At 36.7% G+C, this 126,727-nt stretch overlaps 7 protein-coding genes and 1 long non-coding RNA gene across 8 annotated transcripts; 7 read left to right on the plus strand and 1 right to left on the minus strand.

Moving 5' to 3' along the window:
* Positions 1–3,389: 3,389 nt before the first annotated feature.
* On the minus strand, positions 3,390–47,120 carry polrmt (polymerase (RNA) mitochondrial (DNA directed)). Its single transcript, XM_039685295.2, has 21 exons — positions 46,913–47,120; positions 46,413–46,511; positions 45,029–45,861; positions 44,354–44,487; positions 37,927–38,113; positions 33,081–33,230; positions 30,440–30,607; positions 30,111–30,281; positions 29,791–30,030; positions 27,138–27,929; positions 25,785–25,907; positions 25,510–25,632; positions 23,634–23,813; positions 22,859–22,945; positions 20,981–21,094; positions 13,139–13,191; positions 8,698–8,796; positions 7,679–7,751; positions 6,959–7,050; positions 5,717–5,790; positions 3,390–4,190 (listed from the first exon to the last, which is right to left on the minus strand). Exons 1-21 carry the CDS (start codon positions 47,049–47,051, stop codon positions 4,141–4,143), a joined length of 3,981 nt encoding a protein of 1,326 aa, XP_039541229.2. The 5' UTR covers positions 47,052–47,120; the 3' UTR covers positions 3,390–4,140.
* An 8,581-nt stretch (positions 47,121–55,701) lies between these two features.
* On the plus strand, positions 55,702–83,426 carry fgf22 (fibroblast growth factor 22). The gene is made up of 3 exons (XM_039685294.2): positions 55,702–56,574; positions 79,341–79,444; positions 81,227–83,426. Exons 1-3 carry the CDS (start codon positions 56,238–56,240, stop codon positions 81,419–81,421), a joined length of 636 nt encoding a protein of 211 aa, XP_039541228.1. The 5' UTR covers positions 55,702–56,237; the 3' UTR covers positions 81,422–83,426.
* A 7,837-nt stretch (positions 83,427–91,263) lies between these two features.
* On the plus strand, positions 91,264–94,522 carry LOC120488672 (granzyme B(G,H)-like). The gene is made up of 5 exons (XM_039685293.2): positions 91,264–91,340; positions 91,436–91,586; positions 93,350–93,491; positions 93,574–93,825; positions 93,939–94,522. The coding sequence occupies exons 1-5, from the start codon at positions 91,280–91,282 to the stop codon at positions 94,092–94,094; spliced, it is 762 nt and encodes a 253-aa protein (XP_039541227.2). The 5' UTR covers positions 91,264–91,279; the 3' UTR covers positions 94,095–94,522.
* A 3,168-nt stretch (positions 94,523–97,690) lies between these two features.
* LOC120488671 (mast cell protease 4) lies at positions 97,691–104,645 on the plus strand. Its single transcript, XM_039685291.2, has 5 exons — positions 97,691–97,778; positions 97,851–98,001; positions 98,088–98,229; positions 104,075–104,329; positions 104,420–104,645. Exons 1-5 carry the CDS (start codon positions 97,712–97,714, stop codon positions 104,567–104,569), a joined length of 765 nt encoding a protein of 254 aa, XP_039541225.2. The 5' UTR covers positions 97,691–97,711; the 3' UTR covers positions 104,570–104,645.
* LOC120460049 (uncharacterized) lies at positions 100,368–102,006 on the plus strand. Its single transcript, XR_016169818.1, has 3 exons — positions 100,368–100,530; positions 101,599–101,711; positions 101,876–102,006. It is a non-coding gene; the product is annotated as an uncharacterized LOC120460049 (long non-coding RNA).
* Positions 104,646–110,021: 5,376 nt separating the features above from the next.
* LOC120488669 (mast cell protease 1A-like) lies at positions 110,022–112,221 on the plus strand. Its single transcript, XM_089135247.1, has 5 exons — positions 110,022–110,131; positions 110,232–110,382; positions 110,823–110,961; positions 111,651–111,902; positions 112,007–112,221. The coding sequence occupies exons 1-5, from the start codon at positions 110,065–110,067 to the stop codon at positions 112,172–112,174; spliced, it is 777 nt and encodes a 258-aa protein (XP_088991373.1). The 5' UTR covers positions 110,022–110,064; the 3' UTR covers positions 112,175–112,221.
* Positions 112,222–115,125: 2,904 nt separating this feature from the next.
* Positions 115,126–116,589, plus strand: LOC120495191 (mast cell protease 1A). The gene is made up of 5 exons (XM_039694623.2): positions 115,126–115,223; positions 115,313–115,463; positions 115,575–115,713; positions 116,061–116,315; positions 116,400–116,589. Exons 1-5 carry the CDS (start codon positions 115,157–115,159, stop codon positions 116,550–116,552), a joined length of 765 nt encoding a protein of 254 aa, XP_039550557.2. The 5' UTR covers positions 115,126–115,156; the 3' UTR covers positions 116,553–116,589.
* Positions 116,590–119,753: 3,164 nt separating this feature from the next.
* LOC148995802 (chymase-like) lies at positions 119,754–120,712 on the plus strand (the record flags this gene model as incomplete). The annotated part of the gene is made up of 3 exons (XM_089119133.1): positions 119,754–119,871; positions 120,041–120,191; positions 120,541–120,712. Coding segments are annotated over 3 exons (441 nt in total), but the record flags the coding sequence as incomplete, so codon positions are not given.
* Between the last annotated feature and the right edge of the window lie 6,015 nt (positions 120,713–126,727).

Genomic DNA, 126,727 nt, shown 5'->3' on the forward strand with positions numbered 1-126,727 from the left:
CGTTTTTTTTTTTGGGGCGAAAAATTAAGTTTCTCCAATCTTCCCAAAACTCTGGATTCTGATAGAGGGCCATGAGACTTAGACCTGAGTGCAAAAATGGAGGCTCTAGCCCCTTCCAGAGCTGAGATATCGAAACTCAAAAATTCGTCCCGAAAAAAAAAGACAGTGGTACCCCTTACGTTTTTTTTTTTTGGGCGAAAAATTAAGTTTCTCCAATCTTCCCAAAACTCTGGATTCTGATAGAGGGCCATGAGACTTAGACCTGAGTGCAAAAATGGAGGCTCTAGCCCCTTCCAGAGCTGAGATATCGAAACTCAAAAATTCGGCCCGAAAAAAAAACGACAGTGGTACCCCTTACGTTTTTTTTTTTGGGCGAAAAATTAAGTTTCTCCAATCTTCCCAAAACTCTGGATTCTGATAGAGGGCCATGAGACTTAGACCTGAGTGCAAAAATGGAGGCTCTAGCCCCTTCCAGAGCTGAGATATCGAAACTCAAAAATTCGGCCCGAAAAAAAAACGACAGTGGTACCCCTTACGTTTTTTTTTTTTTGGGCGAAAAATTAAGTTTCTCCAATCTTCCCAAAACTCTGGATTCTGATAGAGGGCCATGAGACTTAGACCTGAGTGCAAAAATGGATGCTCTAGCCCCTTCCAGAGCTGAGATATCGAAACTCAAAAATTCGGCCCGAAAAAAAAACGACAGTGGTACCCCTTACGTTTTTTTTTTTGGGGCGAAAAATTAAGTTTCTCCAATCTTCCCAAAACTCTGGATTCTGATAGAGGGCCATGAGACTTAGACCTGAGTGCAAAAATGGAGGCTCTAGCCCCTTCCAGAGCTGAGATATCGAAACTCAAAAATTCGGCCCGAAAAAAAAAAGACAGTGGTACCCCTTACGTTTTTTTTTTTTGGGCGAAAAATTAAGTTTCTCCAATCTTCCCAAAACTCTGGATTCTGATAGACGGCCATGAGACTTAGACCTGAGTGCAAAAATGGAGGCTCTAGCCCCTTCCAGAGCTGAGATATCGAAACTCAAAAATTCGGCAAGAAAAAAAAAACGACAGTGGTACCCCTTACGTTTTTTTTTTTTTGGGCGAAAAATTAAGTTTCTCCAATTTTCCCAAAACTCTGGATTCTGATAGAGGGCCACAAGACTTAAACCTGAGTCCCATGGCCCTCTATCAGAATCCAGAGTTTCAAGAAGATTGGAGAAACTTATTTTTTCGCATCAAAAAACCCCCCAAAAAACGAAAGGGGTAACAATGTCGTTTTTTTTTTTTCGGGTCAAAATTTTGAGTTGCTCTGATCTTCTTGAAACTCTGGATTCTTATAGAGGGCCATGGGACTTTGACCTGAGTGCAAAAATGGAGGCTCTAGCCCCTTCCAGAGCTGAGATATTGAGATCCCACGTAGCATTTATGCCATTATAAATATCTCAATATCTCAGCTCTGCAACAATTTCGGGGGGCCGGCACGCTCGTCCGCCAACCCACGTCCGTTTGCCTACGGCCCAAGGGCGGAATGGACCTTTTTTTTTGGCTTCGGACTAGCTAGAGTTACTCGAAATCGAAATACAGTGACTTACTGGCAACCGTCCTGCCAGTACTGTAAAAATACAAGAAAACACAGGATGCACACAGGAAATGACTCTAATGTGAATGCACTGATTGATTCCTAGGTTTATTTTATTATGAAAAAACAAATATGCAATATAAAGGAAAGACCTTACGATTAAAGTTGTAATGTTATAATGTTCAAGTTTTTGTTCTAAAAAAAGAAAGATGCACACAGAAAATGACTCTAACATGACCAGAGTGATTGATTCAAATATATTTAGTTTGTTACAAACAATATGCGATCTGTAAAACAAACACCTCAAAATTATAGTTGAAATGGTATACTTCTGGAATTTTGAGATATATGCTTGTCTCATATGATTGTCTCATTGTCTCATGAGCGTTTTACAATGGAAAGTTGTCTATTTCAACCTCATTACTGCTGCCTAATAAAGAGTTTATTTTGTAAGGTTTTTGGGCATAACAGCAAGCAGAAATAGACGTTTAGATCATGTTCACGTTCAGTTTGTGATTCTTCCTATCAAAGTGTAAATATCTGTTTCATAAAAATGTGTTATGCATTCATTCATCAATTTATAGGCAGTGGTTCCTAATGACGGTATAGCAAAATAATTTACATGATTGTAAAAGTGCTGCATCTTTAAAGAAATTGCTGTTGCTCATTGCTTTAAGTGACTCCGTCTGTCGCTAAAGAGTTTGAGCTATGTTATGAATGATAAGTGGAGGGTTTCATCCAATCACTTGATTTGAGAGCAATTTTTATTCTTTCACATTGAAATTTGGATGATGACGAGAACCTTTGGCTGAACCATCTTGCAAATGTACTATATCTCCAATTAAACATCATGAACAGCTGATTATTCAGATTCTGATTTACATCGTAACCTCAACTGTTTACGTTAAGTATACAAAACATTTCTTATAGGGCTGACAAGCGATTAATCGCATCCAAAATAAAAGTTTGTGTTTACATACAGTAATATATTGCACTGTGCATAATTATATATATATATATATATATAAATATAAATACACACACATGATTGTATATATTAAAGAAATTTTCATGTATATATAATTTATATTATATATACATATTTTATATACAAATAATATTTTTTTCTTAAATATACATGCATGTGTGTGTGTGTGTGTGTATATATATATAAAATAATTATACACAGTGCACCCACATATATTTCTGTATGTAAACACAAACTTTTATTTTGGATGCGATTAATCGCGATTGATCGTTTGACAGCCCTCAGTGATTTCAAACAGATTTTGTGAATCATTTAGTTTGTGAATCAAAGAGTCACTTTGTTGTGAATCACATTTTTAAAGATGCGTTCATTCACTTAGAGTAAACGAGAATCAAAAATTGACTTGTGGTTCAGTGAACCAGCACATCAGATAATTCAGTAATGCACTCAGTGATTAATTCAGCTAAGGTTTTGTTTAAACGATTTATATAAAGTTTGTGAATCTTACGAGGGATTCATTAATAGAGTCGTTGTTTATGAATTGCATTACACTGGTGGTCTGATCACATTGCAAACTCAGCTCAGGTAAAAATGAATTTGTTTCGCTTGTAGCTTCAGGAAACACTGGAGTGTCTTAAAACCAATATGTGGCGGCAAATTGCTCTAAGCCTATTAGCTATTGCAAGGGCAACTTCGTACATGGAGGTTGTTCGAGATGTCAGGAAACGAGACATTAATTCTTGTGTAAGCCTTGCCTTGCATTGGATTGGTTTTGTTTCGCTTTACCCTTCGTAACAAAACGCTGCCAAAATCCAGAAAACAGAACAGAGCTGCTGAAGCAAGCTTTTGAAATTTTAATAACAATTAACCTTTTGCAGACCCAGAGTGCAAAAATATTGACTTTATTTCTCGCTGAATGCCAAGTGTAAATTCTTAAAGCGTCCAACGGATCAAAACGTCTTTGTTCGTAAAACACAGTAATTTAAGTGCTGTCAAGGCTTTAAAAAAAAGGGCACTACGAGGTCAAACGCCATCCAAAGCAGTCCTAAAGGTGCTCTGATCCATTCTCATAAACATCCACTTGTTTTTTCACTGGCTTTGAATACGAGAGCCGCCAGCTGTGGGGAGATGCTGGGAGTAAATCATGTCCAAGTGGAAATGTCAGAGAGGGCCTTTCAGACGGGGTTGCCTTGAAATCGATGAGAGGCAGAATCATGTGGTTAATCAGCCCAGTGTTAGCACTCAGAAGTGAAGGAGTGGATCAGAGCCCCGCCGAGAGAGCGTTCTCACTCCATACCAAGACGAGATAGCGTATACGCTTCCACGCTCTCGTACTCGCACACAAGGGTGACTCCCGCGGTTTACCTCCGCCAGAACTCTGCTTCAGTGCTTAAGTGATGTCTTTATGATAATATGACAAGACAGATGCACTCACTCACTCACTCACTCACTCATCTACCAGATCAAGCAATCCGTCCGCATCACGCACTCGTTCGACGTAAAAAGCAGTCTGTTTTGATGAGGTCTGTGGAGGGCTCTCAGCCTCCTGATGAAAGCGGTCCGTCAGCTCACGATACGCTCCTCAGCTGAAGAAATACACTGATTCTTTCACCTTTTCCAGGTTGAAATCACCTACAAGAGAGAAATGACATGATTACGAGGATTTAGCATGAAATATGGAACAACGAAGACAGAAGAGATGAGTTTAGCACTCATTATGAAGGCATTGAAATAGGCATGGAGGATTACACAAAGGACTTTTTTTTAATTTTGTATTCAATAATGTTTGCTTTTCGGTGTCTTAATTAGTGTGCGTTTTTTATAGATTTGATATGACATACTTTCCTCTTTGTCTCTTTACACTTCCATTCAAAAGTTTGGTGACAGACAGTAATATAATATTTGAATGTCTTTGAAAGAAGCCTCTTATGGCCACCAAGGCTGTATTGATTTGATCAAATATACAATAAAAACAGTAATATTGTGAAATATTATTACATTTTAAAATAACTGTTTTCTATTTTAATATATTTTATAATGTAATTTATTCCAGTGATTAAAGCTTTATTTTCAGCATCATTACTCCAGTCTTCAGTGTCACATGATCCTTCAGAAATCATTCTAATATGCTGGTTTGCTGCTTTAAGAAACATTATTATTATTACAGATTTTTTTTTTTTTAGGAGTCTTTGGTGAATAAAAACTTAATTTAAATGTAAATTTTCAACAACAACAACAAAAAAGGTTTTTAAAAACATAAAAAAAAATTTACTGTAGGGCATCCAAAATAAATAATTATGTACAAATATATCTATAAAGTATATACAAGCACATATTTATTAAATATATACACATGCATGTGTATGTATTTATATATTTATATACAAAATAATTATACACACTACACACACATATATTATGTAAACACAAACTTTTATTTTGGAGGCGATTAATCGTTGCCCAGCCCTACTTTACTGTCACCTTTAATACATTTTATGAATCATTACTGTACAAAATGTCAGTAGTGTATATGATGATTCAGTGCTCAAGAAATATTTCTTATTATCATCAATGTTGAAAACTGACAAATGACACTTATTTTCATACGTATTTTCATTCAAGTGGTAGAACATGAAATCAATCATTACTGAAAAACTGAGGCATATTAAACAATCCCATGCCACTCTATTTAATCAATCCATTCATCTAAAATCAATTTCATTTTTGTACACATGAAATGAATCCTACAGGACATGCATGTACCAGGACTTTAGAAATAATATTAAGCTGTTTTATTACAGAAAGAAAAAGTATGTGTTATACGGTGAATGAATCATCGTTCTTCTTGTTTTTACTGCCATTAAGCACGTTGTAAAAGCTCGTATCATCAATATCGTCTCTGCTGAATCAGGATTGTGTGATTTTGCAATAAATGCGCTCATGTTCTGGCCCATGTTACATAAACAGATTAACCAGTTGACAGAATTAATTGTCATCAGTTTAATGAAATCTATCTCGCTGATGAACATAAATGTGCGGTTCTGCGGGACGATGCGTCGTTATGCAACAGCACAAAAGCTGCCCTAAACCCGACAAGCTGTAAATCAGATGATGTCGAGCCCGTGGCCTGTGTGTCAAAGTGACGGGGTTTAACTCACCTGTATGAGGAACGCTGGACAAAAGCTGTACCATCTTATAGTACTCTTGAAACTTCTTTGGCTTGGATGCAATTCTGTGAAAGTAAGAAATTGACTCTATTGAACCAAACCTTATTCATTCATTCAGATCAGCAACATATACGTTTTTAGATCATATTGGCATTTTTGTATTTATTGTATCAGGTGATAATTAGTTATTTAATCGTATCTGTCTTTTCTACGGTAAATTCATTTTGAGCATACAAACTGGTTATTTATCTTTATTATTATTATTAGTGTATTATATCGGCTAAAATAAAACATTTAATATCAGGGCATCCTTACTAGCTGAGTTGAATATTTAATGAACTGATGCAATGAACTCAGTTAGTTTGTAAATTAACTGTGGCACTTATTGTCAAATTCATTGTAATTGAATTACTTTTCAGCCTATTCTAAATGCAAATTATTTATTTTAGTTTTTACTAAAGCAGTCAAGTGATTATTTTTTTTAATCTGCCTTAACATGATTGTTTATCTGTCAATATTTGATATTTAATTCAGAATACAAACTATTTATAAACACAATTTTGTGTACATCAATTTTCTTTAACTAGCATAGATTTTTAATATCAGACATACAGTATATATCGGTTATCGGCCCTAACGTGAAAATTATTGGGTTTTTGCAGCAGTTATTTAATTCTGAATACAAACTATATACACACACACACACACACACACAGTTTTTAGTGCTCATGAATTTTCTACAAAATATCGACCTTTATCATTTATCAGTTATTGTCGAAAAACAGGAAGATATTTTAAATAAGTGGTTAATTATATCCCTTTTTTTTCAGCTGATATTGGATATTTAATGGTTTCTGCTTATTTCAAATTCAATTGTAACATGCAGGCTATTTAATTTAGTTTTTATTGTTCATTAATATTTTATTTCTTTATAAAGAAAGTAGTATAGATTTATAATACCAGCCATTCAATTAGTTATTGACCTTAATGTGAAAATGATTATTTATCGGCCAATATTTTAATTCTAAAATACTATTTATTTTTAGTTTTTTTTTTGAGTGTGTCAACTTTCTTTAAGTATTATAGATTTATAATATTGACAGTTAATCGGTTATTGGCCATGTTTGGTATCAGCCAGAATTTCATTATCAGTGCATCCCAAGCATTTAGCAGTTTAGTAGCGAACAACTATTAGTAGTAGTTATAAACCAGCAATGTGCAATGGGGACTTACGGAGGCCTGCTGCAATATTTCTGCAGAAGAAACCCAGACAACTCTTTAAGAATGGGCTGACTATGCAGAGCCACAAACTGCTCACGACACACCTGAGGAGCGACACAGAGCAGTCAGTTAATCATTATGCACACTAATGTGATAGCTTCAATGCTATCTACCCTTCGCTTCCCTTTTCCTATGCTAGTCTCAGATGTTTCACCTCTCTCCAATTCAAACTTTCCCATTTTAAGAGGAATCTGTGGTCACAAAGCATGTCAGGGGAAGACTTGCAGACAATAGACAGTAGGAGAGAAGGAAAAGATAAAAAAAGAGTCTCAATTCAGGCAGTTGAATATGGTTTAAAGGAACAGACTGAGCTATTAAAGTGTCACATAGAGGTGAAACTTGAAATAATGAAGGTGATTGTAAAGTAAGTACAGCCAGGAGGGTGAGTAAATGATGACATAACTTTCATTTTGGGGTGAACAGATCTGTAAAAGGAATCTGACGTAAATAATCTAAAAAGCTAAATTAAACAAGTCTAGTTAATGGCAACTTTCCAAAAAAATGGACCAGTTGAGAGGATGAGAGGTACGGAAATAACCCTATGGGAACATATGGTGAACTCAGCATGCAAACATCTGGCCATTAAGCTGACATGGTGAGGCCGCTCAGTCATTCCTATCAAAAGAATTTGCATTGGAAAACATTCTGCAGTGAATGCGGTTCTTTACACACCTTGTTCATGGTGTCCACCGTCAGAGCATGGGTCCAATAACAGTCATGGACGGACACAAACGTAAGACCAGCCCTGCATGTGTGAAGAAGACAGACAACATTTAACACAACAACAATGAATAATTCAAATATATGCTAATATTATTTATAATATATATTATTTTATAAATATTATCAGATAAATGCAATGCAAATATTTTATTATCATTATTAATATTACTAAAAATAATGAAATCTGTTTATTATTATTATTATTATTATTAAATATATGCATTAAAATAATGTATTATTATATAACGTTTTATTACATATCTTAATTTTATCATGTATTATGAATTATGTATTATCATAAACATGAATAGTATCAGTAATATGAATGAAAATTGTTGTTAATATTTATTAATATTATACATTTTATTTTATTAAATATGCATTTTGAATAATTATGAATTGATAGTTATGTTAATATTTTATTTTTATTTATTATTATTATAATTAGCAGTAGTAGTCATACAAGTACAAGTAGAAGTATTTAAGAATGATTCATAATGTGTATATTTTTATTCTTGTCTAATGATCATGTTATTATGTTCATTATTAGCTTTTATAGTGTACGTATTATTGTACAATCTGTATCAAATCTGACATAAAAAGGTAATCCCTGTCACTCTTTATTCTTAACCCAGGTAAATGTAAACACTTATTTGTATCCGTTTGTATATTCATGTTTAAGAGATATAACATTGCCTGAAGAAGCAAAACCAAACAATACAGTCTCTTCATTTTTTTTAAAGCTACGCAATTCTCCTGTAAACAAAATATACAACACAAGAAAGACTCTGGGACTGTGCAAAGATCATTAATATTAAATGAGGTGATCACTGTTATATGATTGGTTGTTTGTTGCTAGGCAGTTTGTTGTAACTGGAGCAAAAATTAAAAGCAGTGCTTTTTAAAGCCGTCTTAAATATTTAAAGACCCTTTGAGTGTGGGAAGTAAGACAACAGACGGCTCATCACCTGTAACAATGCAGTGATGTCAGCATCATATGCGTGGAGTCCAGAGAGTGAATGAAATTAGGCGGGAAGGCGTTTTTCTGCTTCATGCTGTCCGGTTTCCTAAATAAAGCACACACAAAAAAAGCTATGAAGGGAACATTCTCACAATATAAACACATGGGTAATTAAGGCCAGCGTCACCAACTTCACGCTGGGTAATACACACACCTGTGGCGCCAGGAGACATACATCATTAAACAGGAAGGTCAGTCTTGAGTATCATCCAAGACAGAGACCCATAATGAACAGAGCACCCGCTAGACCGGTAAAGAGTAATGTGTCTGCTTATTAGGGCTGAAGATATTTCATTATACTGCTCTATATCAGACAAAAAAAAGTTCAGAATAAAAATAGTTATATAGGTCAGATCCTCCTCGTGAGTTATATCAAGAAAGCCCTTTATCTTAGCCCATGGTGTGTACTACTCAGCTTAATAAAATGCTAGGTGATTTTTTTTTTTTTCACAAAACAAAAACAGCGCAGGGCTATGCAGGCTACAAACGCAGGGCAACTTTTATGATGTGTGGTGTGAAAGGAAACTAACTAACTAACTCACTGTAAAATCTAAAATTGTTCTTACTAAGAATTTTTTTGTAAACTTAATGTCCAATAATTTGTCGAACTTACTTGAATTTTTTTAGTAATCTGTACTGTTTGCATGCTATCCCTTTGTTACTCAGAACCCCCCCCCCTTTTTTTTGAGTACCATTTACCATTACAAATGTATTCGCAGCGATGCACTCTGGGAGTACACTTCCTCAGATCACAGACAAAATTAAGTTGACAAAACTTTGGACTGGAAAAAAAATAAAGTAAGAATAACTTGATGCAATTAAGTTATGCTTACTTAATGAAATTAAGGCAACGTGTTTGCATAATAACATTTAGTAAACTGAACTAATTGGTTTTTACAATGTATCTTGGGAGAGAGAGAGAGAGAGAGAGAGTGTGAGAGTATCAGACGTCATGTCCACAGACCGTTGGCTGAATGTCTGATATGGCACACTTAAAGCTGCAGTCCGTACCTTTTTTGGGGTTAAAAATGATCCAAAATACATATTTGAGAAAATACATAACCAGCCAGTGTTCAAAACTATCTGCTTGCCTTATTCCAGTGGTACTGGTGGATTTTTGCGGGAGATTCGAGCATGTCTTTGGGTCATTACATCACATCTGTACACATAAAGAAGAGTCTCGGCTAGTAGGCTATATTGAGTCATTAAGTCACACCTGTACACATAAGAAGGAGTCTCGGCTAATATAAGCTATATTGCGTGTGAGAATGTTTGAGGTGGAGATGTATAGCCTTTTCTCATAGCACTTGATAGAAGTCTCCTCAAACATTGTGATCATCCGCGCTGTGCCGTGTCGAGGGTGTTGAAATACAACTCGCGTAAAGTTGATAATTCCGCGAATGACTGCAATTGCAGAGTTCGAACAGAGATGGCGACAAAGAGGAAAAACGGCACACTGCAGCTTTAACTGGAAACACATCAGAAATTTTTGAAGTCGTCATCTGATTGGATGAATTCTACAGGATGTTCGGGAGACGTGTGTCGTGTTCTTAAACGTTCTGCCTTCAAACAAAGATGTCGTGAAGCCAAACCCCCTCATGGAAGAACAAACTGCCGTGGGTCTACAACTGTGACGATGAGTGATTATCAGCATCAACTAATCACTGGATTTTCAAAACTATGTCAAGTATGTAAAGTTTACAACATTGCCTCTTTAAAATACCTCCAAGGGTTTTACACACTGATCTGGGGTGCGTTTCCCGAAAGCATCGTTAGCCAACTATGTTTGCAAGTTCCCTCGTTACCAATAGAGTTCAATGGAAATTGCGACCGTAGTTGGCTAACAATGCTTTTGGGAAATGCACCCTTGGACATCAACGTTACATTTTCATGCCCCTAAACATGATGCTGAACAAAACGAACAGTGATTGGTTGCTTTACATGTCAGTCAGATGGCCTCTGGGCGGTTCTTGGCCAATGAAAGCTGCTATGGAATCCAGACCATCTGCCGTCAGTCTGAAGGTCTATCTACAATCTCTAAACTACCTAAAATCTCTAGGCTTCACAGTGCTGAAGATAATTCCTGGTAATTCAGAGAGGGCTTTAGGTCTCTGTCCACAAGAGAGCTGCTGCCACCCTCTTTATTTCATCATTTATTCAGGTCTTTTCATTAATGAGGGTCTATTCAGCCCCTAATTAGAGCACATGATAGATTTTTTTATTCAGTCTGTGGTCTGTTACGTGTGAATGCCTGTGAAACTCAGATCAGGTCTTCACTTTAAGCTTGTTCAAACAAGCTTCCTTATCTAAATCTTACCTAGAAACAGTCCTCTGGGAAATTAGAGCGCTTGTATTAGATCAGCTTGAGATACCTTTCAACACCTAGATGTGTGGCTGACATCTGGTAGACTGACACCATAGGTACATATCTGAAGATCAGCCCATCAGCTTGGTCTGCAAGGATACCCGAAGCCATTTCTCAATTCCTGAGAGGTACGTACAATCACAGTGGCGGCTGCTGGTCTAGCCATGAGGGCTCTTGGCCATCTATGAGAATTGGGAGATCCCTTTTCGTCACCCCGGCTTCTGCTAGGATAGTCAGTACAGGTCTAGTGGTCTATCACAGGCAGCGATAGAGAAGTACAAGTGAGGCCCCACTGTAAGTGGTTTTTAAATCACGTCCTTGCGGCTTTAGGGGGAAGGTCAGCAAGATAACTCCCACATGAGGCTTTTCCAAGTGGTGTGAACCAAGCCTGGGTAAAGCACCGCAAGGATTGAAACTGTGAAATGAGGTGATCATTAAAACAGCAGATGATTGCGTACGGAATGAACATTTGGGGTTTCAGTTTGAAGCACAGAAGTGTTTGTTTAATAAAATGATGCTGACTTGAGAACATATGGTAAAGTGGTGGATGACGGTGCGTTTGTCTATGCATGGGCATTTTGAGGAGAGTTGAATAAGCAAAGAGACTGCCGACACAAACACAAAATGTTACCAGTGAGACTTAAAGGGATACTCCACCCAAAAATGAAAATTCTATGGTTTACTCACCCTCAAGTTGTTGCAAACCTGTATGAGTTTCTTTCTTCTGCTGAACACAAATGAAGATATTTTGAAGAACGATTGGAACCAGTTGTTTGGCACCATTGACTTCCATAGTAGAAAAAAAATACTATGGAAGTCAATGGTGCCAAACAACTGGTTTCAATTGTTCTCCAAAATATCTTTCTTTGTGTAAATAAATAAACCATAGAATTTTCATTTTTGGGTGGAGTATCCCTTTAAAGGGACATTTCACAAAGAACATAATTCAATCATAATATAGTGACCCCCATGTTGTTTAAAACCAATATTACCATTATTCTTCTGTTTAATGCAAATGAAGAAATATTTAAAAATTTACTTATTCTTAAATTGGATATGGACTTTTTATGACTTGACAGTTCTTAGAATAGAATAACTCATTTGAACAGCTAATGATTCATTTATAGTGCTTTTGCTTCCTTTTTTGAATCAGTGTAACTTTGTGTGTTCCACAGAACGAGATGTTTGAAACAAAAAGAAAGGTTGTGGGTGAATAAATGATAAATGACAATTTTCATTTCTGACTTAACTAAACCACTGTTACATTTTGAAACAACAACACAATCCTAACTCCAAATAATCCAAAATATACTTGGTGTCCTATGCAAATGCACATCAACAAATGATAAAATCAGCGCTGATGTTAATTCATTGTTCATTCTGGGTAGCCCTCCATTCAGTAAATGACATACAGGATGTGCAGTGGTGACATTTCAACACGAAATGCCACTCTTCTCATCTGAGAGACTTTCTGCTTCTTTCATATCCTCCAGGGGTTTCTGTATTTGATAATGAATTCTGGCCATCCACTGATGGGCCCAGAGCAGCGTCAAATACTTGTGTGACACAGGCGCTGCCTCTAGGTATTCCTGTTACTCAAACAATTTGCTGTTGAGTGCACCCGGTAACGTTTAATGTGCTCTGTGGGGTACGGTGCAATGATACTCAACAAAAGGAACAAAGACTTACACATATACCCATATTCTTGTGTATTACTATGCTGACTCATTGGACATTACATTACACAAATTAAGCCACAAAACAATCAAATGAAGCCCCAACACAAATCTATTAAGCCACAATGCAATAGAAATGCTTTTTGACCACAAGGGGGCAGTGTTATTGTAAAGTACTAAAATGAAAATTAAAAACAAAATTTAAAACAAAACCTTTTTGTTAACTGAAATAAAATAAAATGAAGTACTATTCATGTAAATTAAAAAAGCAAACCTAAACAAGTAATGTGGGGAGAGGTCAGAGGTCAACATCAATACAGGGGTCAAAGTAAGAGGGAGGTACTTACTCACTGGCATCATGGCTTATATTGATGCTCAGATTCTGTATGCTGCTCTTGAGCTGCAGAAAACAAGAGAAAATGGGAGAGTTTGAATGTGTTGATATGAAAAGAAAAACTTGTGTAGCAATGTCAATACTTTTAAGTACAATTATTGCACTGGTAACAGCGGAAATCCTCATGAAACAAAATTCACATTAGCTGGGTTAAATAAGACATTCCAGTAAGTTGACCTTAATCTGACTTTGACCTCTAATATAAACCGACATATATGAATTTGCAGGCAATCCTCTTTTTCTTCACCAGACTGACCTTAAAGTTTCCTACTGATCAAAATTTGAGTGAGTCTCTTAAGCCGAGACTCACTCAAACCAAATAAGGGTGATGTTCCCATAAACTCCCACAAACCACCAATGCTATTAAAGAACATGAGCTCAACCTTAGTAAAGGTAGGCACCCATCACATAGGCACTGAAGTTAGGCCACAACCCTTGAGTGAGTGACTGCTCTCAGTATAGGAACTGTCAGCGTCAGGGGCGCTTCCATCACATTACTTCTTTGATTAGTTTCTCCGGTGCCCCAGGAGCCCATCCCGATGTGGCTCAATTCAATGGAGAAGAGCAGAATGACAGGTACTGAAGTCCCGGACAGTGAGGGATGGACATAAACAAAAGAGAAATCTATAGAAAGTGCTGACGGGGATGTTAAGGTAAAAGGTTTTACTGCTAAATCAGGGTTGCACCAGACTGCAAGTTCACTGGGACATGAGGGGGTCAAAATTGATGTGATGTGGAGTTCATTCTGGATTTCTGATTTGGGGAAATGGTGTATGGCGATGGTCATGAGGCCTTTCAGGTACAATGGGTCATTAACAGGGACAAGAAAACCAAGGACACATTGAGAGGTGTGATGGGAGTGAAGCAGGTTTTCCGGCATTTAAAGAGTCAAGGTACATCGTCAAAGGCACTTGGAGAAAAACTTACTTCCAATGGGACTTATCCTTCTCCGCTGGTTCAGGTGGCATAACTAAAACTCATGATGAAGGGGAACAAGACCAAAGCAAGCTGACATAACGCTAGGTCAGTGGAAAAGGGATTTCTATCTGAAGTGCGATGACTCTTGGATTGGACAGCTGCCTGTGCTTTTCTTGCTGTATCTGCTTCACTTGTTCTGTAGTGTCCTTTGTTGCAGAACTGAACAAGATTATAACAAGAACAAGAACTTAGGCCAACTAAGAAAGACCTTACATGAACCTACTGTAAAACAAAATGAGTATTTTGCTGATTTATTGTGACTAAAAGTAGAGGGACGATAGGAAATGATGGAGAAAGCAAGGGGAAACGGAATCAGGACAAATTACGATTGGGACTTGACCAGTCTTCTTCATGTCCATCCTGCATTGTAAGCCAAAAGGGAGCATCTAGCTCACAAGCATCCAGCTACCCACAAAGTACCCACAAAGTTGCCACCTCGAGTCCCCAAGAGAGAGGCTTCAAAGCATCTCTGACCTCTTGACTGGTTAGGTCCTCTGGGAATATTCTTGACATATCTGTTGTTTCCATCAACGCTTCAACAAGAACAACTGACGATTCATGCTTTGCTGCCCTGCACAAATTAAAGCACCTTACTTTTGGTCTGACTTTCAGAACAGGCAAAACTTTGGCTTTGGCCAATTAGCAGGATGTAGAAGGCTAAAAAATTAGCGCTTTGGGTCATAAAAGTTGCAGCAGGGCTCGACATCCTTTTGGGATCAGACTGTAGACAAGGAACACTGCAACAACCCCAAGGGAAATCACATTTCTTGTTGTTTTTTTTTTTCTCCAAGGGCATCGCAAGTGTTTGGCCACTAAAGCAAAGGCGACAAATGATTCCCCACGGCTTTAATCCCCGCTGGTCGTCTTTCTTGCAGAATTACCAGACTGTTTTTCCTCAAATTGACATATAGCCTGTGAAAGAAACATTTCAGCCTCCAAAAGTGACCCCTAAACTGATTAACAGCAAACAATCACATTAGAGAGCTTTACTGATACACATCCCATGGTTCCCTCCCAAGTGTATTTTCCTTTCCACTATCAACAGTGCACAGTGACTGAATAGATACTGCCGATTTCACCCTGGCTTATTTATTTACTTTCTTATGACGGCATTACGCTCCCATTTCCCCGGCATCTAATTAACACGCCATTTCCCATGTAAAGAAAGATCAAGGGTGGGTTGCAAGAGATTGAATCACAGAGAGGTGACCTCAGCTGAAGTGTCTCACAGCTTTAGCAGGATAAAGCGTTTCCTTGATAACATTTGAAGTAGGGGGCTGAGATTAATACTGATTTGGATTTTCTTTTGGCTTTAAGAGTCATACCGCAGAAGAGAACACCAAGATAGGTTACGTGGAAGAGGTTTTATATAACTTAATGTCAAAATGTTTCAACTACCTTTTCGTGGAAGACTAAACACGTTTTTAAAGGTGCATCCAAAGGTCAACTTAAAGAGTTAGTTCACCCAAAAATGTTTCAACCCCGTAAGACCCTTGTTTATCTTCGGAACACAAATTAAGATATTTAAGATATTAGGATCGCTCCTGGATACTAGTCCATAGGCTTCTTGAGGGAATGACACTTGATGGCATCTAAAAGTCATTAAAGACATCGTTAAAAAAGTCCAAGTGACTACAGGGGCTCAATCTTAAGTTTATCAAACGACGAGAATACTTTTTGTGCGCAAAAACAAACAAAAATAACAACATTATTTCAAATATTTACTTCCTTCTCTATGGGCCTGTAGTCAGTTAACGTAGTGTGATTGCGTAGAGCTTCGTCACACGTAGGCTCACTATTGGCCGACGCTGGTTATGTGTGTGATGCGTGTGACGTACAATAACAGAAGCTTACACTATTAAACTAGTAACCTGAAATAAACGAATAGTTGAAATAAAGTCGTTATTTTTGTTGTTTTTTGCGCACAAAAAGTGTTCTCGTCGTTTGATAAACTTAAGATTGAGCCACTGTAGTCACTTGGACTATTTTAACGATGTCTTTAATGACTTTTCGAGGCCATCAATTGTCATTCCCTCAAGAAGCCTATGGACTAGTATGCAGGAGTGATCTTAATATCTTAAATATCTTAATTTTTGTTCCGAAGATGAACGAAGGTCTTGCGGGGTTGTAACAACATAAGGGTGAGTAAATACTGACAGAATTTTCATTTTTGGGTGAACTAACCCTTTAAAACAGCATTTTACTTTCGCTATGTGACATTTCCAAAAGAAACACGATATTCAACGGAAAGAAAACTGGCATGTGACTTGATTATTGCCTTGGGAAATTGATTGGATGGCGAAAAAGTGGACTCTACATACCAAAGAACTCCTTCCCTAATAAAACACCAGAAACAGGTGTACATTCCCGCCACCCACTGGCCTGGAGTGCAAAGCGCTGGCTGGCAGAGAGGAGTTTACAGTTTAAACTTTTTTTATGGGGCGGCAGTGGCTCAGTGGTTCATGTAGGTTGTCTACAAACCGGAAAGGTTGGTGGTTCAAACCCCGGTTCCACCTGACCAAGTGTCGAGGTGTCCATGAGCAAGACACCTAACCCCAGCTGCTCCCAATGAGTTGGATGGCGCCTTGCATGGCTGACACCGCCGTCGGTGTATGAATGAGTGAGTGATGGTTGAATGTGAGGAAAATGTAAAGCACTTTGGTGGCCATTGGGTCTGTGAAAGCGCCATATAAATGCATTCAATTTTACCATTTTTTTTATTTAACTATTTAATCCAAAACTCTAATGTTTTATTAAGCGTTTATGTTACAATTAATCAAGCTGACTTAATTGTAAGTTCCACGAAAAAAAAAGGTAATAGGGTTTTGAAACAACTCATGGGTGAGTAAATTTTAGGGTAAGAGCTAGACCAGGGATGAGTATTAAGTAAAAATGGTCGGTTTTTAATTTTGTAGTGACTTTTATAGTGATTCTCTTCCTGAAAGAATAAGAACGTTTGATTTCATTTTAAGCCTGCCATACCGTCTGCACAGAGCTTAATGCAACTCACGTACCAGGTTGTTAGACCCTGTCAAACAACCGAGCCTCAAACACAGCAAAAATTCCTCATTAGCAAACTGCAATGCGCGCGGAAGACTCGAACACTTAGCCTGGCAGACCACTACGGGTTCCCCTCAGACATAAATAACCCAAAATGATGATGAAATGAAAACTAGAATAAAAGAGATAACCTTTAAAACTCATTCTTTACACAACACCATTAAGGATTATTAAAATCCATTATGCCGGTGCATCTATGTAGGGAGTAGTACGGCGAACAGGTGGAGGTAGAGCTGGGGCTCATTGGTGATTAATAGGGGTCTTGATGGTGCTACATTAATCTTTTTAGTGTGACATTTACGAGGGAATTGCAAACCCCTGGTGTGACCGCCTAACGTGTCTCCAGCGCTAGGTGAAATAAATATAGACTCGTTATAATGTGGTTGATGGTCTGAATGGATGTTGGACATGATCGACCCTGGACCTTGACCTATCAACCGTCTGTTGAGGATAAAAGGGTGCATGATTCATAAAGAATGTGTGTAGTAATGGACCTAACGGCCTATGTAATACATCACAACATAGACCACTTTCAAATGCTGGCTTGATACTTATATCCCTTCATTAAACTAAAACATGCAAGGTATACGAGACATGTGGAGAAAGAACGGTCTTTATGACAACGCAATAAAGCAGAAGGGGCATAAGAATTGCCAATTTTCAGTTAGGCCAATGCTTTAATGCTTAATTCAGATTGTGGTCCATTATAATAATTTTAAAATTATCGTAACTAAGCTGAAACGCAAGTAGACAGATAGCGTTCACATGAGAAGTATTTTAACATGCTGAATGGCATAAATGTCCTTCACACCTCTTGTTCAGTAAAAGTAAAGGGCTCAAATGGTGAAGAATTTATGAGGGTGCTTAAGTCCCTGACTAATGATGACCTTCATCAGATATTCCATAAAAGTCCAATAAAATGTCATGACCTACATTCGTGGAAGTGGGTATTAATATTTAGGATTAAAAAAAATAATAATAAAAAATACACACATTTTAGATTTTGGCTCAAGTAGAGGCAGAAAATCTAAATCAATTTAAGTGTTTAAATAGTATTTTAATTATTATTACAATTTAATATAATATATAGGCAATAATATATATATATATATATATATATATATATATATATATTATACATATAATTTATATGTATATGTATATATATACAAATTAATTTTAATAATTAATTTGACATGTTTATATATATATATATTAATTAATTAATTATTAATTATAAACCTCTATTAAAATTAATTATTAAAAATATGAAATAAAACATCTATTTAAAAATATTTTTAATTGTGTTATTGTAAAAAAAAATATATATATATCATTATAAAGAAAATCGCAGAATTGTGTAGTCATCATATCTGCTTAAGTTCTGGCCTTATGTCAACATCTTGCTGCATTTGAAAAAAGGCAAGAGACACTTTTAGAGTGCAAAAACCAACACAGGCCATTAGGGCCCTATCACACATTATTCCCATTGCCTTGATATGCGGACCAGAGGAATGAACGTGAAAAGGCCAGGCACATGACATGACATTACATATCTCCCTTGGAGTGAGAGGAATGAATGGGACCGGTTCTTAAAAACTCTACAGGAATGAAGTACTATAGACATAAAGGCACACCCATGTCATTCAGGTCCACATGACTTTAGAAAATAAAATGAAATTGTAATTTCCACTACATCTTAAATTGTGCTTAATATTTTAATTTTACTGCTAGCTGCTAATTTTGACTCTATTTTAATTTTACTGCTAGCATTTTGTGTCCTAAACACATAAAATTACATAATTTCCCACTTAGATAATTTGACATTTAAATTACTCACAAGTAGAAAAAAATAATTAGGCCCACAACTTTGGTAGAGATGCTATAATTAAATGTCAGACAATTAATACTAAATTTACAGTATTTATGCATATGTCAATATAATTTTTTATAGATTATAATCATTTTAAATTCAATAATATTTTTATGACAAATTTTCAGAGTTTAAGAAAATCTAGAAGTGGGACAATAAAACCATAAAATCTATACGTAAAAGCATCTGAAAACAATTGATGAAAGCATAATTAAATTAAAATTCTTCTGCAAAATAAATTGCCCAAATTTAAGAAATACCTTTTATTTTATTTCTGTAAATGTTCAATCTGCATTGTAAAAAATGAAACTGAAAAACTGTACCGAAAACATATAAACCTGCTGTATCTGATTTATAAAAATACTACATTAAAATACAGCTTTCCTTAAGATTCAGATTATGGAAGCTTGTTTTCACCACTGAAAAAAAAAAAAAAAAATTCATACAACTAAAAAATATACTTTTTTTCTCAGAATTGCATAATATAAACTCGCAATTCTGAGCTATAAAGGTAATTCTGACTTCTTTCTTGCATTTGTGAGGTTAAATCACGCAATTCTGATTTTATAACTCATCATTTGCGCATTTATATCATGCAATTCTGAAAAAAGTCAGAATTACCTTTTGATTTTTTATTCTGTGGCGGAAATGAACTTCTATAGAATCTAGTATTAGGCACTTGGACGGCCCAGCAACAGCAGCAGCAGCAAATGCTCAGCGGCTGTGACACAGACGGGTTGCCAGATGCTCTCTGCTGGATCCCGGCACGCACTACAGGCCACCGCTGTGCCGCCTCAGCTCTGTGCTGATGCTATCTGACAGCAGCAGCGCAGGCCGTCTGCATGCAAAACCTCAGCTGCGTTACTTCATTGTTTCACTCCCAGCTGCACAAGACCTTTTTGACAAGCAGTGCTTCCGAGATCTAGGTTGTGATGGAGAGCGAGGGTGAGTGCGCCTGCTGAGGAAGTACAGTCAAAGATCTCAAAAATGATGAAATGAAAGAACTTATAGTGTCTTTCAGAAAGGAGAAAATGTCAAATGAATGTAGTTTCTGTTCAAGTACAAGCCTGGCAACTTGCTAATACCAAAATGAACAAGCTTAAGGTGCAGCTACATTAGCAAAATGTGTAGCGATGCAAGAAATACAGCTGACAAAATCACTTTCAAACCAAAAAGCTTTCTGTTTGTTAACTGCATGCATTTTGATAGCACATGACTGGGGTGGTGAGAAGACACATGCCTTTGGTGTGAGAGACCCAGGTTCAAATCCACTGTGAGATGTGTCCCCGAGCAAGACACTTAACCTCTAATTTTAAGTCGCTGTGGATAAAAGCGTCAGCTAAATTAATAAAAAGAGAGTCCTAAACACATACTGTTGTGGAAATTGTAATCATTAGTGAAGATTACTAGGTAGTCTGAGCCATGTGTTTCTATTGAACCTATTCAATGAGTAAAATTTAGATGTGTGCGTGGTTGTACGTGGCGCTTCAGGAACATATGGGACAGGACCTCTGACCTTAGGAACGGACATTTTTGGCCAGTTTATTTCAGTACCAGTTTGTGTCCTTAGAGACTAAACAGCAGTAAGGACCTTATCTGGGTGGGTGAAAGGTACAGCGGTTGAAGAGGAACCTTGAAAAGAGTCTCATGTCTTCCTGCTGTGTTGGCGACTGGGCCTATTCTTGCAAGAATAAATACTTCTCTTTCTATACTAATTTGACTCTGAGTGTCTCTGATGTTTGATAGGATTTTTGCCACAACAAGACCTAAAACATGGACTCCGTGAAGAAGACCGTAAAGGTTTAAAGGGCCAATTTTGGGCCCCTGTGTTTTAAATGGTTAACTAGTTAAAATAGCAAGTTAATCTTAAAAAATAAAACTTACCGTTTGGTACTTAATTCGGTGGTAGGGCTGAACGATAGGAAGTCCCAGCGGTGTCACCCACTCCACTGTTCTCCCAGACCTAGCTATTAGCCTAGCGCTCTCCGTCAACCAGTCCTGAGAGAAAAAAAGTCAAAAAGCATTAAGCAATCCATCCAAGTCAGTTTGTTTGTATATATATATTATTTTATAAATATTTGCAAGAATTCAGAACAAATGTGCATAATGATTGAAACCCATTTACCAAGCTAGCCGAACTGAAACCAAAACCCCTATATCTGCGACAATTTGTCTTAACCTAAAAAATATTGTTATAAAGTCTCTGGCTGTGCTAGTTGGAAGAATCTAAACGCACAGGTGGGATGTTTTTGCTAAATGAAACCCTTATATCTGCAACAGTTCGTCTTAACCTAAAAAATATCTTGGACTGTGCTAGTTGGAAGAATCCAGACGCACAGGTGGGAAGATGTTCCTGAGACGAAGCATTTAAAGAACCTGCTGATCCGCAGCAACAGTGCTTGTTGCGCGGCTGCCATATTTGCAGATCCCCAGTGCTCTCTCCCTCCGAAATGCTTTGTGTGAGATAAATTCCTGTGTTCATCTGGAAGCGAGCCGGGCCTGAACGCTCCATTCATCAGAGCGCTCACCTACACTTTCCACTCCTGTATCACCTTCTGCCGGTAACGGCAATGATCAACTACCAGGGCATCAAATGCCGCCCCTCCCGAGGATCTGACCTATTTAGGAAGCTGGTTGTGCCTGTAGGCAAAGTGGGGGATATTTCACATTCGTTCTGCCTGTCTGCTCGGCTCCCCGGGGGGTGCGACAGGAGACAGTGAGCGGCTGGTCTAAGATCTACTGCACCGGGGACATTCATTCCTTTTTTTGTTTCCTGCAGCTGTAATTCGTTAGCCGCAGCCAGATGCATCATGGGAGAACTCTATCTGGCGATTCACAAAAACAATCTTTTCATTCAAAAAAAGGAGAGAAGCAACAGGGGTTTGGGTTTTGGTTTAAAATTAAGGGTTGGTAATATTTCTAAAGAAGTCTCTTGTGCTCACCAAAAACTGTAAAAATAGTAATATTGTGAAATATTCTTACAACTTAAAATACTGTTTTATATATATATATATATATATATTTTCATTTTAAAAAGTACTGTTTATTTAAAGGGTTGGTTCACCCAAAAATGAAAATTTTGTCAGTATTTACTCACCCTCATGTTGTTCCAAACCTCTATGTGTTTATTTGTTCTGCTGAACACAAAGGAAGATATTTGGAAGAATGAAACAGATCTCATTCCCCATTGACTACCATAGTATGTATTTTTTCCAATGGTAGTCAATGGGGAATGAGATCTGATTAAAACATTCTTCCAAATATCTTCCTTTGTGTTCAGCGGAACAAATAAACACATAGAGGTTTGGAACAACATGAGGGTGAGTAAATACTGACAGAATTTTCATTTTTGGGTGAATTACCCCTTAAATTCGCATATTGTGTATATGTAATGTGTATCTTTGTTCTTACCTTTTAATAACAAAGAAAATAATAACAAAGATATTTATCTTCACCACAATTTTTATTTTATTTTAGATTTTGTAACTTTGTAAGGCTTGGTTTTAAAAATAGTGATATATTTTTCTCATATCGCCCAAACAGTAACACTAGACAGCACAAATTATACAGTACAAATTAATACCCTAACTTTTGTAGCAGATCATACTAAAACTGACCAATTCGAACCCATTTCCAAATCTGCATTGGGAAATCCATACAAATTTCCTGATTACGTGGATTCCTACTAAATTGACTGTATTTTTGCCTGAGAAAATTGAACCCTGATTAATACAGAGTAAAAGGGGATGAGATGTTGTATACCTGAATCTCCCTCGTCCCAGTAAACATTTCCTTCAAGCTGTTAAAAACCTGAACCACCAGGTAATGTGAAGCATCCCATATGTAGTCCTGCGGATTAAAAATAGCACATTGTTATATACACACAGGAACAACACTGTGAATGCTTTATTCAAACCCCGATCAGGTTGTGAATATAATATTTAAATGCATTTGTTTTCGTCTGTCAGGTACCAATAATTATAGAAATTCCTGAAAATAACTGAACATATAAAACAAAAAGTCTCCAAAGAGACCAAAAGGACCATCCATCCACATTTTTGCTTCCAGAAGCAGATCGTGGAGATGAGATCCCCTGATAATTCCTATTTTTTATTCACCGCGGCCCGGGAGAGACGAGAGAAGCATCACCTGTTTCTATGGCTGCCCACTGTGGGCCGCACTTGGGGAAATCAAGACTGAAGCAAACGGAGAGGAAAGTAAATCCTTAAAGTTCACGTCACCCGCGATGTAAAGCAAGATTACCAAGCTTATCTTTGCCTTTAAATCGAGTTGAGGAAAAGGTTAGATAGCCAGTAATCATGGACTGAAATCATGTTGAGTTTGTACAGCTAAAGCACTTGACAGATAGAGCTGGAGAAGGGTCTCAATCTGGCTGGAACTGCTTTCTTTAATACTTTAATAGTAAATGTGGCCCGCAAAATACAAGGTTTGTTTCGTGTGGAAACTTAATCTTCATCTTCCCCGAGTTTTTTTGCTCCATCTATGATAATTTTAATTGAAGTGCAACAAGCCTCACCTTAGGGAAATCATCGATTTCCTTCAGCCGTTTTTCGATTTGCAGACGACCCCCGTACCGAGTGACGCCATAGACCACAGTCATCACCGTCTGCTTCACCACCTTCCTGCTGATGAAGCCCTCCAGCACCTGTGCGATCTTCAATCCCTCCTTCGCATCCCGAGCCCTGAACTCTTCCACCTGTGAGACAAGGGACAGCGCACTTTTCTGAGACCCCATAAATCAATGCACTTATTCATCATGTTTATGTTAGTGATGGGTCACAATTGATGACTAGTTGAACAGTCATCAGACTACAGGCTAATCGATTAGGTTAAACATTGTTATATTTTTGTATATATTTTCCAATATAAAATATATTGTATTATAGTATTTTATATAATATATATAATATAATCAAATAGTTTATTATTGTAAGATTTAAAAATATATATTTTACAATTTTTATTAATATATAAATAAGCTTAAGTATATAAAATCATACATTTATATTATATTATACATATAATTAAAATAAGATAAATAAAAACTAAATTGTATATTATTTTATTATATTTGATAAACTGTAATATGTGGCATGTGATATATAAGAATAATAATTTCTTAGTATTATTTTTAATAATATATTTACTATAAATTATATACCCATATATATATATATATATATATATATATATATATTAAAATACGAATAATATTAATAATAATCATAATATAAATAATAATAATAATAATACAAATTATTAATATATATATATATATATATAAATACAATAATAATAATAATAATAATAATAATAGAAATTACTAGAATAGATTTTTAATATATATATATGTATATATATATATATATATCTCACAATTTATTATATTACTTTATTATATTTATATAAAGTGATCTAATATAATACAATAATTTATCATTATATTATTTTAAAAATTATATTTACTATAAACTATACACTGTATATTATTTAATTATATTAATAAACAAACATTTGATATATTGTAACTAAATATAAAAGTTTATTAGATTTGAAATACAAATCAAAATGTAAACATAATATATAGAAATTACACTCTAAAAAATGCTGGGTTGTTTTAACCCAAATTTGGGTCAAATATGGACAAACCCAAATATTGGGTTAAAATGAAATTTAAACATTTAACCCAATGGCTGAGTTTGTCCATATTTGACCCAAAGATGGGTTAAAACAACCCAGCATTTTTAGAGTGCACATATTAAAATGCATTTTTAAAATACAAATCAAAACAAATCATGAAATGAATGATGATTACTAATTCATTATTTATTATTTTCAACAATTGAATATAACTGAGGGGCAATTCAGAAAAAAAAACAACGATAACAGAAATATCCTAGTTGTCCTTCACTTAAACCATGAATAGCTTAACCTGCATGGAGGGAGGAGCAGGTTCATTAATCACACATGAGGTGTAAAAGTTGTTGACGGTCTTATTGGGGCTCTTGAGAGCTTACGCCATCAAACAGAAGCTCTGATGCCGGCTGCTGAGGAACAATGAGGCTGTTTGGGCCAATCTCTGACTCAGCAGAGCTCATTGAGATGTCTGCTATGTACCCTTCAGCTAAGGTTAGTGCAACCCGATGTTTTTGGCAAGAATGATACAACAGTGTATGTGTATTCAAAGGGTACACAGTGTTCTCCAATACAGTCAAATCAATAGGTAGGTCAATATATCTAAAAATACACAGTCTTCCCAGAAATGAAATGAAAACTGGAGCTTTAAGACCATGTGTTGTGAGTTGTGGATGAGAAGCCGTTTAAGATGACTTCTTAGACTGAAAAGGGCAGTAAGATGCACTGACGCCCCCTGGTGCCGCAGAATGACTGACCTGCTGAGCTACGCCACTGTAGACATCCTGAGGCAGTTCACAGGGCATGAGGTTCACTGAAGTAGCACCAATCATATCCCGCCCGAGGGCAGCATAGTGCTGGAGGCCGTTGCATGAGCCATCCTACGAGAGAGAGAGAGAAGTAGTTAATGGAAGTAGTTTTACAATCTACAACGTATCCCTAAACAGCAATTAGGTGCAATAGTGACTTGTACTGGAATAGCAAAAGCCTGGTCTTCTTAATATACTTAAATTATAAAGTAACCACGCAGCACCTGATGTACAGGATAATTGGAGACGAATTTGGTGTGGTCGGGTGAGCGCGAGGCATTTGCTATCTCCATACAGCAACCCAGTGCCTGCCATGGCTCATCTGCAGTCATCCACCATTTGCGACCCTGCAAAATTACAGTTACGACTCTTTAGGGAGCAAGGAATGTGGCAGTCATTTCAATAAAACAATCAGTATAATATTGCTCACTCATTACTCTGAGCCTGCATTGATTTGTGATGCAAAAAAAAAAAAGATACCATGGAATAAATTATAAAATGTATACAGTATGACATCGGTGTACTGCAATGGTTCCCAAAGTGGGGTACAAAATGTTGTGTTCGTTAAATTCTGCCCCACCTTAAAATAAAATTAAAACAGAGCATGTTTGTCGAATCTAGTGTAAAAACAGGAAAAAGGTCAAATACATGACATCCAATCAAATGACCACAAGCAGCGTCCATATGATTATGCTGCCTTAGCAAATCGCGCTACATTACTGCTGTTCTCGACAATGTGCCCGTGTAAAAGTGGTGATTCAGCACTTTTTTAGTGAGAATGAACACATATCGACACAGACTGTGCATAGAGATCAATTTAAGACTCAAACTCTCTTTGTTACAAAAACATACTCTGAGAAAATTCTTCTTGTTTTTAATGTTGATCCTATATTATACGAGCAAGAATGCAATTTTTCCGATAAATTCGATAACTTCCGCCGATCGTAAAGTCCAAAGCAATACCGAGAATTTATATTGAATTTCATACTCCATGGTTATACTAAAGAAACGTTAGTCACAAAAACAGATAAAACAGACACCCCTCGTTGTGTTTATGCTTCTTTTTAAAATTATATTAAATAAACATAATTATATATAAAATTACATCTAAACGTATGAATGTTTCATTTCAAAGACGGTTCACTTGGACGTGGCTGTGGTTACAAGAGGTAAAAACGATATAAATACCGTTCGTTTTCTCACACAAACCGCTCGTTTCGTGTCTTAGGCCATCAATGTGTACTTACATTTACAAGTCATTGAATCATGTTTAATTTGGACTTCTCTATGCATGCTCTTCGAGGTGGACCCCATATACCTCCATTGCATGACTGACAGACAAGAACGGTTTGACCTAAAAATATCAAAATTGAAACTACTGCGGAAACAAAGACACCTACATCTTGGATGCCCTTGAGGTAAGCTAAAACATACCAAAAATTAATTTCAAAGTGAACTATCCCTTTCAGTTAAACATAGACCCACCATCTAGTCAAATACTTTTCTAGAAGACTTATTTAAAAGTAATTTAAAAACATGTAGTCCTGCAACCCCTAGTGTGCAATTGAAAAGCTTACGTCAAGAGGATGGTCTGCCGAGTCTAGGATGTCCTCCATGATGCTCTCAGCATACTCCAGCCTTCCGGCTAGCGAGCTACGCTTCTTCAACCCCGTGAGGTTCACCAGATGGATCTTCAACCAGTCGAGGCCTTTGGGACCGAGAGGTCGTCCCTCGGCAAACACCAGCAAGGCCCTGGTCACGTCACTGCCAAGGTGGTTAAAGTAAGGCGGCTGGGGGTACGTACGACCTCGAAAGTCCATATTATGTGGAAACCAAAAGATCTCGTCCCTCACGTGGTTGGCGATAGACAGCTTATACAGCGCGTCCATTCGGAGGCTGTGCATCTCCGTCACCTTTTTCTTGGCTTTGGCACCCTCCCGCTTCATGTAGGCCTTCTCAATCTGAGTGTAGGACGGGTCATGAGGGTTGAAGCGAGGAATCTCAGGCGCTTCAGACAGCGGGGGAGGGATGCTGAGCTTTTCGCTGCCTTTGTCGTTGAATATCGAGATGATGATGTCCAACAGGGGCTTGTTGATCTTCCAGGGACAGTTGCCCACCTGATTGAGGGAGTCCAACACAGCATGGAGATCTTCATCTCGGCTCTTCTCCAGGAGAAGTTGGTGTTGGATGGCTCCATCGGTGGCACGCATCAGCTTGGTGGACGTCAGCAGGTACGCGCCGCTCTTAGGGGACACCCAGGGCACGGGTGGACACAACATGGGCATGACGTAGGATTCAAATGTAAGTTTGGTTTCCATGGCAATCCTCTGGATTTGTGTCACGATAGGATGCGGTTTGATGAAGCCGATCTGATGGGGATGCCAAAGAGAGCAAGACTTAACTTCAAGGCATGTCACAAAAAGGACATTAAACATGGACAATTAAATCCTTAAATGCCGTGACGGATCTACATTAATAAACATCTCTCGTCGCTAGCTCGCAGGAACCCTGTAATCCAACCTCAAAGATGATTTATGAGTGCTGCTGGTAAAGTGTTTATGGTGCACAACAGACGTAACCGTCTTTGACAGCTGGATAAACAACTTCTATTCAAAGTGAAACAGAGAGTACACAATATATTCATACGTACAAAGTTTAAACAATGGCTGAAATATATACAATAAGGTTCAATTTACACAACCTGTTTGTAAGTTCATGGATAAACAAGTAAGTAAGTATTCATTAAAATAAGTGGTTCATAAAAGTCTGTTGTTTTGTGAATCAGACTGCACTGTTCATGCTGTGTGTTGTGGATTAACTAAAATTATAGAACCAGAGTTGCTTGTGAGCTGAATACATTGATTTCACTGTAGGTTTTTGATTCACTAAAAATAATTCCTCAAAAGTGTGATTTGTTTATGCTTCGAAACTACAACGGCTGTGAAGGAATTTCACTGGTTTATGGGGCCGTTTAAACGACGTTTTCAACTAAAAACGTAAAAAACTTTGAGTTTTGGGCGTTCATTTATATGAACAAACGCGTACAAACATTATGGACCTGAATTTACTATGTTGTAAATAAATTTTCATGTATATATTTTTTATGACGTTATTTTAGATTTGATCAAAAACGTAAACTTGCCAACGCTGTTTGAGTATAACATTAGTAGCCAGTCAGTTGCTATTGTTTAAAACAAACGTGTATAAAGTTAAAAAATGTAGCAAATTATCATTCAGAAACGTTTAGTAAGAGCCGTGTGTGGTTCCGGACAACGTGAGTGACAGTTTAGCCAATCACAACACACCGGCCCAAACTAACCAATCGGAGCCCACTGCCTCTTTCTGAGGGAGCGTTTTCACAGACTCAGGAAGTCAACCAGTCGTTCGAGGACAGAGGAGAGCGCGGACTTAAAATAAGACTTTTAAAAAAAGAAAAACCACGAACACATGTTATATTGCACCCCATAAACACAATCATGCAAAGAAAAAAAAAGCAGTCAACCCCCCCTTTAATACATTTTGCGGTTCATGTGAACAGGGATCGTTTTGACAACGTTGTTGCCTGTATGCGAAAAACGCAAAAGGAGCACTTTCTGTTTATAGTACATTGTTGGCGTGTAAATCTAAAAAAGATAGAAGATCGTCTTACCACAAGGTGGCATTTTTAATGTCTCAAAAATGAATGTGAATTCACTTGACTGCCTTCATGCCACATGAATAATCCACAAACACGCTAAACTGAGAGCTCTTCCCTGCTGCACGGGCCATCTGCAAGCTCAGCGGAGAAACAGGGGTTAAGCTTCATATCTTTGAAGCCCACGGCGGAGGCCTCTGCCATGCCGAGAGCCAAGGCAGAAGCCTTGGGAATGAGATTCAGGACAAAAAAGGAAACTCTCCTGATCTTTTTCAGCTCTTCCTCCCCCTTTCTACAATCCCTCGGTGGTTAATCAACCGGGCAATTAAGGGGACAGTAAAAAAGAGATTAGTTTCGGCACAGTCCATCTTCCTCCGCTGACCCGCGATCACTCGCACTGGAAAAAGGATTCCATAATTCATGAAAACATGCGTGTCTGTGAGAGGTTTCAGAGTGGGAACGGATGCTTTATGGCACGACTTTTAATGGACAGTCATTTGGATTCAAATTAAAGCTATCTGGCCATGAAACTAGCTTGCTTCCCATAGGATTGTGCATCATTTCAACTGGTATGACTGCTGGTTTCCACCTCTTACCTTATGATTGCTACGGAATGTGTACATGTGGTATAAGACGGGAATGAGCTTCTTCTCTTGAGCGGGATTGAGGATGTTGCTTCGGACTTTGAGCTCATGAACCATCAGGTCGACCAGGAAGCTGCCAAGCTGCACCATCAGGACCATGGGCCAAGGGGTGTCTTCACTTAAAAGAGAGGGGCCGCTAGACTTCTCCATCTCGAGACTCGTCCAAAACTCCCGCGGGAGCATGCCGTTCGTCTACGATGAAACAGGAGTATTATAATGAACGAGCAACTGGATATTTCATATGAAAGGTGTCATATGAAGATGGCTTGTACCTTGGTGTCGTTCGCCAGGAGTTCAGCATACGAGTTGTAGATACTCCTGAGCTTCTCGATCATCTGACTGTCGATCTTCCGCCGGTTGCGGTACAGATTATGGACTTTATTTCCCATCTCTTCAGCCATGAAGAGCAAAGATTCACCACTGGGAGACAGTTTGTCTAAACTCTGAATGTGGAGAAAAATAATTTTAACGTCTTTTCTCACTTAAAAAGAAACAAACAGTCATTCTGACTATGTTAAAAAGCTTTAAAAAAACGCATTTTTTCTACCTAAGGAAATTCAGCTCAAGTTCATGTACTTTATATGTTTGATTAAGTTGGTACCTGAAGCATTATGTTCACATAATCCTGATCATCCAGGATACACAGGAATGGGTAAATGCAGGAATTCCAGGACCTCTGGCTGTTGTTAGATAATATCCGTTTCTTTTCCTTCAGTGCCAGGAGGAGAGCTCTCTCCCAGTGTTTCCTCTGTGTTGCTAGTAATTCTCTCTATAGAAATATAAATGTATTTTTCAAATTTTATTTCAGAGCTCAATTTGTCTGATAATATGAAAGACAATACATTCAGATCGAAATGTTGGAGAACTGGGCATTGTACAGACTTGCAGACTTGAGACGTTTTTGACAATAATTAAGCACATTAACTTGCATTAAAGGAGTAGTTCACTTTAAAAAAAAAAAAAAAAAAAAACTTTTGCTGATAATTTACTCGCCCCCATGTCATCCAAGATGTCCACGTCATTCTTTTTTCAGTTGAAAAGAAATTAAGGTTTTTGATGAAAACATTCCAGCATTTTTCTCCATATAATGGAGTAACCAAACGGTTCAAGGTCCAAAAGACCGTTTCAGTGCCAACTGCAAACTGTTCAAAGGGCTTTAAACGATTCCAGACGCTCACGATCACTCATTTAATAAATAAGTAACAAAGTTTAAGCTTTATAAGCTCAAATGCTCGCCTTGCTCTGTTCTGTGATGCACGTTTGTGACTCTCCTGTTCAAACTCGTTCATCAAAATGAATGAACGAGTTCGAACAGGAGAGTCACAAACGTGCATCACAGAACAGAGCAAGGAACCGTACTTGTACTTGAACCGTTTGGTTCCCATTGAAATCCATTATATGGAGAAAAATGCTGGAATGTTTTCATCAAAAACCTTAATTTCTTTTTCACTGAAGAAACAAAGACATGGACATCATGGATGACATGGGGGTAAGTAAATGATCAGCAAAAGTTTTTTCAAAAGTGAACAACTCCTTTAACCAATTCTCATTGTTTTAACAAAGAAAAATCAGTTAATTAAACATGTTTCTATCATAATATTACACTGTGCTAGCATGTGAATTCAACACAATGCTATGATTTCTAACATGATTTGGCAGGATTTGCTAACATGATTTGAATACATTATAGTATATGTTTAATTTGTTTGGAGATCCCTGATATAATCAAAAAAAATTCTTCATTACAGTAACAGACTGAGATTTTGGGTAGAGGATGATAATTGTCATAAAAATAAGTGTCTTTACACTCCTAAAAAAGGCTTTCTTATTATTATTTCATTACAGGCTTCAAATTAATAATTTTATATTTTATTTTATATATTATATTATATTTTATAATTTTTATAATTTTTCTTACATTTTGGGGTGAAATGTATGGATGGTTCTTTCTGAATAAAACATTATCAATCTGAATTACACGCTTGTCCATCATAATTCTGAGACAAAATATTATGAGTGAAAAAAAGTCAGAATTATGTGTGGGGAAAAAAAGTGTTTGCTTGATAGTTTTCATGATGTTTACTCAAAATCCCATTCACCTCTCATGCAGCCTGTGGCTTTAAAAAAAATTAAATTTCATATAAATGTAGATGTGAGTTTTATGCACAACACAGATCGGGTTCAGTGGGCAGACTGTGCCGCCCGTTTGAAAGTGGGTCACCTCTTTATTAAGGTGCTATTTAGTTTCCCTGCAGACCGACAGAGAAGGCAGATATGACACTGATCAGATATGCTGACCCTCTGATGGAAGGGTGCCTCTCACACAGGGCTGGTGGAGAGACATTACAATGCATTTCTATTCCATTAAACCCAATTGCAAATGTTGCAGGACCACTGGGGACCTTTTTTTGCGAAGGAACAGACAGTGGAGCAAATGCCAGTGTAGAAAGATGCAGGATTGGGAATATGGCTACTTCCAATGCATGAGCTGGAAGCTTTCACAAATGTCTGGGTTTAGCCAATGTATCATAGCTTAGATGCAAAATTTGACGTGTTAACTATTGAAAGGAAATTCTGTGAGTCTCCACGTGTATGAGATTTTGAAAGGCCTCTTTATGGTAGTTTCCTATGTTTGAGGATTCCCACTGTGCTTATTTCAGTGAAACTAGTCATAGCAATATTAATCCTGGCACACAAACGGACATAAATAATTTGGTGTAGGGGAAAGTGGGGTAAGCTGTGCCACTTCTTAGGTATGCTGACCAAGAGAATTTATGTAAAAACTAATATTCCTAACAAGTTGTCCAACTTAATCAGTATTAAGAGTAAGTTGAATCATTGGGGAATATGTGAAAATGTATATTTTAAATGAAAAGAAACAACTTATGAACACATAATCCAACTCCAAAATACTTACATTGCTCGAAATTTTCATAAACCAGCCAAACAATTTTTAATATTCAAAAATATCTCAATAAAGTTACACCATTTTGTAACAAGGCAAAGTATCTGTACATCTTACCTTGAGCCACAGCTATCATGTTTTTATAATTTAGCATAATTAAAAAAAAAACAGCTATGTATCATGAGCTTGTTCTAAATATATGGTCATGGGACAAAAATAATGCATTTTGCTAGACACAGATTATTAACTGACACATCTTACCCCACCCTGCTTTCACGGAAAACTGCTTTTTCTGATCCAATCTTAAATAAAAATCAGACAGGTTGCGGTTTCGTACCATTTTGGCCATGTGATCGGTGACAGGCTTCAATGCCTCTACGGAGTCAATAGTGACAGTTGTGGCCTTCTCCATTGCCAGCTGAAGACTGAACCGGTCCTGAAGTTCCTTAAGACTGAAGTCCAGTTTAGGATATGTGGCTCCTTGCCTCTGAAAAACACAAGATAGGAATCAAATTAGATGATAAATGCAATCAAATATGCTTTATTGCTTAGATTAAAAAAAGAAGGGTAATTATCTGAGATTCAAATATGGGTCAAAATATTCCCTTTTACTATCTTCCATTTAGTTTTATAAGTAACAATTTTATTAGTACAGTATCATGATGTTGAAATTTGATGTAAAATTGTAGTTTATTTTTTTAATGTTGATGTTAAACTGAGAGTCCTACTATTAACTTACACTCACCTGATTGCATGATATTATAACACAAGTAAAGCTTAAGGCTTCATGGCAGAACCAGAGTTTGGTCTGTGTTATTTGTATACAAAATCATAAGAAAGCTCAAGAATCGCTCATCGCCCCTTAAAACTGGATAAGAAGACTGAGAAGGTTTAAATCTCATTAGGACAACATAAAAAATGATCATTCATTTGACTGCCAATTACATAGACCATTTACTTCAACCTTTCGCAGGCAGCACACTTTGTTATGAGGCCTGATCGAAAGAAACCATTGCACTTTATGGCCCAATTAAAGAACCAACCATCATTATGTATAAGTGCACTTATTTTCGAAAATAACCAAGCAAACTAGCTAGCTAAAATAACCATGAGAATGTCAAATGCTGAATGTCTCATAACTTCCATGTACGGCCAATTAAAATCCAATGAGGTTGAACAGTCCCCCTCTCGGAGGTCTGGTCGTCAGCCAAATGTGTGGCTGTATAAAATACGAACTGTAAATAAGGCATATATTATAGCAACAGCTTGCTAAGAGGTACGGAGATCGCGTTAATGTGGGCTGTGCGTTGACATGTGCAGTCATTTATTATTCGAAGGGAGGCGTTGGCGGCTTTACGCAGACAGCTGGGAATTATCGCCAAACACATCATGGAAGGGTTGGGACAGAACAGGTCGGCCGGTGCGTTAATACTCGAGACTGCTAAATCTGTCCTCAATAGAGATCACATGGACGCCGGCCAAAGCAAGCACAAAGGTTGTGGAGGGATAAATCATGCCCGCGGCGATGACTATTACAGCCCGGCCAGGCAGAACACGAGATGCGGTGTTGTGTATTTAGAGACTAAGGCCCATATTTTCACAAAGCCATATTTTCTCCCTCGACAGGGAGAATCACGCATGGTGACCTCTGCGTTAGGGATGTGTCGTTCCAATCTTCAATGCTTCAATGAGGATAAAGGATGCATTGGGATGCAAGAAAGGGCATTCATGGCAACTCTGTGAGGAAACGCATCTCAATCTACCCAAACCTAAACCTAGTAAAAAGAGGTAAATTGGCCGTATTTGGTCACATTTCAACTTTGAAAAGAATTTTTGGTATGTTTTAGCTTACCTCAAGGGCATTCAAGACGTAGGTGTCTTTGTTTCCGCAGTATTTTCAATTTTGATATTTTTAGGTGAAACCGTTCGTGTCTGTCAGTCATATAATGGAGGTCTATGGTCACCACCTCAAAGAGCATGCGCAGAGAAGTCCAAATTAAACATGATTTAATGACTAAATGTAAGTACACACTGATGGCCTAAGACACAAAACGAGCGGTTTGTGTGAGAAAACGAACAGTATTTATATCGTTTTTACCTCTTGTAACCACAGCCACGTCCAAGTACTCTGAGGGCGCGGGCGCTTTGTGGTAACAACGATATAAATACTGTTTGTTTTCTCACACAAGCCGCTCGTTTCGTGTCTTAGGCCATCAGTGTGTACTTACATTTACGAGTCAATAAATCATGTTTAGTTCGAACTTCTCTGTGCATGCTCTTCGAGGTGGTGACCATAGACCACCATTATATGACTGATGGACACCTTTCAGTTTGACCTAAAAATATCAAAATTGAAACTACTGTGGAAACAATGACACCTACATCTTGGATGCGCTTGAGGTAAGCTAAAACATATCAAAAATTCATTTCAAAGTGAACTATCCCTTTAATGGTGACTTTCGAAAGTGCCGCAATTTTGTCCTCCTAAGGTAAAATATATATGAATATTTTGCTTGCTATGACCTCAAATGATTGTCCGGTCAACATTGTCAGTCGTTACCAAAGTGCTATGATGGATATTTTTACAGTCTGGATTAAAATCACACCGTTTTGTCTTTAAATAAAGTAAAAATCACAAAAAAAAACAAAAAAAAAAAACATGATCAAACAAAATAATATACAAAGCTAAACAAAACAAGCATTAAAAGAAAACTTCTGGTAGATTGTTGTGTACTTTTTGTGACAAAAATCATAAATGACTTTGGGGGGAAAAAAAAGAAAAAAAAATCAAGTAAAAAAAAACGACGCAAAGTAAAACAAAACCAAAACAAACATTACATAAATCCATCTTAACGTGCCAAGAGTAAGCCAATCGCAATTTATTCACAAATTCTTCGGCCCTGTTTGATGACCTAGCTGGACTATTTTTACACTAATTGAAATAATTAATATATAAATAGTAGGGCTGTGCAAAAGTTAATTGCGATTAATCGCATCCAAAATAAAAGTCTGTGTTTACATAATATATTTGTGTGTACTGTATATAATTATGTTGTATATATAAATACCTATGCATGCATGTATATATTGAAGAATTATTTGCGCTTAAATTCTGTATATATTTATAAATACATAATCTATATTATATAAATATAAATATTTTATATATGAATAACACATTTTCTTAAATATATACATGCATGTGTGTGTGTTTATATATACAAAATAATTATATACAGCACACGCAAATATATTATGTAAACACAGACTTTTATTTTGGATGCGATTAATCGCAATTAATTTTTGCACAGCCCTAATAAATAGTATATTACAAATTATAGTACAATATAAATTCTGTTATAATTTACACAAGAAAGCTTCTGTTCGATTGTTTTGTATTTTTTAGGACAACAATCATGAATGGCTGTAACAAAAATGAACATAACTAAATTAAACAAAGCAAAACGACACAAAAGCAACATATTTTGAGCCTGTTGGGAATCTCTAAAAAGTAGGTAACAGAATTCATTACTGCTTTGTCTTTTGAGTTTCAGCATTTTCATCTCAGACCTTCACATGACCCAGTTCTTCTATACTTTCCAGGAAAGTTTCCATCGAAGGTGTTGTGCGCCGAAGTGTGGGTTACAAATAGGGCTTATGTGCACCTGCGATAATAAATAGGTTGGGGGAAAAGGGGGATGCCTGGGAATTGGTTGAGGGGCAGACTGGCCCAAAGACACCATCAAGTGCGCTCAAAAATAGCACGGGCATCTCTGTTCGAAGGAATAATATAGCAGATGACAGCTGACATAGTAGTGAAACTCGTCATTTTGACACACAAGACAAGTTCAGGCAGGTCTGTTAACGCTGACAGGTATATAGTCTTATGAAAAGCACCAGCTGTTTTATGGTACCAGCCTCCACTTCAACTCCATTTTAACAGTGCAATTAACCTGTTTTACAACCAGTTCACTAACAATGCACGAGGAAGTTAACACAAATGCGGTAACACTTTACAATAAGTTTCATTAGTTAATGTATTAACTAACATGAACTAGCCATGACCAATACATTTGTTACTGTATTTGTTCATCTTTGTTAACGTTAGTTAATAAAAATACAGCTGTTTATTGTTTGTTCATGTTAGTTCACGGTGCATTAACTAATGTTACCAAGATTTAAATAAAATATTAGTAAATGTTGAAATTAACATTAACAAAGATCAATAAATGCTGTATATGTGCAGTTCATATTAACTAATGTAGTTAACTAATGTTAACTAACGGACCTTATTGTAAAGTGTTACCACAAATGCTTGTATCTGCATAGACAAACTCTAACATAACTGAGAAAAGCCTCCAAAATTATTATACTTTTGTTCAGCAAGGAGACATTAAATTGATCAAAAGTGAAAGAAAAGACTGTAAAGATTTATAATGTTACAAAATTTCAAATAAACTTTCTGAACTGTTTTCAACATTGATGTGAACATCATATTCGAATGATTTCTGAGGAATCATGCGACACTGAAGACTGTCGAATTAATACGCTTTATCTAATCAATGAAATTGTGGCAACAGATTACAAGCAATATTATTCATTAAATTGAACAAATAAGTAATCAAATTATTCCTTAAAAGTTAACCATTTAAAAAGAGTACAGTTTACACCAAGAAAATGTAACAAAAATATCTGAATAACAGACGTCAAAGTCAAAGATTAATGAACTCTTTATTTTAAATTGCCAACATTGAAGACACTGAAGCAGAAAACCATAATTTTAAAACAAACCTAAAACAACAAACACAGATCACCATAATGGTGACTTAAATGTACGTTTTACTCATTTTAAATGGTTTTAATAATATTGATAATATTAATATTTAATATCTAACTTAATATTAATAATATAACTTATATTAGTTTATATTATTAAAACTTAAATATAACTTATATTATATAAGATAACTTCATATTTAATAATATTAATAGTATTGCTTGTAATCTGTTGCCACAATTTCTTTTACAGTGTATTGAAGCTTTGATCACAGGAACATTTATTTTACCATATTTTGATCAAATAAATGCAGCCTTGGTGATCATAAAGAGCTTTCAAAATAAAATAAAATACAATATCAGAATACAACCATAGATAAAAAAAAAATAAATAAATAAAACAGTACCTCAGCATAAAATTGTTTCACCAATGGCAGGGAACAGACAGGCTGATCTTTGGACACAAGAGGTTGGTATTTGGGTTGGACCAATTGGACGGCCCTCAGGACCATTTCTCTCTCATCATTCTTAAACACACACTGGCTGAACACATCCTCCACGGACAAGCCGTCCACCTTCATCTGCTGCAGACACCTGTGTGGTCCAGAAGAGAGATGAATACAATAAAAAAAACAATATGAACCTGAATTTATTTCAGTTACTTTCATATACCAGGTTAACATGGCCTTTATCTCACAGATGAAGCCATTTGCTCTCAAAAAACACCTAAAATAGGCTACACCTTGAATAAAATGACATTGATAATCCAAAGGTGGAAGGGAAAGTCCTTATAATGAGAAAACTTCCACTGGCCGCAGCACCTGTGCTCATAGCGCCGGGACTGGCGGGGTGTCGGAGCGGAATATCAAATATTTGCATTGACACGGAGTGCCTTTGAACAGAACGTTCTGCTCCCTCTAGTAATGGCTGTTAGATAGGCCACTGCCATATGTCCCAAGAATTACAAGGCCGTGTTTATTCGAACAGAAAAAGTGTGAATAAAGTCAGAGCCCCACGCAGCTGGACTGCTCACTGTTGATGTAAAGCTATGTTCCTGTCGTGGACAGAATACTAATCAAAGCATGAGAATGAGAGTCTCTACCAGAGAAAATAGGGAAGGAATATTGGTAACACTTAACAATAAGGTTCATTAGTTAACATGTACAATATGTGAACAATACTTTATTAATCTTAGTTAATATTAATTCCAACATTTACTAATACGTTATTCAAATCAAAGGTTGTATTAGTTAACATTAGTTAATGGACTGTGAACTAACATGAACGCACAATGAACAGCTGTATTTGTATTAACTAACATTAACAAAGATTAATAAACACTGTAACTAATGCATTGCTCATCGTCAGTTCGTGTTAGTTAATGCATTTACTAATGTTAACTAATGAACCTTATTGTAAAGTGTTACCGGAATATTTAATACTCGCATACTGATGCAGAGCAACTATTACTAAAGTTAATTAATTACATTATTTATACACCAGTGATTAGAAATCTTGCCCATTACTAGTCTGGAAAACATGTGGTGAAGTGTAATATGGTCAACAAATGTGCAACTACTTCAACTACAGTCATGTGGCATCTTAAAATTATGGAATATACAATACTGTCCAAAAGTTTGGTTATAATTAATACTTCTATTTTTCAAGGACTATTTAAACTGAGAAACATTTCTTATTATTATCAATGTTGAAAACAGTTATTCCAGTATTCTTTGATCAATAAGAAATGTTTCTTGAGCAACAAATCCACATATTCAAATTATTTCTGAAGGATCATGTGACGCACAAATCTTTTTCTGAGTCAATTCGTTCGATTCGTTCGTTAAATGAACCGAAAGACTCGGAAAAAGATTTGTTCATTTTGATGAATGAGTTCGAACAGGAGTCACGAACGCGCATCACAGAACAGAGCAAGGCGAGCATTTGAGCTTATAAAACTTAAACTTTGTTGTGTTTTTTTATGAAATGAGCGATCGTTTCGCTTGATAAGACCCTTATTCATCGTCTGGAGTCGTTTAAAGCCCTTTGCACTGAAACTGTCATTTGGACCTTGAACCGTTTGGTTCCCATTGAAGTCCATTATTTGGAGAAAAATCCTGGAATGTTTTCATCAAAAACCTTAATTTCTTTTCGACTGAAGAAAGAAAGACATGGACATCTTGGATGACATGGGGGCGAGTAAATTATCAGCAAAAGTCTTTTCAAAAGTGAACTACTCCTTTAAGCGCTATCAAAGTGTCTCGCGCGCCAGAGCGATTGATTGCACACACTGAGACGACAGACGTATGCCTCAACTCGTCTTAGTTAAGGGAATAACATGTGGAGTATCCCTTTAACAAAATAAAAAAATCAAGAGCTGTGGTACTGGTTGTTTAATCACATTTATTCGGTAAGGTCTGCAGTGTTTTACATTACCATGAGGCTTCAGGAAAGACCGGGTTATTCCTTAAGGTTCGCCTGAGAAACGCAGAAGCAGTTTCCAAAGCAACAGGCTCCTTTAGGAGTGAAACACACTGATGATGATGATGAGTCATCAGTGCCCTCTAGTGGGCGAACACCGTGAAGATGAAGCCGTCGAGGGCGCGTGAGGCCTTGAGAAAGACTTTCCTTTACCCTTTCCATCTAGTGCGTGACAGAGCAACAATCGCATCATTACCTCCTGAGGGTTGCATTCAATACTCTAGGAAATGTTAAACACTGAGCTGATGCAAATGCAATTAGGAGAGCCGGATAACTCTATCAGGGTAATTCTGAGCATTCTTTTAACCGCCTGATCTCTTGCAGAGGACAAAGGAAGCTGATAAGTATAGAGGTGGGTGAGTGTGTACTTTACTTGGGATTTTTGGTGGAGAATTCAAAGTGCTGCTTTTATTTCATTAGCCAAACTTTCATTGCGTCCAAGGTTGCAGTGTGTGTTCACTACTCGCTCCTCCTAATGTGTGTTAATGGGTTAAAACATTTTTTGTGTGTGTGTGTGTGTGTAAAAAAGTGTCAAAAACATTGGTCCCATTTAAATGGTTGACGAACACATATAAATACATAAAGTTAATCTTTAAAAACACTTATAATACTGTTAATACTTCTTTAGCAAATCTCAAAATGAATGGGCAATTTTCATTCTATGCATTACAATATTATTATAATATTTAATAATATTCTAAATTCTGAAGTTTTTGTAATTTATGTGATGTTGTCATTATTAGTTTTAGTATTTTTTATTATTTTATATTTGATTTTAGTGTACATACTGTATATTTGTATTTCAGTTTTAGAAATAGAAATTTCAGTTTTAGTATTTCAACTTTAAATTTGCATTTTTTCAGCATTTTCTCAATTAAAGAATTTCAGTCTTAGTTAACAACACTGGTACATACATATATATATATATACATATACATATACACACATATATATATATATATATATATATATATATATATATATATATATACACACACATATATATATATATATTCACTTGCCTTAATTCACTTGTAGCATTTAAAACAAATCACTTCAGTTTTTACCATTTTGTTTTTAAATTATTTAGACAGAATTGTATACAATTTTAACATCTCCTAGACTGTTCATCCAATTCTCACAAAAATCTGATTAAAATCATATCCAGACAATGCAGGTGTCGGTTATAAGCCATCATGTGAAAATAATTTCCACCCACAAGTTGAATGTTTATAAACTAAATGTTTATAAACCAAATCCAAACATATCCATATGTGGGGTGAATTCAGATTCAAATGCTCTCAGTGTGAACAGACAAATTTGTTTTGTGATTCATCAACATCATACGAATATACAAAGTGGCACTACATCCAAATGTGCTTTTTTTTTGCCAATTCCTCCTCCGTAAACTACGTGACACTCACTGTATAGTGACCAAGTCAGCGATTTTGGACACAAGTGAATGCATAAAATGCCACTTGCATACATCTTCTCAAGCACCTTTTGAGGTCAACTTATTGCAATTTTGAGTTTTCCATCCACACTGACAGCTCTTGACTTCACAATGGTGTTTCAATCACCTGATTTTGACTACAAAACAACAGTGTGAACGGTAGATCCTAAGGATCGTGAACCACATTCATGTGTAAATAAATAGGCAAGTTTGGATGGCAGGAAAGCATGCAACAACCGTGCCACATGAGAGCTGAAAGACAAATTGAAACTGAGAACAAAGAGAGACAGATGGATAGAAAATAGGCATCACTGGGGTTTGTAGAAAGAAGATTTCCACTGCACAACTGTGTTTGCCATCAGCTGACTGTGATCGATCATCCAGCCAGCTGCCACCAGCCACCCTGCACCTGTCCTTCTGTTTGGGCACTGGGCGGCACCATATTGCCTCTGCAGGCACCGTTAGCACTTATAAATGCGGAGATACTCAGACGCACAGAAGCCTAATACAACCATTTGGATAACTTAAAGCCAGACCGATATATCGGCCGGCCGATATTATCGGCCGATATTAGGCATTTTCCATAATATCGGTATCGGCAGTTATAATGGCCGATAAATGAATATTTAAAAAAAAAAAATGGACAAAACACGCTTCAATCATCTCTCCTTGACCTGTTATATTGAAAATGTATGTTTTACAATTTGCAGTATGATGTTATCTATTGCTAAATTATGGCTCATCATAGACTAGCTAACCACAAAGCTAGCTAATGCCACTATCATCAGTGGAAGACCACTAACGTTAACATTAATGAGCTTGGAAACCACAATGAACTTTTTCTGCCTAAATAAAGTAATGATTACTGTATTTATAGCTAGAATATCTCTAGTTACAGTCCCTGCATTGTAAAATGTAAGTTATACTTGCGAGGAGTGAACATTTAGACATAGAGAAAAAGTTTCAAACGTATCTTGTGCAGAAAAGTTAGCTTTTCTTTTACACGTGTGTGAAATCCAACAATATTTAATAAAAAAAAAAAATATCGGCCGATATATCGGAATATCGGATTTTAAAACCCAAAAATATTTGTATCAGTATCGGCCTTCAAAATCCTTTATCGGTCTGGCTCTAACTTAAACTGGTTTCAGTGTGGTAACACAAGCTGCTTTGGGAAAAACTGTCTGGTGGATTTTGAACCGACGTGAACCTGATCGTTTTAAGACGTTTAGCAGATTAGCTCAAACGAAATCTAAATATACGCTAATATTGTGAAAAATGTAGCGGCTGTTTTTGTCCATTTTGAACTCTAGTACGAGACATTTTTCAAAATATCTTCATTTGTGTTCCATAGAAGAATGTAGAGCTGCTTGATCGATTCTGAACAGACAACTAAACAAAATAACATTTCATTTACTAGAGGTTCCGACAAAATGTTAATTGCTGCAGTCTATTTCAAATGTTTAATTAATCTGAATTCGTTATTTAAATAAAAAACAGTTTGAATAAAGGATTCAATTAATTCAACTTCACTTGATTCATTACTGGATGAATCAGCGTTTTTAAACGAATCTCTTGAATGAACGATTCAACGTTATGCATTTTATAACAGTCGCTTGTCGCCACCTACTGGTGTAATGATGCAATCGATACAATCGTTACTTTCAAAAGGTGATTTGACTATTTTGATCACTTCTGTAGACGTCAGTGTTTATATCCGGACTATAAAGTTTGATCCCAGTACTTCTGTGATAATTTGAATATTTCTTACATAGAAATAACGAAATCGTTGTCATTTAGGAATCAAGATCGCATGGTTGTTTGAACCGTGTGTTCAGCTCTAGAAGAATGACTAATCGCATTAATTACTGATTAATTCATGAAATTGATCACAATTAACTGCATTTCTATCAATATTTTCGGAGAAACACAAATATAGACAACATTTCAAAGAGATTCTGTACGAAATTGCGGCTGACAAGCATTGAATATTTAATAAAAATAATATAAACAACTGTTTAGGTCAGCAATTATACTAAATTCTTAATTGACAGCCCTAATTAATAAACTGGTTTTAATATATGCGATGATAACATATACAATATAGAGAGGGGATGGGCAAAACAACAGTTTTTTTTTTTTTTATTTGGCCTCATTCTGTCAAGGAGCTTCCCATTTAAATGCAAGAGAGAAGGTGTTCTGCTAAATCCTTCTGCCAGGAGATAAGGCGCGCACAAAACAAACAGATGACCAGAGAGAAAATGGCGGTCCACTGAGTTAATGCTCTTTAGATGAATGACCACAATTTGAATTTCTATTTTTGGACCTAATCAAGGCAGGCTCAGAATAATCCTATAGTACCATGGATGAATGAATCAGCTCATGGATGATGTATTCACCAAACAAAAAAAAAAGAAGCATATATATGAGCAGCATTAAGAATTTGCATGTTTATCAATTTAATTTGAATTCGTATATAGGGAATCTAAAGAAAATGAGGGAGTCTTTGTTATCCATCCATGACTTATTGCACACTGCAACACTGACATCTAGAGACACAGTCTGGAACTGTCAATCAATTCAACATTGTGAAACTCGTATTATTACTTTTGACATGATTATGTTATACTTTCCGGGTCATATTTAATCCTAAATTATATAAAAACTTAGAAAAATTGTATAGACTATGAGGCGAGTTTTAGTACCATACTACCATTCTGAATTTTCTGCATTGCTTTTCATATCTTTTTCCCCTAAACAGATTTTTGAGTAAAACATGACCATATCATGCTTTCGTGAGATAGTACTCGTGTGATGATAAACTGCAAATGCAATATCTGTCCACCTATACATAGTTGTGATTGGAATACATTGAAGTTCGGCTTTTGGTAAGTGGTTACCTGGTAATGATCGATCTTTCACACGCAGACATTCGGCCCATGCACTCCAGAGCAGCGGAGAAAGACGTGACATTGGGTTTCAGGCCTGCTTCTTCAATCAGAACAAACAAACGACGAATCTGATTGATGGAACCCTGCAAAGCACAGTTAAAAATACGACTTAAAAAAAATAAAAAAAAATATGGAAAATCATAAAAATGTAAGACTGAAGGAAAAGAAACACACACAATACAGATACAAATATTGTTAAAAGGGAATTTTTAAAAAAAAGTAAAGACTGAAGGGAAAAAAACAGCATGCGAAATACTTACTAATAATAAAAATATATATATATATTTAAAAATTATTTAAATTATTTAAAAAAATATATAACTAAAGAGAAAAGAATCAGCAAAATATTGAACATTTATTTAAGAAAATGAAAATTATATAAATTCAAAATAAGGGAAAAAACAAGCTATATATATATATATATATATATATATATATATATACACACACACACACACACACACATATATATATATACACACACACACACATAATGAAAAAGTACCACTCAAAATTTTGGAATCAGTAAGATTTAATATTTCTCGATATTACTATTTTCACAATATTTTGTAATTAAAAATGTTAATATGGTGTATAAAGAGAGATGCAAATGTGCATACATACTTTTTTGGCCCACATCCTCATTATGATGTTGTAGGCGCTGATAGACAGATGCGTGCGTTTGGATATCTGACGGTGATGACATAGTAAATAGTTCTGAGCTCGAGCCACATCATCCAGGAACATGCACGCCTCCAAGTAACAGCGAATTCTGAGCTGAGGATCACCATAGCGGTTCCCTTCCTTATCCTCCAAAAGCCTTTCAAGAGCAGTCAAGCTCTGCTGGTCTACATCCAGCTCCTCCTTCTCAACCAATTCATTACCTGTAACCATAGCAGATTTCCCTTTAGTAGACGTCGCAGAAACTTTACTGCTGGAGGACTCAGGGATTTCCGGAAATCCTGGAAACCTGCCGGCTGAACTTTCTGATGTTCTCAAAACCTTCCGTTTCGCCTTTTTTTGCAAAGTGTTTTCTTTGCCTTTGGAGGAAGTTGCGGTAGACGTAGTGGCTTCTACTTTAGTTTTAGTCATACTTCTCTTGCCCGTCGTGATCGTCTTTGAAGATGTACCTGGAACCATCAAACTCCCTTTGCTGCTTTTACCCGGAACTGGCTTGTCGTGCATTTTATGTGAGGTTTGGTTTTTGGGTTTAATCCACTTTTCACGGTTGAGTTTCTCCATCCAGCGACTCGCGTGAGTTTTGAAACCTTCGGTTACACCCTTTTTAGCAGCTGGCCCACTTTTAAGCATTTCTGCTTTTTCTCCCGGCAAGTTCTTTTGACTCTTCCCAGGTGCGGTTTTCTTTAGTCTCTGCTGCATTTTGATGATTTGCACCTTTGAATGTTTGACGTCTACAACAACGTCAGATTGGAGCTGTTGGATTCTGGCCTCCAGAACTGTGGGGGGGAAAAAAATAAAAAACATTTCCCATAAATGTTTATTGTAGATATTGTAACAATTAGTAGCTATTATTGTATATTTAATAATACATATTAAATATAAAACCACACAATTCTATTTATACACACATGCAGTACATACACATTCATACATTATATAGCAAATCGTCACAAAACAAACTAAAAAAGTAAAACACAAAGCATTATATACTATATAGCATAACACTGCTGGGTAATTGTTTGACTAGTTCACTGTAAAATGTATATTGTTACACAGACAGCTCTAATCTGGTAAATGCAACTATAAGACATGGTGATATTGAGATATTAGAAACATTAACTTCATGATTTTCTCTAAAGCTGTTTTGAAACAATGAGTATTTTATTAATCATTATTTTAATGTACAAAGAATACCCAACCAAAGATCATACACAGCCAATTTGGTATAAAATAAATAATATAAATTAAAGTGTCCTTGTGTAACATAAAGCTAATTCAACAGCTGTAAATCAATGATATTAGATATAACCATTAGTGGAAACCATACCATCCAACAACTGAGACTGTTCCCAGAATGTTTTCTTCCCATCTTCCTTCTTAGGGATGGCTGAATAGTGTCTTTGGTAAACTGTAGCCCATGTTTTGTCTGAGAAATGACAGAAAAACACAGTGAAATAAAAAAGTTTACAAACTCTACTGTTTCTTTTTTTGGTGCTGGAGCACAGACCGAGAAATAAAACCAAATAAAACAAAGACTCCATACATACATATTACTGTAAGTCTAGATTACATTTAAGACCAAAAATGTCCATCGCGTAATATAATCATCTCATTTTAATGAACTTTGACAGACTTTGTTAGATGTCAAATCCTCTTGACATTGATATTAATGAGCATCTCATGTAAACAACTACAAAAGACATAACTTACGTAAATGTAAAATACGCCTGATATTAAAGAAATTACAGTTTAGTAAAATGACTGACTTAATGTGGTTTGAAGGACAGGACAAATGACAGCACGACAATAAGATAGTTTTCTCATTACCTTGAATTTTTCTCCCTCCATTACTCCGTATTCTAATACACAAGCGGCAATAATCGCCATTTAGAAATCTTACAGCCCTGTCAACCGCAAAACTGCGAGATAAACCCGCTGAATAGGCACACAACCTCAAAAGTGACATGTTGTCATGATAGTTTTGAAACACCGCATTCTCCCGTGCAGAAGGCAGCCATTTTGTTCAGACCTGACTAGTTCATAGGCGATATAACGAGTCCAGACCTTAGAGAGTAACGACGAGCAGATCGATCAAATGTTATCTTGACGTAAGATAAAACACCTACTGTACTTCATATGTAGGTTATATTTCATTGAAATGTAATCACTTATTTTGGCAAAGCTTTAGGAACTATTCCTAATGCAAGTGAAAAACAGGAGAAGTTCATATAATCAAAAATACTTGTGTACAAAACCAGTAAGCTGCTTTTTGATATATAACAATGGGGAATGCTCAGTGACTGTCAACTGACAGCCTATTTAAGTGTTAAAATAATAACCGATTTATTTATCAAAGGATTGTCTGACTTCAAAAGGTGTGTAGGCTATTAGTCAGAAGCATACAGTAAAAGGGTGAGAAGCCATATATTGGCTACAGTAGATGGCGAACTTTGACAAATTATACAGTAGGCCTACTTGATTCAGCAAGGTCACAATGCGCCTCAGCATTAATTTCCCGCGCAAAGTACGGCTACACAAATGTATCAGTTCAAATTTCAGTTTTTCACCTTTGTATGAGGCGTTTAATCTTTTAACCAGCATCAGTCCTCATCATCTCTTTTTTTTTTTTTTGCTAAAAAGTTTTTACACTCATTAGAGTTGGTTTTGAAAAAGAGTTCATGCGAAAAATGGGAATTGAAAAGTAAATGCATTTGCTAACGAACTTCAAAAATATGTGACAAATCAGCTGTTTCTGCCGATGGTGTTTTACTGTTGGTTACTACTATGTTACACCGTCCTCTGATCAAACAATATGATGACCAAACACACCTAATTCACTTTTTCTTTTTTACTTTGAAAAGATTTGTTACACGTATTGATGGAATCCCAGATACTGAAGTATGATGCTGAATTCAGCTATACCAACTTTTGAATGGTAGTGTATGTACTGTATTATATATGTTTGTGTAAAATCTGTATTATTATTGTTTACTTTAACAATTTATTTTGTCTTTTTCATTTTGTAATAAGTCAGTATGCACTTTTTGATAGTATGGTGGTAATCATGGTGGAGTTCAGAAGTTGTTTGTTACTACGGTTCACAGGGTCGACTTTCTGACAGGCCCTTTTGATGTTTCAAGCTCTGGTGTGATAGATAGTCATTACTGGGTGATTGTCTCTCAATAAAAGGAGACAAGAGAGCATTCAAGACCCTGATAATAACTCCAGCTGAGGCTGTCATTCTCTTGGTCTCTGATATTCAGAATTTTGCACATCTATATGAAGGGTGTGTTTTTTTTGGAAATAGGAGGTCCTTTTAAAATTATCACTTAGCCAATGCTTCATGCAAGTATGAGTTTCTGGAAGAAGGACCATGAACAATTCTGGAATTGGTGGGTCCTTTTTTAGTCCTCTAAACATACCAATGTTTGGTGTATTTTACAACCACACTGCGAAGGTTAGCACGCAACACAGTTAGGAAAATCTCTCCACACCTGTCAATACTAATAATTCAGTATATGCACAAAAATATGAAATGGAAATATCCTCATAAAACTTGAAGGCAAATTTGAAGATAGCACACTTGGTACAGAACATCTCCCACATCTGTGAGTCGCATCTCTTTTTGATTATCACTAAAGATGAACGTCCACCAATCACATACACAATCTTTTCACTTTAAAAACTAACAGTCCATGTTATCACTCTCAGATCTCTGTCAAGAGAGGACGAATACTAGGAGCTGTTAATCAGATAGACTGCTAACTTATCACTGATTTTGGCTACAATGGACAATGGTCACGAAGCAGGAAATGCAAATAGGCTTGTTGTAGATTGATCTTCAGTTGTGGCGGCAGTGGACAGATTCCGAATTAGAAACGGATGTTTATGCAAGCGACTCTGGTTATCTTGGCCACCTGCGTTGGAGGCATCTAGCAGGAAGTCTGTGGTCGACATGAGACATAAATTATTGTGCGATTCACCACAATCGCAGTTGTCCACAAAATTATGTAGCGAAAAATGAAATATGAAAAATACTAACTAGTGGATAAAATGTAAGTTTTCGTGCTGATGCCATTTACCTATTGGTAAAACGTCAGTTGAAGTACTTTGAAGCGAAACACGGAGACTGAGTTCGCATTGGGGGTGGAGGTGGGAGATGGAGGGGGATTGGAAGAGAGTCCGTATGTTAGCAGGAGAGCGAAAACAATTAATAATGGGAGCTATTAGGGGGAGATCGTCATCGCAAAGAGGGAGGTCGGATTTCAGGCCCTTTGGAGGACTTTGATGGTACAAAACAGGCCTCATTACTGAGATATTATCTCCATTCATACACTTCCAGAGTTGATGGGAGCCCTGCTGGGAAAGATTAGGTTCCTTTCACAAGTGAACATCCCACATGGCCGCACAGATTTTCTCAGCTCAGGGCGCAGCCGGCATAACATGGCATCATGGGAGCTAAGCAGAGGCCTATTGATAGCCAATGATGTGTGGAATTAGAGATACCTTTTCTGTGAGGTCATGTCAATCAAGATTAAGTCAGATATGTCATTCTTTTGTTTCTTTTTTTTTTGTCTTCTGGTACATTAAATTCAGAGTTTTTCAGAATCTGTCAATTTTAGCATTTAGAAAAAAAACAAAAAAATTACAGTATGCAGTACTGTTTAATAGTTGGCCTTTTTTGTGATGCTAGGGAGCTGAGCTCCCAAATTTGGTCTCTGTCTTACTTTAAACAAACTTTTTAACACTTTACAATACGGGTGCACTAATAAGCATTAATTCATGCTTAACTAATGCACAGATAATACTGAATTAATGTGCAACTAATGATTATTTAAGCTATTCATTAATGATTACGACACTAGGAACTAATTAAGAGTCTGTAAGGGTAATGTATTTGTTCATACATGAATTGTTATTAATTCAATATGTAATTGTGGATTAATTCCACAATAACTATATTTTTAACTAATAGTGTTATTTAATATGTTAATTACCAGAATGAGCCAAAGCCTTGTATTTCAACTTCCAGATAATATGACAGGTACACTAATATGCATTAATACATGATTAGTTACTTCTTTGTTAGTGCAAATGCATGTGCAAATTACTACAAGTACTAAATGACTAGTTAATAATGATGTGCCCCAATAAGTAAAGTCATAACATAATGATATCCTTGCAAATCATTAGCTAATTATTAATTAAAGCAGAGAACTGGAAGTTGAAGTGCATAGCTTTGACTAATTATGGTAATTAATTTACACTATTAGTTAATAAAATATGTTATTAAGGAATTAATACACAATGACACATTGAAATAATAGCAATTCATGTATTACTTAATCTATTATATATATATAGAATCTTTATTAATTGCTGATGCAGTAATAATTAATTAATGGTTTATTTCTTCACAAGTTATACATTATTTGTGCATTAGTTAAGCATGAATTAATTCATATTAGTGCACCCGTATTGTGAAGTGTTACCGAAGTCTCTTATATTCACCAAGGTTGAATTTATTTATTCATCAAATATACAGTAAAAGTGGTAATATTTTAAAATATGATTTCGCTATTATTGGTTATTTATGTGATGACAAAGCTGACTTTTCAGAAGCCAAATGCTCCAGTCTTCAGTGTCACATGATCTTTCGTAAATAATTCTAAAATGCTCCACCAGCCATACTGCAATGTACATTGTGTTTGATTTACTAAAAGGTTTAGATCATTGCAGTTGTGCCGCTCTGTTCTGAGTGATATAACTGCGTTGTGGACATGCATTTAGCAGAGGTACTATCATCCACACATCAGCGTGAACAAGTTTATCATCACATCTGACATTCATATGTGGACAGAACTTTGTTCTTGAACTTCTAAGTGCAACATCTTACAGTTCCCCCTAAAAGAATGTAATTACCATCATTTTCCAAGGAAGCGGGGGCTGATATAATGGACTTCCAGGGTCTTTGGGTGTGCTAGAGGGGCACAATATTACCCATATACTGTATCTTTGTGGAAAGGTACATCTGTAAATTAGACAGAAAAAAGGAAAGACAATAGACAAGTTATTGAAGTTAAGTGCTTTATTTTTAGCTACAAAATTTTGGTTACATTGTGTCAAAATTGTCTCGGAACTCTCCTAAATAAGTCATGCTTTTAGGTATTATTCTTTTCTGTAGCTTATTATTCTTTTTTTGAGTAGTTCTCGTTCATCAAAATGAACTCGTACATCAAAATGAACGAATCTTTTTTCAAGTCGTTTGGTTCATTCAACGAACTAAACGAATGAATTGACTTAGAAAAAGATTTGTTCACTTTGATGAAAGAGTTCGAACAGGAGAGTCACAAATGTGCATCACAGTACAGAGCAAGGCGAGCATTTGAGCTTATAAAACTTAAACTTTGTTATTTATTTATTAAATGAGCGATGGTTTCACTTGATAAGACCCTCATTCATCGTCTGAAATCATTTAACTCTTGTGCTGCATTAGATTTTTAACACCGTTGAGTGCATTAAGGACCAAAAATGGCCACATATTAAACATTGCCTAAAATATTATATATTATTATTATTTTCCACTTTTACCAAGTTAAATCTTTTAACCAGCATCAGTCCTCATCATAACTACCAAAAATGTATTCAATTTCAGGATTTTAACCCTTTAATTACCAGTTTTGTTTGCGAAACCATCGATTTGTATAAGAGGAAAAAACACAAAAATTCAATTATTTTCAATAAACTAAATGCAAAGAGAAAACTTTAGATTTGGATTATCACAGTCCCACTTTGCAAAAAATCCCACTTAGCGCGTTAGAGACCAAAAATAGCCACCTATTAAACATTGCCTATTGCCTAAAATAAGGTGCATTTCCACCCATAGGGAATAAATATGTAGTGACGTCATCTGGTGGAATACACTATATAATGCAAATATAATGCTTTTGCTTCAAAATGAAAGGATGTTTGTGCAAAAATCATGTTTCATGTATTACTGACAGCCTCAGATTTAAACAACGTTTTAATGGGTTTCAATGGGCCATTTTTGGTCTTTATGGTGCTGAGTGTTACTATTTGATCTACACAGTGTGTGTTATACATATTTTGCAAAATGGGATCACATTTTTTACATGTATCCAAAAAGTCACAATTTTGCCAAATTTCATACCATTTGCATTAAAACAGCCAAAATGGTCAAAGAAATTAAACTGCAAAAGACCAAAAATGTCCCTAATGCAGCATAAGGGTTAAAGTCTTTGAATAGTTCGCAGTTTGCACTTAAACTGTCTTTTGGACCTTGAACCATTTGGTTCCCACTGAAGTGCATTATATGGAGAAAATCCTGGAATGTTTTCATCAAAAACCTTAATTTCTTTTCGACTGAAGAAAGAAAGACATGGACATCTTGGATGACATGGGGGTGAGTAAATTATCAGCAACAGTTTTTCTAAAAGTGAAATATTCATTTAATGCTTACATTTGTTCAGATCCCTAACCTTAAGTATGAGCAACAGCAATAGTGATTAGTGTCTTAGAACGCTTCGTTAATTAAAGCTGCATCCACTTTTACTGCCTTTTCTCAGACTGAAGCCAGCTGTTGAAGCGCACAGCATGACAGTGATGGGTAGTTTTCTGTGCCATCCATTTTTGTGAGGAGCATAAAGGTTGACAGGGAGGAGAGAAATTAAAGGTAGGGGTCCACTTCAGTTAGGTTTAATTGGGGATGAAGGACTAAGATGTATGAGACTAGAAAAAAAAAACCTGGGCTTTGAAGTACATTAGCAAGAAACCCAAAGACCGGTATTCCTAAGCAGACGGGAATGACTGCGGGGAGCTGAAAAAGACTGCAGACTGCTGTCTCCACAGGATTTTACAGGCTAAGTTTGAGGATTAAAGCTTCACAGACTTGTTAGTTAACTAGCTACAAAGTGTGAAGTGACTGACTGTTCTCTGTAAAACACACTTTTCAAGCTTATTTTCACCCTCTGCCCCTGGGCTGCACACTTCATTGAAACCAGGAGGCTTTGAAAAGGATGTCAGTGCTTCTGAGCGGAGGTTCGTTTAGACAAATGTGCCGCCAAATGCCACTTATTTAAGTAGAGCACACAACATCTTGAGCAGCGATAAAGAAGGATTTAGTAAATATTTGACTTGGTGTCCTTTCTGAAATTGTTGGGCTTTTTTAGGCTCCCAGCTGTTCATTAATACAATTCCTGAGTGATTTTCACTAGATCAGAAGCTGACTTAAGTATCCATTGGGAATGTTAACTTACAAGTGCCATTACAGGTAAGGGAGACCTCATCCTTGCTGCTTAAATGTATCAATTTTTAAAGTAGTTTAAAAACTTTTAACTTCAGTTTGATTAAACTGCTATTTACCTGATTATTAACTTCCACACACACAGATGTGATGGCAACAGGTTATTTTGAATCTAAAATGATACAGCGCACCTGAGGATGAACGACTTTCCTAAAAAAAGCCCACTGAAGTGCCTTGGAACGCGCAACTTTGTATGATGCGTTGACAAAATTTCCACTGAAACAGGAATCTGAGGCGGGACAAAATTGAATGGCTCCACCCCCTTTTCAAATAGCCAATAGCGTTTAGTTTACATCAAAGACTGCAAGTCGTACCTGTAACCCCACCACCTGGGTCCTGGGTCTCGAACCCGGGTCTCCGGCATGAGAGTCGGGCGCTCTAACAAGGAGGCTAATGCAGCCTCTAGCGTCTGTCGCTAGAGCGCCTATTGATATCAGAGGAGTGAGGTTTACTTGCACAGCAACTACTAGCTGGCCTCCGTTACACTCACCCCCTAAACCTCACTCTCATCCGGGTCACGGCACCAATGTAACCCCTTCACCCGGGTCCCACTCAACCCGCTCCGAGCGGGCCTCAAACCCGGGTCTCCGGCATGAGAGTCAGGCGTTCTAACGAGGAGGCTAAAGACTGCAGCCTCTAGCGTCTGTCGTTAGAGTGTATGTCGCTAGAGTGTCTGTCGCTAGAGCGTCTGTCGCTAGAGCGTATGTCGCTAGAGCGTCTGTCGCTGGAGCGTCTGTCGCTGGAGCGTCTGTCGCTGGAGCGTCTGTCGCTGGAGCGCCTGTCGCTGGAGCGTCTGTCGCTAGAGCGTCTGTCGCTAGAGGGTCTGTCGCTAGAGCGTCTGTCGCTAGAGCGCCTGTCGCTAGAGGGTCTGTCGCTAGAGCGTCTGTCGCTAGAGCGTCTGTCGCTAGAGCGCCTGTCGCTTGAGTGTCTTTCGCTAGAGCGTCTGTCGCTAGAGCGCTTGTCGCTAGAGGCCCTGTCGCTAGTGCGCGTATTGAGATCAGAGGAGTGAGGTTTACTTGCACAGCAACTACTAGCTGGCCTCCGTTACACTCACCCCCTAAACCTCACTCTCATCCGGGTCACGGCACCAATGTAACCCCTTCACCCGGGTCCCACTCAACCCGCTCCGAGCGGGCCTCAAACCCGGGTCTCCGGCATGAGAGTCAGGCGTTCTAACGAGGAGGCTAAAGACTGCAGCCTCTAGCGTCTGTCGCTAGAGTGTATGTCGCTAGAGTGTCTGTCGCTAGAGCGTCTGTCGCTAGAGCGTATGTCGCTAGAGCGTCTGTCGCTGGAGCGTCTGTCGCTGGAGCGTCTGTCGCTGGAGCGCCTGTCGCTTGAGTGTCTTTCGCTAGAGCGTCTGTCGCTAGAGCGCTTGTCGCTAGAGGCCCTGTCGCTAGTGCGCGTATTGAGATCAGAGGAGTGAGGTTTACTTGCACAGCAACTACTAGCTGGCCTCCGTTACATGACCACCATGGAAGCGAATACGAGCACTGATGACACGTTGGATTCAGTAGTAGAGGTGTGAATAAATTCTTGCCATTTCATTATTAGCCAACGTACGGTTGGAAAACGGCAACCCATATTGCTCCGTGACGTGTTGTTACGGTCACTTTGTGCTTTCATCGTAACTTGAGGTAAAATGAGAACTGCGCATGCGCGTAGAGTGTCAGTTGTAGATTCGACAGGTCCGCTCTACCGACTTTTGTACTTTTATTTCCTTTTATATTGTGACCAAAGTTGGATGTTTGTATACGTTTACGGGGAAAATATGCCATCTCTCGTCTCTTGTGCATCTTTTCCTCCGACACCTTTTGTTTTTCACTCTCTGGGCAACATCTCAACTCTGCCTTACATAGTCAACTGTCACTTTGGGCATTTATAGCATATAGGGTGCGGGACGCTTCTAGGGATCATGAAATTGTCGATTCTAGTGAGCATTTGTTTGGACAGAAGATGTGATGAGAAGCTGAAGTCTGCGGTGATGTCATATAATACGGTGATCCATTAACGTTTTTAATTATTATATTTCCTATATGCAAACGTTGTCATTGTTTTGGAACACACCAGCTTATTCATAACCTTAAGGCTAAAAGCTAAAAAACGTCAATTTTTATTTCAGTGGGCCTTTAAGGGAATTTAATGTCAGTATGGTAAAAGGTAAACAATATTGAGAGTGACATTTACTTAAAATGATTATGAATAATACAGGCCCCACCCATCCAAGTCCCCCAGATGCAAGCCCTGCCCTGAATAAAATGCAGGAAAGAACTGAGCCACCCCACCAAAGAGCAGGCAGACAGCAAGGCACAGAGAGTGAGAGAGAGAAAGACACCCATTTACAGCTTAACTGCCTTGTTCAGTCTGTCAGACTTGCTCTCACTGCCACCTCTATCATATCCTCTCCCTCTCTTTCTCTCTCACACACACACTCATTCAAATACACTCATTCAACTCAGCTCATTCACAGGCACGGGTCAGCCAGCCTCACATTTCACCTTGCTCTGCCTCTGGCTGAGAGGAGAGCCCTGCAAGGTGCAGCCATCACACAGGACACAGGCTCCCGCAACTCAGTCAGGTTGGACCGAGTGACCTGAATGCTTTAGGACAATCTAACGAGACCGAGACGTTTCTTCGGGATGGAATTGCAGAGTTTTCATTCATCACTTTGAAGAGCAAAACTAGAAGGCAGCTAGTTACAAGACCATCAAGAACTTTGACCATCTCTTCACATGTTCCCGCTAAAGGGGTCTGCGTGAGGCAGAGCACCCAGCGAAGACCAGCATCATGCCGACTACTTGTGCAAGGTGCACCTTGGGAGTCTGACCCATCATGTGCAAATGGACACCTACGACCGCTGGTCTCCACTTCGACCTTACCTTTGCTGGCTCAGCCCTTCCTCCTTATCCTTTCCCCCTGGTATGCCTGTCCTTGCTCTTTCTGGCTTGCTCTGCTCTTGGAGGTTGCCCACCTGGACTTGGGCATGACCCTCTTCATGTGCTGGCACAGGGCACAAACTGCTCTTGGACTCTGGAGCGGCACACACGCAGCTACAACCATCTAGAGGGTGATGTTCGCCTACGACGCCTCTATTCCGCCAACAAGTTCTTTCTCTGCATTGACAAGACGGGCAAGGTGGATGGCACTCGTCGGAAGAATTACGCTGACAGTGAGTAGACACACAGTGTTTTTCTGCATGTGTTCCTACAGAGAGGGAGTCGTGCTCATTTGGTCTTTATGATCTTTCATTGACTCTTATCATTTGACTTTTATGGCTCTTTTAGTTCTCTGCGTGTAGGGTCAGACTTGTTTATTACTAGCATGTACAAAGGTGTTGCTAGGTAGGATTTGTAATACGCAAAACACTTCATGGGAACGTGAAGGCCCTTATATTAGCCCACAAAACAAAATACTATGATTTGAAACATGGAAGTCTCTCTCCGCCTCAGAGTTCCAAAGAAAGAAGTAATTGTGACTTTATCTCTAATGATTGCAGCTTTACTGTATATCTCCTAATTGTAACGTATCTTATCTTGCGACTTAATATTTCACATTCACAATGTGACAATCTCTTGTTACTTGTGACTTTATATCCCGATTCCCGCATTTGTGACTTTGTCTTAATTTTTATGTATATAAGTTACCCATTTTATTTTTTACTCGGAAGAAGAAACTGACTTCTATATTTAAATAAGGGATCAGTTGAACAGGAGAGGATTTGTCAAAACTGAACATCAAGTCCTTAATCATATATATATATTTATAATAGATGTATATTTTGTTTGCAGTTACGGACAGTTTAATATTTTCATACGTATATTCAACAGGTTTTTTTTTAGAATCTTAAAACATTCTGCACACTGTCGAAAGTGCAAAAATTGTTGTCACTGGTGCAGTACCCTTAAAGGGACAACTTTGTACCTCCAAGAGGTGCATATTAGTACTTTAGAGTATGTATTAATATGTAACAGGTGCAGTTGGTAGAAAGTTGGCAGATTTGTCCACTGATAAATCCACCAGATGTGCCGGTCATCAGGATCATCCCATGCTCCTTACAAATCCCTTCTCCCCACCTCCTAATTTGGTTCCATTATCTTTACACTTGTATCAGCTGGAGTTTTGCGTTATGTCATCCTGTGTCAGGGTTTAGCAGTGGCTTTCCGTTCATTTGAATTTGGGATTTAACTGGTCTGTGTCATGGTGGGTTGACCCTGGTTGTTGTGTATGTGTGTGTTGTTGCAAAACAGAGTGAGTCAGACTCTTTTCCAGGAAAGTTGCTTTAACTGCTCTGCCACTGTGCAGATCTTAACTGTTGCGTGGCATTTGTTTATAAGTTTATGCTCTCCAAGGCTGACTCAGATCAGCTAAGATGCTTTGTACAGCCCTCAGAAGCAATTTGCTTGTGCATTTACTTATTTCCTGTCCCTAAATTAAGGTCCTTTTAAAAAAGGGTGTCCTTAACAGCTTTCAGGGTTCACATTAGAGGAAATTTTAGATTTTCACACACAAAAAAAAAAAAAAAAAAAAAAAACGGGCTATGAAATATAGGTATCGTGACTTCATTCAGTAAACTCAGAATCAGAACTTTGTTTTGCATTGATCTTGTTGGCCACCTTGTCCTCTGCTTAGCCCTCAGCGTCCGTCAACACTGCAGCGTTGCCCAAACAGCCCTGCACTGACTCTCCCTCTCACTTTTTCCAACTCTCGCTCCCAAACTCTCAGGTGCAAAAACAGTTGGAATAAGTCAACGGGCCCTTGGCTAATTGAGGTAGGAAAATATTGTATCAATCCCAGTGAACTGCAGACTGGAACAGCTGAGAGAAGAGGCCTCAATGAAAAGGTCTGAAAGATAGATTAAAGGGATGCAGGGGATATTATTGCATTTGTGCATTGAACAACACACTTTTATTGTGCGTTTGAGAGTTTCCACAGTTAATTCACTAATTCGCATGCTGAGGATTCCTTTTAATAGGCTAATAACTGCATGTTTGGAAGATTGCTCAAGTTTAATTTGATAGCAAAATAATTTTAGATTGCACTGTTTGAGCCAGGACAACGCTATCTCACGACCAATTCGTATGTGATTAAAAAGTGGCTAATTCGTTCTAATTCATACGACCTCACTCGTACGAATTCGTACTATTTGTCTAAACCCACATGATGGGTAGGTTTAGGGGCGGGGTCAGGGGTAGGTCATTCGTTCGAAAAATAGAAGTCGTAAAATATGAACGATTTATCAAAAATCTTACTACTTAGTACGAGTGAGGTCCAACGAATTAGCCACCTCGTAAAATTCGTACGAATTCCCGTGAGATCGGGTTGGCCGGGACAAAATTAATCAACATGACCTGTCCTGGAGGAAATGATTTTAGAGCTCAACGGGCCACAAATTAGCCTAGCTTTGGATCCAATTCCTGAAACTTGTTTTTGTCCAGGAGCTGAAGGGAACAAGCACTTTGAGGTTTCAGGATTCAAAGTAGATTGATTTAAATCTACATAAATAAGATTCTCATCGCTCACAGTTAATGGCCGTCTTATGCAAACTGAACAAGCTTATTTGACTATTATTTCACAGTTGACTGCAAATTTAGTAGGGCACCCAAACTTTGTGAAGACCCATACACTGCTACTCTATCAATAATGGCCTTCAATTTAGCAAATTAGTCCATTTTGCTAAAGGCAAGCTATCCGAAATTTTGAATATTGTAAGTTTCTTTAGATATGTTTTTCTAACTAGGAACAAATGTAGTAATGTAAAAGTTTTCTCTAAAAGGCATGAGAAAGAAAAAGAATTGAAATGTCAAGCAGACTTGACAAAGGTAAAGACTGTAAGCGTCAACCACCACTTGATAACTAAAGAGGGTTGGTGAGTAAGAAAGTAGATCAATCTTTATCCAATGTTTTCTGGATTTCACCTTAGCCAAGAGTGTTTTCTTTTACACTTTTCATAATGCAGGTACTTAAAACCAGCTTAACTCTTTTCCCCCCAACATTTGGCTTTAAAAAGAACACTGTTGAAGTCTAGGGCGTATGTGGTTGAGGACATCAAATGCTTGACTTGAGTCCAGGCAACAACACATGTGCGTAAGGAAATAAAGTCATGCGACAGGCATAATCAGAAAAGTCACTTTTGCTAAAATATGGACACTTTGCAGTTTGCCAGGCCTTTCCCTCTGTTTCTCATTTTCTCTCGTTCTCCTTCCATTTCAGCTGTATTTACAAGAGTTGTGTCATGTTTACCAAGTTTCCCCTCACTTTTCTGCATCTTGCTTTAGATGTTACAGTTTTCCCTTGCCGTGATTTCATAGGTGTGTTGAGCTTGGACCCGAGTCACGGGAAGAAAATCATCCACCCGTTCTGAATATATTGTGGAATTATTTAAAACATATTTCAAAAAGAGAGACTGTCAGTTCATGGACGCCTAGGGGCCACAGAGGAAAGATTGTGCTCGACTGAATGCTGGAGAATTCATGGGAGGTAAAAATAAATGCACAATATCACCATATCAGGTCTGCGATATGGTTGATGGTAACGATATGGTGTTTTATTGGAAAAACAAAGAATAACAGAATGTTGTTTGATTACAGACACCTGAATGTCCTCTAGAGATCATTGGTTGCCTCAAACAAATTTGTTAAAGAGTGAGAGGGCATGCGCTCCACTAAGGACCTATCATAGTGAAGCTCCTGGTTTGTGACAGTTTAAGTGGTAAGGGCACATAGGTGATTCCAGACGCTTCTGGAAAGTCTGGGAATGTTGCTTACATTTAGCCTGTAGGGGCCTCTTGGAGATTTTGGTGCCAGGAAAAAAAAGAAAATCCTACAAATCCAGCCTTTTTAATCCTTCCGATGGACAGTGGTCCAGAGTTTAGTGAGAAAAGGCTCGAAATCCATCTCTTGCCAGGTGTTTTTGGCCCTGGGAAAGTGAAACCCTGAGAGTGGTAGAGCTTTAATTTTTCTAACTGCTTCTATTTCCAAAGGCCATTTTTGATGTCATGAATGGATAAATAGACATGTTGCAATTGTAACCCCTCAGGTTCGACTCGCCCCACACTTTCCGGGCCTTCAACGCGGGTCTCTGGCATCGGAGGTAAGTGCGCTAACAAGGAAGCTAATGACCTTTAGGCCCCATTTACACTGCATGGTTTAAGTGACCCCTAATCCGATTTTTTCTCTCGGTGAACGTGTTAGCAGGAAATGAACGCATGGATTCTGATTTTCTCAGATCGGATTCAGGCCTCAATCACGTGTATGAATCGGAGACGTGCATTTGCGTGTGCCATAAGCAGACAAATCGGATATTCCCCAGTAAATGCGAGTTGTACGTCATTAAAAAAGTGATGGACACCACCAACTGAGATCACATGACTTAATATAGGTGCGATGGTGGATGAAGGATACACACAGTGGAGCAATGTGGAGGTTTCATGTCTTTTGAGTGTTTTGGGGCAAAGAGTGCTGGCAAAAATGCAGGGTTGTTACAGAAATAAATCTGAGATATGGGGAGGCACGGTTTTAAGCGCTCGTGGCTACAGTGCCAACAAAGGACTCCAATGTTTTGACCAATGTTTTGTCAAAATATTGTGGGAAGCATCCAATATTGTGCATCTGCATCCATTGTATTTTGTGCTGTTTTACTCACTTTTCCAGGTCAGAACGTCTACATTTCAGCAGTGTATAGTGTAAATGTAAAAATCGGATACGGGTCATTTTTTAAAGATGATGTAAGCGGGTCGTCAAAAAAATCGGATATAGTCAGAAAATCGGATTTGGGCATCAAGACCTTCAGTGTAAATGCAGGCTTAGAAAGAAAGTCTCAAGCGCGCCTCCTGAGATCAGGTGAGTGAGGTTTACAAGCAAAGCTCTCACTTGCTGGCCACACTCCCATCCGGGTCACGGCACCAACGTAACCCCTCAGGTTCTACTGAATCGGCAGTGGACTCTAGGAACGTGCAAGCAGTAATACTACAATGGCTAATAGGAATAGACAAAATCTGGAGTTTCTCATAAGGGGCGAAAGCTTTCCCCATTCAGAGTTGAAGCTGGTAGAATTTGCGACACTTATCAACGGAAAGCTGCTTGGTTTGAAAGTGACTTCGGTGTGAGCCGTGTGTGTTTTATTGTTCGCAAGTGTATTCATGAACATTGCACATCGCCTCTGTCTTCTCATCCACACAACCCCAAGGCTATAATCGCGTTATCTAGGTCTATAAGTCCAACTATGCAAAAATCCAACTGGCAGACTGAAATGCTTATATGACATTTTAAAATGACAAATCATTTTTTAGCCTAATCATTCTAAATCATTCTTTAGCCTGATGGAAATCAAACTTTTAAAGTGCAAGTAAATGTACTTATTGAGTCACAGAGTGTCAGTTTGAATCTGGTAATCTCTGATGATATTACAAAAACAGCCAACGATAACAACATAAAACTGGGCCTAGTCTTATGATGACTCAACTAATGCAATATATATTTTCATTTAAAGGTTGAGCACTCTATATACCCAGCGGTGCAATTACTGACAGGCAGTCTCATGGTTCAAAAGGTATTGCTCGGCTTCTCTCATCCTCGCGAGCCAAACGGTAATGTTTGCAGAAAATTGACCCGAGACCATTTTTTTCCTGAATGAGAAGTCATTAGCACTGTTATTATTATTATAACTTTTTGCGAGGGATGTAAAACAAGTATTAATTAGATCAGTTGGGAACCCACAGCTTGGCTAAATCATGCAGTGCCATATGCTGACTAACATCTGCCAAAGCCAACACAGTCCACCTCTCTTGGCTCTGAGGCGAAATTAAACAGACAGACAGACTCGGTCTCATTGTGCAGCGGCAAATTGGAGCACCCTCTTGGGATTGTAGTCGCTCTGAATTGACCTTTTGATTAAAGCTGTTCAACTTCAAGCTTAGGTTAACCCAGACGGTGTATCTTGGAGACTCTGAGCGACTACTGTGGGATTCCCATGCATGCATTTATAACAATTTGAGATTTACACATTCTTTGCCAGTCACAGTATATATATATCGTCTATATATATATGTCTAAACCTGCCATTTTGGGATAAATATCAGAAGTCGAAATGCAGGCTTATTAAACTGATTTCTCAGGAATTCTGCTGTAAGACTCCCTCTGGGTTTTCTTGCAAGTCCATTGTATTTATTATTGGTTCGCCTCATGTTTTGGTGACCTATTTATCACTTGATTATTTATAATGATGCATCAATAATTTAAGTGAATAGAATGATCGCTTAGGGGTTGCAAGCTCGAGTTTCTAATCAGACCTAAAATCTAAAGGAAACTACTTATAAAATATGGCACGATATGAATATGACACACCTGCACGCCTTTACACTTACATATACAGCTGATCGAGTTGTAAAAAGCAGCAATAAAATGAGTGAGTCACTAAAAACAGGCCCACCCTTCATCTGCCTGAGGATTCCTATGGCTACCACTGAAAGACTTTGATCACATAATCTAAACTAGCCTACTCTCTATCATAGATATGTTAATTCATTTAATATTGTGCTTTGCTAGAGTAAAGTAATGTGACAATGGATTCTGGCAGCTTTTGATTTATAAAGGCCCAAGATATAAAACTTTTTAGTAAGATATTAAAAGTTTGTGTATACCTGTCTTATGTTTGGAAGTGTGTTGCACAATCATAGTCATAGCTATAAAACAACTTATAAACAATGTATTTAAATCAACATAACAACAAACAACAATACAAAACAGCTTTAAACAGTCACATCATCATGGTAGTATGCTGTATTTCTTCTGTTTAAAAGTTTGTGGTCAGTTACATTTAGTTTTTTTTTTTAAAGAAATGAATACTGTTCAGAAAGGATGATTTGTTATATTGATCAAAACTCATTAAAGAGTCATCGGTTTCCACAAAAATGTTTTGCAGCACAACAGTTTTCAACATTGATAATGACAAGAAATGTTTCTTGAGCATCAGATCAGCATTTCAGAATTTCGTGTGACAGTATTTTGTAACAATATTTGGTAACACTTTACAATACGGGTGCACCAATAAGCATTAATTCATGCTTAACTAATGCACAGATTAGTTACTAATGATTATCTAAGCTATTCATTAATGATTACCACATTAGGAACTAATTAAGAGTCTGTGAGGATAATGTATTAGTTCATACATTAATTGTTTTAAATCGAATATGTAATTGTGGATTAATTCCATAATAACATTTTTTAAACTAATAGTGTTAATTAATATGTTAATTACCAGAATGAGCCAAAGCCTTATTTCAACTTCCAGATAATATGACAGGTACACTAATATGCATTAATACATGATTAGTTACTTCATTGTTAGTGCAAATTCATGTGCAAATTACTACAAGTACTAAATGACTAGTTAATAATGATGTGCCCCATCAAGTAAAGTCATAACATAATAATACCTTTGCAAATCATTAGCTAATGATTAATCAAAGCAGACAATTGGAAGTTGAAGTGCATAGCTTTGACTAATTATGGCAATTAATTTACACTATTAGTTAATAAAATATGTTAAGGAATTAATACACAATGACACATTGAATTAATAGCAATTCATGTATTACTTAATCTATTAATCATATAGACTCTTTATTAGTTGCCGATGCAGTACTCATTAATTAATGGTTTAGTTCTTCATTAGTTATACATTAACTCATGATTATCTGTGCATTAGTTAAGCATGAATAAATGCATATTAGTGCACCCGTATTGTAAAGTGTTACCCAATATTTTACAATATGACTATTTTTTACTGTATTTTTGATCAAATAAATGCTGCAGTGGTGATAATATAAGAGACTTCTTTCAAAAAACGACCCTTTGATAGTTACATAAGTTTTATCAGCTTTGTTTAATGTGATAAGACGGTACAATTCTCCGGACAGCTTTTGATCTAAACCAGATGTTGAACGGTGTATGTGAGATTTAGAAACTCTTTCCATACCTTATCATAATCAGCTTGTTTGCATGAAATCAGACATAGGACAACAACAAAAGGCAGGCAACTATGAAGGCCAGCTACATGTGCTGAGTGTTTCAACAGCTTTATCTCGCCACCTAAAGATGTAAAGTAATCATGATGTGCTGAAATGTGCTGTCCTGAAATGACATATTGGCATTGTCAATGAGCCCATAAGCACACAATTACCCCATGGTGTAAACTGAATTTGTGTGTGTATGCTCACTCAATTTAAGTAGCCTCTAGGATTTGATTTGGCTATTAAAACTTGAATCAGAAGTGATAATAATGATTTATTGTACCCCAAAGTTGGCTTCAAGCTACCTTCCACCAACCTTTTGGTAAGCGCACTACCTCTGTAACCGATATGCCACTACCATCAAGACGCTGTCAAGACTGAAACATTATCTCAGTTTCAGTTTCCTGATGCATTTTTCTTTTTGTCTTGCCCCATAATCATCCAATTGTGATTCAAAAAAAAAAAGAATCGCATATTTTCCCAAACGCTCCTCAATATCGGTTTAGTTTCCCTTGTGGCCAATTAGCTGAATCAACATTTTCAGGATGTATGCTGTTTGGCAATTATGTGATCCTTCATCTGCAAGTTAACACATAGCAGAGCTCACTGTATGTTTATGTATTTATTCTTCTTTCTGCAGGACTAATCATAGCCAGACCACATTTTACAAATTAGACTGTTATTTTTTAGTAAAATAAAGACATACAGTGTGCTGTCCAATTCATGAACTGGTCCTTTGTGTGTTTTTGTTTCACTAAAGAGTTTATCAGAGCAGTTACCGAATCAATATTTGACTCACTTCTGAACTGTAAATTATTGTTATCATTAGTTACTGTCGGTACTGTGTATATATACACATACATGCATACATAGTTTTTTGTAGCTTCAAAAACACGCTATTCAGTTCCATTACAAAGCTCGAAAGAGTCAGATTAAATAAATTATGCGATAAATTGAATTTTTGGGTGGACTATTCCCTTAAACATGCTCCACAAAGTTTGACAACCAGACAGCATTTTTGTCTTCATTTTGAGCAATGTACATACATTTCATATTTTTATTTTGTGAAATGATGAATTTGATAATATTCTAGTGCTTGTTCTATTTTTAAAGTGGCATTTATTTGATGTAGAGTGCTCAACGGATGCTAAGTCTGATGTTAAAGCTCTTTGAAACCAGGGGAGATGTTGTCTTAACTTTCTGTGCTGCTGATATCAGTTGCGAAGTTTCAGGTGTGCTCCGATCAGAAAGTTCCAGACCAAGGTTGAGTGGACAAGGGCCAGAAATCCCCCATGGAGGATAGTGTTAAGGTCAAGGCCTCTCTCACTAGCTGAGTGATTTGACAGATCTGACAAGAAGCTGATTGCCCCTTTGTGCTGCCTGTCAACTTCCTTTTCGGTCCGTCTCATTTCAGTGCTTTGAAACACAGTGAGCTCCAGCCATGAAAAATCATCCAGCTTCGGATTGACCAAGTGGAACTCCTTGTCTGACCCAGTCAGCCTTGTTTCAAGTACTACCTTCTCTTCTGTTGTCCCCGCAACACAACCTTTGCAACTCTGTTGCTATTTTTAGTTCATTTGTCTAACGAGAGTAGAACGGGTGATGTAATTAATTTGTGCGCTAGATTTTGGTAATTGTTCTGTGTGACGAGGATTAATTCACTTAAGAATTAAAATATCCTTATAATTTACTCACCCCCACATCATCGAAGAAAACATTCCAGGGTTTTTATCCAAAGTGGACTTCAATTGGGTACAACGGTTTGAAGGTCCAAATTGCAGTTTCAGTGCATCTTCAAGAGGCTCTAGATGATCCCTGCCAAGGAATAAGGGTTTTATCTAGCGAAACGATCGATAAACGATAAAAAAAAACATACTTTTATTAACCAAAAAAGTTTGTCTTGCTCTAGCACTGTGATGCGCCACACATTTGAATCACGTTGAAATGTCACGCGTGGCAATAGGGGAAGTACCAATCTAGTGTTTTCAAAGCGAACCAGCAAAGAAAAAAAAGTCGAACGGCATTTATAAAAAAAAATTAAATTAAATGAAAAGGTTTTGAAGTTGGAGGAGAAAATGAGGTGGAGTTTTTCCCCAAGCCACCTTCAACATGATTACATAATGTGCGGCGTTTCGCAGTGCTAGTGCAAGATGAGCATTTGTGGTTAACCCTAAAAACGTATTCTGGACAAATATGGGCAAAATAGTTTTGATTTATTTAAAAAAATAAAATAAATACTTCCCTTGATCAGAGCGGTACAAGACTTGGCTACTTTACCTAAGTTTGCTTCCTGAATACACACAATTTTATTGACTCAATTCTATAATGTTAAGTGCGTGAAAAAACCCCCCCATAGAAATGAATGGAAAATGGGTATTCTAAAATAAGCCAAAATAAGACAGCAAAGTCACTTCATCTTTAGGTTTTAGCTCTAAGAACTTATTGGAAGGATATTTTAATATAGTAAAAAATAAATAAAACTACATAGTAATTAGTAATTAAATTAATTAGTAATTAAAAATAATTTACATAGAAAATATGGTACTTTTTGAAGTAAATAAATTCAAAAATACCCCCAAAATAAAAAAAACACCAAAAATGGATAGACAAAACTTTATCGAAGACAGTGATATAACATTTATAATAAATAAAAATTAGGATCACACCTGAGTCCTCTGTGCCCACATTTGTCCACAATTACAGGATTAAGGGCTATTAAGTGAATACGGTTTGAGGGCTACAAAGTCTATATATTTATTTTTTATAGAAAACGACAGATCGTTTTGCTAGGTCTGGGATCGCGTAGAGCCCTTTAAAGCTGCATCCTAGTTGTAGCACTATATGGAGAAAAATCCTGGAATGTTTTCCTCAAAAACCTTAATTTCTTTACGACTGAAGAAAGGATAACACAGTCTCATCTTTTGACCATACGTCAATATCTGCCTTTTTAGGGCCCCCTTAAACGTCGGTAGATGGTGATCCCGGGCCGTCATACAACTGACGCTTTACCTTTAACGTCAGTCAGGTGACGGGTTAGGTTTAGGGTTAGGTTTAGGTCTGGGGTAGAGTTAGGATCCCATAACCTCATCTACCGACGTTTAAGGGGGCCCTAAATATTGACGTATGGTCAAAAGACGTCCCAAAACGTCAGTTATATGACGTCTTGGGATGAGACCGGGTTGGAAAGGAAGACATGAACATCTTAGGTGAACTACTCCTTTAAGCCCTCTAGATTTATATACGGTAGGTTCTGCAGAAGTTAAACCGTAGCTTTGTTGATAAAGCCCTACACGCATACAAGGGTAAGGTAGTATGTTCCCGTCCCCAAGCCCGATTTCAGTCAGGACAACCGCATCTGCATATTGGCAGGTGGACGGTTCTCCTCTCATGCAACTTGGTGCAATTAACCACATTTCAACAATGACCTCAGCCTTAATCCTGGGCCTTTTGATAAAACAACAGAAGCCTTGAGTCACAAAATAGCCCTTGAATCTGCTTGTAACTCTCCATACGGGCCATTGATGTCTACCCGACTGCTGGCACAGGAAGTGATGCGTGATTTGGAGGCACTGCTGCACATCCTCTCCTTGATTAAAGAAAAGCCTATTTATGAGGTCCTGCTTTCTTTCCGTGCCACCTCACGCCTTTTAGTACCTCATAAGACCAGACACACCAGACCATGTCTTTGTTAACCTCTTGCGCCTTCTCAGTCCTCACGACAGAGGCCCTCCGGCATGCTAAAACTCTTAGTGGGTGGGTGATTGTCTGTTGGTTTTTTCAATGAGAAAAAATGCTAGCAAGGGAACCATCCTGAGGATTTGGTTTCACATGAGAAAGAAGCCAGATATGTACTATTCAGCCTTTAGGAGCAATAGAAATCGGTCTTGTTGAAGGTCTGGCCTCTAGTTTGTGATCATAGTGCAGTTATAGCAAGCTTACATTGAAAGAAGATAAAACAAAATTGAGAATTTGCTTGAATACGAGTCCATTTAATCTAATTGCACTGGCAAATTTATTCTAAAAAACATTAAATCTGCTAGTGCAGTGAAACAAAACATTGTAGGAAAAGATGACACATTTTCTGTGAGAAAATTTGGCGGGATGAACATTGAAGTGTCTCAGTGGGTTTTGTGGGCCATACAGTGAGTAAATCGGACATTCTGGGATTGGGGTTGATGATGTAATTTGCCCTCTGACCCTGGATCCATTGACTCTGGAAGTGGTTTCTTTATCTAGGACAGTAATTGACAAATGAAAGACTTCCTGTGCCTTGTGAGAATCTCTTATCTCTGAGTCTCATTTCTAAATCTCGATATCAGTGTTTTAAACACATTTCTACCACACAAGTAACAATGTGGAAAAAATAAAATAAAAAAATAGCTAGTTCCTCCCAGACAGATCAGTCATTCAGTCATTTAAATTCAATGAGCCAATACATTTGCACAAATTTAGTCATTTTGTGCAACTGTAATAAGGTATACTGTATATATATATAAAGCCACGTAATTCAATATAAACACAAATCCTGGCTGAAAGTACACCAAAGTGCTCAATATTTGTATCTCTTTTACAAAAATGAAACATTTCTACAGCATTAGGGGAACCGGTCAGTGACAGAAAGAGCTATCTGTAAGTTTGACAAGGCAGACAAACTGACAGAAAGAAACTTGGGGCCCTAGCAAAGTCTCGCTTTGTCCCCGTCTGACCCCTGCTCTCCTTCCTGGCCTCTGTGCCTCTCACCTGGGCCGTCTCTCTGTGTGCGGGGGGTAATGGGATACCTGTCACTGGCTCTAATGGCCTTTGAAGGACCTGGCTAATCCCAAGAGCTTGCATTCAGCGAGCCATAAAAGCAAAACGAGGCCAAGGGCAGGCCCCTGAAACTGTAACAGCTCTGAATTGTGTGAGAGGGAACGTCACCCAAGTGTGCAACCCTGGCATATGAGTGTGATAATGGACTCTCAACTGATGCTTGTGGTTCAAATTTGCACATCCTCACTTGCCGACACAATAGCAACTGAACGGCTTCTGTATAAGGACCGCCTGGGGATGCGCACGATATTGGTTCCATATCGGTCGATGTTGGATATTTATTTGTAAATATTTATAACCCATAATTTAACATTTGGATGAGATTTCTAGTCATCTAACGTTAATTTAAAGTTAAACTTGAAAAAAAACAATAAAATGCTGATTTAATAACACTGCATTGTAATCTTTAGCAAATCTCATAATGAATATCCATTCTATTTTCATATTGTACAAGTTCCCTACTGTATGATGTACCATTTAAAATACTTGATTTTATTGTTTCGTATTTGTTTATGTATTTAGACAATGTAGTTATGGAAGTTCAAATTTATAATATGAAAAAATAGAGATACATCACTTAAGTGTGTGTTGGATTAAGGATCGTCTTCAGTATTTGGGGTATCAGTTTCAGTATTTAGGATAAATGTCGTTTTCCAACCATGACCATTTGACCACATGGAATAGAATATTTTATTCTTTATTTTATTCAGTAAAGCTTGAGTGAATATGACACGCACTTTATTACACTGGAGCCCTATGAAACACATGGCGAGAAGTAAAGACCAAGTCTGAAACAGATGTTTCACATTACAGCCAATGGACATTTATGAGACTGGACAGTAAATGCTTGGCAGACTTATTTAACTTCAATGTGTGTGACCTGGTCAAAAATATTTTTATTTGATTTTATTTTTAAAATATGGTGCAGATTTCATCAACTTTTACAGGAACTGGAGCATGTTTATTATAGTCAATGTTATATCCCAGTAGAGAGGTGCATGCATGCTGCATTAGCAGGTGTGATGTTATATATCGACAATTTAGACAATTTTTTTTTAATCTGTATTACTGATATTGGATATTTAAGCATTTAAGTAAATTTTTAAAAACACAAATTCATAATGTTGCGAAAATCTAAAAATGGCTAATATATATTTTTTATTTTATTATTTTAAGTATTTTATTAAGCTGTGATGCCAAAATTCAAGCAATTGATTTCAGTATTTTATTTTAAATTTATTCAGGCAAAAAAAAAGGTATAAATTTTAATATCGGCCATAAAAACTCGGAGTATCTTGGGAAAGTGTTTATAACTAGGCAAAAAGTATTGTGCGATTCTCTACTCTTGGAACTGTACCAAGACCACTGCGCATCTTCAGGCTTATTATTGCTGAAAAAATCTCTATTTAACGACCAATTTAATTGTGAAAAAGAGCATGTTTACCTCACACGCAGGCCTCTGGTGCAATGGATAGCAGACTAATAGGATGAGAAAGACTGATGTTATCAAAGCCAGCGTAGTTTAACACACACCACCCCACCCCCTGGAGATGGCAAGAATGTGGGAACGAAGAGAGAAATCAGGCCAGGCAAAGAATCGCCTCAGCCACGTCCTTTCTTTGCACTCTCGTTGTTTCTTTCATCCCTTTCACCATTTTCACAGTAAGAACAGACCAAAAGGCATGCGAGTACATCTGAACAAGCCATTGTCCTGCTTCTAAATGGCAAAAAACGGTGTATTTATTTATTTATTTATTTTTTTACCCAAATACACTTTCCAAAAATTGGGATATTCTGTAACTAATATCAGAATATTTAGACACGGTATGTATATTTTAAGAGCCATGGTATATTTTACATATTGCTAAGTTATCTTTCTTTCTCAAAAATAACTAGTTTGTTTAAATTTAAAAGCGCTTCATCTTGTGAATTAAACAGTAACTTCTCATTCATTCAGTTTTGTACACAAAATCAATTGACTTGCAGTCGAAGCAGCGTCCGTTTATTTAGTGTTGAAAATGTCAAGAAATGTCAAGCTTTTTTCCACGCATTCAGCTTAGAGGGAGCTTGGAAAGCGTTATTATAAACAGCATAGCTGTACACATTTATTACATTAATAACAACCATAAGTTATGTTTATGGCTGTGTAGGGTGTCATGGGATCTAAATAAGACATGGGAATCATTACTATAGACTTTAACGCCTTGACAGACTTACGTAATTTGAATAACATATAGTAATATGAAGCCAAGGTGGAAAATTGCACTAAATACTGGAGCATAGACAAAGTATATAAGTATACTAAGACAGTTCCATTAAGGTTACAGGGTCATTTTGACAATCCGCCATTATGTGTACTGTATATGTGTGGGGGTTTCCAGAAGTGAAAGAGTAGCAGTGTAGAAGAGGTTTGTGAGTGTAGAGGAGACGTGTGTCATAGCCTGTATCCTTTGGAGACTTCGTATAGTTATGACGCATGTCCGTAAACACAGGCTGGAGCTTCTCAGCTGCTCACTGGAATACTTTTAGGATCGCTAAACTGTTAATTAGCTCGTAAATTTAACAACCCCGCAGAAGCCGTTTCTGCATACAAGTTAAGTTGTTTGACCACACCTGTGGTCAATGTGGAGCTTCACGCCAGGACAAGTTGTAAAATGTTAGTTTATACCATAAACATAAATTTTCGGATCAAAACCATTATGAAATTACTTGAACCCAACAGAAAACACGAAATAAACTTTAGACTTGACGGCCCCAAAACATATCTAGAGACCAGTATTATAAAACCATTATAAAATTACTAGGGCTGTCAGTTAAACGCGTTATTAACGGCGTTAACGCAAACCCATTTTAACGGCGTCAATTTTTTATCGCGCGATTAACGTCTTTTTGTCCTAGCAAACTTTGTAGTTTTTTTTCACATGCTTATACAACAGGACGAGGACGTTTTGTTGCTTCGTCGACCAAAGCGCAAGCGAATCTAGCCTAACCGGAAACAAAACAACAGGCACGCCGCACACACTCGTTTGGGCTTGCGAGCCGCCAAATAGTTGGTTAACGTTACGTTTTGAGTGGATGGCGAACGCGAGACGCCGAAATGGATGCCAATAAGATTCTGAATGGAAAGTTTACTTTTAAAAGTTGCCAAATTCAATCGCCAAGACCAGTGATCTGTGTGTTTTGTCGTTGTGAACTGAGATATCATCATCACAGCACGTCCAGTCTGAAATACCACTTGATGATGGCCTCCGCCCCCTCGTCAATTTCAGGACCTCGTCAGTATTTCTTTCACCCTTTTATTGATGGACAGTGTTACATTGTGTGCAAGATTATTTGCTCCAAGTGAGAATGTTGAACAAGCCAAACCACTTTTTCATGTTGATAAGAGCATTAAATTGAGAAAAAAATAAAAGGACAAAAAGAAATCAAGAGACATTTAGAACTGATTAAAAAATGCGATTAATCGCGAGTTAACTATGACATTAATGCGATTAATCGCGATTACATTTTTTAATCGTTTGACAGCACTAAAAATTACCTTAAGTATCGCAACATGACATCATGACTTTTGCGTAAACAAACACGTCAATTTCGAGTCAAATGGGGTGTTATCTCGACGCATTTTGAGCTATCCGCGTGTATCCGCGTGTATGTCTACGCCATTAAATTCCGCGTCATTCCGCGTGTCCGTACACGCCGTCAAATGTCCAACCAAAACAAAGCAAAATGTACATCTACATCTGGGGAGCTATGTCTTTTTTTCCTAGGATAGTAAGGGAACAGTCATAAATGCCATTAACCCCAGTGATGGTTAGGTTTAGAGACAGGGTTGAGGTAAGTCATTTATTTTATATATACAGTAATAACGTTAAGTCAACGACGTTCATAAACACGCTGAAAAGCGATTATGCGTCTTTATAGCACGCCAAAAATTGAAATACGAATTGGCATGACATACACACGCTACTTCATGAGATCAGTCTGAGTATCGGTTATATCCCCCAATTGGCTGCATTAATTTGATCAAAAAAACCATAGAATTAGTCAAATTCAGTACGGAAAATGTGCAGAGTAGTAATAGCATAAGATGATAACCTCTTTCTCCAGGTGAAAATTCAATTTTGACTGTAACATGCTCCAAAAGTAGGGCAGAGTGGTTTCCCGCACACTTGAAACTGAAGTCGTTTAAAGCAACGGTGACTAGGGTGGGCTCACGGCCTGAGCGCTCATCCCACACACACAGGCCTAGAGTTCATTGGGCTCAAGAGCACCTAGGAGGAGGCTGATCTGATCAAAGGTGCTGGTCACGGCCATTAGGCACAGCAATAAGGACCCAGCATGAAAAGGTTGTGATCTGAAAAGGGCTAGGAAAGAAAAGGAGAAAAAACAACATCAGGACCCTCTAAAGGAAGAAAGCAAACTGTGAAAAAATTGAAAAGGTACGTCAATCAACTACAAGCACCCAGTTGGACACAAGAGATTCCCAGGCTTTCACCCGAAGGGGCGACAGGCCAGAGAGGGCTGCTGGAGGGGGCAACCTGGGAAATTAAAGACCCTCTTTAAAAAGCACGTAAGGGAGGGAGTTCGCAGGAGAAACTTAGCTCCATCTTTCACCCTGTCGACCCCTTCCTTCTCTTTTAATTGATGTGGGTGGAACTTTGCTCTGTGTGACAAAACCCGGGTCATTAATGAGGCCTTGTCAGCTTCCAAATCTCAGGTAGGTAACAAAGGCCTTTTGGGAGCAAAGAGCCAGTTGAAGGAAACATAATTTTAGGAACCTCCTGACCTCCGCCCTGGCTTTCCTTATTACCAGCATCCACATCCCACGTTCGCCACCAACTCCTCCCTCTGCTCCTCTCACCCGACGATAATTCCGACAAAGGAGTCGCTTTGAGAGCTCCTTCCTGCTCTCTCTTTTTTTTTTTAAATGATTTGCTTTCAATGTCAAAAAGGGCTGAATGATCTGAAGATGGGCTCACTTCCAGAAAGTAAAGGGTGGGAGATTAAGGCAAAAGTGAAAGAGTAAAAAGACTGTGCAAAGGGCTTTCAGAGGTTACATGCGAGATGGGAAGAATGGGTAGTCAACACTTGACTAAGTCTGTAGAAATGAGGATTTCGCTTGTAATAGTTCAAGCAGCTTATTGCCATCTCCGGGCCAAAACATGTCAAAGGTCAAGCGAGTTTCCCGAAGACGAGATGTAAACAAACTCGACGCTATTTAAGGAAAAGCACAATGAAAATCAATTACTCACCTTTGTCATTCCAAACCTGCTTTCGTTCATCTTCAGAACACAAATTAAAATCTTTTTGATGAAATCTGAGAGATTTCTGTCCCTTCATTGACAGTCTACGCAACTACCGCTTTCAAAAAGAATGAAAGCCTAAATCTGTTCATAAAGTGAGCGAGTCTCTTCAGAAAACAAGATGAACGAAAGTCGTACGGGTTTGGAAGGACATGAGGGTGTGTAATTAATGTGTAATTAACTACCCCCAATCAAATTGCCATATTACTTCACTGATTTAAGTTTCACAGTTGTGTTTGAGTCATTCTGTCAAGATTTGGACAATAGTTTCATTGTAAAAATTGACCGTTGCGGTACTTTATTTCTTTCAAGGTTTTTAGGTTGTGTTGGACTGGACATTTTCATGAAAAATGTAATTCCTTGAACACTCCACAGACCCTGAGCTTAGGACACAATAGAGGACATTTTCAAAGGGAATAAAGATTAATAAAGGTCCAACTTGGCTCTACAGGTGTTTGGTCATGCGTCAAGGACTTTAATAATTTCACCTATACAAATCTGCACAGAACATCTATTGGATTTTCTCAACTGTGGTTCAGCTGAGGCTGGTTCAAATATTTTTTTGTCTTTTCTTTTTCAAGAAAGATACAGTTTTTGTGCATTTAAGGGATAGTTCACTTTGAAATTAATTTTTGATATGTTTTATCTTACCTCAATGGGCATCCAAGATGTCGGTGTCTTTGTTTCCACAGTATTTTCAATTTTGCTATTTTTAGGTCAAACCGTTCTTGTCTGTCAGCCATATAATGGAGGTCTATAATGGGGTCCACCTCAAAGAGCATGCACCGAGAAGTCCAAATTAAACATGTAAGTACACATTGATGGCCTAAGACACAAAACGAGCGGTTTGTGTGAGAAAACGAACAGTATTTATATCGTTTTTACCTCTTGTAACCACAGCCACGTCCAAGTGATCTGAAGGCACGGGCGCTTCGTTCTGCGCAAGCGGCGGAAGTGATTTCTTGAGCGGTTGCGGAAAAAAAATCAACGTTGTCTGTTGATACATCGAAATCGTCTTCCATTGCAATTTCCTGTATATCTACATATGTTTAGATCTTCACAGTGAAGGGTAACACTTCCGAAATTTCTGTTTAAAACAATGAGTGACGTACATGTGCGAGAGATCACTTCCGACACATTCTGGCGCTTGTGCAGGCCCTCGCCCTCAGAGTACTTGGACGTTACTGTGATTACAAGAGGTAAAAACGATACAAATACTGTCATTAATTCATGTTTAATTTGGACTTCTCTGTGCATGCTCTTTGAGGTGGTGACCATAGACCTCCATTATATGACTGACAGACAAGAACGGTTTGACCTAAAAATATTAAAATTGAAAATACTGTGGAAACAAAGACACCGACATCTTGGATGCCCTTGAGGTAAGCTAAAACATATCAAAAATTTATTTCAAAGTGAACTATCCCTTTAAATAAAACCCACTCTGAATCAGTTCTTATTTAGGTTGTTTTCCTGAATTGGACTTGACTCACACCTTTGAGCAGCTAGACTGAAAATGAGAATAAACTGCACTTACTTACAGACACCGGTGCTTTTCATTTGACTCAACCGTTGCTCATAAACTCAATGTGAGCTCCAATCATCTGGGAGACTGGCTGGATGTCTTATGAGCTGTTTGCACGCGTCCATCACCAAACCTACCATCTTTGTAAACACGGCAAGGAAATAACATATTGACCTTCAAAGCACAAACATTATTGAATGAGGTGGCAGCTGTATACCTGAATGCCCTTATCTATCAGCATGTCCTTATGACATGTCACTATCCATATGAAGAAAGACGTTATTTACCACTTTATGTGCCTGTCAGCTGTACTAGACTTCCCATGCTTGGCAAGTGAAATTCTTTAAATTTTCTGATTACATTTAAATTACATATACACTCAAAAAAAATGCTGGGTTGTTTCAAACCAAATTTGGGTGAAATATGGACAAACCCAAATGTTGGGTTAAAAATGTAATTTAAAAAATTTACAGTTGAAAGGGAAAGCTGAAATTGAAATGCTTGTACATTATATATATATATATATATATATATATACACACACACTCTAAAAATTGCTGGGTTGTTTTAACCCAATTTTGGGTCAAATATGGACAAACTCAAACATTGGGTTAAACATGTAATTAAAAAACATAACCAATGGCTGGGTTTGTCCATATTTGACCCAAAATTGGGTTAAAACAACCCAGCAATTTTTAGAGTATATATATATATATATATATATATATAATGTACAAGCATAGGAAGACTTGATTTTTGCTTTTAGAGTTTACCACAAAAATACATATGAAAGATGGATGTTATATAAGGACTTTAAGTTGCAGTATCTTCCATCTTATCAGTGTCAGTGATTTCTACGCTATTTCACGACCAATTCGTACGAATTCGTACGAGTGATTCAAAAGTGGCTAATTCATACTAATTCATATGACCTCACTCGTGCGAATTTGTACGATTTGTCTAAACCCACGTGACGGTTATGTTTAGGGACGGGGTCAGGGGTAGGTCATTCGTACGAATTCATACGAATTGGCTAATTCGTAAAATATGTACGATTTGGCAAAATCGTGCTAATTCGTACGAGTGAGGTCGTACGAATTAGCCACCTCGTAAAATTCGTACGAATTCCCGTGAGATCGGGTTGGTCATTTACAGTAATTTCCAAACCCATTGGAAATGACATACGGTCAAGGATATATTAATCTATCACTACCTTTTCTATTCCATTTTCCAGGCTTCCATTTTCTGATAGAACAGTGTTTTTATCATAATAAAACGTGTATAACTCAACAAGTACATTCATCCCAGGATGTGCCACAAAGTTGCGGACGATAATTAGTCAATGAGTTTAAACTGGAAGAAATGGCTGTTGAGAAATGACTACACCTGCTCAAACCTGACGGCAAGGGTTTATTCAGTCACAGCTGAAAAGCTTTAACCAGGATCCCAAACCCAATTTCTTCGGTCTGCCACCTGCAACACATGTGTGTTCAACAGAACGGCCTTCCTGTGTTTTTTTCCCAACTGGCACTTGGTCAACATCTCATTCAGCACCTTGATGTGTTACAGTGTTTACAGTCCAAAGCCAACAGCTGATTTGTCTGCACCGTTTCCTCTTGCAGTATTAGAGAGGCACCCCAGCTGACACCAAATGGTTTGGAGCGTTTTGTCTTTTTTTCCCCCTTTTAAGCTGCTTTTTATGAGCCTTAAAAAGTAATGGATGCTCTGGAGAGATAACATCAGACATTAAGAAGTACGTGATGTAATGGAGAGGAACACTCTCAGAAAGCATTCAAGTCTTTTTCACAGATTTTCAGGACAATCTCAGGTCATCTCCAAAACAATCTGTCCTAATTGTCATGACAAAAGGACCAGCCTCCATTTCAGAGCAAAAACAGCATTAGGCGATCTTTGCTTGATGGACATCAATCAATCTGAAACTAAATTGCCATATATATTGCTTTAGATATAATCATAGTTGAAATGTTTGTGAGAGACTCCGCAAAAGACCAGTCAAAGACGTCAATGAGCACATATTGAAAAATTCATAACCGGAAAACAGCAGTGAAATGCCAAAATTCATTTAGTAAAAACACCAACTGTTCCAAATTCGTCATATAAGACCTCATTTGTACGTTTTTGTATGTTCTGCTCTCCGAGCTGAGGTATGTTTTTGGGTGGGTTATGGATTAAGCTTAATACTTGTTTTTAGAGAGAGATTAGAAAGAGTTAGTTTGTCATTCAAGCCATATACGGGTATATACAAGTCATACAGTTTCATACTAATCACAAAAATTCTTACAAAATTGTACACTTAGCTATCATGAGTTGGGGTTGAAAATGTTTATTCACTTGACCTATAATTTCCATGTCTAAATCAAACTAAAGTGTTTTTTTTTTTTTACGCAACATAAATGTATTTACATTTTGAAAACCCTATTTTGACCAAAATTGTTTCCTATTGTCACTCTTGTGAGCAACCGACAGAAAAACGTGCATTGATCAACCTAAAATAAATCAAAATTGGCAAGTACATCTGAAATCAGTTGCATTTGTCAAAAATAAAATGCGTTAATTTACTTGCAACTTATATACGTATAAAGTTACGTTATTATGTTACCCCGAAAACTGGTCATACACTGTAAAAATTAAATTTAACAAATTAGAATTGAGTAATAATTAGTCAAAAAGTTAACCAATCAAATGATTGTGAAATAATATTATGTTAAAACATAACCAACACCATGAGATAACGTTTTCTATTTCTAGAACTCGGGTATATCAGCCAAACAAAATAAAATAGACAAGAACCCAACTAAAACAAACACTGATCACCATAATGGTGACTTAAAATGACGGTTTTCTCCTTCAGTGATTCTGCTTGTTAACTTCAGGTGTCTTCAATTTTTTCATTCAGATATTTTTGTTTATTTTTTTTGGTGTAAATTTAATTTGATTAATTATTACTCAGTTATAATTTGTTAAATTTTATTAATATTGCTGGTAATCTGTTGTCACAATTGTATTGATTAGATATAGCGCACCATCAATTATTAGGCCATAAGTGCCACTTTTTTTTAAATGTCTGGAAAGGTTGTTCTTCGGGGATTCACAAAGAGCATCATTCAAACTGGCCTATTGTAGTGTGTCCTGTTTTTTCTTGTCCTGGGATGAAACAAACCCCATCCCTTGAGCATATGGATGCCTGGTGTTCTAATCAGAGTGGCTTTTGATGGAGAAACTCGCCCTTTCTAAACCAGACTTCTGTTCCTTTTCCCCCTCCTCAGGTCTGATGGAAATCCGATCTGTCAGTGTGGGAGTTGTCGCCATCAAATCTGTCAGCACCGGCCTGTACTTAGCTATGTCCAAAAAGGGAACGCTCTTCGGATCGGTAGGTACATCGAATGACAGTGTTTCCGCATCTTTTTGTGAATCACAGACATTTGAAACATGTGGGTCATCCAGGAATTTAATTTTGGACATTTAATACTGTAATTGAACGTCATTACAGGAATCTGCGGTCACTTACCGTTTTTGTGAAGTTAGTGCGTGCCACCAGACAGTTGTTTGTGGCTTGTTTAATGAAGACGCCCCATTGCATGGTGCGTTTTAACTGCGCTCTGAGAAATCTCACCCTGGCAATCTGTCACCCAGCCATGATAAGATGGCTTACAGATGGCTATATCTGTCCTCCGATCCCTAGAGTAAACATGACAAACCTTGGGAATCACTCGAGGCCTAAGCACCCTTCTTTTCTTACTCTTTTGAATGATTATTAGTCACATTCACTCATTCCACTGCAGTGATCTTATCGGACTGTGGGTTAAAGCTGCCTCCATCGGAACTCTAAGTGTTATTGTCATCATCCTTTTTGTCCTTTTCAAGTTAATAGCTTTATCCAGCTCTGGCAGAGGGGTAAAGCTCTTTTGGCTTCGTCATCAGGCAACTTTTTGAGCCCATGCGAGACGGTGACGGTTGATTTACAATGACTGGTTGAGATGAATACAAATGCGAACACAATGGGATGTTTGGGATATTACTCACTCTTCAATAAAATGGCTGACCTGAATATTGGGGTGTGGATCTACACTTAGTACAAATCCATTACTGACAAATCGCTTGAAAATTACTGATATAAATATTATAATTAAACTTTATTTGGAGTAATTCTTTATTGCACAATGCACATTTCTTCACATACTAAGCCAAAATGTGTTTTAATGTCATTATTATAAAGGATATATTATCACTGTATAATGTCAGTCTTTAAATGCAAGATGTTTAAAGTGTATCTAAAGTATACTTGCAGTATATGTCCATTTTAGCACAATTAAATATATTTGGTTGAACCACAGCACTATTTCTGGATAACTAAAGTGTGTTAAGAACAAAATTAGTTGTTCCAATTCGGCAGAATTTAAGAAAGACTATAAAAAATAAGTTATTATTGTTGTTGTTAATAATAATAGTATTAACAATAATATATTTTTGCCCGTTTTGTAATATATTTTTAATGTAAATACATAGATTTTTTTTCAAATATATATAGATTTTTTTTTCAATATATATATATATATATATATATATTAAATAAAAATACATTTCACAATTGAAAATTTATTGTCTTGCCATGTACAGTACATTTATACATAGTATTTATTTTTATATTTTAATTTGAAAAATTAAAATATGTATTTTTTAATTATATACACAATATGAAAAATCATTTTCAAATTAATATTAACATTAATATTTAAATGAATAAATATTTAATCTAAAACTTGGCAAAAAAGGCAAAAAAATTGCAAAATAACATGTTAAGGAAATTATATAGCCAATATAAAGCCGAAAATGTTCGCTGTTTACAACATATATTTAGCATATATTTGAAATTTTGTTCAGATAATCTTATTTATTTATTTGCCATATAGTACTGTGTACTTAATAAAAATGACCTCTTGCTACAGGCAAATGCAGTGATTAGTAGGTCAATCCGCACATTTACATATTTGAATCAATTAAATTACATAGCATTTTAGTCCTCTAAAGTAAAAAATAAATAAATAAAAGGACAACTAAAACAAGAACAGTGTAAAATAATAATAATAAAACTACATATGTTGATGCTGTCAACAAGTAACTCCTCCTGCACTCTTCATTTGACCAATTCCAGGTCAGATACAACCCCAGCTGCAAGTTCAAGGAGCGCATCGAAGAGAACGGCTACAACACCTACGCCTCACTGCGCTGGAAGCACCGGGGGAGGCAGATGTTCGTGTCGCTGAACGGCCGAGGGAAACCTCGCAGAGGACACAAAGCTAGACGGAGACACCCATCTACTCATTTCCTCCCTATGCTGCCCACATAGCGGGACTCTTCCTCATGAGCAATGCTGTGCCATCTGCATTTGATGGGGACTTATTAAATGTTATTATGTTCTTGTTTGTCTGTTTTGTTTTTCTGAGTACTGTCGCACAGTACATTAACTTATTACTCTGTCTTCTGGCTCAGCTTAAGACCCAGTAATGTTTAAAGCAATGCTGTTAATATGATGTACAGGTTATGTATTAATGTTGTTGTTGAGTTAACTAGGTATTTACTGCATCTATTTGTATTGCAGATTTCTGATTGATATCACCAACCCAGTCTTACTGGAAAAATGTGCCTAGATTTTTGCAAAACCTATAATTCACTGCAGTTTCCGTCTGAAATTAACACTAATGGCAGCTTTTATTCCTTACTTTTCAGAAAATGTCTTTTTCTTAAGACAAAGAAACACTCAAAAAGCTTTCAGTATAATTATGGCATGGTCTGTTTGCTAATTTATTGCTACGCTATCTCACGACCAATTCGTACAAATTCGTACGAGTGATTCAAAAGTGGCTAATTCGTACTAATTCCTACGACCTCACTCGTACGAATTCGTACGATTTGTCTAAACCCACGTGACGGTTATGTTTAGGGGCGGGGTCAGGGGTAGGTCATTCGGACGAATTCATACAAATTGGCTAATTCCGTAAAATATGTACGATTTAGCAAAATCGTACTAATTCGTACGAGTGAGGTCGTACGAATTGTTACGAATTAGCCACCTCGTAAAATTCGTACGAATTCCCGTGAGTAGCCAGCTTACTACTGTTGAAATGTATGGGGTCAGTCGATGTTTTTTTAAAGATCACCAAAGGCATTTATAAAGATTTCCAATTCAAGTGAATGAACTTTCCATTCATTAAAAATCAACACAAATATTAAACATTTAGCTTACATAAACAGAAATGCTTCTTGCGCAGCAAATCAGCATATTATTTCTGAAGGATTGTGTCACACTGATTGGAGTAATGATGCTCACCTTTGCCATCACATGAATAAATTACATTTCAAATGTATTACAACTTGCTTTTGCTTACACTTTTGCTTTAACATAGATAGCGAATTCAACTTTTAGCGGCAATCACTTGACAAATAATTTCCAAACTGCCGTGATACTGGTACGTGAAGGCATCTGGGAATGTTTCCACAGTCGTGTTTCGTTTGTTTTGGCGAAAACTGAACACACGTTTGGTGCTATTTCACGAAAATGCCGCGATACGCGCAAAAAGCAACATATCATTTTGCTGAAATATTACCACAGGCACGTTTCTTTCATGAGACTGGGTTGGACATCATATCAAAAATTGCCGATTGCATTTTTTCTTTTACAATTCACAAGACTGTTCCATCTTGAAACATGGGCTGCGTCTGAAATCGCATACTCTCTCGAGTCGAGTAGGTAATAAGATGGCTAAAAAAGAATGTTCTATGTAGTTTGATTATGTGTCGTGTTTATCATTATCATGTGACCTACCACCTCCAGTTGCATCACATCACCTCAATTCATAAATCCTCTCCAGTGGCCTCATGGGTAAAGTGTCCGTCCTATGCACACTTCAGAATCTCACCGGTCATCCGAGAGCCAACTCTTTAATGAGTATTGTGAATTACTCTTGTCACATAGGCCTACTGTTTTTCACCTAGACTATAGTAGGGAAGTATACGATTTCAGATACAGCCAAGAATTTGGAAACTAGTCTCAGTATGAAAGCCCTTTTCAGTACAAACGTAACTGCGACTTTCAATCTGATATTTATTTCTTGTGTTTTGAGTGATAAAAAAACAACATATTTCACTGACAACATGCTGTGAAGGGAACAACTAATTGGTTACATGAGTCCACATCATAGGCAAAAAGTCAGTACCAAACAAAATCTTGTAGTAAACAAAATTTAGCATAACAGACGTTTTTATATCCATGTGTTCTTACTGTCAGATTAACTTTTCTTTCATAACTTGTCACAAAATAGAACACTTAATATAGTTCGACCTTTTGAACTCCACCATTCGGCTGTGATGTTTTTGTCAGTTTTGTTCTCCGCAACTGCAGTCTGCCCCATGTATCGGTGAGAATCTGTCTCCCTCCACGTTCATAGACCACAACTGCATGTTCTGCCTACTAATGATCAGCATCAGCTGCTGAGTGGTTAGCCGTGGCAGAAAGTCCAAGACGCCGTCCAAAAAGGCGGAATTCTAGCCGCGCTAATGGAAGCTTCATCTGTTTGAGTCAAAACAGGGGTCTGCTTTCGCTAAAAAAAGCTCCGGAGACTTCCATGCCCATCTCTAAGTTAGTCAAAAAAGTAAAAGGATTTTATTCACTGTGTGAAATGTTGGTTGACATTTTGTATAGTTATATGTGTTGGAACAAGGATATGAAACGAACGGGGTATGCTGAGGTATTTGCGTATATATAACGTAAAAGGAGTGCTGTGGTTTATTAGCCTCATTGATTCTCGTCTTATTTGCAGGTTTAATGGCAACAAAAATCCTTAATGCTACTACTACTGACATAATGATCCAACAAAACCTCACGGATCTTGGACAACGGTAAAAAGCTCTATTCATAAGGAAAATCACGCAATTTAGAAGGCTAAAGGAGGGTTTTTCAGCCTGATAATAATTGCACAATGAACATTTATTAGCTAGCCTACTTCTTGTAAAAACTTCTATGTTCTTGTGCCCAGAGTTCAGAAATCAGCATTCTAATCTGAAGAACCTCTAATGTAACATTGAGAACATTTTTCATTTCCCCCAAAAACATGTAAGCCCATTTCAAACAACGCGTTGATCCCGGGAAATTGGCAGACCGATTTCTGTGTGAACGCAAACACGACCCAGGATTGATACTGGCATCGATGCCAGGTTCGGGACCTAGTAACATTGCAGGGATCAGTCCCGGAATGTGCCTGTATGAACAAAAGCCAGGACCAATGCCGTAAGGGGTGTGTCATAGTGATGACGCTCGTGCCATCGCGCAACTGTTGCTCTTAGAAGAAAGTTTGTGTTCGTCATCAAAGAAAGGACGAACAAATGTCTGGGCCGACACTATAGTTGTTCTCTGGGAAACAACCAAAAAAGGTTCTTAATATAGGATTCTTTGTTGGTCACAGAAGAAAAGATTCTATATAGAACCATAAAAGGTTCTATCAGCGCTATGTATTTGGAACTCCAAAAAGGTTCTATACAGAACCATTTTTAAGGGTTCAGTAATAAGGGTTCTTTGTAACCAGGAAAAAGGTTCTATATGTAACCTTTTGGGTTCATTCATTATTATTTGTTTTGTCCTTTTTCATATTATTGACAAACATCAAGACCCTAAAATGTATTTATGAATACATGTGCATTAATAAATATCACATGAAGAGTGCCATTTTAGTTTTTCTCCTCCAAAAATCAGCATGATTAAAATGTGATATTAAGTTACTACAACAGTTTAATAAACAATAAATTAATAACAACTACCAAAGGTTGCAGAATAATGTAATATATGAATGAATAATAGCCAGCCCGTTCTTCATTCCAAGGCGTCATATACAACACTTTTGCCAAAGTGTAGACATCCAACGCACATGGCACCCTTTAGCATCAATATACGTAGCCCCTTTTCCACCAAAGCATTTTGAGAGCCGGTTTGGAGCCGGTGCCTGCGCGCGAACCTGTTCTTTGTGTTTCGAGAGCCAAAGAACCGGTTCTCGGCCAGGAGAACTGGTTCCAAAGCGGCACCAACTCTTTGCTGGACTAGAACCGTTATTTTACCACGTCATGCTTACGTCGGGGGCTGGGGGCGGGTTTAGATGTGTTCTAAACATCTTTTCTGACCATAATAAAGGATCGCAAATCCAGGAGAAACATTTGCAGAAACACGATGGAGTCCGCCTTTGTAATTGTTATGCTTGAAGTTGGCGCAAGCCTTTCTATTTTTGTAATTTTTTTTTATTGAAGACATTTTAAGCAGAAAAGAAAAGTCACAAAACAAATAAATGGAAAGAAAAAAAGACAAGACAGGGGTAGATAACTTATCAGAAAAGATTACATATCAAAAAGAAAAGATTAAAAGACTTTCATATTTCAATTGTTTTTAAACCCTTCTTGGTACACGAGTTAGAGATAATCCCAAAGTAATGTTACTTGCAAGCGTTTCTACGTATGGCGACGTACACAGTGACGTAACGACGTCGTTCCCTGGGCGCTCAAGTCAGTGGAAAAACAAACTGGTTCTGAAGCGGTTCGCAAGTTGAACCAACTTTGAACCAGCACCAGTTCAGTTCTTTTTTTGGTGGAAAATGGGTATTTGAGACACAGATAAATATGGGACTGAAGGCGCCTCCTAGTGGTCTAACCCTAACCCTACCCATGTGTGTGTTATATTGACACCGAATGGTGACATGTGCATTGGATGTCTACGCTTTGGCAACAGCGTTGTATATGACGCCTTGGGATGAGAATGCGCTGTAATAGCCTATAAACTAAAGAACCTTTGTGCCAAAAGGGTTCTTTCTTGACATTATGGAACCTGTTTAGCATAAAAGGTTCTTTGGGGTTGAGTGAAGAACCATGCTTCATAGAACCCCAATTATCCATTTTTTAACAGTCCATAATGTCCAAATGAAAGTATAATTGACCGCCACACTAGAGGAACTTTTTAAAGAACATCTAAGAATCCATCAGATCTCGAATTTCATATTTTCTGTTGAACTATCTTCAAAATATATTTCAAGTACCTCAAAACCTTTCCTTTATGATGGGTTCCTGGGAAGTCTTGCAGGAATCTATGGGTTCCTAGAGCTGCCCAAGTCATGCTTAAAAACGAAAAGGAGGGTCTTCGCTTTAAGAAACTATTTAGTATAAATGTACATGAAAGCAAAGCTTTAGAGGCACCAACTTTCTATCATGCAGAAATGTTATAGCCTTCTTTAATCCACTCTCTTCATCATATAAAGAGTAAAAGCACTTTACCTTTCTTCCTTTCTCTCTCTCCATTCTACAGCCTAGGAATTCAGGCTGTAGTGCAGAGAGTCTGTTTATGCCAGTTTTTTTTGCTTGAAAGACACAGAAAGAAACATAAAGAGGAGCCTGTAATTATCATTGTTGGTCTACTGTCCTGTCAGTTCGCTCGCCAGAGAGACCTTTTGGCAGCACTGGGACGAAAGATCAAAGCTGTGGACCTTTGATCAATGCTAAAACAGCCCGCAAAACGTCTCTCTGGAAAATCAGGATGGAATGCCTGAGAAGGGGAAAAAAAGACCCTGGAAAGCTTGGCGAAGACATCTTCTGTCCTCTTCCATTTTTAGACAGTGGTGGCAGTTTGATTGTTCATATTTTGTCTCTTTAAAGATGATGTTTTGATATAGATTAGAGAATTTCAAAGACAGCGAGCTTCCCAATTATGTTGTATTACATCATATATATATATATATATATATATAAATTGTGTATAATAGTATCAAATCAAAGCAGTTGGTAACCTTATTCTCATTCTTCTCTCCTCTTTTCTTACTACTTAGATGATGTATTTCCCCCCTGTGCCATTTATAATTGATCTAAAGGCCAGAAATCAACATTTGCAACTAACAACCAGTGAACCTGTTGAGTGTTCTCAATGTAAATCAAGTTCGCCTCACGAAGAGCTCGCTGATTTAGAGACAAGAATGGACAGAATCTAAATTCTCCTCAATTTGTTTGGTAAACTCTCAGGGTTGCTTTGAAATTGGTCCAGTTTCATGGGTTATTCGATATTTCTTCACCTTCCAACTACTTCTGCGTTTGATTTTGGCCATATACTTTGAGGCCAATGTGTTCATTACATAGCCTTCAGAGAACCTGGCGTTACAGCATTGCATCTGTGCGAGATAGTTTAGGACGGCAGTTAAAATGAGTTGTTGCATTACTCGCGGGCTGAAAAAACACAGCTTTCAGAAACCCCTTGTCCTTTTCCTCTTGCGGTCGCTCTCTTTCTCTCAACCTTGGCAGTCACGACAAGATTCATCATAGCTTCGATTGTCATCACGTTGAGGATTAGTGTGTGTTGTCTGAAGCGACTGGACGCACATGAATCCTGGAGTGGTACGCGAGCCTCGTGGCCCTCGTGAACCCCCACCATGCCACTGTCGCGGTATGTGCCGCCACCACAAAGTCTTACCTGACTTCTGCACCATTTTGGCATTCCCAAAATGCCTGTGGGCAAGCCAAACGCTGGCGAGTGGGTTGAGCAGGCTGCCATTAGGGGGGGGGGGTTGCTGTCCATTGTTAAAGGTTTTGGGCAGTTGAAGCAGACCGTATATTGGCTGCCATCCCAGTTATAGCATTGTGAGGTTGTCTATGGCTTTTGAGGGGTTGGAAAAGGTGTAGAATGGATTTCATGTTATTGTCTTTTAATGAAAATACCATTTAAATTTAGTCAATTTTGGCTTGGGATTGTCATATATGTAAGCATAAATTCCGCATTTGACGCAAGGATGCTCGTCCATTTCCGGTTGTCTTTGAAACGAAACGTACATACGTTTAGATGTAATTTTATATATAGTTACGTTTATTTAATATAATTTTAAAAAGAAGCATAAACACAACGCGGGGTATCTGTTTTATCTGTTTTTGTGACTAACGTTTCTTTAGTATAACCATGGAGTATAAAATTCAATATAAATTCTCGGTGTTGCATTGGCCTCTACGATCGGCGGAAGTTATCGAGCATCCTTACACCTTCACCGGAAATACCGCCGTGCATAGAGCCCATTGATCCAATTTTAGTTAGCAAGAATAGTATTTTTTTATTTACCTGCAAGAGTCTCCTATAGAAGGAATGGATGCAGATTCTGGAGCAACATTTTTGACTGACTGTCAGCCATCTTGGTTTGGAGGAAAATAAAATTGATATACAACGGCTTGTCACTTGGTGGCAATGTAGGCTATAGGATTATAGAGTACCGAAGTGATGACGTCACTTTGTAGGACGACTCGGAAGCTAGCGGCGCATGGGTTCCCTCGATCGAAAAGCAATGCATTTTCCCCATAGACTTTTGGAAAATCGCAAAAAATAAGATCTGTGTTTTATCAAAGGGTTGTGACCCTTACACGTTTTGTCTAGCAAGATTATCTTTACAAGTTAATCCAAAAATTATACATTTTGAAGCCTATATAAAGATTTAAAAAAACACAATCAGACACAATAAAGTTTTTAAAAAAACACAAGCAGGTTATAACTGTGTTTTATGTCATAGATCAAAACGTGAAAATATTTAGAGGCTTTGTTCACCACAGACCTTATTTCAGGCGATTTAGCAAAAACCCATTCAAAAATCCCATAGGCAAGAGCGAGGGAACCGTAGTGCTAAAATGCTAACTCACTTCCGCGTTTTGCCTACAGAGTGACGTCGTAACTTCGGCACTCTATTCTAGTGTCCGTTGTAGTGCTTGATCTGTGCCATCAAAACGAATGCATACAAGAAAAGGCTTATTGTATTGTTCACTGTAGTGACTCTGCGTGAAAGAATTTAACAATAAAATGCTGATATAGGCTATATTCAATCAGAATGTCCAAGTAACTATCAGTAACTATCCAAATAATTTCAAATAAAGGACTTTTTTAATTTAATGTTCAATATTTTTTTTATTAAAGAAAAACACTTTATTGAATTTTTCATTCTTATAGATTTTTTTTGTCACTTTCTGTGGCATTTTCTTGGTTGGCAAAGCCAAAATTGACATCAGATGCGTTTATAGAGCCCTCTTCTGACAGAAAGTATGTATTACAACAAAAAGACCACTCAAATGAAATTGTGCCCTCCTTGATTATGTGTAGAAATGTCAAAAAATTTCCCAAAATAATACACCTCCTAGTATGCAAGATTAGTATCATAAAAGTATACAATAAGTCAACTAGTTTTCAATGTTACAACCTCATCCTGTCTAAATGTATTTTGCACACAAAAAATTTGTTTTCTGAGCTCCCGTAAAGTTAATCAAGAGGTTTACGTCTACCTCACTTCTGCAGTTTGAGAACAATATCAGAACAGTTTTATAGCCATTATGATTTTTTATTTGGATTTGGAGTACAGTGATTAGTAATGAAGATGACAATTAGTACGTCATGTCAAATGGCTGACAGCCTCTGGTCTACTTCTAAAAAGACCAAAAAAATATAAAACCTATCATGTTTAAATGCCTCATACTAATGTCGGCCCAAGTATTCAAAGATATTTGTGTTTTAAATATACTGCATTATTGCAAGTGTTAATTGGACACTATGCGTCATCTTTCAACCGCTTTTTTTTTTGTCTTCTGACACTGTGGTTGGAGCTGACGAGCTGAATAACAGATCGTGCGACAACGGGTGCAAAGTTTTACTGCGTCAATCAAAAGGATGTGAAAATGCTTTCTCTGCACTCTATTTCAAGAAACACGAAAACCTGAAACAAACTAAAACAAATTTATCTAGAGGAAAAAAAATGTTTTGAATGGCTTCAGTGCAAAATAAGCATGTGTTAGATTTAATATGAAACAAATATGTACATTGTGACCTTGGCACTGCACAATTTGCAAAGTCGTTCACATACTTAAAGGTCACTTGGCATGTCGTTCGTCGTTCGACTTGTCTAATTGAATCAACTCCTCAATATTATAACCCTGTCATTTTTGCAAACCCATTTTCAAAACGGGGCATGTAAACAGTTATAATTAACAAAAAAAGAAGTAATATAAGTAATGTAAAAAATGTCAGTTAGCATGTGACGTGCTTTCCTTCTTGCATTGGGGGCATTAAAAATTTTTAATCCAGGTTACACTGGCCTCTATTAAGAGTTTCAGGAGTAAACCTCATTTACTCATCTCACTTGAACTAGCCTAAGTACCCTCCACCAAGACCGCATGGCAAGTAAGAACCTTTACCATAATAATTATATGTAGATGTGAACTTGGGAATTATTCACTTAGTCATGTCTACAGCTAACTTAAATTTGATCATTAGATATATGACATTGTGGTGTCCTGGAAACCCAATCTGATAAATATTCACCATGAAATTGCAGCAACATCCTGCTAAATGCATTGCAACACACAAAAAATAAAAAAAACGAAAAATTTCTTCCGTATATTTGTTTCCTGAGCTCCTATAAAGTTAATCTAGACTAGGTTTCCTTCTGCATTTTGAGAGCAATATCATAGTAGACATTAGTTTTATAGCCATTATGAATTTTATTTTTGATTTGGAGTCCAGTGATTAATAATGAAGACGACAATTAGTACTTCATGTCAAATGAACAGTCTCTTATCTACTTACATCATCGTTAAATGTCGGCCCAAGTATTCAAACATATTTGTGTTCTTTATATTGAATGCAAGTGTAAATTGAGTCATCTTTAAACAGTTTTTTTTTTTTTTTTGGCTCGTCTGACACTGTGGTTGGAGCTGATGGGTTAAATAACAGATCTTGCTACAAGTTTTACTGCGTCCATCAAAAGGTTGTGAAATTGCTTTAGCTTTTTATCTGCACTCTATTTTAAGAAAGACCAAAACCAGAAACATACTAAAACAAATTTATCTATAGGGGGGAAAAATACACTGCATTCATCGATGCAGTTAGGGTCATGTGACCAAGTCTTTCACATACTTGTATATGTATTACCAACATAGAAAATTATTTAATTATACATAGATTTTGGACCTTGCTTTTTTCCTCACACCAATGTGTGGTGTTTGCCAGATGAGGTGCTTATATGATGGTAACAACAAGTTTTAAACATTAGACCACAAGGAATAGCAAAAATGACGTCATAAAGTGAGAAACTGAGTCTCCACCCATTGCCAAAAACAATAAATACTCTGCGTCTTCTGCAGACACTCACAGACCGTCTTCGTCATCATGACCATCATCATCATCATCTCTCTACTGGCCTCTCTGCTGCCACACCTGACCTTCACTGGTGAGACCGATTATATAACAGTATGAGGATTTTTTGAAGATTGTTTAATTTATATATGTGCTGAATAAGTGAACTGACAACTCTCTCTCTGTCAGCTCATGTGGATGTGGGTATAGTGAACGGCACAGAAGCCAAACCCCACTCCAGACCTTACATGGTTTCTATTCAGGTGAAGCGTCAACATATCTGCGGTGGATCCCTGATTTCTGATGAGTTTGTCTTGACTGCAGCACATTGCCGGAAGAAGTCAGTCTAATTTTTTTCTGAGCTAAAAAATCATGAATTTTCCATTCAATTCGCATTTATTTGTATTGCGCTGTTCACAACACATTATCGTTTCAAAGCAGCTTTACAGAAAAATACATTACAATTTAAAGTAATCTGTGAAAGCAATGTCTAAATGACAAAAAAATATACAGTGCTAAGATAATACAAAGCGTGCAGGTAGCTGATATATTGAATTAATTTAGGCAGATACAATGGTCTCATTAAATAAATGATTATACTAAAAAAGTATGACAAATAAGTTGTGACATCATATGGTTTTTACATTGCTTTAACGCATCAAAATAAGTTTAAGGTACACCATTTACTACGCACAATTGGCTTTTTTTCTCTGATTTTGAAAACTCTTAAGTCGACGCGATCGACAGGTTGTGATTCCTGTAACGTTACTGTTTTACGGTCAAGGACAAGAGTACTAATCAGCTGTCTCACGAACGTAACCAGCACATTTATCCCCACATAGCAAAGCCATAACAAGCGAGGGAGAAGAACTAAGTTACATGAAATAATCTAACACATTTACACCATTGACACAGGAAAAGTCACTACTCACGGTGTTTATGGCTTCTATAGCTTTCTGCTGCTTCTCTTTCAAGGTACACTGTAAAAAATATTGATGGTTTAACTTAAAACAGTAAGTAACCAGTAAGTAACCAGTAAGTAACCAAAGTTGATTGAACTGGAAAAAGTGAGTTAATACAATGAAGTAGATTAATTTAACCATCAGAAACTCAAAATAATAAGTTATCTCAACTAAATAAATTATTATAAAGTTGATTTGACAAAAGAAAATATGTTGCGATAACAAATCTTGAAAATATTTTTTACAGTGTAGTGACGAAACATTCTCTGTAGCGATGTTTGTTCGCTGTCGGCTACGATAGAAACGTGACGTCACAATATGTCGACCTTCATTGAAGGGGGTGCCCTTACACTGTAAAAAAAATATTTTCATGATTAGTAATCACAACATTTTTTCTTTTGTCAAATCAACTTAAATCATTTATTTAGTTCAGATAACTTATAATTTTGAGTTTCTGGTGATTAAATCAATCTCCTTCATTGTATTAACTCACTTTTTCCAGTTCAATCAACTTAAGATTTTAAGGCAATCAGGTTACTTACTTTTTTAAGTTAACCAACAATATTTTTTTACAGTGAATATAAATTCCTCATTCTAAGGTAATAAAAACATTACGGTTTATTAAGTAAGTTCTTTATACACCACAGAAAACATTATGGATGTCATATTGCATTTCTGTGAATACATTTTTATACAATTTTCACTTAAAGATTCGACTCTTTTTTTTTGTCAGTTTAATGTCATTTAAGTTGAAATTACATAAACATCCAAGTTGACTGTACTTAAAAATGTAAGGCAACAATGTGTACAAGTTGTGACAACACACTGTCAAAAAATATTTTTCAAGATTGGTTATCACAACATTTTTTTTCTTTTGTCAAATCAACTTAAATAATTTATTGAGTTCAGATAACTTATTATTTTGAGTTTCTGATGATTAAATCAATCTACTTCATTGTATTAACTCACTTTTTCCAGTTCGATCAACTTAAAATTTTAAGGCAACCAGGTTACTTACTGTTTTAAGTTAAACCAACAATATTTTTTTCACAGTTGGCATCATTCTAAATTGATCTAAATTAAATGCTTTCATCATAACAATGTTTTCTGAAAGAATAAAGCTGAATGTTTCCATGAACAGAACAGAAGAGCTTACAGTCGTGGTTGGTGCACATGATCTACGAGACATGAATGAAGGACATGTCCGCATTAAAGTGGAGTCCTATCACAAACATCTGAATTATAAGGAAAACCCTTATCGGAATGACATCATGCTTTTGAGGGTAACAGACTGCATTGTTCAAAATGATAGCTAATCTTTTAAATACTATGTATGACCATATAATTGTGTTTTTATAATTGCAGTTAGAGAAAAAAGTCAAAAACAACAAAAATGCCGAATGGATTTCTATACCAAAGACAGAAGGAGATATCACAGCAGATTCTGTTTGCAGTGTTGCAGGCTGGGGAAGTTTAGTAACTAATGGCACTTCAAGCCCAGTCCTCATTGAATCAAATGTGAAGATCATGAATAACGCAAAATGTGAAAATGTTTGGAAACTGACGTACTCAGCTGCACAGATGATGTGTGTATATGGCAATGGAGGAAGCTGTGATGTATGTAAAAAAATAATAATAATAGTAATTAACAAATAAAATAAATATATGATTAATTTAGAGAAAGGTGATAACTGGCATTTTAGTGACATGTTGATCTGTGTTTTTGACAGGGGGATTCAGGAGGTCCTTTGGTTTGTGGAGACACTGCAGTTGGTGTCACATCTTTTGGTGACTCTTATCACTGTAATTCACCGGAACTACCTGAAGTTTATACAAAGATTTCAGCATATCTTCCGTGGATCAAAAACATAATTAGAAATAATTGACTTTAATGAAAAAAAAAAGATGGTTAGTGCTAGCACTAAAACTAAAATTTTGCTTTTGGTGTACTGTGGAGTGGGTAAAACTGTTTTTAACGACATGCTAAAAGATACCGTTGACTCGCGCTAGCCTAGCACCAGCGAACTATGCAACTGGGACGACTGGATAAACATTTTTGATTATTAATATTAACTCTAAGGCTCACTTGGAATTTCCAAGTGAGCCTTAGAGTTGATAATCAATAATCAAAAATCACCCCATCTCACAGGCAATTAATCCAATTAAAGGAGTGGTTTGGCATTTGGCCGACATCCAAAATGCCAAACCACTCCTTTAATTGGATTAATTGCCTGTGAAATGGGGTGATTTTGCTTTTTGAAGTTAATTTGCCCTCAAAACTTCTTTCAATAAACATAATATCCATTGCAATATATATATATACATACTGTGTGCTTTCATTTCAATAACAAAATAAACAAAGTGTCATGAACATTGTATAATAATTTAATTCTTGTGTCATAAAGCAGAAAAGAGGCTTTCGGGAAACATAATATGCTTTTCATTTTCCAGCATGACAAAAACGTGAGTCCAGAGTCCTTCACATTAAACGTCTACATCAGGCTTTCATACAGTAGACAAGTCGGGGAAGGTCTTAGTTTTAAAATTTTCTTAACAAAACTGTTCACACATTGGCAATAACAAAGCAATTAGTACTTGAAAATTAGGTAACACCTTCATAACATGAAAACTTGACATAAACCAAAACATCATTACCTGTCTGTCTTGGTAATGACAACTTAACATTAAATTAAATTTAACTGTAATCTTAAACTGTCTTTTGGTTGGTTTTGTAAAAAATGTCTTGAAAAATATTTTCAAGATTTGTTATCAAAACATATTTTCTTTTGTCAAATCAACTTTATAATAATTTATTTAGTTCAGATAACTTATGATTTTGAGTTTGTGATGATTAAATTAATCTCCTTCATTGTATTAACTCACTTTTTCCAGTTCAATCAACTTAAAATTTTAAGGCAACCCAGGTTACTTACTTTTTTAAGTTAAACCAACAATATTTTTTTACAGTCTAGTAATCACAACATTTTTTCTTTTGTCAAATCAACTTAAATAATTTATTTAGTTCAGATAACATATAATTTTGAGTTTCTGATGATTAAATTAATCTCCTTCATTGTATTAACTCACTTTTTCCAGTTCAATGAACTTAAATTTTTAAGGCAACCAGGTTACTTACTTTAAGTTAAACCATCAATATTTTTTTCCAGTGCATTATAACTGATTTTTTTTATGAAAATTGGTAATTAATCTGATCTGTCTAAAATTTTCAAACAAAAGTGTTACAGAAAATTCTTACATAAAGCCCATTTAAAGACATTTATAATGTTGCAAAATATATCTATTTCAAATAAATAATATATCTATTTCTTTTGAGCTTTCTATTCGGTAAAGAATCCTGTGGTGAGGAAAATGCAGCTTTGCAGTTTCCATACTCAAAAAAAAAAAAAAAAAATTAAGCTTCACAAATGGATGAACTTTTCAATATTAATAACAAGAAGAAATGTTTCTTGTGCAGTGCAACAAGTAAGAAACTTCTTTCAAAAACATGAAAACACAAACACTTTTTATAGAAAGTAATGGGTTATTTTAGTTTTTCTAAGCTGGGCTGGCTTGTTAATGTTTTAATTAAATAAAAGTTTTTAGCAAGTGTAAAGGCCCTTTCAGACCAAAGGTGAAATTAATAAGCCGCATGAAGGAAATGCAGAATAATATAAGAGGCTGTCACAGTATCTGGTAGTGTTTCCCTGGGTTCACTAGAGGTCCTCGTTCTCACAGTGTCATTTACATTAGACTACAGTTCCCAGCATTCTGTTCTGCCACTCATCTCATCATTGCACACCGCTGTTTCCCATTACCTTGTTAGTTCTGTGTCTGTTTTATTGTTTGTCAAGGAGTCCTTGTTTAATGTCCTCACACTTCTATGCCGCGTATTTGCCTGTTTCTCGTTTGTGTTTATGTTTATGTTTTTGCATTGACCTTTTGGTTTTTTGAACCTTGTGAGTATGAATTATTAAATTAACTGCAGCTGGATCTCTCTCTCTCTCTCTCTCTACTGTGTGAGTGATAGTGACAGAGGCAAACACCTTTACTTCAGTGATAAAAATAAAGCAAACAAAAATTAAACTCAAATGTGATGGTTAACTCCTTAAGTCATTTTTGCGTATTGGTATAGTTGAATTAGAAAAACAAAAGTCAGCTGCAAAGAAATTGGATAATAAAGTGGGTTAATGTAAATACATATTTATGCAAGTTTGCTTAATATTCTGAATATTCAGTATTTTAAGAATACTGAATCTGTTTTAGTTCAAGTGAGAGGAGTAAATGCATGCTCACATTTAGTAGAACTACAATAATCATCATGTTAACCTTACTCAAGGTTTCTCTGAACGTAGGGACAGGAGAGATGTTAGTCAATAAATGGGAAAATGGAGTAGCATTGAAAAAGTAACTTGTTAAAAGTACTGCATAACTTTAATAGTTAGTACTTGATTTTTTTTATATTTTTATCTTTATATCAGATGTACTTGTGTAGCCCTCAAACCCAATAAGAACAAATCAAAACATTCAAATGAATTTGCAACTGCCTGGGAAAATGCTGTTTCATACTCACAATGTTTATTATGAGTCATTCTTGCTGATCAGATCTGCTCTTTTTTTTAACCTTATTAATTTAACCTGATAGCACATTCTGATATAAAGTTTCCTGTTGACAACATAGGCATCCTGTGTCTTCAATTTACAATCTGATATGGATTTTCTGCCTGTTTTTAATAATTTTAAGGTATTCGTTCAATAAATTTAGCATGACGCTCACCACAAGTGAGAGTATTTCATGTACAAATTTAACAGCAAATTTACTGTTTTTCATCTTGACAGAGAGTTGTGGAGCTTATGAGCTCAACTGCACTTCTAGCCACATACGTTCAACCACATCCACCCAGGGTGAACATTTTCACACCATTTTTTTTTTTTTATCAAAATGAGTAAAACATAAACATTTATTATAAGTGTATTTTAAAAAATTTATTATTTTAGTTGCATGGACTATAATACGGTTCTTAATCTACATTTTCTGTAATTCATAAAAGATCTGACGCAGCACCAGAGAAGTAAATAAAAAGCAAATACCAACACATTCTCATCCCAAGACGTCATCTAACTGACGCTTTTGACCATACGTCAACATCCAACATTTTAGGGTACCCTTTAACGTCAGTTAGATGACGATCCTAGGGCATCGGATAGCGTCATCTAACTGACGTTAAAGGGTACCCTAAAACGTCGGATGCTGACGTATGGTCAAAAGCGTCAACGGGCTGCAAATACATATATTACTATCATTTTTTTAACTTACTATTGTCATGTTATTGTTTATTCACTTTGTCATGTCTACAGCTCACCTGCATTTGTTCTATAGATCGTATGACATTGTGGTTCCCTGGATGCTGGTCTGACAAATAGATACCAGAAGCTCATTGTCTCCACCCACCCTTGTATTTATACAGTATTTTATCTTGAGAGCTCACTACTCATCTTCTTCACCATGACCATCATCATGATCATCTCTCTGCTCCTGCTGGCCTCTCTGCTGCCACACCTGAGCTTCACTGGTGAGACTGATTATATAACAGTATATGTGTTTAATTGGTGACTAAGTTGACTGACAGCTCTTTCGCTCTCAGCTCATGTGAATGTGGGTATAGTGAACGGCACAGAAGCCAAACCCCACTCCAGACCTTACATGGTTTCAATTCAGAAGAACTGGCTCCATTCGTGCGGTGGATTCCTCATTTCTGATCAGTTTGTCTTGACGGCTGCACATTGCCGAAACAAGTACAGTATTTTTTGGAAATGTTTATTATGACTACTCTAAAAAGAAAAGGCTGCTTATATTAATTAAATCTTTTTGATATTAACAGACTGGAGAGTTTGACCGTTGTGGTTGGTGCTCATGACTTAAAAAACACAACTGAGGGTTCAGTCCGCATCAGAGTAAAGTCCTACCACCAGCATCCAGACTTTACCGTGGAACCTGTTATGAATGACATAATGCTTTTAATGGTAAAAATCTGTACTCATTTCAGTTCAAAATGATAGGATAATGGTCTGTCATTAATAGGTAACTAAGCAGGAAGTAATGCAGGACTAAAAGTAACATTTCATCTACATCTAACTAATGTTAAGGTATAATCTGGACTATTATTTTAAAGTGAAAAAAATATGTTTTAAACTGACAAATAGGCCATATTTTAACACAACTGCAAATTATTTTATAAACTTAGCTGCACAGTATTTTAAAACTTTTCCACTAAGGAAAAAAATAGCCCACTACAACGTACAAAACTATTGATAACAAGACAAACACTATTATAGTAACTAATATTTCGATTACAATCGTTAACTTAGACGCAAGATGGCGCCAGTTGCATTTGTGATAAGAGACAAAAATAAACCTCTTTTATTGTCTATGGTCAGAATACGTAGCGTTGTGTTCCCTATCAAGGGAACTCGTACTGTGTCGTTGACAGGCGTCGTGACAAAAATTGATGGCCGTCAGCGGGAGCGCGCGCAGCGTGTTAAATATGGATCAAACAAACTGTGGTAATGGCACTCACGCAGTACTTTTTATCAAAATACCTGTAAAGGGCCAATACAACCATTACAATGCGACATTTCACCTGCCAAAAAGTGATTGAATCCTCTACTGATTGAAAGGTTATTGCTGCACTGAAATTACTTGATTATATTCATGAGGGTTAAATCTGACTGATAACTCATCTAGTTCGTTTTAACTATTAAAATACCTGTAAAGGGCCAACCCAGGTGAAAAAGACGTTGTATTAAATGTATTAAAAATATATTTGAAATACAAATAGTGTGTTTATAATACATTTGTATTTACAACATGCTTATTTAAAGTGTACTTAAAATTTATTTTATTGCATTTTAGTATATTTCTAAAAAGTATACTAGAAGTACATTGGTAATAAATATATATTTAATTACACTTTTAAGAAATATACTATAGAAAAGCATACTTTTAATGTATTTATAAAAAGTATATTAGTAATATATTGGTAATAAATGTATGCTTTATTATATTTTTAATAAATATGCTAATGATAATTATACTTTAAATGTATTTCTAAAAAGTATATTAGAACTACATTGGTAATAAATATATGTTTAAATACACTTTTAAGAAATACACTATAGAAAAGCATACTTTTAATGTATTTCTAAAAAAGTATATTATTAGTACATTGGTAATAAATGTATGCTTAATTATATTTTTAATAAATATGCTAATGACAATCATGCTTTAAATATGTTTCTAAAAAGTGTACTAGAAGTACATTGGTATTTAATTACATTTTTAAGAAATATGCTAAATACAAACATATTTTAATTGTATTTAAAAATGTTTTACTAGAAACGCAATGCTAATAAATATACACTTAATTACAGTTTTAGAAATATGCTAAAAACAAACATAGTTTTAGTGAAATTTTAGTGTATTTACAGAAAGCATACTTGTTGCTAAATTAAAGTAATTTTTGTGTTTACTTTGTGTGTATAGCAATTTGTAACCTTATAACTTATTTAACCTTGTATAGGACTAGAGCAATATATTTTTAATATTTATGTTCGCATGTGCTTCAGCCCTGCTTTAAAAAAATATTGTGAAAAACAAATGAGACATATATATATATAAAGTTTAAAAATTACAAGTAATGCACTTCTATCTATACTTCTGCATTAATTAATCAAATAGTCTTTTCCACAAAACTGAATACCAGTACTTGCACACATCAACATAAAAGATCAGGTGTACATACTAGAAAAACAAAATAAATTTGTTAAAGCTTGACTCTTACATTTGTTTAGCCAAAATGAATAAAAAAACTGTTTATAAAGCATGTTATGTTTATATTAACAGAGTTGTTTCTTTTTTTGTGGCCGTTAGTTATTTAGTTAGTATTTCCAGCTGCATTAATTTGGACCAATCAGAGCCAATCTTTTCAAAACAAGCTTGCCGGCAATTGTCCAATCACACACTGCTATTTGAACTTACATGTTGGGCGGGGCGCAGACAGCGGATACTGTCTGTGGTATTCCGTTATAGCTTCGGATATTTCAACAGAAATCATGTATTTTCCAAATTTTGCTTTGTTATTTCACTGACTCTGACTGACCTAGTGAATGTGGATAGCACCGATCTAATATTGAGAGAACACACGAGCAGATTACCAGGTCGTCAGCTCCCGCGAACAATTTAGCAGTGAAGAGGACAACACAGAGGTGCGCCGCCACGACACGGACAGAGCAAGATACTGCCAGAAAAGATCTTACTTCTTGGTGGTAAGTTTATTAGTTTAAGTGATTAGTATAATTGGCTTTATTCTCACTTTGAGTTTAGAAAATATTTTCAGAAGTTGATGTCGATGTTCTGTGGATTACTGGCGTTTCTGTTGATTTGACACTAAAGCGAGTTAACGTCTAGATCTATCTGTTGACGTCTATCAACTTAATGTTATAGATCTAGACAGTGACATAAAACAACTATAAAAACATTGCACACTGTGTTTGCAGAAAAAAAGGTTATTAATGGTGATTACACAACAGGCTTGATTGTCCCTAAGTAACGTCTTGTGTTTTAAATATTATAATATATTTTAAGCTCTAATAAAACTTACACATTTGTGATATTTAATTCATAGTAAAATCTAATTAATTATTAGTAGGCTGTCAGTTTTCATGTCAATTCGATAAATAAATTAAGTTGTAATCACCAACTATAAGCTTTCACAAAACCAATTATGAAATATCTTGCACTGAGAAATTAAAACGATGTTAAATAATGAAATGAGAGATTTTATATTTAATATTTAGCCTAGCCAAGGAATTTGCACATTGCAAAGACATTTTTTTATTAAACCTGTGAGTAGATGAGGAGTAACGTTAAGTAGTAGTTGATCCTCTTGATTTGTAACTTTTTGTTGGTGAAAAACAACAAAAACAGTCAATAGTGTGTCATGTAGCAGCTAAGTAGCTAAGTGACCTATTATATATTAACACGTATTTGAAAAATTGCGTCCCCCGCATGAATATGTATTTTGCCTGATTATGCATTGAATTATGCAATCGCATAATCGTGTTTTTCTCGAGGGACTGATTTATATGATTTTATGTGTGGTATTCAGCTTTTTTACATTTAATCAAGGCGTTATCAGCTGTCACCAACTTGTAATTTTCAATAGAATGTTCTGTCTTTATTAATAATGAATAATTACTTTAATAATAGCGTGGAAGTTACAGTAATGGTTCGTTAAATCATTTAAACAAAATAAAAATTATATATGAAGAACACAAACTAGTGTTTGTTCTCCCCTAACTTTGTATAACATGCAACTTTATTTTTTCTTGTAGAGCTTCCAGGGATATTATCATCTCTCAAAGAGGTCCTGGAGTCCATGAAACGAGGTTCATTCAGCTCAAGCCCAAGATCATCTGAGCTGTGTCTTCCTGAAACCTCAGAAATGGTAAGAAAATTCTTTATGATAAAGAAAAATCCTATTTGTTATAATAATTATATCCGACTTTTTGTGCATTAAGTGTTCTGAATTAAGTAACAAAGTGACAGCTTTTTATTAGAATTATAAATGAACAAGTTTATACTAATGCTTGTTTTATTTATTCTTTCCAGATTTCCCTCGGTGGTTCTGATGTCCCCAAAAGAGTCTATGGCAGACTGAACAAGTCACGAAGTTCTCTTTTTACTCACGACTTGGCCCCTTTACTTTTTGCTATTGCATTTCACTTTGTTTGACTTAAAGGCTTAGTTCACTTAAAAAAAAAAAAAACTTTTGCTGATAATTTACTCACCCCCATGCTAAGATATCCATGTCATTCTTTCTTCAGTTGAAAAGAAATTAAGGTTTTTGATGAAAACATTCCAGGATTTTCTCCATATAATGGACTTCATTGGGAACCAAACGGTTCAAAGTCCAAAAGACAGTTTCTGTGCAAACTGTTCAAAGGGCTTTAAACGACACCAGACGATGAACAAGGGTCTTATCAAGCGAAACGATCGCTCATTTAAAAAAAAAAAAACAACGTTTAAGTTTTATAAGCTCAAATGGTCGCCTTGCTCTGTTCTGTTATGCATGTTCATAACTCTCCTATTCAAACTCGTTCATCAAAATTAACAAATCTTTTTCCAAGTCATTAGGTTCATTCAACAAACGAAATGAATGAATTGACTCGAAAAAAGATTTGTCAGGGCTGCCAACTCTCAAGCATTCAGTACAAGACTCTCGCAATTGAGCCAATTCTCATGCTTTCACGACAAATTGACTGTTAGCCATTGGACCTTGAACCGTTTGGTTCCCAGTGAAGTGCATTATATGGAGAAAAATCCTGGAATGTTTTCATCAAAAACCTTAATTTCTTTTCGACTGAAGAAAGAAAGACATGGACATCTTGGAAGACATGGGGGTGAGTAAATTATCAGCAAAAGTTTTTTTTAAAAAGTGAACTACTCCTTTCAGTTAGTTTATTTATTTATTGTTCTGTTTAATACCTCTGCAAATCAATGCATTTTATGTTAATGTATTTTGTTTAGTTTTCATAATGCTTTACTGATGTAGTGCATTAAAGTTTATCTTTAAAAGAGTATTTGTGTGTGTTGTAGAAATATTTGTTTTGTTGAATTAAAATGTTTAACTGTATTTTTAATACATTAAAATATATTATTTTTATATTAAATGGTTTTTGGAAAAAATATATTTTTAATATGTTAATAGTGGGTCCTACAGTGTTCTACTAATACATTATTAATAAGCTGAAATTATATTTAAAATATACTTAGAACGCATTATTGTGAAGCTAAAAATATACTAATGCTGTATTTCTAAAGTCGATTTAAAGTGTATTAAAATACACTTTAAATAAGTGCTATTATATTACATTAAATGTACTTAAAATGGTTCCATTTTAGCACATTTTAGTATAATAAAATATATTACTATTACCTTAAAATTGAACTTAAATACATATTAAAATACACTTAATATACTTGAAGTTGTTTCAATTTAGCACATTTAATACATATTTAATACGGTACATTTAAAATACATTAAGTATATCAAAATAAGTACAATTTAAATATATTTCCTTTTCACCTGGGAATACAACACATAAAATGCATTAGATGCAGTATTCTAAAAGTTTATTATAATTGTTATTATTATTATTATTATATACACATTTTTTTGTGTGTGTGTGTGTGTGTGTGTGTGTGTGTGTGTGTGCATATTAAATGAACACAACAGAAAGGGGAAAAGAGTGGTGGTACAGATTTCAGTAGCATGCTTTGCAAAAAAAATGGATATGAATTTGGATTTGCAAATTTGAATTATTTGCAAGTGTAATCTAACAAAGTTGAATTTTAGGTGGTGGTTTAAATAGTTCTGAATTTGTAACGAATATTTGAACATTTGAAATTGATCACACTGAAAGGATTTTATGGCTGAATTTTATAGACATGTATTTTCAAACAGCTATTTGTTGTTCTCAATTCAAACACTGTAAATATTCAGTTAAAAAAAATCAGATTCAAGTTTTCAAGATAAAGAAATTCGGAACTTCAAATTCAGTTTTCTAAAATTCAATGTCAAAATTTAGGTCTTACAGAAACTAGGTCACAGGTCATCTACCACAGGGAAGAGTAGATGATCTCAGAAAAGTCGAACGGAGCATTTTGGCCAATTAGGGACAGCAGAAGTTTTCCAGCTGAATGTGGTGGTGGTTCAAGATGGATAGCTTTGATAAAATTAAATATATATTTTAAATTTTGGAAAACTGTTCAATATGATTAAACCTTTTATGTGATTTTGTACAACAGCTGGATAAAAAGGTTACACAAAACGAGAAAGTCAACTGGATTTCCATACCAATGAAAGAAGAGGACAATGAAGTGCATTCTGTGTGCAGTGTTTCAGGCTGGGGAAGACTGAAAACTAACGGCTCACTTAGCAATCGTCTCATGGAGACATATGTGAAGATCATAAATAACACAAATTGTGAAAGTAAATGGGGAAAAGATGACTATTCAGCTTCACAGATGATGTGTACATCTGGTGATGGAGGAAGTTGCACCGTAAGTACAAGATCATCATCTGTCATTTGATCCACACACTGACTGATGTAAAGGCCAAAATTTTGAACTTTGTGTTGCCATTCTTAACAGGGGGATTCAGGAGGTCCTTTGGTTTGTGGAGAAACTGCAGTTGGCGTCACATCCTTCGGAGACCCAGATCTCTGTAATTCACCTAAACTACCTGAAGTTTATATGAAGGTGTCAGCATATTTTCCATGGATACATACGTTTATTGGTTAACATTTGTTTGTTAACATTTTCTTGATTTAGTCTTAAATGTCTCCAAATTGTTTCAATAAAAACATCATATCAATCATCCATGAGTCGATTGGCTTTTGTCAAATCTAGCCCTATTTTTAATCACATTATAGATTATAGATAGTGTATTACCAGAAGGCAAAATGCTCTGACCACGTGTAGCCTACCGTTTAAAGAAAATATTGCAAAACCTCAATATGAACTTTAATGATGGCAGTGAAAAAGCTTGTATCCATGATTATGAATCATACTTTGATCTTATTCTTATTTTTAAGCATGATTAAAATCTGTATTGCATCATTGAATGTGAATGATGCAAGAAATTGCAAAAAAAAAAAAGAGAGAGCTGAATTGTTTGAAGTTATCAAAACAGAAAAAATAGATGTTATTTTCATTCAAGAGACACATAGTGATGTTAAAAATGCTGCTGATTGGATGCAGGAATGGGATGGCATTTCTGTTCTCAGCCACAATACCACACTTAGTGGTGGATGGTGTGGGTGGCCTATTTTATTTACTAATGCCTGGTTCAGAAAGCGTTGTTCACACTACATGATTTTAAAACGTCGGGTTGAACTGTGCGGTTCACACTACATGACTTGCTCTCTGTGAAATCAGGAGTGTTCAGGATGTTTAGTTGTTCACACCACACAACACAACTTCATTGATCCACAGCAGGAGGTAACGCACTACACGAGTTGATAGAGATACAACCACGATCAGATGATAAAAGCAAATCATTTGTGACTCAATGAGAGCTGTTTCAGTACGGTCTAAATCCTGAAAATAATCAAATAAATAACGAGTTGAAAACAATTCTGTCCCCAACGATTCTATCTTGACTGCAAACCACGTTTTGTCACGAAAACCACGCAATAAAACAAACCAGAAATGACGCGAAACAGCACGCGCGCCAACCTGGTGCCCTCAACCCATTCATTCATTCATCCATCCATTAGGCTACCCGGTTCCATCGCATGTATGAGGTTGACCAATAGGCGCACAGAAGCTTTTCCGTACGCAACTTTCAAAAATGGCGAAACGAAAGAGATTGTGCTAGCGTTAAAACTACAAGTAAAAATATAAGAAAACAATATTTTAACTCAGCCTACCTCAAGTTCTCTTTGGAGGATTGACAGCCCATAGGCTACTGTCCTCTTCGAGTAATCGTCCAGGAAGGTGTCCATTGTCGGGTTTTCTTTCTTTTTTTTAACCTTTTTTTCTGAACACAGGACAATACAACATTCACCCCGCATTCACCGCTTCATCCATTGTTTGTTTACGTTCATTTCCGGAAGTCACTCGCTACTAGTTTCGCCTTTTCGATGACATCACGCGCGCCGTTAACACTCTGATGGTCTTCCTTTATGAGTCACGTCCGTCACGTCCTGGGCCTTCCCGGTCAGAAGTGACCGGAGGCCTAAAAATGAAACTTCTTCCATCCCAGTAAAACCAATGCAATTTATTTTTGTTCTATAATATGTATTCTTTTTAATTTAGAATTAACTTTTCTAATTTTTTCAATGGAAATATATATATTATTTAAAAAGAAAATTATTAATGCAGTATTTTTGTTTAATATAGAGTCTGGGCCTTCAGAAAAAATATTTTTTTGAAGAAAATTAGCACCATCTGGTTACAGTATAGATAAAAACGTAGGACCATGGTGTAACCACTAGATGGCATGTACAGCTCTCTATGGAAAGGCATGTGAATTCCCCAGCTGTTTATGAACACATTTTTTATTTTTTATTTTTGGTGGATTTGGATATATAGTTGAAACAATCTCAAAAACTATTTCTTATTAAAAAAAAATTGTAAAAAAATAAATAAATAAAAAATCGGAATTAGGTCGTTTCAGCCTGCAGTGTGCACAGCCTTACAGTTTTATCAAGTTGATGAGATTGTGAAAGGAAGACTTTTTTCAAAAAATAAGAGCTATTTTTGAAAAATATGTTGTTTATGCGCCAACAACAGCATTAGAAAGATTGGTGTTTTTAGATGCATATGTTTCAAAGATGCAGTACTGAAGAACATTTGGTTTTGTAAGGAGATTTAATTGCACTGATGATTGATAGAAATCACGTTGAGAACCATATGCCTTCAAGTGAACGTCTCTCAAAGATGATAAATGTGAATGATCTATGTGACGTTTGGAGGCATTTTCATGATGGTCAGAAACAATGCATGGGCTCAGGCAGCAGCATAGTGTGGGCCCAGATCCGGTCCACATCTGCACATGGATTCCACACGGTCCAGATGTACTTTAGGTCGAGAGGTTGCTGTCTGGGAATGAACCCAATAATGAACAGCTATGAGGATTAAATTAATATATGGTACCTGATGAACAGAGGAAACAGGACACTGAAGAGGAACATAGAAGTTAATGAGAAACAAACTAAACCGAGAATAACCATGGCAATTACATGGTGGGCGCTAAGTCATTTCACATTAGCAAGTACCTCATTTTGATTGAGCAAAGGCAGAAATCTCCAAAATGGGAATAACTATGGTATAATAAAGTGAGATTCTTTAGCTCCAATTTTTTTCTTCAGATTTGTCAATTTAAAATAAAGTACACCTAAACTTCTTATGCATTCTGTCCCAATCTTGCATCATTTAAGAATTATCAATGGAGACAAGAGCTATTGACATGCAATAATTAGAGAGAGTGCGTGCGTGCGTGTGTGTGAATTTCCTGAATTTGTGTGGCTTGTTCGGCAGCAGTCTCTGACAGAGACGTTATCGCTTTGCTACTGAGAAATGGCATGTATTTTACAATAGTGAAACTTACTTTAATTGATAAAATATTGCAGGCAGTGCTGATAACTTTCGGTTATGTAGTCTGTGTGCACATGTGGGTGTGAAAGAGCATGATAAAGAGATTGTGATATAGTGATAATAAAAGATAATTGTTTAAAAAAAAAAAAACCTGTTAATAGTTTGACATTTTTATCCTGTTGTTTGTCATGTTTATTTGCTTGATCAGTGCAGGGATGTAGACCTATTTACCAAATATATTATGATATATTTAAATAATTAAACAATGTGCTGTTGATATTGATATTTTGGCTTTATATATGGTCAGACACTTGCATGTGTCATTATATAATTAACATTCTACCAAAATCAATCTAAAATGGAGTTGACCAGTGAATGTCAAAGGCCGCAAAGTCTATCACATTACGTTTTTTCGTCAACTTAGGATGAACCACACACAGACATGCTATTTAAGAAAGTTCTCGACGACAAATGCTAGACTGAGACAGTCTTCTCCACTCCTAAAATACACAAAACATTAGCCTTTATAGAGAGAGTTTCTTGAGTAAAGAAACGGTGTGCTTATTCAAACATCCAGTTACTTATTTACCTTCGCATTGCAGAAAAGCAGATGATCCTTTGGTGGAGTTATGAGGTTTGTCCAAGAGTTTGAGGATCCAATGGAGATACAAGGTTTATATAAAAAAAAGCTATTTTTATTACGTTTTACTGGTTAAATACAGAAGGTACAAAAGCTGTCAGGGGCTGGTACACGTTTTTACCCAAAGGCTGCATATTGGTACCTTAGTGGTACATTAAGTGTACCCACTTTTTTACCCAAATTAGTATACCTTAGTTGTACATTAGCATAAGTGGTATATTAGCACCTAAAATGTACATATTATCAACACTTAAAATGTACATATTAACACCTAAAATGTACATATTAGGACCTAAAATTGACATATTAGCTCCTAAAATGGACATATTAGCACCTAAAATGAACATATTAACACTTAAAATGTACATTTTAGCACATGAAATGTACATATTAGCACATGGAATGTACATATTAGCACATTAAATGTACATATTAGCACCTAAAATGTACATATTAGCACCAGAAATGTACATGTTAGCACCTAAAACGTGCATATTAGCACCTATGTACATATTAGCACCTAAAACGTACATATTAGCACTTAAAATGTACATATAAGCACCTAAAATGTACATATTAGCACCTGAAATGTACATATAAGCACCTAAAATGTACATATTAGCTCCTAAAATCGACATATTAGCACCTCAAACGTACATATTAGCTCCTGAAATGGACATATTAGCACCTAAAATGTACATATTAACACCTAAAATGACGTTAACACCTGCACCTAAAATGTACTTTAGGACCTAAATAGGACATATTTGCTCCTGAAATGGACATATGAGCACCTAAAATTTACATATTAGCCGATAAAATGTACATATTAGCACCTGAAATGCATAAATCAGCACCTAAAATGTACATATTAGCTCCTGAAATCGACATATTAGCACCTCAAACGTACATATTAGAACCTAAAATGTATTAGCTCCTGAAATGGACATATAAGCATCTAAAATGTACATATTCGTACCTGAAATTTACATATTAGCACCTAAAACGTACATATTAGCACGTAAAATGTATATAAGCACCTAGAATGTACATAGGCTATTAGCACCTGAAATGTACATATTAGGACCTAAAATTTACATATTAGCTCCTAAAATGGACATGTTAGCACCTAAAATGGACATATTAACACTTAAAATGTACGTATGATATCAGCACCTAAAATGTACATATTAACACCTAAAATGACGTTAACACCTGCACCTAAAAGTACTTTAGGACCTAAATTGGACATATTTGCTCCTGAAATGGACATATGAGCACCTAAAATTTACATATTAGCCTATAAAATGTACATATTAACACTTAAAATGTACATATTAGCACCTACAATTTACTTAAAAATGTCTTTTGAAAAGGTACATTGTGACAGCTTTTGTACCTTTTTTTCTGAGAGTGTAGTAATGATTCAAGATACGCGTTTTCTACCCGATGTCTAAAATTGTGTTTATTTAAATAGTAATTGTCTTGCAGTGTTTTACCATTAGAGTGAAATAAAGTTGCATCCGCGAGCATATACGTAGCCCCTGAGTGACGTTTTCTGATTCTGCTGTGATAGGTAGCAAAGCTCTTGTGAATAATAATAATTTGGCGAATTGACATGGAAATTTTATGTGGTAAAAACTCACCTGGAATTATTTAAATGATGCCGTTTAAAATAAAAAACAACAGTTTAGAATGGGTCAGCCAATCAGAATCAAGTATTTTAAGAAGCCATTGAATAAGGTGAGTTGTATTTGTGTGTGCTGATCATGACATAACTAATTGAAACGATTGTCCTTGTATATCCTGCATCAAAACTATAGATATTGGCCTTTTTGGAATGACATTGTGCTTTTAAGGGTTACAAACTGTACATCATGCTTTGCATTCTGAATTCTTATCATCTAAACCATCTTTAATCTTCATGCAAGACCGGAAGAACAGTATCTTTTTATCACTGTGTTGCTCATACTGCAAGAAGAAAAAACTCCACCCACCCACTTTTAGAGTATATTTATACAGTGTTTTAACATGAGAACTCAATGTCAACTTCATCATGACCATCATCATCAGCATCTCTGTGCTCCTGCTGGCCTCTCTGCTGCCACACCTGACCTTCACTGGTGAGAATGATTATAACAGGAAATTATGTTGATTTTTAATAATGTTTGATTTGTATGGTCTGAATAAGTTTACTGACAGAACCATCTCTCTCTCTGTCAGCTCATGTGAATGTGGGTATAGTGAACGGCACAGAAGCCAAACCCCACTCCAGACCTTACATGGTTTCTATTCAGAAGAACAGACAACATATCTGCGGTGGATTCCTCATTTCTAATCAGTTTGTCCTGACTGCTGCACACTGCTGGAACCGGTAAGTGTTAAAGGGATACTCCACTTTTTTGGGGGGAAATAGGCTCATTTCACAACTCCCCCAGAGTTAAACAGTTGAGTTTAACCATTTTCTAATCCATTCAGCCAATTTTCTGATATTTAGAAGAACATCAGTAACCAGACAGTTTCTGGTCTCATTGACTTCCATAGTAGGAAAAAAATATGCTATGGAAGTCATTGAGACCAGAAACTGTCTGGTTACTGATATTCTTCTAAATATCAAAAAAAAAAAAAAAAAATGAATACATTCGAAAACGGTAAAACCCAACTGTTTAACTCTGGGTAAGTGGTAAAATGAGCCTATTTCCAAAAAAAGTGGAGTATCCCTTTAAGAAATCACTTTTGAATGACACAACTACAGGACAACCATACAGTGTACTGTATGACATAAATGATTATCATGACTTCCTCTTTCAACAGAATAGAGGTTCTGACGGTTGTTATTGGTGCTCATGACTTAAGGAACATCGAGAATTCAGATCGCTTCGACGTGAAGTCTTACATCCCACACCCAGACTATATAGACCGTCGTAATCAGAATGACATCATGCTTATGAGGGTAACAAACTGTAATACTTTTATTTGTTCAATTAGAATCTGATCAGGAAACAGTGGCACAAAACGAACTAATTTCTATTGGAATGTAAGACTGTAAGATTGCAGTAAGGCATTCAATTAATTTCTAATGTACAGAAAAAGGCCAAGTGACTCCTTGAGTCTCTTTCTTTTTTCTTTTCTTTTTTTTCGGCAGTTCAGAATTGATTCTTTTGACGTCAGAATTGACGTTGCACACCTTTTATATTCATGAACATTGCATGAAAGTTAATATTTATAAAAAGCACAATAGGTGCACTTTAAGAGGCGCTTAACAAAAACGTGTTGGTGATGTGTATTTTGTAAAATTTCTATATACCGTCAATAAAAAACCTTGGTCTTCAGGGCTTTTGTACTAACAAAAAATACTGTATTGTTGGTTCAACTTAAAAAATGAAGTAACCTGGTTGCCTTAAAATTTCAAGTTGATCGAACTGGAAAAAGTGAGTTAATACAATGAAGGAGATTGATTTAATCATCAGAAACTCAAAATAATAAGTTATCTGAACTAAATAAATTATTTAAGTTGATTTGACAAAAGAAAAAATGTTGTGATAACAAATCTTGAAAATAATTTTTTTTTTACAGTGTAAAAACAACTGCACAAAGATGACTATATCTTTTATTAATAATGGTTGTGTTTTTGAATTACAGCTACAGGAAAAAGTTAAAGCAAACAACAATGTCAAATGGATTGATTTACCAATGGATGGAGAGGAAATGGGAACAAATTCTGTCTGTAGTGTTGCCGGCTGGGGAAGACTGAAGACTAATGGCCCAACGAGTGATCTTCTAATGGAGGCAAATGTGTACATAATGAATAACTTAGAATGTAGCTATAAATGGGGAGAGATCTACTCACTCTCACAGATGATGTGCACACATGGCCGTGGTGGATCCTGCCTTGTACGTACAAAATAAAATAAAAAAGATTCACACACTTTGATTATGTTATGTTGTGTACTGATCCGGTATGTATTTAATTGACGTGTTGATCTGTTTCTTCACAGTATGATTCAGGAGGTCCTTTGGTTTATGGAAACACTGCAGTTGGTGTCACATCGTTTGGAAATGCGGAAATGTGCAATTCACCTAAATATCCGAATGTGTATATTAAGATTTCACAATATCGCGAATGGATCGACAACATAATTAGAAAAAGTGAGTTCAGTTATTGAATGCTTTTGTGACTTCTTTCAATAAAGTATCACGTGGCAAGCATCAATCATCAAAGTGTCTTCATTGTCACAACCATATAAAGTTACAATATTACACGGGGAGAACAAAAGACATTTTACATTAGTTCACTTGGTGTTGAGTGTGTTCATTTGAGATTGTTTAAATTTGTTCAAGTAGGTTTCAGTTTTCTCTGCTAAGGGTTATAACCATAAATGTTGACTAAGATGAATTTCAGGCCATCAATGTTTATGATAAGAATCAGCCAGTGACAAAACTCATCTGCCATATTGGACACGATATGACGATATAAGTTATTTAGGAGGATGGCGACTCCTGCCGACCTTGAAGTGCCATGGCTAAAGTAAGCTTCATCTCCCCATTGTTTAGACCACAATATAACAACATCAACCTTAGAATGTGTTTCCTTAACTCCTTCCCTTTACAAGATAAGAAAATACTTTTTTCTCTGTCATGTCTCTGAAACCCTAGCATTAACCGAAATTAGAGAGATGTTACTCTCTAAACTGAACATAGATTAAAAACAAATGAACAAACCAATAAAAAAGGATTGCTGCATGTCTAACCGGCTTTCAAGTCAGCCACCGATTGGCCTGCGCAGAGCTGCATGTACTCGAACACACCTTTTGTGAAACGGTGATGTCATAACCCCACGTGCCTACCCCAGTCAGACACACTACGTCACGTAACAACAACTGCGGACGACATGCTTGTGTTCGTGCTGCAGAAGCTATACTGAGCCTCTTTTATTTCTTTATTTATTATTTACTTAAATGTATTCATATTTTCTTTCTTTATTTTACTTCTTAATTTATTTATATGATGTTTATCTGTTGTCTGATTAAGACATTTCATATTTTGTACCAGGCCATTTATGATTGTTTATGGTAGTTATTGTTCAATAATTTCTTGGTAAAAGAAGATACGAGTCTATTATTATAGGCCTATGTCACACTTCCTGCTTCCGGAATGCGGAGTAGGGATATAGAACTTTCGGTCAACTTCTCTTCAACTTATTTCTCAAGGATTTAGATTATCAGCCCTAATGTCTAAACCATTCAAGGTAGACACGAGCTATGAGGTTGAGAAAATAAGGTTTTTGCTGCTGTTGAAGCTATAAGTGCGAATGAAATCAACCTTGTTTTAAGAAAAACATGTTTTATCCAAGATCTTTTGAAAAAAAAAACTACACTACCCACAATCCTAAGCGTAGCAGCAACGTCAGTTGATTGGTCTAACTCTCTATTACCATAGAAACGTTTACCTTACTGACGAACAGCTATACTGTAGCTATCCGCAGCTGACAGCCATACCTCAGCTTTCACGCTTTCTCACTTGAAAGTTTTCATTTACCATCCGAACCACAGCGTCATATGTGACTTCATGCAGGTTGCGGAGAGATTTGGTCCAGCGGTATGTATCGGACTCCACCATTGTAAAAAGCTAACCAGAAGAGCCGTATCCTTACTAAAAGACGTACTTCTGGTCTTCAATTTTTTTGTGATATAGGCCTATAGTAGACAGTGCAAGGTTAAAGGGAGAGTTCACTTTGAAATTAATTTTTGATATGTTTTAGCTTACCTCAAGGGCATCCAAGATGTAGGTGTCTTTGTCTCCACAGTATTTTCAATTTTGACATTTTTCAGTCAAACCGTTGTTGTCTATCAGTCATACACTGGAGGCTAAGGGGGTCCACCAAAAAGCATGCACAGAGAAGTCCAAAATAAACATGATTTAATGACTCGTGCATGTAAGTTCACATTGATGGCCTAAGACACGAAACGAGCGGTTTGTGTGAGAAAACTAACAGTATTTATATCGTTTTTACCTCGTGTAATCCAAGTGATCTGAATCCGTTGTGCAATGTCCAACTGAACCAAACTGAATCAGTTCAATGTCACGCCGGAAGTGATCGCTTGCGTGTGACGTCACTCAATATTTACACAGAGATTTCGGAAGTTTTACCTATTACTAAACATTTAGATATACCGAAATCGTCTTCCATTGCGGTTTCCCGTATATCTAAATATGTTTAGTGAAAGGTAAAACTTCCGAAATCTCTGTATAAACAAAGAGTGACGTAGGCGCGCAAGCGATCACTTCCAGCTCATGCGCAGACCGAAGCGCCCGTGCCGTCAGATCATTTCGTCATGGCTATGATTACAAGAGGTAAAACGATATAAATGCTGTTCGTTTTCTCACACAAACCGCTCGTTTTGTGTCTTAGGCCATCAATGTGTACTCACATGTACGAGTTATTAAATCATGTTTAATTTTGACTTCTCTGTGCATGCTCTTTGAGGTGAACCGATTGAGGACCCCCTTTCCAGTGTATGACTGACAGACAACAACGGTTTGACCAAAAAATGTCAAAATTGAAAATACTGGACACCTACATCTTGGATGCCCTTGAGGTAAGCTAAAACATATCAAAAATTAATTTCAAAGTGAACTATCCCTTTAAGTCTCTGCTCTTGATAAGGAAAGCTCTGACTTCGTGTGGATGTGCTATAGGGATGGAGAAGTACTCGTGAAGCACTGTACCCATTAAAGTGTGACAATAAAATAAAAAATGGGCATCTAATAATGATCCAATAAGATCTAATAATGTAGGCTTACTATCTCTCTCTCTCTCTCACACACACACACACACACACACACATTACATATAGAATAAGGTTCTTCTGTTTTGATGAGGTGAGTCTACCCTCTGTCCCTAGCAAAATATGTTCAAAATATAGCAAAACATATTCAAATGTACTGTATGCTGTCCTGCTTTAATCTTCTAGATCTAGACCAAACTATCTGTGGCTGAAAATGAGACCACAAGGATTAACAGGAACAACACTCATCCACAAACTGAAGAAAAAAAAAAAAAGACTTGTGGGCAGCTCAATGTCTCCACCCACCCTTATATTTATACAGTGTTTTATCATGAGAGCTCACTGATCGTCTCCTTCATCATGACCATCATCACCAGCATCTCTCTGCTCCTGCTGGCCTCTCTGCTGCCACACCTGAGCTTCACTGGTGAGAATGATTATAAAACAGCTTTTATCAGTGTTTAATTTGTATGGTCTGAATAAGTTGACTGACAGTACTATCTCTCTCGCTCTCAGCTCATGTGGATGTGGGTATAGTGAACGGCAGGGAAGCCAGACCCCACTCTAGACCTTACATGGTTTCTCTTCAGAAGAACGGACAACATGACTGCGGTGGATTCCTCATTTCTGATGAGTTTGTCTTGACTGCTGCACACTGCTGGAACGGGTAAGAGCTTGTTTAATGTGAACAGAAATGTTGAGTTCAAACTGACTGCAGTGCGACCATACAGTGTATTATATCACATAAATGAACATTTCCAATATGCTCTTTATTCAGATATGACATTCTGAGAGTTGTGGTTGGTGCTCATGACTTAAGGAAGAAACAAAACTCAGATGTCATCAGAGTGAAGTCCTACATCCCGCATCCAGGCTACATAACCAGTTCTTTTCAGTATGACATCATGCTTTTGAGGGTAACAACCTGTAATAGTTTTTTTTTATAATATCTCAGGAATATCTCAGGTCAAGAAACAGTAGCAAAAAACACAAAAAAAAAATAATACAAATACTGAAGTGATTTAAATCATACGTAAAGGGCCATGGTCTCTTTGACTCTGACCCTGTATTATTAATGAATTGCTCTCTGTAGAAACAATAATGGCACAACAAAACAGAGAAAGCTGAAAAATCATCGAAGCCTTTTTGTTGTTATACTCATTACTCAGCAGAAAAGAACACAGTGTAAAATAACAGTGTAATCCACTGAACTTAAGTCTTATAAAAGACTGTTTATTAAAATGGTTTTATTTTTTAATTACAGCTAGAGAAAAAAGTCGAACTAAACAACGAAGTTGGATTGATCTCATTACCAAAGAGAGGAGAAGATGTGAAAGCAGGTATTCTCTGTAGTGTTGCCGGTTGGGGAAGACTACAGACTTCTGGCCCACTGAGTTTTCTTCTAATGGAGGCAAACACAACTACAAAAAATCAGGCATACTGTAAGCACTTATGGAAAGATGTTGATTACGTTCCCGAACGGATGATCTGTGCATATGGCAGTGGTGGATCCTGCAAAGTATGTGTGATAATTATTCACCGACTTTATAGTAATGTACAGACTGGTTTCACTGGTGACGTGTTGATCTGTGTTTCTCAACAGGGGGATTCAGGAGGTCCTTTGGTTTGTGGAAACACTGCAGTTGGTGTCACATCATTCGGATATACATATCACTGCAATTCACCCAATAAGCCTAATGTGTATACTGAGATTTCACCATATCTTCAGTGGATCAATGAACAAATTAAACATTAAATGTATTTTAATAAAAATATCACATGGCAAGCATCAATTATACTCAATGTGTTCTTATTGTCACAACTACACCCTCACTTTTCAGTTGTGACTGACTCATTTCTCATTAAATGGGGAAAACTGACATACTCCAAACTGTTGTTAAATTAAAGAAAAAAAAAAAATAATAAAAAAAATAAAATAATATATATATATATATATATATATAAATAAACAAATAAATAAATAAATAAATATATATATATATATATATATATATATATATATATATATATTGTTTCCAAACAGGTATGATATCATACACTGTGCTGGTCTAACTTAAAAAAAAATATAATAATATATATATATATATATATATACATACATACATAAATGAAACAATCTTTCAGACAGGTCAAAATAAAAAAAAGAATGATTGAAAAAACCTGCAGGATTTAAGTTGTAAAATGAAGAGTTTTATGAAATCTTCCGACAACAGTTATTTGAAAATGGCAAGTCAGCTTTACTAAGCTTACACCTGTTTTCTCACATCTAATATATTTGCAAGAAATATTAGGCATGGATTACATCACACATGATGTAACCATTAACAGCACAAACATAACACCTACAATATACTGACAAAAGTATTGGGACACCCGTCCAAATCATTGAATTCAGCTGTTCCAATAACTTCTGTGGCCACAGACCTTTAAAATCAAGCACCTAGGCATGCAGACATGGGTCGCTCTCAGGAGCTCAGTGAATTCAAGCGTGGTACCGTGATAGGTTGCCACTTTTGCAATAAGACCATTCGTGAAACTACCTCGCTATTAAATATTACGTGTGGCCTTCAGATGAGCTCAAGTCAGAAAAAAATCATATAGAGCTTTGTGGAATGGCTTTCCATGGCCGAGCAGCAAGTGCAATGCAAAGTGTCGGAGGGGTGTAAAAAGCAGGGTTTCCCAACCTTTTGCAACTCATGGCCCACTAATGACTGTTTAAAACACAGACCACATTACAAGGACCACCTTTCCAAGAAATTTCAGAAAAAGTACAAAGATATACTCTGCTTTTAATCTGTTATGCCACTGTAGCAGACTAGGTCAAGTCAGCTATATAGATGAAAATTGTCCTTGTATAGAAAAGACTCAGCAGGCTTACTCAGTAACCATTCACTATAACAGGCTCACATACCTGTAACAACAGGTCAGACACACAAGAGGGGAACATTCACTCTATTCATTAGCAGAAATGTTCAAAAAAGTTCACTCACCCCATTTTAAATCCTGGAAGCATAATTTTTCAAATACAATTAGCGAAATTAACATGACTGTTTAAAACAATATTCGTTTGGCTTCCCAACACAGCCTGGGTGTTTTGAGTTCAAATGTTTCTGCAGCTTTGATGATTTTAGCACCTCATTTGACAACATTTCTCCACATTCAATTGTGCATTCGGCTTAAGGGGGGGGTCGCACACCGGACGAGAGACATTTCCTATGAGTGTACACACACACACACACCGGCAGCGCCATTTGGTGTCTGTCCGTGGCGCCAAGCTACGGCTCAGGACCCTGTTCAAAATCCTGCCGTGCCACAGAGTGCCATTTACATAGTTTATATTCAATTTACATTATATTTGTCTCAAATCATTGTTAATGTATACTGACTTCACCTGGTTTATACTGATTTTCAGGTGAGATTCTCATAACTTTTCTAAGGACAAATGCTAGCCTTGCTCTATTCTGTGAGGCGCGTTTGTAACGTCACGTAATACGTAATTACGTTCAAAAGGTCACGGGCGACGTAGCCGGAAGTAAAGAATCAAAATCGTCCGACATCGTTGTTTTACCTTTTAATTCCTTTTTTTGTAAACGGCGTTTGAGTTAGTTTGCACGTTCAACCTATGCGTTCAACTTGTAAACACTCTGACTCTGTACTTACGGCTACGTCGCCCGTGACCTTTTGAACGTAATTACGTATTACGCGACGTTACAAACGCGCCTCACAGAATAGAGCAAGGCTAGCATTTGTCCTTAGAAAAGTTACATTTTTGGAATAAGTTTTGAAATAACCGATCGTTTCGCATGATAAGACCCTTATTCATCGTCTGGTATCGATTAAAGACATTTGAAGCTGCATCTGAAACTGTTATTAACTGTCTTTTGGACCTCCGACCGTCTGGTTCCCATGTAAGTCCATTATATGAAGAAAAATCCTGGAATGTTTTCATCAAAAACCTTAATTTCTTTTCGACTGAGGAAAGAAAGACATGGACATCTTGGATGACATGGGGGTGAGTAAATTATCAGCAAAAGTTTTTTTCAAAAGTGAACTAATCCTTTAAATCTGTCTATAGCGCAGGAATTGAAGATCGGATTTATATCCATTTTGCAAAAAAACATTTCTGTGACCAGGTGTGAATGTAATCGGTTTGATAAATCAGATATCTATCTGATAAGTAAAAACACATGAAGTGACCAGGTGTAACAAAATTTCCCAATTAAAAAAAAAAACAAAGAAAAATTTATTTGGGGGCCACCAGCCTACTGGTTGAGAATCACTGGTAAAGCACGCAGCTACTGGACTCTAGAGCAGTGGAGACGGGTTCTCTGGAGTAACGAATCGTGCTTCTCTGTCTAGCAATGCGCTGGGTGAGTGGGTTTGGCGGGTGCCAGGAGAACGGTACTTGCTTGTAAAGTTTGGTGGAGGGGGGATTATGGTGTGGGGTTGTTTTTCAGGGGTTGGGCTTGGCCTCTTAGTCCCAGTGTAAGGAACCCTTAATGCTTCAGCATACCAAGACACTTTGGACAATTTCATGCTCCCAACATTGTGGAAACAGTTTGGGGATGGCCCCTTTCTGTTCCAACATGACTGCGAACCAGTGCACAAAGCAAGGTCCATAAAGACATGGATGAGCGAGTTTGGTGTGGAGGAGCTTGACTGGCTTGTTGAGGAGTCCTGACCTCAACCCGATAGAACACCCCTGGGATGAATTCGAGAAGAGGCTGCGAGCCAGGCCTTCTTGTCCAACATCAGTGCCTGACCTCACAAATACGCTTCTAGAAGAATGGTCAAAAATACCCATAAACACACTCCTAAACCCTGTGGAAAACCTTCCCAGAAGAGTTGAAGCTGTCATAGCGGCAAAGGTTGGGCCAACTCCATATTAGACCCTACAGATTAGAAATGGGATGTTATTAAAGCCCACTTTACATGAAATACCATCATCAACACTGAAGAGAACTTCAGCACTCCAGAGAAACCTTCCCAGAACAGCATCATGATCGTCTGTGTGCTTTTGATAGCCACCCTGCTACCATATCTTAGCCTTCCATTTAAGTCGGAAAATGACAAACCTCTATTGCATCATGTCTTCTACATTTACCATAAATGTGCACTCTCTTTTAAATAGATCTGCAGGAACTCTCTTAATAACTAGATCTGAAGGAACATTTAGTCAAATCTATTTCTAATCTAACCAACCTAAACTAATTTCTCTTTCAGCATCTGTGGATGTATGTATAGTGAACGGTACAGAAGCCAAACCTCATTCAAGACCCTACATGGTCTCCATTCAAAGAGATACCAAAGACAAATGTGGTGGCTTCCTTGCATCTGAACAGTTTGTCATGACGGCTGCACACTGCTTTAAAGAGTACGTTTTTTTGTTCAGTAAGAATTTCGTTATGAGTCAGAGTCACAGACTGCTGAAAAAGGGTCTTCACTTGGTCTGACTACTTTCGAAATAACACATACCATGATAGTAACCTACTTAGTAGGTTGTACATGACTTCTGGTGAGTCCACCCATTATTAACCCAACAATCAAAACCAAGTTTTACCAAGGTAAAGTTGAGCAAAATACATGTGGCTTTGCTATGGAAGCATCATAACCAGGTAAGTTAATACATTACGGTTCTAAATTCATATTGTTATAGGTCTAGTCTAAATGCAAAACTCAGTTTTGAACAGTCCTTATTCATGTTTTCTTCTTTGTCTTGACAGACGTAAGAACCTGACAGTCATGGTTGGAGCTCATGATCACATTGGGTCCAGCCGCATGGAAGTCAAGTTCTACCACATCCACCCTGGGTATGAGTCTAAGAGTCTGCGAAATGACATCATACTACTTCAGGGAAATGACAGAGATAGTTTTTTTCAGGGAAAACTTAAATAAAACAATTGTGTGCTTAACCATGTACTAACATTTCCATGTACATAAATCCTGAATGTCCCAATCCCTTATTGTTCACAAATCCAATTCGGTTTCAAATCTGATTTAGGGCTGAATGTGAATTTTGCAAGTAATAGAATGCATTCATTCAGACACTGACGTCTGATATCTGGTGTATCTACAATTTTGCCTTGTTATGTAATTTGTGTGTTTTTAAGGGGTTCAAATTACAAATATATTACAATATGCATTCAGAATATGCCAAAAGTAAGAGTTTTGTCTGAACAAAGCTTTAGAGACCTGATCGTAAAACTGCAGTCTCATGCAATCATTTAAACAACATATAGGCTGCAAACATAGTAGCATACCTACAGTCGTAGTCAGATTATTCTGAAAAGTAAAATTATTTATCAATACAATAAAGTTTGTCATCCAGTTTATATTCATTATGACATTTCTCAGCTTTAAAGAATGAATTACTTGCTATAACTACATGGAAAGTCTGAAAGAACAACATAGTCAAATGGTTCCCCATACCAAAGACATCAAGACAAAGGCCCAAGGCCCACTGTGGCAGGATGGCGATTGCTCATGTCACAATTTTTGATAAAAAGCATATCAAAAGTACTGGGGGGAAAACTAACTGCACCTCAAGGATTTTGTCAGGTACAAAGTATATTCTGGAGACATCATAAACAGTGTAACAGTTTAATTTTATTCACAGCCTGTAACTTTCTCCACTTCTCAGGGTGATTCTGGAGGACCTTTGGTGTGCAACAAAGTTGCAATTGGTGTCATTTCATTCAATCAGCCAAAGAAATGTGACTCATCTACGTTACCCAATGTCTACACCAATATTTCCAAATTTATGCCTTGGATTATTTTTGGTGTGAAGCATAAACTTAATTAACAAACCTTTTATTTCCTAAAAAATCCACTGTTGATTGTATGTGTGGATTTTTGGAGATCATGTGACAAACACCAAACACTTTTCAGTGGAAAGATTAGCTCGACCCTTCTCAGCAGGTTTCCTGTGGGGGGACTGATCGCATCGCATGTGGTCAGACACCCTGTGAGAAAACCTCTAGTTTGCAAAGAAAATCGAATTAGTCATGAGATTCACAATAGATTACAAAAGGTCTATTCTTAATGGAAGCACCAGAAAATGTACGTATCATGACACTTCTACAGTAAAAAAAATAAAATAAATAAAAATTGTATATATATATATATACACATATATACACACAACCTTTTCTGAGAAGACTGAAGACACCATGCAACAAAACAATAAACCTGCTAATCTGAAGAAAAGACCCCAAAGAAAGCCACTTCTGAACTCATCTTGTGACATATGAAAGTAGGTCACTGAAAGTAGACTCTGGTTGTCAGAAGCTTGACACTTCCTGATTTTAATTCTTTCATGTTTGGTATCATTTTAAACGTCTCAGTGTGATTGGTAAAATTACCTCGATTTCACAACAGTAACTCATATTATGAGAAAGATTAAAATAATTAAAATAATTCTGTCCTGCTGTTAAAGGTGTGTGGCTCTCACAAGGTCTCTGTGGCAAATGCTTTCATATCCCTCACCAGGCGTGACCCTTGGGTCACTGGATCCTGTTCAGCCAAAAGGTCTTCTGTAATTTACAACTTAGAGGCTTTTTTACGCAACACCATTTTCAACTACAAGTATAAAACTTTTTATGCATTTTAGCTGTTCATTTACACGACAACAAAGTATAAACAGCACAAATCTAATAGCACAGAATACACATCACCGTTGTGATCGAAGATTGTCACTCTAAACTCCTCTCTCTGCTAGTCTACTATGCTCTGATTGTACAGACGGCTCAGTCTTTTGTAATTGGTCTATAGTTGGAAACAAGTTGTAAATGTGATATGGCATTTTAGTTATGTGCGGATTTCTTAACAGGGAGATTCAGAAGGTCCTTTGGTTTGTGGAAACACTGCTGTTGGGGTCACATCTTTCGGTGACACTTAATCGTAATGTGTATTGCCAACATGACATCATGACTTTTGCGTAAACATACACGCCACTTTCAAGTCAAGTGGCGTTTTATCTATACACATTTTGAACTGTTCGCGTGTATGTACACGCCGTTAAATGACTGAGCGAAACAAAGCAAAATGTAGATCTACATCTGGGGAGAGATTTTTTTTCATAGGATGGTAGAGGAAGACTCATAAATTGTATTAACCCCAGTGACGGGTAGGTTTAGGGAAGGGGTTGGGGTAGGTTATATATTTATATATACAGCGATAACGTTAAGTCAATGGCGTTCACAAACACGCTGAAAAGCGATTATGCGTGTTGATGGCACGCCAAAAATGGAAATTTGAATTGGAGTCTGGTATTGTGTATACTAAAATTTCTGAACATATTGAATGGATCCATAAAAAATGTGGGGAAAATGAAGAAAGGATTTTTCCTGAATTCTTCCAACAACTTTTTATTTAAATTCAAGTATCACATGTCAACATGACATCATGACTTTTGTGTAAACATACACGCCACTTTTGAGTCAAGTGGCGTGTTATCTCTACGCATTTTGAGCTATCCGCATGTATGCGTACATGTCTACGGCATTAACATCCCAGTGATTACGCGTGTCTGTACACGCCGTCAAATGTCCGCATGAAACGAAGCAAAATGTACATATACATCTGGGGAGCGATCTTTCTTTTTCCTAGGATGGTAAGGGAACACTCATAAATGCCATTAACCCCAGTGATGGGTAGGTTTAGGGACGGGGTTGAGGTAAGTCATATATTTATATTCAAGATAAAATACAAAAAAATATTATACCATATTTAACACACTTCAAGACATGTTTCAGTGTTTCATTTTAAGACAGGTCTTGTGGGATTCGAGAACTTTGATGCGTTGTATCCCAATCTCCCATTGCTAATTTCAAAATGTCATTTCAGAATCATAACTAGCAATGGAGGATAGACCACTGCATGCAGTCATGAGAGAGAAAGATTGGTGTGTCTGAAATTGTGCGGCTCGTTCCATCAGTGATGTTATCACCTTATTACTGAGAAATACCATGTAGATTTTTAGTACGAGAACTAATCGATAAAATATTGCGGGCAGAGCTGATAACAAGTTTCTGTGACTATGTGTGGGTTGGAAAGAGATGTGCTGTTTATAGATAATTTCATTTAAGTTTTAATAGTTAGCTATGTTTCTTTTCTTGACTCCTTATACTGTTTTTGATTCTTTTGTTGTGGTAGGCTGCAAAGCTCTTGTGAATAAATGAAATCATCTGGCGAACTGGTCAAGACTTGGCTGGAACTACTTCAGCCATGCTGTTATAGAAGAAAAAAGTTAATTGCGCACATTCGTCGATTGTTGTTGGTCCGGTCTTCTGTAAAGGGTGTGTGCAACTTTACAAACCTAATCTGTGCTGCCATGTTCTTTTTAGAGAGAAGAAGCTTTCTACTGGCAACCCTTCATTGAAAAAGATAGGATAAAGATAGAAAAGGATAGGAAAAAATAGAAAAATGGGCCTCGAAGGGCCTTCAAAACATGCCATACTTATCCAATGTTTTCTAATTGAACTGCCATGACCTTTAACATTTCACATGTTAACGGAGGCCTGTAGAGTCTGAGGTGCAGTTCTTGGGTGTTTTGCGATTACTCTTAGAATTGCACGGTTTAAATTTTCAGGGTCTTCCACTCCTGGGGAGATTGGTCTTTCCCACTTGTGAATAATCTTCCTTACTGTAGAATGATGGACTTCGAATTGTTTGGAAATGGCTGTATAAACCTTCCCAGATTGAAAAATGTCTTCTCTAAGATCATTGCTGATGTCTTTCCTCCTTGGCATTGTTAACACACACTTGAAGGCTCCAGACCAGCAAACTGCCAAAACATCTGCTTTTATAGAGGTGATTACATTTGCTGACGATCAATCCATCATAGACATTTGATTAGCATCGCCTGACTGCTACTTACCCTCTTCATTCCTCTAGAGGCAGTAAAGGTGCACTTGGTTTGTCACCCTGGCTTTTCCATTTTGGCCTAGTTTTTGTTAAATAAAAAATGATATGGTGTAAAATGTCATGTGGTGTTTATCTGAGGTTGTATTTACCTAATTTTAAGACCTGCCAAGAACCTGATGTTTTTTTTTTATTATGTCCTAATACATACAACCATAGAAATCAATAGGGTGTCTTTTCTTTTTCACATGACTGTATGAGGTAATGCGGACACAAAGCTAAGCATTTCTTATAAATAATTCCAGTCAGTTATTCTGCTTGCCATTTGCTACATGTTCCAGTGTTTTATTCTGTGACCGGTTCAGGTTTTTGTCCTTAAAATGAACATTTCCTAAATATATACTCACCACCATCCAAGATGTTCATGTCTTTCTTTCCTCAGTAGAAAAGAAATTAAGTTGTTGGGTTTTTTTTTTTTTTTAGGAAAAAATTCAGGATTTTTCTCCAAAAAACAGACTTCAATTGGAACCAACGTTTTGAAGTCCAAATCAATGCAGTTTCATAGGGCTATGAAGTGCTTCAAACGGCTCTGCACGATCCCAGCTGAGGAATTAGGATCTTATCTAGCAAAACGATCAGCCATTTTCTACGTTTTGAAAATGTTTTCAGACTTTCCCTACAGAACATTAAACACTAACAGATCTCTCAAAATCTCTGCATCCTACTTATTACAATTCAGACTTTATTTCTCTCATACTAACCTATGTATTGAGAATTAACAGAGGTTAAGTTGATATTTTATTGAAAATAATAAAGTCACCATGATTGAGATCAGTGTTTGCTTTAGTTGGGCTCTTGATCCTTTAGTATTAACATTACTATTCTTTTGGCTGTTTAAACTGAGTGTTTCTGATACATAATTTTTATTGTGGGAATGTGAGGGAAACTTAGATCAAATGATCAGTCTCTTATTACTGACAATAGTTTTCATGCAGTTTCCTGCTATATTGATGCCACCTAGTGTAATATCTGAATATGAAATTATATATGTATTAGTTGTTAATTTTGCATGCCAAGAAAATCCAGCAGTGCTATTATACTCAGATTTTAGTATAATTTTAGAAGTCATTATGCAGAAAATGTTTTGACAGGATCATAGATTCACTCAGACAATAAGAATCAGCATATTAATTGCAATAATGGTGACAATGAAAAAAACTTTTTGAACTCTTATAAAGTAACAAAAAGGCTTTGTTGATTGTCACCATTGTTGAGATTCATATGTTGATTCTTGATGTCTCTATACTCCAAAGAAAAAGAAAAGAAAAAAACAGCTCAAAACATTTTCTGTATAATATATATTTTAATAAAAATTTCAGACGGTTATAATTCTGATGCCACTATATTTCAAGGGTCATGTGAAAATGTATGACATTAATCATAGATTTTGCATAAAACTGATGTTCATCTACACTCACCTAAAGGATTATTGGGATAGGAACACCATACTAATACTGTGTTTGACCCCCTTTCGCCTTCAGAACTGCCTTAATTCTATGTGGCATTGATTCACCACGGCATTCTTTAGAAATGTTGGCCCATATTGATAGGATATTATCTTGCAGTTGATGGAGATTTGTGGTATTCACATCATTACACCACCAGCCTGCACAGTGATTAAGGCATTCTGTTTTCGTTTAACTTGGTGAATTTGTGCAGAATTCACATTTGGTTTGGATTTGGCCAGCAAAAATTCACTGACCAATGGTAAATGTGTCTGCTCCATAACAATTAAAAAACACAATTCAGACATTACATTTAAGAGGAATGAGGAGCAGCTTTTGGGAGTCTTTCTCACCTCTGAGTCTTTCGTTCTGTTCACAAAGATTCAGATCTTACAAAGCTGAAGTGTAAGATAAATAGTTGATTCAATTTAAACTGAATATATGGAACATGTTTGCCATCCATCCTAATTCATCTCTGCAATTCCCTCAACTCAACACCAGAGGTCAACATCTCCAGCTCTCTAAATCTGACTTCTAAATGGAG

Source organism: Pimephales promelas, chromosome 2, assembly GCF_988280905.1.
Source record: "Pimephales promelas chromosome 2, fPimPro1.hap1.1, whole genome shotgun sequence".
Lineage (NCBI taxonomy): Eukaryota > Metazoa > Chordata > Actinopteri > Cypriniformes > Leuciscidae > Pimephales > Pimephales promelas.

Excerpts from the sequence above, each read along its gene's own strand:
- LOC120488671 (XM_039685291.2), top strand. The coding sequence starts at position 97,712 with ATGACCATCATCATGATCATCTCTCTGCTCCTGCTGGCCTCTCTGCTG. Across the intron at positions 97,779-97,850 it reads GCCACACCTGAGCTTCACTG|CTCATGTGAATGTGGGTATA; the intron begins GTGAGACTGATT and ends TTTCGCTCTCAG. Across the intron at positions 98,002-98,087 it reads GCTGCACATTGCCGAAACAA|ACTGGAGAGTTTGACCGTTG; the intron begins GTACAGTATTTT and ends TGATATTAACAG.
- LOC120495191 (XM_039694623.2), top strand. The coding sequence starts at position 115,157 with ATGACCATCATCACCAGCATCTCTCTGCTCCTGCTGGCCTCTCTGCTG. Across the intron at positions 115,714-116,060 it reads ATGACATCATGCTTTTGAGG|CTAGAGAAAAAAGTCGAACT; the intron begins GTAACAACCTGT and ends TTTTAATTACAG. Across the intron at positions 116,316-116,399 it reads GCAGTGGTGGATCCTGCAAA|GGGGATTCAGGAGGTCCTTT; the intron begins GTATGTGTGATA and ends GTTTCTCAACAG.
- LOC120488672 (XM_039685293.2), top strand. The coding sequence starts at position 91,280 with ATGACCATCATCATCATCATCTCTCTACTGGCCTCTCTGCTGCCACAC. Across the intron at positions 93,492-93,573 it reads ATGACATCATGCTTTTGAGG|TTAGAGAAAAAAGTCAAAAA; the intron begins GTAACAGACTGC and ends TTATAATTGCAG. Across the intron at positions 93,826-93,938 it reads GCAATGGAGGAAGCTGTGAT|GGGGATTCAGGAGGTCCTTT; the intron begins GTATGTAAAAAA and ends TGTTTTTGACAG.
- polrmt (XM_039685295.2), bottom strand. The coding sequence starts at position 47,051 with ATGTCACTTTTGAGGTTGTGTGCCTATTCAGCGGGTTTATCTCGCAGT. Across the intron at positions 44,488-45,028 it reads TGAGGATGTGGGCCAAAAAA|GGTTCCATCAATCAGATTCG; the intron begins GTATGTATGCAC and ends TGTGCTTTGCAG. Across the intron at positions 30,608-33,080 it reads CCGATCACATGGCCAAAATG|AGAGAATTACTAGCAACACA; the intron begins GTACGAAACCGC and ends ATATTTCTATAG.
- LOC120488669 (XM_089135247.1), top strand. The coding sequence starts at position 110,065 with ATGACCATCATCATCAGCATCTCTGTGCTCCTGCTGGCCTCTCTGCTG. Across the intron at positions 110,383-110,822 it reads GCTGCACACTGCTGGAACCG|AATAGAGGTTCTGACGGTTG; the intron begins GTAAGTGTTAAA and ends CTCTTTCAACAG. Across the intron at positions 111,903-112,006 it reads GCCGTGGTGGATCCTGCCTT|TATGATTCAGGAGGTCCTTT; the intron begins GTACGTACAAAA and ends GTTTCTTCACAG.
- fgf22 (XM_039685294.2), top strand. The coding sequence starts at position 56,238 with ATGTGCAAATGGACACCTACGACCGCTGGTCTCCACTTCGACCTTACC. Across the intron at positions 56,575-79,340 it reads TCGGAAGAATTACGCTGACA|GTCTGATGGAAATCCGATCT; the intron begins GTGAGTAGACAC and ends CCCCCTCCTCAG. Across the intron at positions 79,445-81,226 it reads AGGGAACGCTCTTCGGATCG|GTCAGATACAACCCCAGCTG; the intron begins GTAGGTACATCG and ends GACCAATTCCAG.